The 144,179-nt window shown below is 44.1% G+C and overlaps 4 protein-coding genes across 5 annotated transcripts in view; 2 read left to right on the forward strand and 2 right to left on the reverse strand.

The window, feature by feature from the left end:
- Window positions 1-10,209: 10,209 nt before the first annotated feature.
- On the reverse strand, window positions 10,210-54,954 carry LOC311102392 (protein unc-79 homolog; the record flags this gene model as incomplete). The annotated part of the gene is made up of 51 exons (XM_084143720.1): window positions 10,210-10,428; window positions 10,505-10,546; window positions 10,658-10,735; window positions 11,441-11,644; window positions 11,790-11,973; window positions 12,198-12,373; window positions 12,632-12,721; window positions 12,847-12,924; window positions 13,039-13,143; window positions 16,415-16,525; window positions 17,407-17,475; window positions 17,564-17,737; window positions 18,399-18,484; window positions 18,584-18,696; window positions 18,875-18,913; window positions 19,049-19,189; window positions 19,305-19,407; window positions 19,528-19,644; window positions 21,963-22,064; window positions 22,835-24,250; window positions 24,398-24,547; window positions 27,196-27,358; window positions 27,566-27,748; window positions 28,028-28,317; window positions 30,504-30,572; window positions 31,864-32,043; window positions 32,266-32,467; window positions 32,764-32,945; window positions 33,846-34,003; window positions 34,235-34,383; window positions 34,547-34,626; window positions 34,926-35,076; window positions 35,207-35,434; window positions 35,757-35,972; window positions 37,640-37,783; window positions 38,353-38,476; window positions 38,739-38,929; window positions 39,167-39,397; window positions 39,597-39,768; window positions 39,939-40,168; window positions 41,634-41,662; window positions 42,006-42,046; window positions 42,246-42,334; window positions 43,052-43,116; window positions 43,525-43,654; window positions 44,045-44,100; window positions 44,246-44,341; window positions 44,576-44,746; window positions 45,773-46,086; window positions 50,106-50,226; window positions 54,933-54,954. 51 exons carry the CDS (start codon window positions 54,952-54,954, stop codon window positions 10,210-10,212), a joined length of 8,274 nt encoding a protein of 2,757 aa, XP_083999846.1.
- Window positions 54,955-60,328: 5,374 nt separating this feature from the next.
- LOC311102399 (BTB/POZ domain-containing protein 7-like) lies at window positions 60,329-107,472 on the forward strand. Its single transcript, XM_084143728.1, has 11 exons — window positions 60,329-60,639; window positions 82,104-82,336; window positions 83,987-85,123; window positions 101,085-101,293; window positions 101,838-101,913; window positions 102,236-102,396; window positions 102,545-102,688; window positions 102,833-103,022; window positions 103,126-103,304; window positions 103,465-103,866; window positions 103,993-107,472. The coding sequence occupies exons 2-11, from the start codon at window positions 82,255-82,257 to the stop codon at window positions 104,749-104,751; spliced, it is 3,339 nt and encodes a 1,112-aa protein (XP_083999854.1). The 5' UTR covers window positions 60,329-60,639; window positions 82,104-82,254; the 3' UTR covers window positions 104,752-107,472.
- A 902-nt stretch (window positions 107,473-108,374) lies between these two features.
- LOC311102641 (putative E3 ubiquitin-protein ligase UBR7) lies at window positions 108,375-120,663 on the reverse strand (the record flags this gene model as incomplete). Its single annotated transcript, XM_084144006.1, has 4 exons — window positions 108,375-108,554; window positions 119,605-119,667; window positions 120,040-120,093; window positions 120,586-120,663. Coding segments are annotated over 4 exons (375 nt in total), but the record flags the coding sequence as incomplete, so codon positions are not given.
- Window positions 120,664-126,011: 5,348 nt separating this feature from the next.
- LOC311102413 (inositol-tetrakisphosphate 1-kinase-like) overlaps window positions 126,012-144,179 on the forward strand; it is a 71,060-nt gene continuing 52,892 nt past the window's right edge. The window contains exons 1-3 of one of the 2 annotated variants that reach the window (XM_084143746.1): window positions 126,012-126,390; window positions 126,823-127,006; window positions 135,156-135,180. In XM_084143746.1, coding sequence (XP_083999872.1) covers window positions 126,912-127,006; window positions 135,156-135,180 — 120 coding nt within the window. In that variant the 5' untranslated portion in view covers window positions 126,012-126,390; window positions 126,823-126,911. The remainder of the gene's footprint in view (window positions 126,391-126,822; window positions 127,007-135,155; window positions 135,181-144,179) is intronic. The other variant, XM_084143747.1, reaches the window with a different exon arrangement.

The raw sequence follows: 144,179 nt of genomic DNA on the forward strand, positions 1-144,179 counted from the left end.
ATTTAAAAATATCTGCCTTCTGGACTGTTAATTACATGTACAGTGTAACAGAAAATGTGTTTATACACAGTAGAAATTAAACAATGTGCTACCAATTAGAATTAAATCAATGTTATCATGTTTATGGAGTAAGCCATATATATATATATATATATATATATATATATATATATATATATATATATATATATATATATTGGCAATGAAAGTTATTGCACAATTGATGCATTATATACCAAAAGGATACATACAATTGATAATGTGCATTCTGTTGATTTATTGCTGACTTTTTCAGTTGTAAATAAAAGTGAACAGAATGACAGGCCTTTAGTCTTATCACATAAACATCAAAAGGAGAGACAAAATGAGACCATGTTTTAATTGAATGGTGTACAGTACAACATTGATAAAGCCAGTGTGTGTTAATGATAAAGGGGTTATTTTTAGCCTGTACCCATGGTGCCTCTCCTCTCCGTGTCTCAGAGAGCTCTGTTGCTAGTCTTCTTCTGGGCTCCCCCTGGGCGCAGGACGTGTTCTCAGTCTGTCTCACACTGTTCATTTTTAATGAACAGATATTATCAAACACGGCCATCCCCCTGGGGCTCCGTCATGCAAACGGGACAACTTGTGGGCCACTGGGGTTCTTTTGATGTCAGGGTCTTGGTACACACAGACTACAGTATGTACATAGGACTGGTCAGCCACTTCTGCTCTGCTACCACTCTGGCCATTGTGACCCACATGCGTGACTGAATAGAGCAGCTGACAAACCCAAATCACACAATCTGGGAATATGTACAGCATACTCCTCATAAATGTTGTCAATAGATAATAATATAATTGGGAAAAGCTATGGGCTCTGGTAGGTCATCAAGGAATTAATTAGTCCATATTCTTGAGCATTTTTCTCCTTTAAAAGGGGAGACCATTTGAAACACAACTACTTCAGAGGGGGAGAAATCCATCAGGGTCCAAGCTGAGCCATGTAGAGAGGGAGTGAGGGAGGGAGGGAGGGCACAACAGAGCCAGAGGAATGTGAATGAGAGACCATACAGTAGTCTGCCTTCTCCTGCTTTAGATGTGCCACTTGATGATAATGCCATTGGACACTCTGGGCAATTTAAACATTCATGCATTGTCCAGCCAGGGCACTCTGAGTTGCTCTGTAATAAAGAAGATCTGACAGGCCTGAAGAGGAAGGCCAGGGATCCTCTTTATCTCAACAAGCTCTGTGTGGTTCGCCCAGATAAAAGACTGTATTTCACCAGGGTAAATGGGAAAATAATCACCTCGGTTATTTGTTTAGCAGCAAATTCGATCCATTCTTTACAGTTTAGGCTGCTTATGCGCTATTGATTGATTATGACCAATCAGAGGCCACTTGCACTATTGGTTATATGAGTATATACTTATTAGACATCCAGTGAGTGCTTCTGTGTGTCTCTTGTTTGTGGCTGTTAGCTCAAGGCTGAACTGTTTGCTGTCGAGCAGTAAACAGGCTACCCTTTTAATCAGGGAAAATCCATGCATGTCCATGCTGCTGTGTGTGTGTGTCTCAAAGATGACCTTCACAATCTAGGGCTGCTTGCTCCGAGGACACTCTCTGCCTGAGAGACCTTGGTCAGCATTAATTACCTACTAGATCTCCGGCTGCCTGCTCATCAGGTCAGTGCTCCCATATGGTCCTCCAGGAGGAGGTAGGCAGGCAGGCCGTGGCAGGGAGAGTACTGGGTACCTGTGGGACGTTGATTACATAAGCAGCTGCTAATGAGAGAGGTTCTTTAAAAAAGAGTTGCAAGTTCAAACGATCATGACGGTGGCGACGGCTGGCAGATGCAGCCCCGGTGCAAGGGGACTTCAGTTGATTAAACACACACACACACACACACACACACATAGGAACACTGTTACAGAGTGGCTATTTGATGAGCAAAGCCCAGAGATTGATGGGATGGAGTCACCAGTGTGTGTGTGATATCATCAGACAGCACTCAAAGCTGGTGACTCATTTGACACACGCCTCTCATATTATAGAGGATCCCTTTACAAAGTACAGGCGTAGAGAAGTTATGAAATATTATAAATTCTACAGGACTCATCTAATTCTACCCTGCTTGTTTTCCTTTTGTTTCCGACGACAACTGACTACTTTACATTTGCTAATGTAACCACGGTATCTAATAGCTTTTTAATTAAACTTTAAAATAAAGGCGAACAATGTAGAGAAAAAAAGTGAGTGAGATCAAGCTTGGATTTAAATATACAGTATAGTCCAGCTGTCATGTGACATGGTATTCCCAGACAAGTGCCCTTTCCATAATGTGATTATGGATCATGACAAACTGTCACGGTTCAGACAGACGACCAGAGGACCACAATTGCGTCACACCAGAAAGTTTATTAAACTTAAGGGAAAAGGGAAGTAGGGAGTGAATGAAGGCTCCAGGGGTAACAGGGATCCCGTCCAATGTGCTGGGTCTGTGCCCCCCCCAGTGGCAGCGATGCGTCCTATGAAGCCGGTGGTGGGTGGTCCAGAAGTCCTGGGGGGGGGAGACACAGACACAACAGGGCGGAATGAAACAAGGCAGCAGTACAGTTCAAGGGAAATCCAAAATACGTAGTAGCAAGGCAGAAGGCTGGTCAGAGTTACCGGGATTGAAGAGTAGTCAGGAGTCGTAATGGCAGAAGCAGGTCTGGATCTCCTGAGGCAGAAGAGTATCCAAAAAACAGGCAGGTCCGGGGTCACAAAACCAGGGTGAGCCAGAAGCGCGAGCAAACAGGTTCCGGGTGTGAGCTTTGCAGACGATCTGACACCGGAGAGCTGAAAGACAGGGCCTTAAATACTGGGAGAGGTAGTGGGTAATGCAGCGCAGCTGGCAGAGTAATTAGAGCAGAGCAGAGCAGGGACAGGTGGAGCTAGTTAGGCTGAGTAGAGAGAGTGGTGAGCAGAGTGGAAGAAAATTAAGGTGGTAACCCGGTGGAGTGAGAGGCCCATGACAGAACCCCCCCCCCAAGGGACGGCCCCAGAAGTCCCAAGAGCAACACCACGCCGGGCGGGAAGAGGGGAGCCGGACAGCAGTTGGGCTAATCACTCTTATGATAGGGAATGGGCCAATGAACCGAGGTGCCAGCTTCTGCGACTCCACCCTGAGTGGCAGGTTCTTCGATGACAACCACACCCTTTGACCAACATGGTAGGTGGGAGCAGGAATTCTCCGACGGTTGGCCCCGGTAGTGTAGCTGGCAACGGATCTGAGGAGTGTGGCTCGGGCTTGTGACCAGGTGCGGCGACATCGACGGGCAAAAGCAAGTGCAGATGGGCAAGTAACCTCCTCTTCCTGGCTGGCAAATAGAGGAGGCTGGTATCCATAAACACATTGGAAAGGGGACATACCGATGGCAGAGCAGGTCAGAGAATTGTGTGCGTACTCCACCCATGTCAATTGCTGCGACCAGGAGTGGGGGTTGCGTGAAGTCATGCATCGCAGTGCCTTCTCGAGCTCCTGATTAGCCCGCTCTGACTGCCCATTGGATTGGGGATGGAATCCGGAAGTCAGACTGACTGTGGCTCCCAGCAGGTGACAGAACTCCTTCCAAAAAGCGGAGGAGAATTGTGGACCACGGTCAGAAACTACATCCTTTGGCAGTCCGTGGATCCGGAAGACGTGTTCCAGGACCACCTGGGCGGTCTCCTTGGCGGTTGGGAGCTTGGGGAGGGGAATGAAGTGTGCCATCTTGCTGAAACGGTCAACGATGGTGAGAATGACGGTCATGCCACTTGAAGGGGGCAGCCCCGTGACAAAGTCAAGGGCGATGTGAGACCAGGGACGTCTGGGCACAGGCAGGGGCTGCAGCAATCCGGCTGGGGGCTGGCAGGACGACTTGTGTTGGTTGCAGATGGGGCAGGCTTGGACGAATTCCCGTACATCCTTCCTCAGAGAGGGCCACCAGAACCTCTGGGCGAGCAGGTTGTAAGTGCGGGTGGAGCCAGGGTGACAAGCTAGGCGGGAGTCATGTCCCCACTGAACGACCTGGGACCTCAGGTCTTCGGGGACAAAAAGGCGGTCAGCTGGGCAAGTGCTGGGACCTGGCTGGTTACGGAGAGCCTCCAGCACCTGTTCCTCAACAGCCCAGGTCAGAGCTGCAACGATGCAGGGACTTGGCAGAATCGACACAGGGTCCTTGGAGGGGGTGTCATCCTTCTGGAATTGACGGGAGAGGGCGTCTGGCTTGGTGTTGCGTGATCCAGGCCGGTATGACAGAGTGAAATTAAACCTGGTGAAGAACAGGGCCCAGCGGGACTGCCTGGAGTTCAACCGTTTGGCCGTGCGGATGTACTCCAAGTTCTTATGATCGGTCCAAACGAGAAATGGAATGGTGGACCCCTCCAGCCAGTGACGCCACTCCTCCAAGGCAAGCTTCACAGCCAGCAGCTCACGGTTCCCTATGTCGTAATTGCACTCAGAGGGGGACAACCGACGTGAGAAAAAGGCACAGGGATGGAGCTTCCTATCCTCCGCAGCCCACTGAGAAATCACAGCACCAACTCCCACATCCGAGGCGTCCACCTCCACAATGAATTGCCGGTCCACATCAGGCATCTGGAGGATGGGAGCGGAGGTGAACCTCACCTTGAGGGTACTGAAGGCTTTGTCGGCTGCTGGGGTCCAGGTGAAGGGTTGCTTGGTGCTGGTTAGAGCAGTGAGAGGGGCAGCAACGGTACTGTAGTTCCGGATAAACTTCCTATAGAAGTTAGCAAACCCCAGAAACTGTTGCAGCTTCTTTCTGTTCTCCGGAACTGGCCATGAAGTGACTGCTGATACTTTGGCAGGATCCATTTGGATACTTCCCTCTGCCACTATGTACCCCAGGAAGGCCACTGTCTTGACGTGAAACTCACATTTCTCTGCCTTGGCGTAGAGGGAATTCTCCAGAAGACGATGAAGGACTTGCTGGACATGGCGGGTGTGTTCAGACAGGTTTCTGGAGTAGATTAAGATGTCATCCAGGTAAACGAAGACAAACTTGTTTAACATGTCCCGCAGTACATCATTCACTAGAGCCTGGAACACAGCAGGAGCATTGGTGAGGCCAAAAGGCATAACCAGATACTCGTAGTGGCCTGTTGGTGTATTGAATGCGGTTTTCCATTCATCTCCCTCCCGGATCCGCACTAGGTGGTAAGCGTTTCTGAGATCCAACTTGGTAAAAACAGTGGCTCCCTGGAGCAACTCAAAAGCAGAGGTGAGCAGAGGCAGAGGGTAACGGTTTTTCACTGTGATGTCGTTGAGTCCCCTGTAGTCGATGCAGGGGCGAAGAGATCCGTCCTTCTTCCCCACAAAGAAGAAGCCAGCACCAGCAGGAGATGAAGATGAACGGATTAATCCTGCGGACAGAGAGCCATTGATGTAGTCCTCCATGGACTTTCTTTCAGGAGCAGACAACGAATAAAGACGACCCTTTGGAGGAGCTGTTCCAGGGAGGAGGTCGATGGCACAGTCGTACGGTCGGTGAGGGGGCAGAGATGTGGCTCTTGCTTTGTTAAACACCTCTCTGAGACCATGGTAGCATTCTGGGACATTGGAGAGGTCAGGAGCGGAGTTAGTAGGTACTGGCCGAGGGGGTAGTGCGGCAGCAAGCAGGCAGGTTCGGTGGCAGTCCTCTCCCCACTCCCTGATCACCCCGGTCACCCAGTCGAGCTGAGGGTTGTGCCGGCGGAGCCATGGGTAACCCAGGATGAGGGGTTGGCCTGGAGAGGGGAGCAGGTGAAACTGGATAGTTTCTTGATGGTTTCCGGACAGACCCATCGAGACCGGGGCCGTGACATGAGTGACCGATCCGAGTAAGTGTCCGTCCAGTGCCCGGGCAGGAATAGGAGGTGTCAAACGGAGGTTCTCCAGTCCCAGTTGGCGTGCCAGCTTGATGTCCATTATGTTGGCTTCGGCGCCAGAATCCACCAGAGCAGCCAGGGTGTGAGTTGAGTCAGAAAGGCGGAGGTGAACTTGCAGCAGGGGTTTGCGGTCGGAGGACTGGATGGTCATTGAACTCAACCGGACTCCCCCTATGCCCGGTGAGCTTCGGCCCTTTAAAGGGCAGGTTACCACACGATGTCCATCACCTCCACAATAGAGGCAGAGGTTTGAGGTGAAGCGGCGCTGGCGCTCTGCAGGAGTGAGAGAGGCTCGCCCAATCTCCATAGGCTCAGACTGATCAAGCTGACCTGGGTGAGTGGCAGTAGATGACAGGAGCCCAGTCGGATCTCTCCGAATGCCGGTAGTAGGTGGACCTTGGCGCCCCCTCTCACGACGACGGGTCTGTATCCTTCTGTCGATCCTGACAGTCAGTGCGATGGCTTCATCAAGAGTGGAAGGCAGTTCATGGGAGACCAACTCGTCCTTGATATAGTCAGCCAAACTATGGAAGAACGCGTCCACCAACGATGGTGTGTTCCAAGAACTTCGTCTAGCCAGGGTTCGGAAGTCGATGGAATGGTCTGCGACTGTACGTCTGCCTTGTCGAATACTGAACAGTTCACGAGACGCCTCTGCGGTGGGTGAATCCAGGTCAAACACCTTCAGCATCTCCTCAGCAAACAGGTCGAAGGTTGCACATGCGGGGGTTTGACGTTCGAACTCTGCTGTTCCCCAGAGTCGAGCTCGGCCCGTCAGGTGAGTGATGGCATACCCAACTTTAGCCCCCTCCGTGGCGAAGGTCCTTGGCTGCAAGGAGAACTGAAGTCGGCAGCTAGTCAGGAATGGCCGGACCTGGGTTGAATCGCCGTTGAACCGCTCGGGGTTTCCAATCTTGGGTTCCGGAGCAGCGGCTGCAATGACCGGGGCAGGTAACTCGGGGGCAGGGCTGGTGGGCAGACTGGCTGGGGTAAGGTTGGTGAGGAGTTGAATGATCATGGCGAGTTGTTGTTGCTGCTGCTGGAACTGCTGCTCATGCTCATCGGTTTCCATGTCGGGGAAAGTGTGCGCTGAGTCCATAATGGTCAGATCGTACTGTCACGGTTCAGACAGACGACCAGAGGACCACAATTGCGTCACACCAGAAAGTTTATTAAACTTAAGGGAAAAGGGAAGTAGGGAGTGAATGAAGGCTCCAGGGGTAACAGGGATCCCGTCCAATGTGCTGGGTCTGTGCCCCCCCCAGTGGCAGCGATGCGTCCTATGAAGCCGGTGGTGGGTGGTCCAGAAGTCCTGGGGGGGGGAGACACAGACACAACAGGGCGGAATGAAACAAGGCAGCAGTACAGTTCAAGGGAAATCCAAAATACGTAGTAGCAAGGCAGAAGGCTGGTCAGAGTTACCGGGATTGAAGAGTAGTCAGGAGTCGTAATGGCAGAAGCAGGTCTGGATCTCCTGAGGCAGAAGAGTATCCAAAAAACAGGCAGGTCCGGGGTCACAAAACCAGGGTGAGCCAGAAGCGCGAGCAAACAGGTTCCGGGTGTGAGCTTTGCAGACGATCTGACACCGGAGAGCTGAAAGACAGGGCCTTAAATACTGGGAGAGGTAGTGGGTAATGCAGCGCAGCTGGCAGAGTAATTAGAGCAGAGCAGAGCAGGGACAGGTGGAGCTAGTTAGGCTGAGTAGAGAGAGTGGTGAGCAGAGTGGAAGAAAATTAAGGTGGTAACCCGGTGGAGTGAGAGGCCCATGACACAAACAACATTAGACCAGAGGTAATTGTGTTTAGTCCGTGTCTGTGGCAAATGATGGCTAGGCTCTACAGGGGGCGGTCAACACGGACTACCTTGTCTTGTTTACCTCCGCTGTCTGGTTTCATCCTGATCAAGTTACAACGCTGTTGCTACTGCAACCCACATTGTGTCTGATTGATCTGGGCTCTGATGGCGAGAGGCAACCTGTTTGAACTGAGCAGAGGGAGAGGTGAGACGGGAGCCCTAAAGTCTAATTAGATTTACTGATAAGATATACAGTATGATTGCTATTGGTTTGTTCTGAGCTAGGATATGGGTGGTTCCTATACAGTCTTTGGGTTTAACATATCCTCTTGCAGTCATTTAGTTTTCCCATAAACCTTAGTTAAGATACAGTGGGGAAAAAAAGTATTTAGTCAGCCACCAATTGTGCAAGTTCTCCCACTTAAAAAGATGAGAGAGGCCTGTCATTTTCACCTACGTCAACTATGACAAACAAATTGAGGAAAAAAAATCCAGAAAATCACATTGTAGGATTTTTAATGAATTTATTTGCAAATGATGGTGGAAAATAAGTATTTGGTCACCTACAAACAAGCAAGATTTCTGGCTCTCACAGACCTGTAACTTCTTCTTTAAGAGGCTCCTATGTCCTCCACTCATTACCTGTATTAATGGCACCTGTTTGAACTTGTTATCAGTATAAAAGACACCTGTCCACAACCTCAAACAGTCACACTCCAAACTCCACTATGGCCAAGACCAAAGAGCTGTCAAAGGACACCAGAAACAAAATTGTAGACCTGCACCAGGCTGGGAAGACTGAATCAGCAATAGGTAAGCAGCTTGGTTTGAAGAAATCAACTGTGGGAGCAATTATTAGGAAATGGAAGACATACAAGACCACTGATAATCTCCCTCGATCTGGGGCTCCACGCAAGATCTCACCCCGTGGGATCAAAATGATCACAAGAACGGTGAGCAAAAATCCCAGAACCACACGGGGGGACCTGCAGAGAGCTGGGACCAAAGTAACAAAGCCTACCATCAGTAACACACTACGCCGCCAGGGACTCAAATCCTGCAGTGCCAGACGTGTCCCCCTGCTTAATCCAGTACATGTCCAGGCCCGTCTGAAGTTTGCTAGAGTGCATTTGGATGATCCAGAAGAGGATTGGGAGAATGTCATATGGTCAGATGAAACCAAAATATAACTTTTTGGTAAAAACTAAACTCGTCGTGTTTGGAGGACAAAGAATGCTGAGTTGCATCCAAAGAACACCATACCTACTGTGAAGCATGGGGGTGGAAACATCATGCTTTGGGGCTGTTTTTCTGCAAAGGGACCAGGACGACTGATCCGTGTAAAGGAAAGAATGAATGGGGCCATGTATCGTGAGATTTTGAGTGAAAACCTCCTTCCATCAACAAGGGCATTGAAGATGAAACGTGGCTGGGTCTTTCAGCATGACAATGATCCCGAGCAACGAAGGAGTGGCTTCGTAAGAAGCATTTCAAGGTCCTGGAGTGGCCTAGCCAGTCTCCAGATCTCAACCCCATAGAAAATCTTTGGAGGGAGTTGAAAGTCTGTGTTGCCCAGCGACAGCCCCAAAACATCACTGCTCTAGAGGAGATCTGCATGGAGGAATGGGCCAAAATACCAGCAACAGTGTGTGAAAACCTTGTGAAGACTTACAGAAAACCTTTGACCTGTGTCATTGCCAACAAAGGGTATATAACAAAGTATTGAGAAACCTTAGTTATTGACCAAATACTTATTTCCCACCATAATTAGCAAATAAATTCATAAAAAATCCTACAATGAGATTTTCTGGAAAATTTTTTCTCATATTGTCTGTCATAGTTGACGTGTACCTATGATGAAAATTACAGGCCTCTCTCATCTTTTTAAGTGGGAGAACTTGCACAATTGGTGGCTGACTAAATACTTTTTTCCCCCACTGTATACTGTAGTAGTTACTGTGCAGATGTACAATCATATCACACTTTGTGCACTTTTAACTGCTCTCTGTAGAAATGACAGAGACAACAAGATAGACATATATTTAGAAAATGTGGCTTGATTTTATTATTTTTATCAGGCTTGCATCCAAGCAACTGAACATAACGCTATAGACCATGAGCATCACCAAGTGAACAAGTCTGAGCTTCAGCATTCCTCATCCAGACTCTTCCACTCTATCATCTGCTGATAGATATTCTCTCCATCTGTTCTGACCTCTGATGCGGCACACAGCATGTTGGACACCTATGCTGTTATCTACAGTACTGTGATCCCCCTGCATCTGCACACCTGCCCAACCTGTACTTACCTATCCTTTCATTGCACGAAAGAGTAGTATAGATATACAAAGTTTAGAAGGTGCTGAAGATGATTACGTCAGACGCAGAGTCTTAAGACGGCAAGAGTCAGTTTATGCAGGAGTCAACTTCCTGATGTTTATGGACAGGCAGGCAGCAGACAGATGCATGCTGGTCCTGAGGAGGACTGGGTCTCGGATGATCTCCCATACTGAGAGGTAGGCAGGTCACATGGGGTAGAACTGCGAGGCAGCCTCGGATGATTGGATCTCCACCTGGGCCATCTTGAACTGGGTGCACTGCAGCCACTTCCGCAGGGCGAAGGGCAGGGCCCCGGCCGCCTGGCCCTGCAGACACTGGTGGTTCACTCTGTTCTGGATGGCCTGCAGCCGCAGCTGTAGCCCTGCAGACAGGTGCTGCATGGGACAGGTTGAGAGTTTTTTGTTCTGAAGAAAATCTGAGCATCTATATCCATATATAAACATAATACAAGTCATATTTGAATTGCAATTTAACTCTTACCTTTAGGTTAGATTGAATCATGGGCAACCACATAGGTATTAACTGATGGAGAGAAGAGGGGAATTTTGAGTTGAAATAGAAAGCAACATGAAGAGGCAAAATAAAGTGTAAAATCAAATGTTTGGGGAAAATTTGGGGAAATGCCCCCCTTACCTTCACAAAGATGGTTGAGTTGCATTCTTGTAGAGCCTCCATCAGGCTAATGACATGTAGACACACCATCTCCACCATCTTGGAAAGTTACAAAGAACACATTTGTATTACTGCACATGATTTATGATCACCCTGCTTCCAAATATCAATAAAAATATATCGTAGCAAAGCAGATTCTTAGGCTGGGATTCAATCCGACTGCGTATTTGGACAATGCTTTAAAGGTTATTTCCGATTGGGCCGACATTTACCGTGAATGTGGTCTCCGCGAACGCAGGAACATTGCCTTTAAAACATGCATTGTGGACAAAGCGCGATCGGATTGAATCCCGGCCTTACATAACAGCAATGTCCTGCCAAGCCAAGGCTTCTTGACACACTGCTCGCTTAACCCAGAAGCCAGCTGTACCAATGTGTTGGAGGAAACACCGTACAACTAGCGACCGTGTCAGCGTGCATGCGCCCAGCCCGGGAGCAAAGGAGTCGCTAGAGCACGATGGGACAAGGGCATTCCGGCCGGCCAAACCCTCCCCTAACCCGGACGACACTGGGCCAATTGTGCACCGCCTCATGGGTCTCCCGGTCGCGGCCGGCTGCGACACAGCCCGGGATCGAACCCGGATCTGTAGTGACGCCGCAACACTGCGATGCAGTGCCTTAGACCGCTGCGCCACTCGGTAGGCCCTACGTTTCATATTCAACTGTTGCACATATCTCCAAGCACATCCTCTTTCCAGCACACCCCTCTAGCAGCTGACAGATACGCGTGTGGATCTTCCTCACCACTTTGTTGTGGGCCATGAGCTGCAAGATGCTGGGTGTAACACGGCTCCAGAACTCCAGGCCGGTCAGGATGGCGTTGGAGGAGAACTCTGTCTGATTCTGGTTCTGCAGGGCCGGAGTGGCCGCCGACTGCTCACAGTAAATGGTCCACAGCTGCGCAAACATGAAGGCATGGAACAGGGAGCACATGTGCAGCACTGACGTCTGCAGACAGAGGAGGGAAGGAAGAGACACTTTGGTCTTTATCTCATCCTAGACTTTGGTTGAGGGAGGATAAATAAAATCTTCAGAAGTTTACGTAGCATTTACTTCAACATTTATGCATTTAACATTTAGACATTGTCCAGACCTTGGATTGTTCAGGGAAGCCGATGAGGATGACGATGAGGTGGTCAGCAATGTGTGAGCCAGCGTCCAGGGGGATGGGCATACAGCAGGTGGAGCCCTGGTGCAGGGCATAGTGGGTCAGCGAGCCCAGGAGCAGCCAGGACAGCTGGCGGATGTGGGACACACACTCAATGAACTCCTTAGGACTAGGGAGAGGACAGAGGTTAAACGCTTTTTGAACATACATTACAGTCTTATTAGACTCACAATTTATTCTCATGCCGTATAGAAGCACTTCTAGTGAAAAACTACAGAAATCTAACTGGTCAAGTCTGCTACACCATTTATGACATATAGTTCTATCTTCATGGTTATAAATAGTGAGATCACTGAAAGTGACATCTGTGCTGTAACTGTCGGTGCCTCTCACCCCTGCTGCATGGCAGACGGGGGATGGTAGAGCCAGGGAAGATAACGGATCACTGCCTTGTTGTCACGGTGATTGCCTTTGCTGATCTCCATAGCAGCTATCTGTGCGAGGCCCACTTTCAGGTTCCCTCCGAACGTGTCCTCGTGCAGCGGCTGACAACACGCCTTCATATGGCTCTGGAGAGAGAGAGAGTGTCACATGATCACAGGGTAGGTCACATGACTAGGTCCTGGCAGTGACCCCACTCTCCGAGGGTGTCTCAGGGAGAGTTCGGATATGCAAACATTTTCCCAATTCACACCTGCATATAATACAGACCTGTACATGTGTGAAATAGGACAAATATAAGCACCCACCCACATGACAAGATGGCTAGAGGTGGGACCTATGTAAGATAGGTGAATGAGTTAAGGCAGAGTAAAGAGGAAACTCACTTTTAGTTTGGTCAGTGTGTGCATATCCGCTATGAAGTCTAGAAGTTCACTGATGTATTGCCTCATGCATTCCATTGCTGCTGTCGTGCACTGAAAAAGAGAGAGAATAGTGCAACAATCAAATGGCAAATATCTGTATCTCATTTGGTTTCATTAGGTCATCATAAAGGGACCCAGAGAACCAATGTAATGTATGATGTACTGTACTGTCTTACCCCTGGAAGTGATGAGATCATGTGCTTTGATAGAATAGTAGACTCTGCTAGCCTCGTACCAATATCTGAACAAACAAACTGACAACATACACACATAGGATGTAGTTAACATAAATAAATATGCGAAGTCATCTTGGGTACTTTGGGGTTTAAATCTTTTCCACAAGTAGATTTGATTGTACTACTGTTTACCTGGACCAGCAGTAGCAGGTTAGTATCGGGTAGAGGAGACTTGAACTTCAGAGCCTGCAGAAGCTCCAGCACCACAATACGAGACATATAGAACTTATCTCTCTCCTGGGCAAATAAACACACAAAATAGCTCAGGATAGAGGAAATGAGGACAGTGGAGAGAGAATATAGAAAACAACTGTGTACAAATGTTGTAATACATTTTAGAGGAACCAAGTGAGATAAGCTCTTAGGCATACTGGGGGAAGAATGTTTGCCAAGTGGTTGTCTTATTTAATATTACAGGGCTGTGCACTATATCTCTCTGCCTCTCCAGTGATCATACAGTGTTGCCTGTGTGTACTGGAGTATAAAGGCTGTCTGTGGTCTGAATAAAGACAGAGAAGCTTATTAGCATGGCACCCAGTCCAGATCTCCTCTCTCCCAGAGATCCAGTTCAAATGAGCCTGTCAGCCTGAGAAGCCACAGCTCTCTCTGTTAAATCATCCACTCAATCTCTCTCTCTCTCTCTCTCTCTCTCTCTCTCTCTCTCTCTCTCTCTCTCTCTCTCTCTCTCTCTCTCTCTCTCTCTCTCTCTCTCTCTCTCTCTCTCTCTCTCTCTCTCTCTCTCTCTCTCTCTCTCTCTCTCTCTCTCTCTCTCTCTCTCTCTCTCTCTCTCTCTCTCTCTCTCTCTCTCTCTCTCTCTCTCTCTCTCTCTCTCTCTCACTCTCACTTAGGGCATAGCATACAGCAGTTACCTTATTATACACGTTGGTAGTGGTACATATTGGTTCATACACTACATGACCAAAAGTATGTGGACACCTGCTTGTCGAACATCTCATTCCAAAATCATGGGCATTAATATGGAGTTGGTCGCCCCTTTGCTGCTATAACAGCCTCCACTCTTTTGGGAAGGCTTTCCACTAGATGTTGAAACATTGCTGCAGGGACTTGCTTCCATTCAGCCACAAGAGCATTAGTGAGGTCGGGCACTGATGTTGGGCGATTAGGCCTGGCTCGCAGTCGGCATTCCAATTTATCCCAAAGGTGTTCGACGGGGTTGAGGTCAGGGCTTTCTGCAGGCAAGTTAAGTTCTTCCACACCGATCTCGACAAACCATTTCTGTATGGACCTCGCTTTGTGCACAGGGGCATTATCATGCTGAAACAGGAAAAACCTTTCATGAAGCTCCTGACGAACAGTTGTTTTGTTGACGTTGCTTCCAGAGGCAGTTTGGAACTCTGTAGTGAGTGTTGCAACCGAGGACAGATGATTTTTACATGCTATGCGCTTCAGCACTTGGGGGTCCCGTTCTGTGAGCTTGTGTGGCCTACCATTTTGTGGCTGAGCCGTTGTTGCTCCTAGACGTTTTCACTTCAAAATAACGGCAGAAATTTGATGAACTCACTTGTTGGAAAGGTGGCATCCTATGACGGTGCCACATTGAAAGTCACTGAGCTCTTCAGTAAGGTAATTCTACTGCCAATGTTTGTCTATGGAGATTGCATGGCTGTGTGCTCAATTTTATACAACTGTCAGCAACGGGTGTGGCTGAAATAGCCAAATCCACTAATTTGAAGGGGTGTCCACATACTTTTGTATAGATAGTGTATATTACAAAATAAATAATTGCCTTCTCATCAGCATGAAACTCCAATACATACAGTACAGTTGATTTGGGATCACATTTGTTAAAATGTTCAATGTCTAGTGCATTAGTGATAAACATAATTTCCCAAACATCCATATGTCTACAACAACCCACTGAAGAATCCTCCTTAAACTTGTATTTGAGAAAGCTCACCTCGTAAGACTAAATGCACAGGAAACAGTTAAATAGACATTATCAGTCATGTTGACTCGCATTTTGAGGAACGGATGTTATATAGCAGGGATTAAAAAGGCTAGAGGAAATCAATAGAGCAGGAGACATAAAGCATGGTGCTGTGACAGCAGTAGCGGGGTGAGGATCCATCCGTCCTGCAGCAGGAGACAGCCCAGGCACCAGCTCTAACGAAGGGAGGCTTGCCCTCAGATACACACCATACATCCTCAGCCCAGAGCCTCAATTAATCATGTAAATCAATACTGGCTGATTGCCTACTTATTCATCTGTGACTCACAGCCTCCTTGCTGTCTAGCGGGATAGGCTGGAGATAAGTATTATCACCAAGAACTACTGTATACAAAGGTCTGCAGACATGGTTTTATATTTAACAATGTGGGAAAATTATATTTCTGTATCGCTTTTCTAATTGGGCCTTTCACATGAGATCATTGCTATGCTACAGATGTAGGATTTCAATTTGAACCAGTTTGCTACAGCAGGAAAATAATCCTGCAGCAACAGGAAATGTCAATTATTATGCGGATTATAATGTTTTTTTAAGGGTTTATACATTTTTCATTAGGGCAAATCATTTTACAGTTTCTCGATTGCTAAGACACTTTTATTTAAACTGGGGTCCACTTGCTTTCCATCATAACCTAATGAGCACAACAGTATCATGTTTTTCAAAACTGTAATTTCTCATTGCTTTCACACACAATGCAAATGCTAAGCACATTTTTGCAAAACAGTAAAGCACAATTGTTCAATCAGCAATCAGTCCTTATTCATGCATTAAAGAGGTCACTTCTGAGTTGCTATTTGTAAGAATGGACCAAGTAAGAGGCCGAGGGCAAAGACAAAGGAGATTTAGAGGGGCCCATAGAGGAAGATAGTTCAGCTCTCAGTTAAAATGGAAAAAGGTAAAATAAAGCCTTTTGTTTCTGGATATTCATGCTCTTGAGTGACATTCTTTCTGCATGGGCATCTTTGGTAAAATAATTTTAGGAAAAAAGAATACAGCCATTGGTGTGATATGTTCACTTTCCTTTTATAGTGCATACTATAATTATAGTATCAACAAATGGCCCAGACATAAAGATGGTTAACACCATGGTAGGGTATATTGATAGTTGTAGTTAGTATTTATTGGGCCATTGTGTAACTATTGACTGAAATAAGATTTCATTAGATAACAAGTTATATGTTTTTATGTAGGTAGTTGATTTTGTGTCATGTATTTAATGTTTTGAGTCTTAATACATTTTGCAAATGAAATGTGTCATTGTGGCTAACGTTTCTGTTTGGGGCTGCGTGTTAATTGTTTTGAAAAAGTGAATTCTGTTTGGACAAATGTGCTCAAGCAATTGAGAAACTGAAGTGGAAATTACAAACTTTAGATGCCTTTTTAAACCTTGAATACACTACAAGTTTGAATTTCTCAGCAAAAGAGTGATCAAATAAAATCCTACATCTGTACCAATTATTTTTATAATTTTTTACAACAAACATAATAAACAAATATACTAATATCAAATGTAAGCTAACCTGTACATATCTTCTTACCTTATTGAAGGCTTTGTAGCAGAGGCCACACAGCTCCACCAGGTAAGAGAGGCTGAACACTCCATACTGGATGACAAAGCTCAGCAGTTTGGAGAAGGGCTCCAGTAAGCTCTGAGGAAGAGAGGGAGTTAAGGGTCAATGCCTGGTGGGTGGGTGAGGGGATCGTACCACACCAGTGATTTTGTAATATTTTCTGCTTATTCCAAATGAGTAAGACTTGTGGGTTCAGTCATGCAAATGACAGTCAATGTGAATGAGCTGTTCACTGAACAAGATCTCAAATCAAAATGTTTGTCACAGGCGCCGAATACAACTGGTTTAGACGTAACCGTGAAATTCTTGCTGAAGAGCCCTTCCCAACGATGCGGAGTGAAAAAAAATATTATAAGAAAATAGTAACACGAGGAATAAAATACTCAATGGAGCTATATACAGGCAGTACCAGCACCATATCAATGTGGAGGAATGTGATGTAGATACTGTATGAACATGAATGCAGGGTAAAGTGACTAGGCATTAGAATAGATGATAATAATAAGAATAATAAGAGTGTGTGTTGTGTCGGTATGCGTGTGTGTGTGTAATGTAGTGAATGTGTGTGTGTGTGTGTGTGTATATAGTCTTGTGAGTGTGCATTGAGTCAGTTCAAGATAGTCCGGGTAACCATTAATTAAACTATTTATGGCTATTTAGCACTCTTATGGTTTGGCGGTAGAAGGCGTCTCGGAGCCTGTTTGTCAGAGAGCCAATGCTCCGGTAATGTTTGCCAGACGGTAGCAGAGTGAACAGTCTTTTGGCAATTTTTCTGACCTTCCTCTGATCTGACATACCTGAATGCTATCAGGTCTAAGTCATTTTATTCAAAGAGTCAGAATGTAACCAATCATAACCTGCCCAGGGCCTGGGATAGTGTTATTTATGACACTCAAATGAAGACTAACCTCACCATTTGGTTAGTAATCCTAATGTATATCAAGCACACACAGACTCACCCGGGTTGCACTTGTGGTGGGGATCTTCAACAGGCAAATGATGATCCTCAAACTGGAGTCCAGGGGACACTGAGAGAGACATCATCAAATTCAGCTCTATATGGATCACAGTCAAAAAACTGTCAATGCAGCCTAAATGCAGAGCGAGGTCCAGTACCTTCAGAGGCAGCACTGAGGGTAGTTTAGTGAGGAAGGTCTGGAACTGATTGCAGATGGTGGTCCACAGGTTGCTGGGGGAGTCCATGGGCAGGGCCTCCATGAAGGTGGCGACGTTCTCCAGGCAGTGCAGCATGGTGCCCCCTGCTGGTAGACTCTTCTTGTTGTTCAGACCCTGAGGACAGTGGCATAAATGATAACAGGGTTACAATGTATTGCCATAGAGCCATTACCAACTGTTACATTATCAATTGTTAAAAAATATATTCTAAAAGTGGTTTGGACTAGTGATTGTTATGAGCCAAAGGAGTGAACTGAGACTATCATAAGTGCTATTACTTTAACATTGTAACAGTGTAAGATTGCTAAAGAAAACAAACCAAGGTAATAGTGAACAGTAAATATTGTGAATAACCATGCAGAGGCATGCTCTTTAGCAGTATTCTTAATCTGCTTTGGTACTATCCAAACAGCAGTGTTAGTCTTGTCAACTTTTACAAGAGCTCCTCCTACTGGATACATGATGACAGTGGAGATTCTGCTTGAGATTCAAGACAGAGGGCACGATTCAATTCATAGCACTGAAGATCTGGAAGATCTGCTTTGTAGTGTGGTTTAAATGTAAAGGTAATTTCCGATTGAGCTGACATATGCAGCATTTACTGTGAATGCAGTCTCCGCGAATGTGAAAACATTGCCTTTAATGTCAATCGCTCTATAACGCTCATCTTCTGCGTTACTGATTGAATCAAGCCCATACACAAGCACACACCCGCATAGTTCCTTCAGCCAAGTACTGAGATTTAATCATTACACTAAGCAAGAAAACGTCCCACCTCCAGCAGCTGGTTCAGTGCAGCCACAGAACTCAGTTCATTAAAATCAATCAGGGAAAAAGCCAATGTTCTCAGAAAACCTCCATCTAAAAATGCACAGAAAAGAATGATGGTAAAGATCCAACCATATTCCTCAAAGCTGCTCCTAACAGGAGACATATTGTGTTTTGTGTGTATGAGTAGACCTTTGATGTTGCTCTGGAAGAGTTGGGGCAGGATGCCGTTGGGGGCCAGCTGGTGGATCACACAGCGGAGGAACTGCTTAGCCACACCTGCTGCGTTGCCAGGGATCAGCATACTACACCAACAGAGACATCAACACACGTAGAACGTCTGCACCTCATGTTGGCATATTCTCTCATTTGTGTACAAGAATACAGCCAGTGTGAACAAGTCATCAGCATCCACAGTACACCTGAGTTTAGCACACACAATATAATAATATATTTAGTATATCTGCTTGTGATGTGTCATACCTCTCAGCTTGCCCAGAGAAATTAGCACTAGACGCCAGCCTGAAAGACACAAATCTGAATTTAACATCGGAGACATGACAGAGAGTGTGCTAAAATGTTACTGAACAATCAGGTTTGTGTATGTGGATGTACTGTATAAGGGGGTTGGTGCAGGAGCTGCTGTAGTTGCCAGACCTGCCCACAGACTGCATGATGTCCAGCAGCAGTGGAGCGGCCTGGTCAGGGCTGAGGTGGATGAACATGGAGAGCACCACCACTGCCAGGCCCAGGGTCTCCTCATCATACTCCTCTAGCACCGCACCACAGTCACGACACCTGAGAGACCACACAGTATTATCATTAACAACACTAAATAACCATTCATGCATAGTGTCTGCTATCCTGAATGACACACCAGTCAGTGTTGGTGGTTGGCGGTAGGTTCCCTCACCTGTCAGTCATGGTGGTGGGCTGGTCATCAATGAACTCCTCAGGGGCGGGCACAAACATGCTGACTGTACTGGGGGCAGATAGAAGGCTGGTCTTGGTGGGGCCTGTGTAGAGAGTACAATAAAATCAGCACAGCTAAACCCAATCAAGCACAGTCATTAAAAAGGTGTTTTGATGTTTTTCTCTCTGGAGAGGTGGACCAGAGATAGTTAGCAGTGACTGACCTGTCTCCCAGGTGCTGATGTTGTGAGGGGCACTGGACTGGTGCTCCAGCTGTCTTTTCATCAGTTGGCTCATGGTTAGAGCTCCCAACGAGCCTCGCTTTGCCTGACGGTACTGAGCTGGGGGTGCGACAAACACACACACACAAAGGATTGAGCTGCCTGGTACTTTCCCACTATCTCCACTATTTTAATTTCAATGTCTGGTTTACATAAAGGGCAACTCCACCACTTTTCAACCTCATTTTCATTATCTCAAGGGCAATGCCAGTGCCAACATACAGTGCCTTGCAAAAGTATTCATCCCCATTCGCGTTTTTCCTATTTTGTTGCATTACAACCTGTAATTTAAATGGATTTGTATTTGTATTTCATGTAATGAATGTAATAGTCCAAATTGGTGAAGTGAAATGAAACTAAAACGTGTTTCAAACAATTCTAAAAAATAAATAACGGAAAAGTGGTGCGTGCATATGTATTCACCCCCTTTGCTATGAAGCCCCTAAATAAGATCTGGTGCAACCAATTTACCTTCAGAAGTCACATAATTTGTTAAATAAAGTCCACCTGTGTGCAATCTAAGTGTCACATGATCTCAGTATATATACGCCTGTTCTGAAAGGCCCCAGAGTCTGCAACACCACTAGGCAAGGTGCACAACCAAGCAAGCGGCACCATGAAGACCAAGGAGCTCTCCAAACAGGTCAGGGACAAAGTTGTGGAGAGGTACAGATCAGGGTTGGGTTATAAAAAAATATCAGAAACTTTGAACATCCCACAGAGCACCATTTAATCCTTTATTAAAACATTTTAAGAATATGGCACCACAACAAACCTGCCAAGAGAGGGCCGCCAACCAAAACTCACGGACCAGGCAAGGAGGGCATTAATCAAAGAGGCAACAAAGAGACCAAAGATACCCCTGAAGGAGCTGCAAAGCTCCACAGCGGAGATTGGAGTATCTGTCCATAGGACCACTTTAAGCCATACACTCCACAGAGCTGGGCTTTACGGAAGAGTGGCCAGAAAAAAGCCATTGCTTCAAGAAAAAAATAAGCAAACACGTTTGGTGTTCGCCAAAAGGCATGTGGGAGACTCCCCAAACATATGGAAGAAGGTACTCTGGTCAGATGAGACTAAAATTTAGCTTTTTAGCCATCAAGGAAAACGTCTGGCGCAACCCAACATCTCTCATCACCCCGAGAACACCATCCCCACAGTGAAGCATGGTGGTGGCAGCATCATGCTGTGGGGATGTTTTTCATCAGCAGTGACTGGGAAACTGGTCAGAATTGAAGGAATGATGGATGGCGCTAAATACAGGGAAATTCTTGAGGGAAAGCTGTTTCAGTCTTTGATTTGAGACTGGGACAGAGGTTCACCTTCCAGTAGGACAATGATCCTAAGTATACTGCTAAAGCAACACTCGTGTGGTTTAAGGGGAAACATTTAAATGTCTTGGAATGGCCTAGTCAAAGCCCAGACCTCAATCCAATTGAGAATCTGTGGTATGACTTGTGAGTGCTGTACACCAGCAGAACCCATCCAACTTGAAGGAGCTGGAGTAGTTTTGCCTTGAAGAATGGGCAAAAATCCCAGTGGCTAGATGTGCCAAGAGACTTGCAGCTGTAATTGCTGCAAAAAGTGGCTCTACAAAGTATTGACTTTGGGGTGGTGAATAGTAATGCACGCTCAAGTTTTGTGTTTTTTTGTCTTATTTCTTGTTTGTTTCACAAAAAAAAATATTTGGCATCTTCAAAGTGGTAGGCATCTTGTGTAAATCAAATGATACAAACCCCCAAAAAATCAATTTTAATTCCAGGTTGTAAGGCAACAAAATAGGAAAAATGCCAAGGGGGGTGAATACTTTCGCAAGTCACTGTATGTGAAAACGGTGCATTTCTCCCTTGGGCTAGAAACTGTTTTTTACTTTTAATCCTACCCTGTGATGTCACAGAGAAGCATTTTTTTTGGACCTTTCTTCTTATCTTTTTAACCACAGATCATAGAAATGTGCTGTTTTCACATACAGTATGTAGACACTGATTTGGTGCTGGAGATAATGAATATGAGGTTGAAAAGTGGTGGAATTGCCCTTTAAAGCAACTGTCAGGAAAATGGGGAGTAGAAGACACTCACAGAGGTAAATATACAAATGAAATGATTGAATGGCTTAGTTGCGTATATTCATGAATGTATATATATCGTCGGATAGATAGAATCCTGATCTATTGATAAGAAAAATAAAATAACCATGAAAAAACTGCACTGGTGTCTAAAACAAAACGCTGAGAAAGAACGACTCAAGAAAAAGTATTTTACACCTTGAAAAAACCAAGGCCAAATGTTTGAACAGTGTAATGTTCTTGGTGTAATGACCACACCCGGTTTTATTGGTGATTTAAACACATGACAATGTGGAAGTATTTGGATCCTACTTGATACTGAAGAGCGGTTGCTTGTTTCTGGGATAGCAGCTTCGAGGGTGGGGGCTGAGGCGGATTCCCGTGGCTTTTCCAGGGTAGACAGAACTTTGTGATCTGTAAGGCAATGTGGGTGAGTGATGGGGCGGAATAGTGGCTGCTTCAGCATCTCAGCCACCTTATTACCTCACATGTAGACAACTGTTTAGAGCATGGGATGCTGCAGACACCCAACGCCAATACAAATGTAGTGTAGAGCTACAAGTAGTTAACTGCAAGTATACATTGAGTCCTAGTGCAAGAGCAATCTAAAATGAAAGATGTGTTGAAGAAATTAAAATTGTTTATTGAAGTACTATTTAGTAAAAAACTAATTTGCCTTCTCATTTTATGCTATTACTAGTTCTTATATGGACAGCTATTTATGGAAAGTGTGTTGCAGTAATTTGAAGGCGCTGTACTGATATTAACTTATCGGTTTCTAGGACTTTCTTTTACAGTATGCTTTTCAGTGGTTTACCATTGGTTGGAATGGGGAAAGGGAGAGACATGTACAAAGCCACACCACAGAACAGGAGACAGCAGTGGTGACCAGTTGACTAAAGATTGGAGGTAGCGTGGATATACGACTAGACAATTTATATTTTGTTCATGTGGTTCTGCACTTCTAAGCAGACACTTCAGTTGAAAACTTGTTTTATCAGTCATATCTCCTAAGCCCCCTCAAACCTTAGAGATGTCACCACTGAAACACACATACATCCAAATACATATTGTGCATGAAGTCAGCATACTTATCTCAGGGGCACAGCAGCTGTAGGTCCATACAGAGGGACCCCTCTCTCTGGACTGAGGCTCCTGTCTCCCCTGACCCTGGTCTCTCTTACCTGTATCAGTGGGCTGCTCACCCAGTTTGTCCAGGGTGTTGAAGGAGATGTCCAGGTACTCTCTCTGGATGGCGCTCACAGCTATCTTCCTCTGTTTGCGTTGCCGGGGAACTATCTGGATCTTAAACTCTGCCTCGTCATTCTCATCATCATCATCTTCATCATTATCATCATCATCAGGTTTAAGGTCACTGTCATCAAGGTCATCATCATCTTCTTCATAATATTCCTCTTCATCGTTGTTGTTCCCCTCCAGAGAGGTGAGGGGTTCAACTGTGTCCTCAGGGATGTCCAGGAAGACCGTCCTGCCAGAGGGACTGGTCCCCAGACCCACCGCTGCCTTCAGGTCCTCAGGGTGCACAAAGTCATCCAGGGAGGTGTCAGGGACAGCAGGGGTCTTCCTCAGCAGGTCCCTCTTCTGTTGTAAGCTGAGGGTCATGGGACTCTCCAGGCCAGGGTGCTCCAGCCAGTCAGGCAGCTCCAGGGAGGTGGTGGGGGTCGCATAGCGTGGCCTCCTCTGTAGAGGCTGTTGGGGGCTTTCTTTTGCTTGGGAGTCTGTGGTCCTCTTGTCCTTAGAGCAGTCCTCCACACTCACCTGCACCATAGCGGACAGGTGCAGGGTGCTGCTGCCGGCAGGGGAGGCGGGGGGCCTGGCAGGGGAGGCAGCGGGCTTGGCAGGGGAGACAGCGGGCCTGGCAGGGGAGGCAGCGGGCCTGGCAGGGGAGACAGCGGGCCTGGCAGGGGAGACAGCGGGCCTGGCAGGGGAAGCAGGGGGCCTGGCACTCCCATTCAACCTGGGGCCCATCACCGTATTCAGGTCAAACTCCTCGTCACTCTCCACTATCCTCAGTGGTGGTAGGGGCTCAAACACCAGGGAGTCGCTGTCGGACATGGAGAGGATGGAGTGCTTCTCTGGGATGGAAGTGCAGTCGGAGGAGAGGTCAATGAGGTCCTGGTCCTCCTTCTCTGCAGAAGAGCCGCCTGTAAGAGGGGAGTCCAAGTCGGCCTTGTCCTCAAAAGTCTCCATGCAGCTGAGACGCACCTCTGGGATGACAGGCCTGGAGCAGTCTGAGTGGCCCTTCAGGGAGCCTGAACGTTCCTGGTGGTCACTGCCCTCCGCTCGGCCTGAGGAGCCGTCTGACGAGCCCTTCCCATGGCCCCCTGTCCGCCTGGGGTGGGAGGTGGTGGAGGAGGGGGGTGCGGAGGGACCATGCTGCAGGTCACAGCGGTCTATGCAGGACTTGCGTCGGTGCTCGTCCAGGTTGTAGAGGATGGAGTCAGTGTTGGAAATGTCCAGGGACTTCTGCTTGTGCATGGCCTGCAGACGCTTCTTCCTGGTGCTCTCCTCCTTCACACAGTGCAAGATGCTGTCCTGCAGGGCACTGGCCTCGCGGTACTCAGACAGCTCAATTTCACCTGACACAGACAGAGAGAGGATCAAAAGATAGATCATATCTGATCGGGAAAATCTGTGAAAGCTCAATTCATATCAGCGAAAGCGTTTAAGTTCAATGAATTTCATTGCTGGATAAAATAGGTCATCCTTTGAGACTATTTTCATACTTTTCTGGGCATTCAGCTCCACCGGCTGGTACTTGACAGACTTGCTGCCACCGATCCTTTTCAGACGGGCGAAGAAGGTCTGGGACTCCTTGTTGCCTGCTCCAGTTGGGGTGTCATGGATGTCAGACTCATCAAACACACTGTCCTCCTCTGAAAGAAAAACAACATACACATTACAGATGTAGGATCTTAATTTGATCACTATTGTTGTTGCTAAGCATTGACTTGCACTGCAGGAAATGCGGATGAGCTTCGTGATTTAGATAAATTCACTGAAAACCCATACTAACACACGGTTATATTTACAGTATTGCCCTTTTAATGCAGCCAATTGTTTGGCCAGCTAATAACCTAACCACCAATCAAGCAACATTATGGACTAAACGTTCAAATCCTGTTGCTGAAGGATTATATAGGTCAAATTAAGATCCTACATCTGTATTTTTGGGCTCTGACAGAGACTGGGATCACCCCAGAGAACACTGCTACTCCAGCTGCTCTCTCTTACTCTGACTACGTTTTCTCTCATAGTGCAAGAGCATCTGGTTGTCGTGGTGGTGGCACAGGGCTACTCATTTCTCCAAAGTGGAGATTTTCTCTTTTCCCCCTCTCTCACCTGTCCATCTCCTCATTTGAATTCCATGCTGTCACTTGTCCACTCAAGCTCAACATTGTTGTCATCTACCGCCTACCAGGTGTCCTTAGAGAGTTCCTCAATGAGCTTGAAACCTTGATAAACTCATTTCCTGATGATGACTTGGTGACTTCAACCTCCTGACATCTGCCTTCGATTCATTTCTTTCAAACCCTCTTTCCCCTCCTTGCCTCTTTTGACCTCACCATTTCCCAGTCCCCTCCCACTCACAAGTCAGGAAATATGCTTGACCTGATCTTTACTAGAGGTTGTTTGCCTACTAATCTCACTGCAACTGTCCTCCAGGTCTCTGATTATTACTTTGTTTCCCTTTCTGTCTCCCTTTCCTCCAACCCTAGCCACTCAGCCCCTACCCAGATGGTCATGCGCCATCGCAATCTTCGCTTTCTCTCTCCCACTACTTTCTCCTCTTCTATTCTATCATCTCTCCCTTCTGATAAATTCTTCTCACTCCTGTCTCCTGATTCTGCCTCTTCGACCCTACTCTGCGGGCAGCTGAGCGAAAAGTTAGGAAAAATTAACTTCCGGAGGACCTATCATCCTTTCATTCCCTTTTTCCCTACCTTCTCTTCCCCTGTGTCTGCTGCTAAAGCCACTAAACTATCACTCTAAATTTCAAGCTTAATCCTTCACCCCTCCCCCTCCCTGCCTGCAGACGACTTTGTTAACCACTTTGAAAAGAAGGTTAACAAAATCCGCTCCTCATTCACATCCTGCAACTAGTGAAGTCCGGCCGCCCGACAACCTGCACGCTCGACTGCATCCCCTCCTCCCTTCTTCAGATCATCTTTGGAGACCTTCTCCCATTCCTCACTTCCCTCATCAACTCATCCCTGACCACTGGCTGCATCCCCTCTGACTTCAAAATGGCCCGAGTCGCTCCCCTCCTCAAGAAACCAACACTCGACTCCTCTGAGGTCAAAAACTACAGACCGGTATCCCTTCTTTCTTTTCTTTCCATAACACTTGAGCGTGCTGTCTCTGACCAACTCTTTCGCTATCTCTCTCAGAGCGACCTTCTTGACCCTAACCAGTCAGGCTTCAAGACGGGTCACTCAACTGAGACTGCTCTACTCTGTGTCACGGGGGCTCTCCGCCCTGCCAAAGCTGACTCTTTCTCCTCTGTTCTCATCCTCCTAGATCTATCCTCTGCCTTTGATACCGTGAACCATCAGATCCTCCACTCCACCCTCTCAGGGCTGGGCGTCTCAGGCTCTGCACACTCTTGTATTGCATCCTACCTGGCAGGCTGATCCTACCAGGTGACGTGGAGAGGATCTGTGTCTGCACCACTTAATCTCACTACTGATGTCCCGCAGGGCTCAGTTCTAGGCCATCTCCTCTTCTCTCTGTACACCAAGTCACTTGGCGCCGTCATATTCTCCTTCAAGCTCTACAACATCCGTAGAATATGACCCTACCTCACACAGGAAGCAGCGCAGGTCCTTATCCAGGCACTTGTCATCTCCCATCTGGATTACTGCAAGTCGCTGTTGGCTGGGCTCCCCGCTTGTGCCATCAAACCCCTGCAACTTATCCAGAATGCTGCAGCCCGCCTGGTGTTCAACCTTAACAAGTTCTCCCATGTCACCCCACTCCTCCGCACACTCCACTGGCTTCCAGTCGAAGCTCGCATCCACTACAAGACCATGGTACTTGCCTACGGAGCAGCAAGAGGAACTGCCCCTCCCTACCTTCAGGCTATGCTCAAACCCTACACCCCAATCCAAGCAATCCGTTCTGCTAACTCTGGTTTCTTGGCCCTCCGACCCCTACAGGAGCCCAGTCCAAGCTCTTTGTCCTGGCACCCCAATGGTGGAACCAGCTTCCCCTTGAAGCTAGGGTAGCAGTCCCTGCCCATATTCCAAAAACATCTGAAACCTTACCTCTTCAAAGAGTATTTTAAATAATCCCACAGCACCCCCCCACCCCGTGTATGTACTTACTATGACTGTTATATGTGGTTGTCCCACCTAGCTATCTTAAGATAAATGCACTAACTGTAAGTCGCTCTGGATAAGACCATCTGCTAAATGACTAAAATGTAATGTATGTCCAAAACTCTTAATTCTTATTCCTGATTAATTTCAAGTAAAAGCCTATATTTAGAGTCCAGGCATGTGATGATCTCTGTTGTCCCCACCTTTCTCTTTCTCGTTGTAGCGGCTGATGTTGGAGTTGTCACTGTAGAGGGGTCCGGCGGTGGCATGGGGTCTACAGCTGTGGTACTGGGCATTCAGGGTGTTGATGGTGATGTGGATCAGGTGCAGAACCCCTTTACTCACGTCCATGTCCCTGTAGGGGTACTGGGACCACACACAGGATCGGTAGAAGTGAAGGGTAAGAGAGTACAATGCAACTTAAATATGTATAAATTAGCTGTCCTCAATACTAACATTTTCAGAAGTACAGGTAATCAACTATAGACACACTGTATCTATAAAGCTTACAATGTAAACACATTCAAATAGTGGATAAGATTTCATTATATTCCAACCGTGGGTAGTGTGTACCTTGTAGAGGATGACCAGCAGGGCTTTGAGCCACATCTGTCTGATGTGTGGCTGCAGGGCCCAGAGAGAGCAGCGCGGCGGCTGCTGGAAGTAGTGTCTGAGCTGGGGGCAGGTGCAGTACTTCAACACCTGGACCACCAGGGGGAGCAGCTGCTTCCCCAACCCAATGTTGTAGTCCATCACCTGGAGGAGATATCGCGTCACGCTAGGTTCTTCTTGATGCTTGACAGATTGTCATAATTCACCTCATTCAGCAGCAGCAATATAAGACTTCAACTTTACAGTGGGAAACAAACTGAAAAAACTCCCACCTTTCATTTACTCCCAACTGAAGCAAGTGAGAGTCAGGGATTTTTCTCGGGATTAAACTCTAGATTTATTCAAGGATTGTCATTAAAACTAATGTTAGAATTATTACAGCATTAACGCCGATCATTTATAGGGTTAATGATATCCTCTGACCTGTGCGATGCCAGCGATGAAAGCATTGAAGCAGGTGGAGGTCCTCATCTTTTGCGGTGCGATCATGAAGCAACCCTCCTGCTGGTCATAGCCCAGCAGCACATACAGGTGGCGCTTCACCGAGTTGAAGGCCTTGGCACTGCCGATGTCTGCCTCGGCACTGCTCTTGTCTTTGGCCATGAACTTCATGAGCACCATGATGAGCTGGTGCACCGTCTGGTGGTCTATCCCAGCATCCTCTGGGAGCAGGTCCCTGATGACTGAGTCATCCTCCGGTGAGGGGCTGTGGCCTAGGAAAGGGGCCGAAGCGTCAGGGTTAAAGGGCGGGAGGAAGCGTGCTGCAGGCAGGGGAGCGGATGGAGAGGAGAGGGGCGGTGAAGCAGGGGAACAAAGCGAGGGAGAGGGTACGACAGTCATCTAATTTGGTCTACATTCGGCAAGGTGATTACATATATGGACATCACTTTAACATATTCATGGTATATGTCAAATGCAAACAGAAAATGTGACAAGCTATCAAGATAGCAAGAGTAACAGTTTTCTCCAATTCCAACATTATTTGTTTTTGAGACTAAAAAAGAACGGACTGCCAACTGGGCACAGATGTCAGTTCAACGTCTATTCCACATTGGTTCAACGTAATTTCATTGAAATGACGTGGGAACAACATTGATTCAACCAGTGTGTGCCCAGTGGGTATCTATGAATTTTGGATGAAAAGCAATGAATGTCAGTGAAGAGCAAACATTGCTTTTTCATCAAGTTTCCTGATGCCCATCAACTTTATCAGTAGCCATAAGTTAGTTACAGTGAGAAAAAAAAGTATTTAGTCAGCCACCAATTGTGCAAGTTCTCCCACTTAAAAAGATGAGAGAGGCCTGTAATTTTCATCATAGGTACACGTCAACTATGACAGACAAATTGAGAAGAAAAAATCCAGAAAATCACATTGTAGGATTTGTAATGAATTTATTTGCAAATTATGGTGGAAAATAAGTATTTGGTCACCTACAAACAAGCAAGATTTCTGGCTCTCACAGACCTGTAACTTCTTCTTTAAGAGGCTCCTCTGTCCTCCACTCGTTACCTGTATTAATGGCAGCTGTTTGAACTTGTTATCAGTATAAAAGACACCTGTCCACAACCTCAAACAGTCACACTCCAAACTCCACTATGGCCAAGACCAAAGAGCTGTCAAAGGACACCAGAAACACAACTGTAGACCTGCACCAGGCTGGGAAGACGGAATCTGCAATAGGTAAGCAGCTTGGTTTGAAGAAATCAACTGTGGGAGCAATTATTAGGAAATGGAAGACATACAAGACCACTGATAATCTCAATCGATCTGGGGCTCCACGCAAGATCTCACCCGTGGGGTCAAAATGATCACAAGAACGGTGAGCAAAAATCCCAGAACCACACGGGGGGACCTAGTGAATGACCTGCAGAGAGCTGGGACCAAAGTAACAAAGCCTACCATCAGTAACACACTACACCGCCAGGGACTCAAATCCTGCAGTGCAGACGTGTCCCCCTGCTTAAGCCAGTACATGTCCAGGCCCGTCTGAAGTTTGCTAGAGTGCATTTGGATGATCCAGAAGAGGATTGGGAGAATGTCATATGGTCAGATGAAACCAAAATAGAACTTTTTGGTAAAAACTCAACTCGTCGTGTTTGGAGGACAAAGAATGCTGAGTTGCATCCAAAGAACACCATACCTACTGTGAAGCATGGGGGTGGAAACATCATGCTTTGGGGCTGTTTTTCTGCAAAGGGACCAGGACGACTGATCCGTGTAAAGGAAAGAATGAATGGGGCCATGTATCGTGAGATTTTGAGTGAAAACCTCCTTCCATCAGCAAGGGCATTGAAGATGAAACGTGGCTGGGTCTTTCAGCATGACAATGATCCCAAACACACCGCCCGGGCAACGAAGGAGTGGCTTCGTAAGAAGCATTTCAAGGTCCTGGAGTGGCCTAGCCAGTCTCCAGATCTCAACCCCATAGAAAATCTTTGGAGGGAGTTGAAAGTCTGTGTTGCCCAGCGACAGCCCCAAAACTTCACTGCTCTAGAGGAGATCTGCATGGAGGAATGGGCCAAAATACCAGCAACAGTGTGTGAAAACCTTGTGAAGACTTACAGAAAACGTTTGACCTGTGTCATTGCCAACAAAGGGTTTATAACAAAGTATTGAGAAACTTTTGTTATTGAACAAATACTTATTTTCCACCATAATTTGCAAATAAATTCATAAAAAATCCTACAATGTGATTTTCTGGATTTTTTTCCCTCATTTTGTCTGTCATAGTTGACGTGTACCTATGATGAAAATTACAGGCCTCTCTCATCTTTTTAAGTGGGAGAACTTGCACAATTGGTGGCTGACTAAATACTTTTTTCCCCCACTGTATATGATGTGATTATGCTGAAGGGAATGTTGATCTGTTTCTGTATTTAGATTTGGGTTGTTATTTACCTGGCAGGACTTTCTCTATCATATCTCCCAGAGTCGGGGCAGAGTGCTCTTGCCTCGTAAGCCTTAAAGCTAAAAACCACACATGAAGAACACAATTTAGGAGAATGTTCTGGGGAGATAGCACAGGACACGTCTGAGCTTCCAGACAACCCTATACATCCCAATGTCTCACACCAGACAACCCTATACATCCCAATGTCTCACACCAGACAACCCTATACATCTCAATGTCTCACACCAGACAACCCTATACATCCCAATGTCTCACACCAGGCAACCCTATACATCCCAATGTCTCACACCAGACAACCCTATACATCCCAATGTCTCACACCAGACAACCCTATACATCCCAATGTCTCACACCAGACAACCCTATACATCCCAATGTCTCACACCAGACAACCCTATACATCCCAATGTCTCACACCAGACAACCCTATACATCCCAATGTCTCACACCAGACAACCCTATACATCCCAATGTCTCACACCAGACAACCCTATACATCCCAATGTCTCACACCAGACAACCCTATACATCTCAATGTCTCACACCAGACAACCCTATACATCCCAATGTCTCACACCAGACAACCCTATACATCCCAATGTCTCACACCAGACAACCCTATACATCCCAATGTCTCACACCAGACAACCCTATACATCCCAATGTCTCACACCAGACAACCCTATACATCCCAATTTCTCACACCAGACAACCCTATACATCCCAATGTCTCACACCAGACAACCCTATACATCCCAATGTCTCACACCAGACAACCCTATACATCCCAATGTCTCACACCAGACAACCCTATACATCCCAATGTCTCACACCAGACAACCCTATACATCCCAATGTCTCACACCAGACAACCCTATACATCCCAATGTCTCACACCAGACAACCCTATACATCCCAATGTCTCACACCAGACAACCCTATACATCCCAATGTCTCACACCATTCACATAAAGTGATCCCAAGATGTATGTGGATGCTGAGACTTGTCGAGTTATTCTATTAATAATTTAGCCTCCACTTGCTTACTCAAGCTCAACAACCACACACAGTCTAAAGGCAACAGTAGACCCCCTCTCCCAGAAACTCAGACCGCATCCTGTGCAGGGTCAATGAGGAAATCACAGAGAAGAGAAACCTCTTACCTCCAGCAAGAGAACAAATCACTGAGAAAATATGCAATTGAATGAAACAAACAGGAATACAGATTTTGTAGGTATACTAACAGAAGAGAGAGGTGAATTGATGAAGAGAGAAACAGTAGAAGCATGGGACAGACAAAAGCTGAGACCTACGGACTAGTAGCCTAACCAACCGATGGACACTCACGTAGTCGGTTACACAGAGTCTCTGGGAGGGAGAAGGCTCGCTTGGTCGTGGACGGGCCCTTGACGCTGTCACGGAGGGAACGTACACTCTTCTGGCGGTTCCTGGCAAAGCGCGCACGTCTGATTTTCCACATCGCTGCATCACTAAGGTTGGCCACGTTGGTGCGCACAGCTGTGATGGCTGACAGGGAAAGGCAAGGAAGGAAATATAAATAACACACATCAATGTGCCTGTGTCTCATAACACTTAACACACCTCAACCACACAAACATGAACTGTAATGTTCTTATTTCACAGGTTTATGTTTCCCTACATGGTTGGTTTGTTGTATTGAATATTAGTCATACTGTAAATTATATTCTGCAGACTATGTAACTGAGAGAATCCCCCAGCTGGGCGTACTGGTTGGGAAAGGGAACTCCTTGTTGCAGTCCAGGTGGAGCTGGGCCTCCAGGGAGAGCGTCTCAAAGCGGTTGACAAAGAACTCCCAGCTGAGGGCAGGGACCTCCTGCTTCAAGTGGTGCAGCATCAGCAGCTTGCTGAGGATGATGGGCCGGTCCCTCACCACAGTGTCGAACTGGAAGTCCAGGCACAGACACAAACCCTGCAGACACACAAATACACAGACACAGACATACAAACACACAGACACAGACACACAAACACACAGACACAGACACACAAACACACAGACACACAGACACAGACACACAAATACACAAGTGTTAGCACTGCACTTACATGTTTTTGTGCTATTCATCAATAAAAAATGGTTTGCTGACATGCTGCGAAGCAATTTGTTCTCCAGGACAAGAAAGACTCCATACACGTGATCAATTGTCACATGAAAAGTGGTTGTATGGCAGTTTATCTTAGCCTAGATAGATATCTGTTAGTCACCTGTAGTGCTGGGCTCTTGATGGTGTCCAGCAGAAGCCTGGCGCGTGTGGCCACAGCCGGGTTGACATCCTCTACAGAGGTCAGGAAGCTGCAGAACGCATGGGCCAGGGAGTACTTCAGCAGATGGTTCTTCGTCAAAGAACCAATGTCTAGGAACCGACAGAGCACCGCCACCTTCTCCACTGGGAGTTACCATGACAACACAGACAGGGCACAAGACAACATCTCAACGCCATGTCACATAAAGTTTGATAGGACACTGCAAAGGATCATGTTAAAACAGCATCACTCTAACGCTGATGGTTAATGTACAGTGCCTGTCACTAGATGGCAGTGTGGCAGTAGAGGGAGGGGAGACAGCATTATTGTAGCCAGATTGCCTGTGGGCCATAGTACTGCTTTGGCACCGAACTGGTGTCTTTTTGGGTTGATTTACACAGACAAGTAAATTACCATCTGTTTCAGAACAGCTAATATGATCATCATCCTACGGCTCACGTGTGTACACAACCTGTAGTCATGACATAATTTCCCTTAGCAATTGTTCATGTTAATTAGTAATGTTACTTTGCAAGCAATATGTAATAAACATCTACTTTCTATGCTGTTTATAGTTAGAGTCTGTTAAATTATTGCATTTGAATGTAACAGACTGATATTATATTATAATTAGCGCTCTGTGACAATGTCACAATAAAACTACAAAAATGAAATCAAAATAAATATTTGAATCTAACCTAACCTATATGTAAAGTAACTATCTACCCTCAGTGTCTACAGTATATGAATGCTACCAGACAGAGACCCTGTCCACTGACTCTGTCTCAAGGTCACACATTGCTTCTCTCTGCCAATTACAGGGAGAGAAGGGCCTGATTAATAATCCCACAATTCCTCTGTGCTGCCTGCTGGAGACACATACAGTAGTAACCATGGCAATGCAGGGAGGAGATGTCTGTAGACAACGGTTTGTTGGGGGGGATTATAGGAGAGGGGTGGATGTCCTCCCCTCATGATTCATTCATATCATCACATACAGTACTCACACGCACACGTGAGGTGAAGCCTCATATATAATTCACCTGCTTCGAAGCGTATCTTCCAGTCCTTGCTGTTAAAGTTGCTGTCCACCAGGTTCCAAAAGATGTCTGCTCCGTGGGAGAGGGAGAGGGCATGCAGGAGCTGAGGCACGGCCAGGGAGGCCAGCTGGCAGAACTCGGACTTCAGCATGGTCCACAGGCTGCAACACACAGGTATCACATTAGACACACACACACACATACCTGGCTGCTCTTCACGTGTTTGATGATGAAGTACAAATGACATCAAGATCGTGATCAACGATTTCAGTTGCTACATCTCATGACGCAAGGCATGTTTAAAGAAAGTACTAGCAGAGATTTCTGTAAACAAACAAGCTACGTGTGAAACTGCAGGAGAGGCACCATGTGGTGATGGTGACTGTGCTGACCTGGGAATTAGCATCTTCTCCTGGATGTGGGCCAGAAACTGGGGGTGGTCCTTACAGGCCAGGTACAGACACTCTCCATGGAGACACAGGATCTTCAGACAGTTCAGCATGTTGAACAGGATATCAGGCTCCTCAAACTTAGACATTTCCTACAAAGGGAACAAAAGGTACAGTTCCTTTGCTCACTCAGTCTTTTCTAATGAGGATACAAGATTATTGTCTTTGATTATGCATCTATTATATTCTTTAGACAGTTTATATCTGTACATTACAAGATGCCTTAACACTGGATAAAGGTGGACTGGCAGGTACCTGCAGAATAGTGTATATTAGCTTGAGAGACACAGGGAGCTGCTGGTAGGAAAACTTCTTATCAGCATTATTCTTCATTGCTGTAGGAGAGAAAGCTTTGATGTAAAAGAGAGAATTCCTCAGCAGAGGAGAAACTATGCAGTGTTTCCTTTTCATGTTGCACGCAGCCTCTGAACTGTTACAGATAAATATTTTTTTCTCATTCGTTGGCTTCATGTCATAAAATACATTTGGGATTAGATTTTGGTAAGGTGTTTACACCTACACAACTGAGAATTGTTCTGCTTGTGTTTCATCAGATCTGTATCAGTATACTGAGATATTCTGTACCCTACCAAAACCCTTCCAACCCAAGCCTTAGTTCGCCATGGATACATACGTGGGTTGTCAGGAGAGTAACTTTGAATTGTAGGGTTGTCAGTGTGTGTGCTGGCAGGGTTGTCCGCTTCCTCTGTCCCTTGCTTTGTCCGTTGTTCAGGCCCAAACACTTGAGGCAACAGCAATGTGTCCTCCAAGATGTCTGTTGGCTCCTATAGGGAAGACACAATCATGTCTATTGACAACCAAATACAGTAAGAATTACCAACCACTGAAAAACGATTGGACCAATTCAAAACATCCTTCATGTTGTTTTTACAGGAGTGTGCATGTGTGTCTCACCACCAGCCGTATCTCCTCCCTGGGGGTGAGTCTCTCCAGGAGCTCACAGCCTAGCTGGTAGCACAAAATGCTGGACTGGCACAGGCTGCACTCCAGGGCCTTCTCGTCCTTCTGACAGGTGTGGGAGCCCCCCCATGGGGCCTGGAAGATGTTGTTGATGATGCCCACAATGTCCTTCCCCAGGCTGTTTTCCAGACCGAGCATCACGCCGTCATCCTGGAGCTCCATCTGGACAAGGACATTGTAGCATCAGCTGGGTTTATTGTGTCAGTTGCCCTGTCTAGTTGTGTCAATGTTATTTCTATTTGGTTTAAAAAATATATATTATGCACTTTGAGATTATTCTGTATAATGAAAAGCACTTTACAAATGGATTAAATTATTATTATTATTATTAAGTAACCATCACAACATGTTGAACAGGAGAACCTACAGAAATAGAAAGTGGGACAGAACTCAACTTGGTGGCTCTGACGTATTCAATTAGGTATTGTAAAATGTAACTGTACTGTATAATTGAACCCATGTCTGCAGTGTATGGGCTTGCCACCTGTTTGAGGATGAGGTCGAACATGAGGATGAAGCAGCCCAGGTTCATGTCATCATCGTCACAGTCCAGGTCCAGGGCACAGTGTCCCGTAGCATGGCCCAGGTTCTTAAAGGGGCTGCAGTGCAGGGGGCTCCGGAATGGGCTCCGGAACGGACTGGGGAACGGGCTCAGGGTGTTGTGCGGCCCACGGCGGCCTGGATCTGAAACCACGCTTTCCTAGGGACATGACACACAAGCACGCATGCATGCACACACACACACACAAACACACAAACACGTATCATTGTTCCATAATTGTACTGTCCTGAGATCTACCCTCCAAGTTATCGAGGTGTATTCAGTAATTATACTATCCTGAGATCTACCCTCCAAGTTATCGAGGTGTATTCAGGTGTAGAAATATACTGGGATAGATGAGCTAAAGGCTTTAACTTTCACTGATAAATCTGAATGATGGCAGAGCTCAATTAAGCCCCTTAAATAGGACTATATTTAGACTTCAGCAGTTACCATGGCAACGCACATGCCTGTGGATGGTCTACAATAGAGGGTACCCAGCTAGCACATTTGGTTCCTTGGAAGTTGTGGGAACGTACGTTTTTGGTTTCCCATTGGTTCTGGGAACGAAGGCATACGTTTCCTGACCGGTAAAACTGAATGTTTTTTAACGTTCTGTGAACGGAAGTGAACATTTTGCCTGTTCTGGGAAGTATATTTTTAGGTTGCAGGGAGTTTTTAAGAACGTTTTACAATGGTTCCCTGAAAGTTTTCCTGGGAGGTTTGATAGGTTATTTGAAGGTAATTAAATAACGTTCTGAGAACATGTTTCAATATGACTTTTAATAACACTGCTTGCTTAGGTTAGCTGTAACTCCAAGCACAAATAGGACACATGGACATTGATTTGCTTAGGCATTAATCATGCATACACATTTCTTTTTTATTGTGGCACGGCGTCAGTGACATTTAAACCTATGATCTTCTGTTCTCTATCCATGGAATTAGTCCACTGCGCCACCAGGATGGAGCCATGTTTTTTTTTACTCATACAAAGCTGTTCATTTTAGTCTATTCAAACGGACCCCATTTCATAGGAAACAAGCACTCATTAAGATCAGGTGTGGCCAATTAGTGGGAGTGGCCAACACACCAGAACACACTTAACAAGATAGAGGATAGAGAGAGTTTCGTTGAAGCTGAGAACGGAATGTATGTTTTTAAATAACATTACTAAAATGTTCTTTGAACGTTACTAAGGTTTTCTTGTGGTTTTTAAGGAAAGTTTTCTTAATGTTCTGAGGACATTACTTTAAATAGAACCATGAGGAAACCTGCAGAAAACGTTATGCTGAAGTATTGAAATTCCCACAGTATAATGTTGTTTCTTAACGTTCTCTGAACTATTTGAGAACATTCCCAATGCCAAACCAGTTGGAGAATGTTCCTAGAACATATCCAAAATTGGTTACATTAAATGTAACCATGTTTGTACTTTTAGGAAACGTTCTGTTAAAGTAATGAAATACCCAGAAAATAAAGTATTTTTGTAAAGTTCCTTTAACGTGCTGAGAATGTTCCAAAGCCAAGCAACTATCCTGCACCATTCCCAGAAAGTTGTGGGAAGGTTGTATGCAAAATAACCATAGGACAACCACGCTCTCACCAAGCTCTAAGAAACATATGGGTTCTCAGAACATTATGTGCTAGCTGGGTAGATAGATAACAAGCATTTTCAGATTGTGGATGTAAACTGTAATTTGTAACTGCTCATTTGTTCTGCTCTTACTGTTTATTCAGAGAGAGGAAATGTGAGCGATAATAGCTTATTTCTGTGGCATTGAGGTGGTTTTGCATGGGAGTTGATGACTAGTACGATATCTCACCCTCCGAGCCTCAGTATTTTCGCCAGTTAGATCTGAGACTCGAGTCTTTCTCTGATTGGCCAGTTCCTTCACAGAGTTCACCCCGTCAGAGAACATCCCGATTAACAGCTGCAGAGGCACCACAATGTCCAGCTCTGACAACACCTGTGTCCAACCAGACACACACACACACACACACACACACACACACACACACACACACATACACCAACAGGTACACAAACACACAAGAGAACACACAAAGATGCACACCAAACACAAGACACATTAATGACAAAAACAGGTTTACACACACATATAAAACACACAAACAAACAAACAACAGAGACATTAAGAGAGGTAAAAGAGAAAACATATATAAGCAGATAAAAATGTGAATGTAGTACACTACACAGACTCCTGTATTTCTGCTTTGAGTGTGACCTATATAGTCAGATTGAATTACTTTGGTGTCTGTTATCACAGTCGTGACAGAAAACTTGAAAACCCTTCCACGTATATAGGACAGCAGGCTGTGAGTGCATATGGAATCAAAAGCAAAATCCCTCCTCTCTCACTCTCAGAACTCCGGTCTCATGCTGGCCGTGTGACTCAGTTCCATATTCAGTACAGCCCCTGCCCAGGCACTCACACATCATGACAACCTGTTCATTTCATTTCAACCAGACAATATGAAATGGATCCTCGTAAACAGCAACAGGCCTTATACTTACATGCAGCCAGAGCAGAGCCTGCTCCTGCACAGATGCTGGGTAGCCTGAGAACCTGCAGCTAATGAACCCAAACATCTCCTCCATGGAGAAGGGCAGAGGGCACAGCTCAATGTCAAACATCTTGCTGCAGGGGGAACAGAGGGGAGAGGAGGGAGGTTCCAAGCTTTTAGAGCTGAGCATTTGGTATATCCTCTTTGGTGTATCACTAGCAGGTGAGACAATGGAAACCATTTTCACTGTGTGTTACACATAGTCACATTACATTTCACATAACATTCTATTTTCTCATAAGACAGAAAATTATTTCTGCGTGATCAGTAACCATAGGAACCCATTGAGGTGGTACAGTGAACTAGGTGACTTGGAGGAGGTCCAGTATACAGTACCTGAGCACTTCTCTGAACTCCTTGAGCTGCTGGTCAGGCACCTCAGTGTGGATGGCCTCCAGCCACTCTGGCATGAAGCACTCCCACAGCGGCTGGCTGATCACATTGTAGGGGATCAGGCACAGGATCCGGTTCAGCCCCTCCTTCAGCTGGGTCACCGTGCTGCAAGACTTATCCCAGTAACCCCCCACCTGGGGATATGGATACACAGACACATACACAAGGTCAGGTATAACCATGGGGGATATTCACCAAGAAACACAACCATCACACGTTGTACCTCCAGTGTGCATTGTCCCCAGAGAAACAGTCCTAACCTCATACTACCCTACACCCAACATTACACCCTACAACCCCTCACAAACACTCCCTGAAGCTCAACCGCCTTTACCCTCCAACCCCCCTTCTCCTTCCCCACTCCTCCTCACCCTGGCAAACTCCACCGGTTTGGGCAGCAGGCACATCACCATGACGTCGAAGCGCACGTCACACACGGTCTTCAGCCACTTGGTGACAAACTGGGGCTTGAGCTTCTCCACCAGGGAGCCCACCTCGTCGTCCATCATGTAGGCTGTGGAGTGGAACCACTGGAACACCATGCTCACAAGCCGCGCCAGGCTCTCCGTGGGCGTGTTCTCACTGGGGGTGCACAGGCTCACCTACAGGGGTGGGGGCAAGGATGGGGTGTAACATGGTCAGTCAGGGGCTTCCAAGATTGGAGACAGATACGGTTAAAGCATTATAATGTTGCACTATGAAGAGAGTACAGCATAGGCTGGTAATAAGAGCCCAGACAGGTGTGTCAACATCCTAATCTCACGACTGCGATAGTGAGTGGTAGACCAGCGAGCCACGCACCAGGAACCAGATGCCAAACTGACTGAGGAGCCTCTGGTCGTGCTGGTCGTCCTCCTTGTTGTCAAAGTCGATGTTGTCCAGGGAGTGGTGGGAGGCAGACAGGCCCATCTGACGACGCCTGTTCAGCTCAAACTCACGTAGCTCCGCGTGGATCTCTGCCTCCTTCAGTAGACTGATGTTGATAGATAGATGGAGAGAATGGGAATAAAGAGTGAGACAGACAGAAAGACAGAGGGAGATAGATAGACGGATAGTGATAGAGATATAACTGTGGTTGAATACAGTGCTACTGTGAAGCATGCGGTTGGTTGCCTGTGTTGTCTGTGATGCTGTGGTGTTTACCTGATAACAGCCTCCACAGTGCACACCAACTCCTCTGCCCCACACTCACGGGTGTTGATGGGAGGTGGGGAGGTCTGGTAAAGATGGGTCTCCGCCGCAGCCCCCACCTCGCTGCTGTGGTGGTTGACATGGCAACGCTTGCAGTAGCGGACAGGCCGGTTGCCATGGCGCCCGCAGCAACCAGCTGAGAAGCAGGTAACAACCGCCCTCCTGACATGAGAGCTACAGTTCTACAAGACAGAGGGGGGACAATGAGATACAACAACTCCTCGTATCACTTATAAACTGAGAAAATATTAAAATCCTAATAAACTGTTTTCACCATTTAAGTGAAAAAAGCTATCCTAAAATGGTCCTATGCCTCAATAAATTAATTGATGTTTAAACATCCTAAATTAAAAGAACGAATGGTGTTCTTTCACTTTGTGTAATTTTGGGTGTGCATGCTTTGGAACAGATGTCTAAAATTCTTATCACTTGGAGCTGATTTACTGGTGTTTTTACAGTCTTCTATGTCCAACAAAAACAAATAAAAAACTATTTTGCTCAGAAAACTTGGGGGGCCAAATAAAATCACCTGTGTGCAAAATTCAGCCTGTGTGCCGCCAGTTGGGGAACACTGCACTACAGTATATCTTATACTGTAACTGCAGATCACTGTGAAAGCAATCCCTATTCTAGATGTAACTCTGACAAGCAATCAACTCTCAGATAGAACAGTAATGTGTGTGCTGATAATGAGAGAGCTGGCATGGATCCAGGTAAGAGTTTAAAGGGCTTTCTGCAGTGGGACAAAGCCTATTGAAAAGGCTGTGTGAGGATTAAAACTACTGCTGGATGAACTGGATGTAGGACAGCTGTTTCCCATGACAACCCTGGGTGGCTGCTCAGCTTAGTCTTTTCTTTTTATTATAATTTTTTTATCTCTGCATCGTTGTGAAGGGCAACCACTTCACGGTTAAGTCTACACCCGTTGTATTCGCCGCAAATAACATTTTATTTTATTTTATTTGATACACTACCTGACAGATTTGTGTGTCAGTCTCCGTGGGAACCAAGGGGGAACTTTTATGCCTTTGGGACTGTGTTCCGGAACAAACATCATGCCCTGCCAGTTCCATTAAGACTGGGCCATCCATCAGACAAGTAATGAACGGAGTGTTCCAGTGAATGGACTCTCCAAATGAAAGAGCACAGTCCTTAAACACTTCAGAGATAAATGTAATGATTTGCTATTTGAAATGTCGAAGTGCAAGTTTGTAGCTTCTTTGGGCCCCGTTAGCCTGTAGCAGGCTAGCATAGTGTTTTTTTCTCCACCACTTGAAATGACACAGGTGGTTACCTCTCCTGTCCTCAAATCAATTACACAGCAGTTTTACTGGTCATGGTTAAATTAACACTGGGTGGATGTTTGCATGAAGGCTTGATATTTATACACAACCAGCAATGACATACCAAGGGAGGCACAGGCACAGTCCATGATTATGTAAGCAAAGCCATCCAACAGAGAAGTAACAAATACTAGCAAACAATTATACTCTACCAGTCTACTTCACTTGTTGCTCTAATATGAAGAAAAAAGGGGTACTCTTTTTTAGCCATGAGATATACCACTATGAATACTGCATGAGCTGATGAGAGCACAAACAAATACAAACACAAACACATATCAATGCACCAACGTTCATGTCTTACCTTCTTTTGACAAATAGCAGATATCTCAGCTGTAAAAATGAGGCCACAGAGGTATTCAACATAACATACAGACAGACAATGGGTTCACTCAGCCAAAATAACTTCCACCTCCCTACACAACTCTATTTTGGGGGTATTTCGAGGTACATGTGTGCGTGTGCGTGTGTGTGCTTGTGTATGTGTGTAAGAGAGGGAGAGAGAGAGAGAGAGAGAGAGAGAGAGAGAGAGAGAGAGAGAGAGAGAGAGAGAGAGAGAGAGAGAGAGAGAGAGAGAGAGAGAGAGAGAGAGAGAGAGAGAGAGAGAGAGAGAGAGAGAGAGAGAGAGAGAGAGAGATGGCAACCTGAATGCTAATACTTGTTTGCTAACACTCACCTTGGGGCAAGAGCACATCAACAAGCCATTCTGAATGGTCTCTGTAAAGGTCACACGAATATATAAATCAAATTATAGTTAGCTGAGACTCCCTCAGAGTTGAAAACACACTTCCAGCAATGGAATTACATAACCATGGTGATGCTTCTCCCTTGTGATAAAGACCAGAATAATGAAGCAGACAGCAGGTGATGTTTGGAATGGCATCTTTGTGGAGAGAAAGAGGTTACAATAACATACCCTGCTATCCTTTGGCTGCACTCCTCACAGATGTATAGAGGAGGGGGCTTGTCTCCCAGGGCAACGGAGAGGGTGGGGTCGATGCACATCTATAGTGCGACAACAGACAGTTACAGAATCCAGATGGAATATGCAGTAGTAGCAGTGATATCTAACTGTAGGGGTCATAAGAAGAGTGTACCACACCTCCAACTCAAATAAATGTGTGTGTGTATAATGTCCTCTTTACCTGTCTCTGCTTGCCTTTAGTCTGCGGCTGGCTGCATGCATATGTCTCTGTTCTATCATCTATGATCTGTGCATGGCCTTGTATTAAGCTACAGTGCTTATGGCCTGGATGCTCAGATTGTGTTCTGTTATTTACTGCTCTCGCTTATAGGCGCCCTATCCTCAGGGGCGGCATGGGGTCATCGCTTCCAATTAGCCCCCCCTCATACACCCCCTCTGTGCTCCTGGGTAATTGAAATCCGGCCCCTGTCCCTGCCCATTCCTGTCTCTGCTCTACTTGTCAGTTTTTAGCACAGTTGAGCAGAGACAGGCTGAGCATAGCAAACAGGCCTTGAGTCGCGTGGCCACTGATATCATTACCCCACGGATCTACCACAGTGACTCAAGCAATCCCTGGCTCATTTAATGTTGCACTTACAGCAGCAAACATGAAGACGCTTTAACACTCCATGGCAATCTGGCACATACTTTGTGTATTCACTTTATGTTTGTGTACAGAATGGATGTTCTCACTGAGCATTGAGTATATTGGTCTTGTATGTGTTTTATATTGGCTACAGTAGTTACTCAGACATTACCTTGACAGCAGGTTTATTGATGGCATTGTGACACTCAATGTGTTGGCAATGGATGGGGTTCCAGGCTGTGGCAGGAGAAAATAGAATAGAGGGAAAGGAGGAAAGGGGAAAGTAGTGTGGGAGGAGGTTAGACTGCTGCAACCTGAGATCTACAGATGTAGGATCTTATTTTGAGACAATTTGCTACAGCAGGAAAATAATCCTGCAGCAACAGGAAATGTGAATTATTTTGTGGATTATAATTAATGGACATTTTTGTAGAGGTTGATACATTTTTCGTAAGGGAAAATCAAGTCTGAAATTTCAAAGTGGAAATTACAAACTTCAGAAGCCATTTTAAACCTCAAATACACTACAAGTTTTAAATGTCCTGTATTGCAGGAAAGTTCTCCTGCAACAGGGTGATCAAATAAAAAGAATCCACCTGTATTGCATACAAGCACAGCCTGACAGGCAGACCATAAGCCCCTCACCTGTGTACTGCAGTCCACTGTATTCACTGATGGCTCCTGGGGGCTTTAGGTTTGGCCAATAATGAAAGAGCATCTGCACGGCTGGAGGCTTGACTTGGGATGGTCCATAGGATATGACATACAGCAGGTCCTGCCACAGCACAACACAGGCCATAGTGATGAGCTAACGTTTAAAACCGTCACAAAGCTATTCACTGACACTTTCCATATCTACAGATGTAGGATCTTAATTTGAGCAAGTTTGCTACAGCAGGGAAATAATCCTACAGCAACAGGAAATGTGAATTATTATGTGTAATGGACATTTTTGTAGGGGTTGATACATTTTTCTCAAGCGAAAATCAAGTCTGAAATTCAGTGGAAATTACAAACTTCAGAAGCCTTTTTTAACCTTAAATATAAACCTCAAATACAGGAAAGTTATCCTGCAACAGGGTGAATAAATTAAGATCCTACATCTGTATGAGAGAGTTGTTTGGGCATCTAACCTATCATGACACATTCAATTTGTGACATATACCTTCCACACTTCCTGCTTGTGCTTCATAAGACACTCCAACAACTGACAGTGGTATACTGGAAACAAATCGACAGAGATTCAAGTCACGCAGGTGACAGGTACAACATAGCGCACAGTACATTAATCAAAAAACAGGCTGTGCTATACTGGACAGAAAAACTGTGACGTACTGGTTGGGGATAACCTAATTTAAAGGTTTACCTGGGTTGGAAGTGTACTGCATAGCAATCATTAGCATAGAGGAGGCAGAGAGATTGACATATGCTGGGACGCCCCCTTCTCTTCTAGTGGAACCCACTAAAGAAGGGCAGAAAATAAAAGAACCTAAACCTCATGAGGTAGTGCATACAGTGGGACAGCAACCAAGCAGTTCCTTTGATATGGTGATGCATGCTGACATTTCTGCTAAATAGGTATGACTACTGATATTCTATTATATTTACCCCACTTAATGACTTGTCTTGAATTAAACAAAGTGTTATTTTTCACATGCATGTAGATGGATGTTCGATACAGAGTGGCTGTACTCACATATAGCCATTGGGAGGAAAGAGGTGCTCAGGTACTCAATGATGTCTTTGTGCAGGAATGGGGGGAATGTAGCTAAAGTGGAGATCATAGTGTAGGGTAAAGTGCTGAGAATATCGTCACTGAGAAAGGGCAGGAGGCAAGTTGTTGTGTAAAATATGGACTGTCCCAGATCTGATGGGAGAGCCAAAACGCACAAACACAGAGAGAGACAGTAATTCAATGAAATTTACATATGTTCCAAAGTAAATAAAAAAATATAGCATTAAAACCTAAAGAAAATGCATAAATATAGAATTTGTATAAATCAGACCTGTTCAAATATATGTGTATTTGAGTAAATACTTTCTTTCTGTGTTTTTGAGTATTTTCAAATACACATCCCAAAACAAGTACTTTTATTGGTTTTGAATGGTTATTTGTAAAAATCAAATAGACGACCAACTTGAATTTGAAATTATTTCATAACTTGTTTTTCAATTGGGAGTGTATTTGAGTGTATTTCCAAATACATTCCAATATTCCAATACTTGTTTTTTCAAATAAAGATTTATCTGAATACTTGTTTTGAAATATATTGAAAAGTAATTGAAATACCTGAAATCATATTTGAACCCAGGTTTGGTATAAATACAACAACATCCTGAGAGAGCATTGTGAAACTGATGTTTGCCCTCAGCAAAGGGTAGTGCTTTCTAGTCAAGAAGACAGGCTTTAATGCTTTTACGTTTTTTTTTTACGGATCAATTATTCATGAAACACTGCTGTTGCAAACATTCTATATACTCAGATATATTCACAGACTTGCTATTGACATATTACTATTCCCTGGTGCAGTTAATAGATACACAACATATGCTGGCCATAGCAATTTAACCTTTAAAATTGCTTTTTTTGCAGATACATTTCCATTTTCAATGCATTTTTCCAATTTAACATTCTCATTTAAAAAGAGAAAGCAAACAGTTAATACATGTATACAGTACTACAGTATGTCTGTAAATTCCAGGTTATTCTATGTTATCAACAAAGTGAGCTGTCAGGATCCAGCGTGTTCCCCATCACCCCATGCATCCCTTTAGATCCTCTGTGGGACTCCTCTCTTGGAGGAAATGAGGCCAGAAAAGGCAGTTTCATATCGTCAAGAAAGATGGTCGGGGGGCGATGGACATGTACAGAGAAGACCCTGACTTCACTCACCATGCTGACCGTGCTGCAGCAGGGGCACCAGGTCAAGCAGGGTCACGAGGGTCGCATAGAGCCCCTGATAGTCCAGAGAGGGGTACTCTGAGAGCTGAGCGTCCCGACTCTGCTGCCCCTGCCCCCCGCGGTCTGATGGGGCATCACGCAGAACGCTGTAAAGGAGGGAGCGAGTAACTGTAGGGTTGATGGAACTGACTTGTGGTCTTAGAGATGGGGTGAGTGGGAATGGCACAGGAAAAAGACACATGGTCATGGGCACGGCCAAATTGGAAGCTTCCTGGTTCTCCTTCCTGCCTGTGCGGGACAGAATGCTGCTCCGGGGGTGAGGAGGGAGAGGGGAGGGGGAACAAGGGAAAAAAAGAGACAACAAAGAAACAAAGAAACAGCACATTACATTGAAATGGCACTACAGAGACAGGGTAAATAGAAAACAACAAACCCAGATAGACCCCACATAGGATGCAGTGTCGCTAATATTTCACTGAAGGCATTGGGAATTGTTCCCTGCTTTATCTGTTCAGTGTCATATAGAATTACTTTAATTTTCTATTTCACTTTTTGTACATCTTTGTCTTCTAAAAACAAAAAATATGAACAGAAACGTTTGCAAAAACTGCAATGATCACTGCATCTCATGCGTATCTGGTGACAAGGAGCAAAAATATAAAAAAATTGCATGTTTTCAGTGGCAACCCCATACTTCTCCAAAGGGGAAACTGCTAATGGTTTTCCCTCTATGGCTGCTATATTCCAATCAGATCAATTCAGCAGTAGTCATACAGAGAGGCCAATGGGCCATGATGTATCTCAGGGATATATATCCTGTTTTGTGAGGCTGTGGTGAAGGATGGGAGCTACACCAAATCAGTTAGGGAAAATACAGAGGTGGCACTTTTGAAACATGCTTCAGCTAGTAATAAACATGTGTGTGAGGTTAGATAAGAATTCCTGGGTCACAACACATGTTTATTGCACCAGAGAAATGTCTGTATGCATACATTATGATACTGTATCAGTATCATCAGGAGAAATAATGAGATCCAACAGGCATATGGATTCAAGTCTCTAAAATAATTGTAAGAACTAATCTACGGTAGGGGAGAAACTATAATGACAAAGGAATAGGTTGTTTCAAACAGGATGACCATAGCATTATGTTTGTGAGCTAATGTGGGATGGACGTTTGTGTTTTCTGTCCCCTGGCAAGGTGGATATCTCACCATTTAGAGAGATGGGAGAACTAGTTGGTTGGTTAGTGTGTGTGTGTGAGTGGGGATGGGGGTGGGGGTGGGGGTGGGGTGGGAGGGTGGATTTGCCCTTCTCTTTTACTAAACTTAATTTTTTTAAACGAAGCTGGTCTATCAGTAAAATTATTTGGAGGTACTTAGCATGAGAGCACAGATTACAAATGCTGATGTATTGTTTTTGAAAGGTCATTCATAGAGATAGAGGTATAGCATTTCTAGAGGTGCAGTGAGTAAGGGGATTCTAGCGTAGAAATACAGAATATCCTAATATTATGACATTTTACAATATCAACATAATTTAACACTTTCTTCACTCTGACGATTCCCCTGAAAGTTATACTCCGTAAGAATTCGGCCATGTTGGACAATTTTAAATACCAGTAACCAGAGTACATTGTTTTACAGTTTTTCTCGGGGAGTTGGAATGGATAGTCAGTTTAACAATGGGGGGGGATCAGCTTTATATCTTGTGGAGTATGACTTAATATCACTGCCCTCTTTGCACATATCAAACTGCAGAATTCAATTGAACACACCCACACACACACACAAACACACAGACATGCACACAGACAAACCCCACAGACTCACATTATGCACACACAGTTAGACACTCATCTTAGATCAGATAAAACATCCTACACTTCCAATTAAAGCATCGCTATCTTCCAAATGTTTTCTCTAACTGTGGCAATATGTAGTTGCGCTCAAGCATGAGTGAGCCACGGATGATAAGTTACATGAATGTAACTAAGCATTAGCTAGGGGATATAATGCTGTAATGGCCCCTGTTTTTTGTTTCTCAAATAGCTAGATGTGAGATTTTTGATTTCCTTTGAGTGTGACTTGTTCATGCCAGGCAAGGTTCAAGAGGAACTATGAATGAGTAACATTCCATTATACTATGATACGTTACATTATCTTGATTCAGTGTCAGACTGAATCTTGGTTCCTCACAGTCACTCTAATGAGTGATGGAATTTGGCATGGGGTCAGGGTTACTGTGAATCCATGGCTCATTGATGCAGAGAGCTAGAGAGCTTGGCTGGTATGTGTTACTTTCTAGATGACTGGCTGGGAGGAAAATCTGGCAACTACATCATCCTTGACTAATATAGGACATGTTACATGGCACCCTCTTGGGGTATACCCCCTTAAATTGAGCCCATGGGTAGCCCCATCCCTTTACACCAATACCGTCATTGTCTTACACTGATATCTTTCTATGCTGCAGAATTCATTAAATATTCATTTGGCCACTCCATCCTCTGTCTGTGCGGGATACTTTCTTTTTCAGGAACCTGACATATGCTCGTTCCAGTTTTCAAGCCTCAGTGCACCCCAGGCCAATGAAACACAGGTGTCTGTCTGAATGTCTGAGAGTCTACTGAGCAGTGCAGAGTGGTTTCAATGTGGGAGGCATGGCTTGATGTGTGAGTTGGGAGGGAGGAGATTTGGCTCAAGGAAAACATGAGGCGAATGTTACAGTATCATACCAGCATGATTCCCTTCACACTCCAACGATACTGCGCCTCACAGACACAATTGTCATTCGAGTTAACATGCTGCCACAACACAGGCTCGTACAATCACAGCCCCTGTCACACTCCATCTGTGCCAAGGACAAATAGGATGCCAGGCTTGTAACAACACACTTGCTAGGACTGCTAGCTCTCTCAGCAAAGTCAGAAAGATCCAGGATACTTTACCAATGTTTGACTTGAAAATAATCATAATTTGGCAGCAGTAAAATGTATTTACAGTACACTACTACTGTATGTCCACTGTGTGATGAAATTAAAAGGATCATCATAATCCCATAATTTACATCCCCATCCCTTTAGATAACTGTGCCTAATGATGATGCTTTCTGTAGCCAATTATCAAAGCACAGCTCATTTTCACAGAGAGCTCTGCTCAAACTCAAGACCTAAATGTCACGTACTGCTTATGGCCATAATGGCTGCCGTGGCTTCTTGACCTGTTCTGAAGGGACATGTTGTTCCTTCCTCAGGCCCTCTGTCACAGCACACTGGGGACTTGTCAGACCCAAGGAGCCAGAGGACCAGACCTCTCCTAGCCCCTCTGGGAGTGAGACTACAGGCCATCCAAGGGACATGTACATCTAGAAAGCTACCACTGAACCTACAGAGGGGTTGAAATTGCCTATTTATTTTTGTTAGTTTTTTCTAAAATATAATACAAACCATACCCGGTATAATCAGCAAGATAACATCATTATTAACATTTATAACCTCCTACTTGCAGACAACATCAACACAACTAAAATCTGCCAAAGTTGCCATTATTGGCTTGTCTCAATTTGAGCATACTATTCCAAACAGCCATGGCATGACAAGAGGGGGATCATGTTGTTGACTCTTACTGCACTATCAGTGATGAGATACTGTAGGATCATGTTGTTGACTCTTACTGCACTATCAGTGATGAGATACTGTAGGATCATGTTGTTGACTCTTATTGCACTATCAGTGATGAGATACTGTAGGATCATGTTGTTGGTTCTTACTGCACTATCAGTGATGAGATACTGTAGGATCATGTTGTTGACTCTTACTGCACTATCAGTGATGAGATACTGTAGGATCATGTTGTTGACTCTTACTGCACTATCAGTGATGAGATACTGTAGGATCATGTTGTTGACTCTTACTGCACTATCAGTGATGAGATACTGTAGGATCATGTTGTTGACTCTTACTGCACTATCAGTGATGAGATACTGTAGGATCATGGTCCTCATACAGAAACATGAAGCATATGGTATCACAAAGGCAGAGGATGGAGCAAGACTATTCCCTCTCTGAAAATTACCAGGGGGGTTTTCAACTAGGATCCTTAAATGACAATGCACACTATAAAGTTACATTGTAGAATACCGTTTCCCATTATTCCACTTCTATCTTTTAATTCCAACTGACTTCCTACCAGCAATAATGCTGTCATGATGCTGTGCATGTATTAGAATTAGGCTTAACCCCAGTCACCTCTCCTCTGAAACTAAACATCAAATACTGTTAGACTCTGTTACTTCACCTGTGGTTCCAGCGCAGGGTACTTACCTGAGCAGGGTTTGGGAAAAGTATTTCAGTGTGTTTGCAATGTCTGTTCCGGAGGGCACGGGGTAAATATTGTGTTGCACGCGGTTGTGATACTCTTGCAAGTATCGTATCTTAGAGGCAACTAAACAAGATAAAGAGCAGAGTGATAAACATATGAAATCTGATGAAGCCTTTATCAAATCAGGGGGAGGGGGGTGGCCGATGGGTTATTGTTGGTACAGTATAAGCCTGGTCATTGATATGCTGCCCCATAAGCATGGCAAAGGGTCAGGGTCTCTGTGGCACCTTCATTGTCTCTCTTTAAGTGACCTTTGTGTTTGGCCAGCTAGGTCACAACCAGCCCTGGAGTGGGTCATTTTGGTGCCATTTTGTGACTCAGAGAGGTGGTAGTGTTTAGCTCTCGCTGACCTGCAAATGACAAGTCCCAAAAATAACAATAACACCGACAGGCTTTGTTTTTGTGTGGGGGAGGGTGTGTGTGTGTGTGTGTATGTGTAAGTAAATTAGTGTGTTTAGGTTATATACAGTGCATTCAGAAAGTATTCAGACCCCTTCACGTTTTCCACATTTTGTTACGTAACAGCCTTATTCTAAAATGGATTAAATTAATTGTTTTCCTCATCAATCTACACACAATACCCCATAATGACAAAGCAAAAACAGGTTTTAATTTCTTTGGCTAATTTATTCAAAATAAAAAAGCTTATTTACATAAGTATTCAGACCCTTTGCTATGAGACTCGAAATTGAGCTCAGGTGCAGCCTGTTTCCATTGATCATCCTTGAGATGTTTCTACAACTTGATTGCACATGATTTGGAAAGGCACACACCTGTCTATATAAGGTCACACAGCTGACAGTGCATGTCAGAGCAAAAACCAAGCCATGAGGTCGAAGGAATTGTCCGTAGAGCTCCGAGACAGGATTGTGTCGAGGCACAGATCTAGGGAAGGGTACCAAAACATTCTGCAGCATTGAAGGTCACCAAGAACACAGTGGCCTCCATCATTCTTAAATGGAAGAAGTTTGGAACCACCAAAACTCTTCCTAGAGCTGGCCGCTCGGCCAAACTGAGCAATCGGGGGAGAAGGGCCTCGGTCAGGGAGGTGACCAAGAACCTGATGGTCCCTCTGACAGAGCTCCAGAGTTCCTCTGTGGAGATGAGAGAACCTTCCAGAAGGACAACCATCTCTGCAGCACTCCACCAATTAGGCCTTTATGGTAGAGTGGCCAGACAGAAGCCATTCCTCAATAAAAGGCACATGGCAGCCCACTTGGAGTTTGCTAAAAGGCACCTAAACGACTCACAAACCATGAGAAACAAGATTCTCTGGTCTGATGAAACCAAGACTGAACTCTTTGGCCTGAATGCCAAGCGTCACGTCTGGAGGAAACCTGGCACCATACCTACGGTGAAGCATGGTGGTGGCAGCATCATGTGGGGATGTTTTTCAGCAGCAGGGACTGGGAGACTAGTCAGGATCGAGGGAAAGATGAACAGAGCAAAGTACAGAGAGATCCTTGATGAAAACCTGCTCCAGAGCGCTCAGGACCTCAGACTGGAGCGAAGGTTCACCTTCCAACAGGTCAACGACCCTAAGCACACAGCCAAGACAACGCAGAAGTGGTTTAGGGACAAGTCTCTGAACGTCCTTGAGTGGCCCAGCTAGAGCCCGGACTTGAACCCGATCTAACGTCTCTGGAGAGACCTGAAAATAGCTGTGCAGCGACGCTCCCCATCCAACCTGACAGCGCTTGAGAGGATCTGCAGAGAAGAATGGGAGAAAATCCCCAAATACAGGTGTGCCAAGCTTGTAGCGTCACACCCAAAACGACTTACGGCTGTAATCGCTGCCAAAGGTGCTTCAACAAAGTACTGAGTAAAGGGTCTTAATACACTGCTCAAAAAAATAAAGGGAACACTTAAACAACACAATGTAACTCCAAGTCAATCACACTTCTGTGAAATCAAACTGTCCACTTAGGAAGCAACACTGATTGACAATAAATTGCACATTCTGTTGTGCAAATGGAATAGACAACAGGTGGAAATTATAGGCAATTAGCAAGACACCCCCAATAAAGGACTGGTTTTGCAAGTGGTGACCACAGACCACTTCTCAGTTCCTATGCTTCCTGGCTGATGTTTTGGTCACTTTTGAATGCTGCCGGTGCTTTCACTCTAGTGGTAGCATGAGACGGAGTCTACAACCCACACAAGTGGCTCAGGTAGTGCAGCTCATCCAGGATGGCACATCAATGCGAGCTGTGGCAAGAAGGTTTGCTGTGTCTGTCAGCGTAGTGTCCAGAGCATGGAGGCGCTACCAGGAGACAGGCCAGTACATCAGGAGACGTGGAGGAGGCCGTAGGAGGGCAACAACCCAGCAGCAGGACTGCTACCTCCGCCTTTGTGCAAGGAGGAGCAGGAGGAGCACTGTCAGAGCCCTGCAAAATGACCTCCAGCAGGCCACAAATGTGCATGTGTCTGCTCAAACGGTCAGAAACAGACTCCATGAGGGTGGTATGAGGGCCCGACGTCCACAGGTAGGGGTTGTGCTTAAAGCCCAACACCGTGCAGGACGTTTTGCATTTGCCAGAGAACACCAAGATTGGCAAATTCGCCACTGGCGCCCTGTGCTCTTCACAGATGAAAGCAGGTTCACACTGAGCACATGTGACAGACATGACAGAGTCTGGAGACGCCGTGGAGAACGTTCTGCTGCCTGCAACAGATGAGATGAGATCCTCAGACCCCTTGTGAGACAATATGCTGGTGCGGTTGGCCCTGGGTTCCTCCTAATGCAAGACAATGCTAGACCTCATGTGGCTGGAGTGTGTCAGCAGTTCCTGCAAGAGGAAGGCATTGATGCTATGGACTGGCCCGCCCGTTCCCCAGACCTGAATCCAATTGAGCACATCTGGGACATCATGTCTCGCTCCATCCACCAACGCCACGTTGCACCACAGACTGTCCAGGAGTTGGCGGATGCTTTAGTCCAGGTCTGGGAGGAGATCCCTCAGGAGACCATCCGCCACCTCATCAGGAGCATGCCCAGGCGTTGTAGGGAGGTCATACAGGCATGTGGAGGCCACACACACTACTGAGACTCATTTTGACTTGTTTTAAGGACATTACATCAAAGTTGGATCAGTCTGTAGTGTGGTTTTCCACTTTAATTTTGAGGGTGACTCCAAATCCAGACCTCCATGGGTTGATAAATTTGATTTCCATTGATAATTGTTGTGTGATTTTGTTGTCAGCACATTCAACTATGTAAAGAAAAAAGTATTTAATAAGATTATTTCATTCATTCAGATCTAGGATGTGTTATTTTAGTGTTCCCTTTATTTTTTTTGAGCAGTGTACTTAAGCAAATGGTATATTTACGTTTTTTTATTTTTTATAAATGTGCTAAAATTTCTAAAAACCTATTTTTGCTTTGTCATTATGGGGTATTGTGTGTAGATTGATGAGGGGGGAAAACAATTTTAGTATAAGGCTGTAACATAACAAAATGTGGAAAAAGTCAAGGTGTCTGAATACTTTCCGAATGCACTGTTCGTGGGTGTATGGAGTGTGTTCTTTTTTGCAAATTTCATAGCAATGAATGACTACATAACTAATATGAGTAGGCTACCTTCAGACACATTTGCAAAACCAGAAATGTGAGCAAAGGTGTAACCTCATCCACAGGCTCACTTGCTAGAGCCTGCTGGGTGGATGAGATTAGCAAAGGTGCAAAATCTTGAAGTCTACTGTCTCTTATTTAGTTCAGTTCATTCTGTTTGTGCCTTGTGAGGTATTGTTCGTTTTGACTCTACTAAGCCTTTTCCTAGCTCGTTTGTGAGAACCAGTTATAGCCTTCAGTCCTAGTTTTTGATTTTCCTACCTGTTTGCCTACCTGTTTATGACCATTGCCTGCCTGTGACAACGATTCCTGCCTTCTGCGAAGGCGAAATAAACACCTGCCGCGCTCTACGCGTGAATCTACCTACACCTTTTTCTCCCTGAGTATTCATTACAATAGGCTAGAGTTCAAATGGTGATTATTTCCCTTTCTTGTGATGTTTACAATACATAGCCTACATGGGACCATAGAGTAGCCTATATAACATTCTATTTTTCCCCAAACATGGCCAAGTATATTTCAAGTCGATATTGAGCAGGCTTCATACCAAATAAATGTAGATGGGCCTATATTAACTTGTTTCTTCCATTTATTACTATAGGCCTATTCGAAACCAAGTAACACATGCCTATTTGAGTAATGTTGAGTTCTCCAAGGCGTGTTGATTGACAACAACAACAAACCACCAATTGTTTATTACACTGTGCATTGATTCAGTTGATCAAAAACAGTGTAACCGCAGTATGCTTATCCACCTGTTCAGAGGCAAATGACGAAGAAAAAACTCGTCTCATATTATGTCAAGTAAGTAAAAGAACAAGCAAAGCAAACACATTACTGATCACCAATGCCACCATATTGTTTAGCGGAGCATTTGTCAAATCGACCTTGAAGCCAATAACCTACATCTCGGTCTCCGCACCAACCTTTCTTTCAACGTGTCAATCAAAAATGTATGCTTAATATCTATTATTATGTTTACCCATATCGTTGTGTTGACCACCGCCAGAAAATAGGCATCCCCTACGCTAGCCCCTAGAGCCATCCTCTGCAGAGCGAGGACGTGTTGCAACCTGCCTTAGCAACCGCGGTTTCATCACCAAGGACCGCTTCCCTCCTTCGCTTTCTCACTAGAAAATTACACCATAAAATGGGTGGATAATGATATATTAGGAACATTTTAAATAATGGTACTTACATTGCTCTGCTTTCGTAGACATTGTGGAAACACGTCACGAATCCTAAAACAAACACTGTCAAATGTTTTTTTTGTTCTCCCCTACGGTGTTGTTCCCCCTCAGTCTTCAAAAAGTGAATAATCCCCTCGCACACAAGCTCGCTCTGGTTGAACCACTGCTGCCATAAAAAGCATGTTAGCAGCAATTGCAATCGATTGCGTTGGGCTTGTAAGTAATGTAATTGCATGAGGTGTCTTTCGTGGACATGTTTTATAGTTTGGGAATGTATGTCATTGTGCTGATAGAAGAAGCCAGATCTAAATCGTCACATACTTTTCAAAATGGACTGGTCCGACTCTGACAAATTGTCATTCAAGAAAGTGATTTCTAACACCGCCTCAACACGAGGCTGCTAATGCTCTTTTGCGTCAGCTGAGATTGAAAGAGTGAGGTTCAAAGGTGGTGGTATACTTACTCCTCTTAGGCTATAGGCTATCTATCACTATTTTACATCAATTATAATCCAGCAACAGATGGTTGTCAGAGATTTTGTAACTGTAATTTATAAAGAGCATAATGGGTAGCATTTTTAAACAATGTATTTTGACAGTATGCACAAAGACCATGTTTAGGGAAGGATACTATCAAACTACTGTATTTCTTTGTGGTAAACATAGGCCATTTGAGAACCACAGTAGTTAGTGGTGAGGAGAAATTGGTTCCTATAGTTTCTTGCTTTTCCAACAGTCTTTCCATTGTCACTGGGGAGTTATGGCAACTGACTATTTATATCAGGAACATTTTATTTTCTTTACAGGAATCAATTAGAATTATTCCCAGTACACCCCAGCTAAAAGATAAACAAGAATTTCAGTTTCAACGGATCCCAGTGTTTGCAAAGAACCACAACCATTCCCATCTCCAGCTGATAAAGTAACAACATCCTGTCTCTGGAGCCTGGTCCTGAGTGAACTCACTGGTTCCTGGTTCTCTTTGTCCACTAGAAGACATGTAAAAAAAAATCACTAATTCAACTGAAGACACATGCAGATTGGAATTGTGGAGGTGAAAACTGAGTGGGCTGGGTGCCAGTCTGCTGAAACAATGTTAAATGTCTGCAATAAAGACAAGCAACAATGCAAGACATCAAGACCAAAATACTCAATTTCATGATCCAACCTCTTTAGAAACAAAATAAATTACAAATATTAAACATTATACCATCCACCTGGTAAATTATTGTGGTTTAGTTTATGTGTTTATACATTCATTAATCTTATACATTATTAAGATAAGATACATTTAGGCAGCGTTTTTGTATCTCAGTGATGTTTCAGTGATGTCCTTTTATGCATGGTGGTGGAGCCCAGTCAGGGTCCTGGAGGGGGTCTCTGGCGGTAAACTGGGATACGGTGCATGATCCATCCAGCCGGGCCAGGAGAGCGAACGCAAACACTGACATTGTGAAGAGAGATTGCTGTGAGGGAAACAAGGAGATCACATACATATTTAGCATGTAAAACATTGCTGTGCAAATACTGAATCAAATGGTCAACAGGCAACACCTGAATGTAACGCCTTGGTCTTGTAATAATAATACTACTACTACTACTACTACTAATAATAATATACTGAACAAAAATATAAACATAACATGCAACAATTTCAACGACTTTACTGAATTACAGTTAATATGAGGAAACAAGTCAATTGAAATAAATTAATTAGGCCTTAATCTATGGATTTCACATGACTGGGAATACAGATGTGCATCTGTTGGTTACAGATACCTTTAAAAAATGGGCCTCACAAAGGGCCTCAGTATCTCGTCGCGGTATTTTTGTGCACTCAAATTGGCAATCGATAAAATGCAATTGTGTTCGTTGTCCATAGTTCATGCCTGCCCATACCATAACCACACCGCAACCATGGGGCACTCTGTTCACAATATTGACATCAGAAAACCGCTCGCCCACACGACGACATACACATGGTCTGCGGTTGTGAGGAGGGTTGGACATACTACCAAATTCTCTAAAACGACGTTGGAGGCAGTTTATGGTAGAGAAATTAACAATCAATTCTCTGCCAACAGCTCTGGTGGACATTCCTGCATTCAGCATGCCAATTGCATGCTCCCTCAAAACGTTAGACATCTATGGTATTGTGTTGTGTGACAAAACTGCACATTTTAGAGTGGCCTTTTATTGTCCCCAACAAGGTGCACCTGTGTAATGATCATGCTCTTTAATCAGCTTCTTGATATGCCACACCTGTCAGGTGGATGGATTATCTTGGCAAAGGAGAAATGCTCACTAACACGGATGTAAACAAATGTGTGCACAACATTTGAGAGAAATAAGCTTTTTGTGCATATGGAACATTTCTGGGATATTTTATTTCAGCTCATGAAACATGGGACCAACACTTTATATGTTGCGTTCATATTTTTGTTCAGTGTAATTTGGTGGTGCTTATATTTGTCCTATTTCACACATGTACACGTGTGTTTTAATAATATAATATGTGTGAATTGGAAATGTGTTTTCTGCATATCCCAACTCTCCCTGAGACACCCTTGGCGAGTGGGGTCATGGCCAGGGTCTGCCATTATCATCTGTGACCCTGAAGCAATTAGTGTTAAGTGCCTTGCTCAAGGGCAAATCTACAGATTTTTCACCTTGTCGGCTTGGGGATTCGAACTAGCAAACTTTCGGTTACTGGCCCAACTGTAATTACCTGGTTCAGGTTTTTATGCATTGTGTAAAACCATCTCTCGCTCGCTCTCGCTCGCTCTCTCTCGCTCTCTCTCGCTCTCTCTCTCATAGAAACCAACTTCCCCTCATGCTGTAGGTTTACAGCTGGGCGGACCAATTTACCTTCCCCCCAGAGGCTCATGAACCTTGGCTCTGATGATAATATATTGTGGTTTCCCTAGCACAGTCTCCATCCCCCTGCCTCCATAGCATCCTCCCCTGGCACTGTGGACTTCATAGCTACAACCATAAATTATCAGTTAAAAACCCTGTGGATGTCCCTGAGGAGAGCTGCACCAACATTGGGCTCTGTCTCACATCTCAGTCATCATATCTCTTTTCCGAGGGGAAAGCTTGGCTCTACTAACTTATAAATAACAAATAAATAAAACATCTTACTCTCTCAGCAGGAAAACCCACCTCACTTGAATTCACCACATTAGAGAATGTAAAGTGATGTGTTACAGATATGGCTGCCTGAGACTGAAACTTTGTTGCAGTGTTGTAGTTTCTTGTGTGATGTTTGTGTCATTTTAGGAGTTCAGTGGGCAGCAACTTGTAAAAATGTGCTTTCTTTTAATTAAATTCCTATGAGCTTTGCCTGCCTGACCCTACAATTCTGACATTGGATGGTAATATAGTACACCATGCATATTTACAGGCAACAAAAAAAAGAATGCAAAAGATCTAAATAAATTCGTAACATGGACATAACGAAACAATTGCCAAAAGGGACACTTCCAAAACAAAGTTTTTTTGGTAATAAGATGACCTTTTTTACATATATATAAAATGTTAGACAGAGACATGAGAAGCTTTGGTTCCTACCCCAGGCCCAATATTGTCCTTGGGTGGCTTGCTGTAGATATTTGATCTGTGGTCCAGCAGAACCGCCTTTGTCCAAACAAGGAACCCAGTGAGTCCCCTAAAAATATTTCTCTACTTAGTCCTGTGTGGCTAACGTCAGGTTCTCTCAGCTTCTGGACAGCAGACCCTTTCTTAGTAACACAACAACTTCCCAGCAGCACATCCTGTGAGATAGAATCAGTCAGACACTGGGCCTTTATCAAGCCTTCCCATCATCATCATCCAAAGGGAGGAGTCACTACAACAGGTCCCAGACTCAAAAACACACCATTGTCCAAAAAACATACTATACATGCAATCATATTGAGGACTGGTTTTATATGATTTAGTTTAATAGCAATCAAATGGTATAGAAACAATTAAATGAAATGTTTCACCATAAAATTAAGCCTTCTTGCTTGACACCTTGAGAAATTAAACACATAGACACTGAAAATAAACACTGACTGCAGCCAACTATGGCAATGGTTCACAGTTGATGAATTCTACATGAATATTTAGCTGGTGCAGAAGGACCATATCACATTTGTAATGTATAATCAGACTACATGGGAGGACATAAGGTCAGCAGCAAACACTGCAATAACACAACATAGGTCACTAGGAAGCAGGAGGTTGTGGCTATTGCTGAAACTGATGTTCGTCATTATGAGAATCTTAAAGAGTAAACATACAGCCCGGTTACTGTAAACATACTTATCTAAAGGTCTAGATATGATGCACTCAAGTTAGAGAGCTCTATTCTCAGGGCATATGCTACAATACAGTTTCTGCAGACAAACTCAGACATGTGATATCCATGACAACAAATCTGACCAGATTGGATTGCTCTAAATGCACATTAATATTGTCATTCGCGAAATGTTATAGGATGTCAATGTGAATAGAAGAGTGCAGAAGAGAATAGATGTAGGAACTGTCATATTTTATGACAGTAAATGTTATATTTTAATAATCACCTAGGCTACTATGATAAGAAATGAACTTAAGCAATCGGGAAGAATGCACATTTTCCTTTATAAAAGAAGTATCCTTTTGAAAATAGTTAGAGAATCCGAATGCTCTTTCTCTGGACAAGACAGAATCCATGGTCAGAATGCATTTTATGTAACCTGTCGCCCTCAGTTGGAGGACATTGGTACTTCAGTGATGACTGTAAATCCCACACTGAAGACCATTAAGCGCAAACAACTATCAATTTGGCCTCGCCACCTACTTATTTTGTAAGAATACACATAAGACAAAACACACCAGTAAGTAATGTATTAGGTATATAGCCTATTATTGAATTATTTAGGCTTGTTTGATTGTAGATCAGAACCTTTTAAACAATCTTCACACCGCAACTGCACAGGTGTCGGGCTGTAAAGAATCTGAAAGCCCTAGAGAAGATGCAGGTGTATGTATGCACACTGTGTGGTGTTCATGGTATCTCATTGTTGCTCTCATGGAATGTCATTCCCTGTCTACATATAGGCCTATATCAGAGAAATCCAGTGAAAATGTGCATGTGTAGCTGTCATTGGATGCATTTACTCCATTGTTTACATGTTGTTGACCCACTCTTTGATTGTTTACAATCTTACAGACTGTGGCTGTTAAATACTCATAAACGGCACTTTATGTATTTCATGAATACTGGAGGCCTATTATATGACCTACCTATATTGCTCGCACATACTGCTAGACGGCGCTCGCAAGCTGACAATTCCCGACTCATTCCCAGACTAGAACCAGTCAGCAAACAGCCTCGGGATAGGCCACACCACCCACCCAACCAAGCGCCGCGCAAGGATGTTTTTTTTTAAGGATAACAAATCCAAGCAAAGGAACACGTCTTGAGTTTATTTTATCGCAAAAAAAGACATGCAATTTGTTGAAAAGTCGAGGCAAAGTGGATCTAAAGGCACATGCGGCATTCTCTCGTTGGATATGGCGCCGTTCTATGCGTAATGATCGGTGTTACAAAGGGGAGTTGTGCAGTTGACAATTTTTTTCTAAAAGGAATTATCATAACTTGAGTCGGGAATCAACTTGAAAGGGAGAATAATTTCTGTAAGAAGAGAAGGAAAGGAAGGCTCAAGCATATTGAAGTCTGCTCAAGGTATGACATCTCAAACTATTCAATCAACGATCTATCGCAGGCCTATATTATTAGTAAAAATTAACAAAACTTGTCAAGTCAAAGCGGACGTAGCAACCGACATGTAATCACAGGGTTATGAACGTGGCTAACAGGCTACCGAAATGTTTCTTAGCGTTTTTGCACTGAACTTGTTTGCTTTAATGGACACTTTTACTGTGATTAATTTCCGATTCAGCCGAACCTATTTCACACGAGGAATGGGCATGCGAATGTTTTAGCAGGAATAATCGAACCGCTGTCAGCAAGGCAACAATAGCTCCGTGGTATGGCTAATGGCTTACCATAGCCTACTAACAAAGCCGTTCCACAGCATTCTTATGGCTTGTTATGTAGCCTATTTGTAGGCTACGTTGCAGCTACGATCCAAATGCTATTCCCCTAACTAGAACACTACTTGTTAAATTGTAAAAAATAAAATAATTAAATGCCTCTACTATTATTCAATAAAAAGTTAAACATTGTTATTTATTGCTAGCCTATACATATCCTCTTTACTGTTGAAGTGAAGTGACGGATGCGGCGTTGCAATGAGTGGTGACCCAATTTTGTCAATGTCAAACATTCAAATGTTTTTTTTGGTTACGTTTCAGATCAATGTATTACACTTTCATTTGACTCCAACAGTAACGCTATTTAAATAACCTATTTTCTTCTATGGCTAATTTAGTTTGTTTGGGCTTATCTCAGGTAGCAGACAGTGTTTAGTTGTCTGCATCCTATAGCTTTAGGATGTTTAGTGTATAGGACCCTATGGAGTTTGAAATCCACCAGTATGTCATTGAGTTGCATCAGAATAGCTCACGCAGGCATCTGATTAGAATGTCAGGACTCATTTGCCCTATATCTTCTTATTTTTTAAAACTGTGGACCATATTCAATCAAAACTGTTTTCTGGTTTCTTGAGTAAGGCACTTAACAAACTTCTTGCAATGTGAGGATAAATGTGTAGAGCCTAGTTATCAATTAAAATGTTTACTTGATTACTCTGAGGCCTAAAGCCAATACAAATTATGGCATGGCAAAGCGCATTAGTTATATCCTGCTGCCATGGCGTGGTGTCCTTGATGTGCATACTTTGCTTTCTTCTAGATAGAGAAATGTCTTGTTTTATCTGGGCAACATAGTATCTATGTAGATGGTTACATTCAGAAATGATACAACTATTGAGAAATATCCCACAATCCTCTTCAAATGGTCTGCACATGCTCTGTCTCAAGGAAATTAGCCAATGTATTTTGTGTGCAAAAAATGCAGTAATTGAAGGGTCGTTCCAACTCAGAAAGCACAGAAAATGGGATTTCGACACCCACCATCTCAGATTGTTCTGAAATCGTTTCTGTTGTTAGAAACAGATAAGATTAGCATTCCTGCAACATTATTTTGTTGAAATATAAGTTGGTCTCTGAGAAATGAAGCTACTCGATTGCACCCAAATTGGCCATTTTAATTTATAGGATTTTTATAATATTCAATAAATATAGTACCTAACATCAGATTTTTTAACAAACTTTTTTGTAACAATGACTTAGTGCTGTTAAGAAGGTAGAGCAGCGCTTTATTATGGACAGACTTCTCCCCATCTTAGCAACTGTTGTATCAATATGTTTTGACCATGACAGTTTACAATCCAGGGTTACTCCAAGCAGTTTAGTCTCCTCAACTTGCTCAATTTCCACATTATTTATTACAAGATTTAGTTGAGGTTTAGGGTTTTGTGCTTTTAGTTTTTGAAATATTTAGGACTAACTTATTACTTTTCACCCATTCTGAAACTGTTAAGTGTTGCAGTCATTTCAGTTGCTGTTGTAGCTGACGTGTATAGCGTTGAGTCATCCGCATACATTGATAGGCATGTCGTTAATAAAGATTGAAAAAAGTAAGGGCCTGTCATGCCAAATAATGTCCCCCGGCCAAATAGTGTCCCCCTCTGCGTCACAATGGAATTCGATAAACTATTAGCGTCCGTTGCTATATCAACGTTGTGATGACCTAATTATTCGAATTTTGGAGATCATGACAGCTAAATTATGTTATTTTAATCATTGCTATGCAAACAAGGCTGATTTCGGTGACAATTTCGCTATTTAAACAAGTTTTGTTTAGCTAATAAAATGAAAACATAAATTCGAACTACTTTTGTGTACCTTATTAACATTACAACATGAAATCCATGTCTTAAACGTTGCTACGTTTCGGAAATGGCAACGAAAACATGTAATCTGCTTGACACATTAAAGTTACTTACCTTACAGATCACGAAGTCAGCTAATTTCCACTCAATTCATATGCAAATATGTTTGATTCATACACTGGCTTGTCATGTTTTCATTTTAACCTGCCCTTCCCTTATCTACACTAAAATAATATAATTTCAGTAGTCCTCTATTATGATTGTTTTTCAATCTCACATAGCTCAACCCTTGTGGTTGAATATACAGTGGGGAAAAAAAGTATTTAGTCAGCCACCAATTGTGCAAGTTCTCCCACTTAAAAAGATGAGAGGCCTGTAATTTTCATCATAGGTACACGTCAACTATGACAGACAAAATGAGGGAAAAAAATCCAGAAAATCACATTGTAGGATTTTTAATGAATTTATTTTCAAATTATGGTGGAAAATAAGTATTTGGTCACCTACAAACAAGCAAGATTTCTGGCTCTCACAGACCTGTAACTTCTTCTTTAAGAGGCTCCTCTGTCCTCCACTCGTTACCTGTATTAATGGCACCTGTTTGAACTTGTTATCAGTATAAAAGACACATGTCCACAACCTCAAACAGTCACACTCCAAACTCCACTATGGCCAAGACCAAAGAGCTGTCAAAGACACCAGAAACAAAATTGTAGACCTGCACCAGGCTGGGAAGACTGAATCTGCAATAGGTAAGCAGCTTGGTTTGAAGAAATCAACTGTGGAAGCAATTATTAGGAAATGGAAGACATACGGAAGACCACAGATAATCTCCCTCGATCTGGGGCTCCACGCAAGATCTCACCCCGTGGGGTCAAAATGATCACAAGAACGGTGAGCAAAAATCCCAGAACCACACGGGGGACCTAGTGAATGACCTGCAGAGAGCTGGGACCAAAGTAACAAAGCCTACCATCAGTAACACACTACGCCGCCAGGGACTCAAATCCTGCAGTGCCAGACGTGTCCCCCTGCTTAAGCCAGTACATGTCCAGGCCCGTCTGAAGTTTACTAGAGTGCATTTGGATGATCCAGAAGAGGATTGGGAGAATGTCATATGGTCAGATGAAACCAAAATATAACTTTTTGGTAAACTCAACTCGTCGTGTTTGGAGGACAAAGAATGCTGAGTTGCATCCAAAGAACACCCTACCTACTGTGAAGCATGGGGGTGGAAACATCATGCTTTGGGGGTGTTTTTCTGCAAAGGGACCAGGACGACTGATCCGTGTAAAGGAAAGAATGAATGGGGCCATGTATCGTGAGATTTTGAGTGAAAACCTCCTTCCATCAGCAAGGGCATTGAAGATGAAACGTGACTGGGTCTTTCAGCATGACGATGATCCCAAACACACTGCCCGGGCAACGAAGGAGTGGCTTCGTAAGAAGCATTTCAAGGTCCTGGAGTGGCCTAGCCAGTCTCCAGATCTCAACCCCATAGAAAATCTTTGGAGGGATTGAAAGTCTGTGTTGCCCAGCGACAGCCCCAAAACATCACTGCTCTAGAGGAGATCTGCATGGAGGAATGGGCCAAAATACCAGCAACAGTGTGTGAAAACCTTGTGAAGACTTACAGAAGACGTTTGACCTGTGTCATTGCCAACAAAGGGTATATAACAAAGTATTGAGAAACTTGTTATTGACCAAATACTTATTTTCCACCATAATTTGCAAATAAATTCATTAAAAATCCTACAATGTGATTTTCTGGATTTTTTTCTTCTCATTTTGTCTGTCATAGTTGACACGTACCTATGATGAAAATTACAGGCCTCTCTCATCTTTTTAAGTGGGAGAACTTGCACAATTGGTGGCTGACTAAATACTTTTTTTCCCCCCTGTATATGTATCTATTGTAGGTCCTAGGAAACAACAATGAATAATGTGGAACAAATAAATTCCATCAAAGGATACCTTACAACTTACAATAATGAACACCTTGTGAAACAGCTGTGAAAACCAACCTGTCAATATTTAAGATTTTAATACACTTTGATCGTTTTTGTTACAGTTGTGTCATTAATTTATTTTCACAGATGTTTTGTACTCACATGGCAATCATAGACTAAAATACTGAATTCTGGTGTGTGGAATATAGTGGAGGTGGTTGCTGTGTGGGTGGGAGGTTCTGCCTGTCACTTGTTCTCAGCAGGGCTCCCAAGTGGCAAATAAAATAAAAACAGGCAGCCGGTCTTGGAAGGGGGAGTTTACTTTTATTTTGTTATTTTTTTAAACATTTAACTAGGCAAGTCAGTTAAGAACAAATTCTTATTTACAATGATGGCCTACACCGGCCAAACCCGGACGACGCTGGGCCAATTGTGCGCTGCCCTCCCAATCACGGCCGGTTGTGATACAGCCTGGAATCGAACCAGGGGGTCTGTAGTGACGCCTCAAGCACTGAGATGCAGTGCCTTGGACCACTGCGCCACTCAGGAGCCCAGTCTCACATATGTGCCAAGTATGATAGAGCAAAAACTTTCTTAGCAGATAATGACAACAACAGTAGCTGTAGATTATGTAATGAAAAGTTGCAGGGTGGTTGGTAATGGAGGACATCAGGTGGATCCACGTCTGGGTGTTGGGCAGAACCCCTTGCTCCTGGAGAATAGGAGCAGAGTTAAAGGGAACAGGGTAGGAGGCAGATGTAAGCAAGCACACACACAGGTTACACTTTACTGGGAGAAAATATGATGGATTAGTGCAGTGTTTAAAATGGGAGATATGTACTTTTCAACACTTTTGAAAGGTATGGGCTACCTCAAGCTGGTCCCCCTCCATCTCAGAGCACAGAGAATCAGACTGATCCGAACTCGCTGGTTCTGGTGGATGGGATACCTCCTGGGGGGCTCGGACAGTCGATGGTCCTTAAGTCATTTGGAAAAGTAAATTGAAGAGGTACATTTTTATAAGCTCAACATAACTACCATTTCTTGCTTTCTCAAATGTCAACCAAAGCTTAACATACTTTGTCTATTCGGCTTCATTGAAGTGTAGGGCGTCAATGGTCGACCGTCCAACTGCTCCAACTAGAAGATTGTTGGCTTCCACCAAGGTAACCCTAGGAAGACAAAGATAAAAATATCAGTGTTAGGGAAACTAAAACTAGCTTCAGGTTATTTTGTGTGCAAATGCAAATAGATGTTTTATGTGTACTTTAACAGATGGTGACCCCAGCTAGGAGCGAAAGAGCAGCGAGGTTTCCCAGGTCTCGCCTTCCTTTCGTCCTTCTTCTTTCAAACCAAGTAATTCGCCCGGATGTCGTAGCACTTGGTCCCCTTCTTGATTCTTGTTTCTCCTGCGCCTTGTCCATGTTCAGTCTCACCTTGATTGATAACAGGAATAAATGCAATTATATTTCATATTACAAATACATTTCTTACATATCTCTTGAAGGGCCAGAAAATTAATTAACAGCGGATAATACTTTTTACATGGTCAAAAACCTCTTCATCCTTCTCAGTCCGTCCATGAAGGTGGTCCTCGAAGGCGTTCTGATCTGGTTCGACAACTTCCACCACATCAGGTGGGATTTCAGTGATCTGAAAGTACGTTATACAAAAATAGCAATAGACAAACAACAACACTAAGTCAATCACAAATTTGAAAGACTACAGTATATGCAATAATTGTATATACAATTGCATTGTTTACCTCAGTCAACAGCTGCGGCTCCCGTCCGTACTCGGAGGCCTGGATGCTGCTGTTGTGTGCAAAGAGAATTACCTTCAGGTTGTTCTCCCACCCTTCCTGGTACCAATCAAGGGACTTGCCCATGGCAGTCTTAAGGGTCTGGTTGGTCCATTCACCAACCCTGGAGGAGGGGGTAGGAAAACGATATCTATTGACAATGTAAGATATTGAAATATGTCTAATTATGTACCATTAGAAAAACAAAAACAAATTGTAAAAAATAAATAAAACAAACCATTGGTGACAGAATTTAACCTATAACATCCGTACCTTGTTCCAGCGTTCATGACCTCGGTCACTCAAGATGACCTCAGGAGAACCGTGGGTGTTGAAGATGTCCATCATCGCCTTGGAGGTGGCCTCGCCAGTCTCGTCCTTGATGGGTATCATACAAAACGAAAATCTATTTTTGGTTCAAAGCATCCTTTTTAATGGGTTACAGAAGGGAATTTAGAGTTAAGCACATACTCTTCCTTTACTGACCTTAATGGGTATTACCTCCACCCACTTGGTAAAGTGATCGGTTGCCTTCATACACCAGCTGTTGCCATTCCTGGATTTCGTGAAGGGTCCGATGAGGGCCACCCCTAACATTTAAAGTGTTAGAGAGAAGATTACTTTATTCTTACTCGTATCTGTGTCATACAGTATGCAGATTTTCATATTTGTAAGGAGACTGGCACACACACATTCTATAATATTGAACTCTGCTGTGGTCAAATAAAGCAACCATTACAAAACAACTTATCAGGGCAAAATTTGAATTGGGACACTTACCGATCATGTGCCATGGTGAAACAACTTTGATGGCCTTCAACTCCGGCGCCACAGTCTTCGCCCTCTCAAACTTCTGGCAGGCTAGACAGGGTACTGACCTTTAAGCAAAAAGTGATATGACATTCATTGAAATTATAGTCAGTTAAGAATTGTTATTTACAGTGACTGCCTACCCGGCCAAACCCACCCCTAACCCATACGACGCTGGGCCAATTGTGCGCCGCCCTATGGGACTCTCGATCACGGCCGGTTATGATACAGCCTGGGATCGAACTCGGGTCTGTAGTGACACCTCTAGAATAGAATGTGATTGATAAACAAAAGGTTATTTCACTTGCCCAGCTGTCCACCTCCTTGACAATTCCCCGTCAGAAGAAGAAGCGTAGTTTGATTTTGGCAATCATGCGCTTCACTCCGAAATGTCCAGCATGCATCTCGGTCAGCACGGCCTCCTTCTCCTCCTTAGTAAAAATCACCCTCCTGTGTGGCTGGCCATCCTTCCCCCTTAGGTAGATATGATTGCCTAACAAGTTGGAAGAGAAGAGTTGTTGAAATACTCAAGTCTAAGTACATTTGCATTGCTGTTTTTCTCTCTGTTTCTCTCTCTCTCTCCATCTCTCTGTCTGTCTTCTACTCTTTTCCCACCTCTCTCTCCCTCTCACTTTCTTCCTCTCTTTCTCACTTACCATAATTGCTTACACCTATCCATTTGATTGATCAGGTTTAACTTATAGCTAGACACCTCAATATGACAGACCAAACTATATCAGTGGAGGCTGCTGAGGGGAGGACGGCTCATAATAATGGCTGGAATGGAGTCAATTGAATGGTATCAACCACATGGAAACCATGGTTTGTTACCATTCCATTTACTCCATTCCAGACATTATGAGCCATCCTCCCCTCAGCAGCCTCCACTGAAATATATGTATAGCGAGGATAAATTCAGTCACCCAGATAGCTGATTAAACTGAGGAGTATTTCTGTCTGTAATAAAGCCATTTTGTGGGGGAAAACTAATTCTGATTGGCTGGGCCTTGCTCCCCAGTGGGTGGGCCTATGCCCTCCCAGGCCCACCCATGGCTGCACCCCTGCCCAGTCATGTGAAATCCATAGATTAGGGCCTAATGAATTTATTTCAATTGACTGATTTACTTATATGAACTGTAACTCAGTAAAATCATTCTAATTGTTCCATTTATATTTTTGTTCAGTATAGTTGCTCATTTAGCTTGTAAATGTATACTGTATGTTAATGTCCTCGTGCCCCAGGTCACCGTGTGCCTATCAGAACTGTGAATCACACATGTAATTACTGCAGTTACACACACAGTTTATGCCTGTGTTGGCATGTGTCGGTTGTGATTTGAGTGCCTGTGAGCACTTAGATGAGCAGTTGACTCTGGGACCAGAAAATATAGAGCTCACTAACAATGGACATGTGAGTGCTCACTAAACAATCTGTGAGGCAAAGAAGCCACTGTTTTCATCCAACGGGGGAACATCAATTATTGCTTAAGATGCCTCTTTAGAGGCACACACTGCAGGCCTGTGCTTACATAATCATTAAAAGCATACACTCACTGCTTCTCAATTAAAGTTCCTGTTGAATGCTTGCTGACCCAAATTTTTTTAAAAAAGCTGGTCATTGCCGTTGTTTCCCAAGATGTTGAACGTCACCCTGAGAGACTGGCTGAAGACTCTCAGGCCAGTTTACCACAGACATCCAGTTCCTTCATTGTTTGTAATGCCAAGGCAGACTGTTGAATGATGCACTCATTCATTTGCACACACAGCATAACACAGAGGCTCACTAGCTTCCATGAGTTGTGTTGACATGCAGACCACCTTTTGTGTCCTCAGTTGTTTTGTCAGTGTGCTTTTCTTTTATGGTCTGTTCCAGTTGTTTCTGGTAGCTGTTCTAACAGAGGCTGTAATCAATATAATGAGTGGATTCACTGCCTAACTGATAGGCCTGATGGACCAGAGCACTGCAGAGCTAAGTAGTTTGTTACTCACAGATGACACAACAACACAATGTTTTTTTTCTTCTGTCCTTTAGGGTCAAATGTGTAGAGTGGATCCTGACTGAATGGTGATTGATCCATTATGTCATTTTGGGCAAAGGTGGCTAGGTCAGGTCTGAGCTCAGCAGAAGTGTCATTGGCCTGTCTGCCATCCTGCCAGAGATGATGCTGTGAAGTTAGAGTCTGGCTCATTAGTTAGCACAGTAGTAAAGAAAAGCACTCAATGAGAATGACGCAGGGAGAGCCTACTTGTTATTCCCCCAGCACTCTTCTAGTCAACAGTCAGCTGAGAAGTGTTGGTAGAGGACCAGTACAGAGTTTCTCTTTGGAGGTTTGGTGTCCCAAACCTCCATTTCCAGCTCAGGGAGCCACACATCCTGACTGTTTTTACGGTATCTTGGGACGGCTTTGTTCTAAGATAATGCTAACTGGATGTTCGAGCAATGAACTGGTAGGGCACCTTAAATTATTAGAAAATACCTTAGAAATCAATAGCCTTCTTCTACATCTTCATTGTAAGTAAATGAAGAGAAACTTCCTGTGGGGTATGGAGCGCTAAAGGCTATTTATTGCCTTGTGAATGATTCAACTGGAATAGTATACTATCAATTCAAGGCTTTGGTGTTTTATTGATGATAGGGAAAATAATATAGCCTAGCATCAATTTGATAAGGTGCTGAAAGAGAACCTTGTCTTTGACACTTTTTAATGAGGATAAAATATGCTACTGGGTAACTTACAATGGAGTGTGAATGTGTCTTTTTCTACCGCTGGTGTTTGTCATCCGCTTTCTTTCTTTGTGTCAATGGCAAGTTGATTGATCCTAAAGAGGTTTGAAGCTCTTTCAAAAAAGGACTATATGAAGTGATTTAATCCTCCATTTTATTCAGTGCAAATTCTGTGTGGTCAGGTGAGGTCACCAGCACACACATTTCTGTGACACATCCAAGCGTGTGGTGTGTTTATGCATGTGTGTGTGTGTGTGTGTGAAGAACACTGATTCAATGAGAAAAGTTCAATGCGCAGTGCCTTTTTGGATTGTAGAACTAATTGGCACAGTAACCATAACTAGACCAATCTGCAACTCTGGACTATCTGGGGCATTGCATAAACAGTAGTCAAATTGGCCTTTTGCATCTGCTTTGACTATAGAACACTTAGTAGGTCAAGTTATCCCAATTATTACTGTCGCCCTTATGCAAATTCTTGGCTGTGCGCACGTGTGAGCTTCACTTAGGTGTGAGATGACAGCCACTGTTAATGATCTGATAAAGGTTGAACAGGAGGGTTTTGGGAGAGCTGAAATTTTAGGAGGATATGAATAGGACCCAGAGATCTCCCAGTCTCCTATTTTCTCTTCTTGCGGGCTCAGGAAGAAATCCATATAAATGATTGATAAAGTGACTTCACTGTAATTTGAATAATGCATTGGTCCTATTCCTGCCTGGCGTTTTGTATGGTAATGTGCTGTGGGAGGCTGAGGTACTCGATCTGCTCTGTAAATGACTGATTTAAATACAGCAACCCAACCCACTCTGGTGAGGTGTATGTGTGTGTGTATATGTGCGAGCTACAGAATGAAGAATGGGGGCTGGGGAGTGCGGTGACGTGTAGGCTAGCCTTTCCCCTGTCACCTCTCATTAGTGACACACAGCCCAGCTATCCTTGCCTTTCCTTATCTTGCCACTCCCCTCCCCAAACCCACCACAGGCTCGTCCCAGTCCCAGTCTCAACACCCTGCTCCAGCCCAGCTGTCTCCCTCCACCCACACCCCCAGACATCCTTCCTCTTCTCATTTGACATCAGTGAGAAAGAGAGAGTGTGGGGTTAGACTTGGGAAGCTGAGGAGACACTGAGTGTCCAGGTCTCAAGAAAATAGTTGTTTTACAAACATTAAGATATGCTTCCAGGATCCTAGTTGAATATGTGGTAATTGTGGTTCTTGCAGTTGATTGTGTTTGGGCTCTAGCTGTGTATAGCGGGGGGAGTGTATCGTTTAGCTGGCGTTAAGGGATGTATTGTTTACTCTGCATCTGTCCTGCCCATCAGAGGACCCTTGTCTGCAAACAAGACAGCACATCTCAGGGGTTTTCTCTTTATCCTGGATATTCAAATTCTCTACACAAATCCAGACCTAATTCCCTCTGAAGCCTGGCACAGTTTTATTAGGTTTTAGTGTATTGCAGTGTGAATGTTTGGTTTACCATTGTGTGTATTGATTAAGAGCATGTGGTTTTCCAGGGAGCCCCTGGGAGGCTGGTTAAAGTGCTGCTCTATGGGAGCAGACACAGTGATTTATTAGTGTGCTGGGGGAAAAACTGCCTTCTGAGATAAAGCAGATCTTCCATCACATTGGAATTCCCCGCCAGCCTCCCAGAAGGTCAGGAGCTGCTATACTGTGTGTGTGTTTTTGTTGGTTTTGGGGAGATTGGGTTGTCCTTATAATCTTTAGATTTGTATCAAACATTGTTTTGCTATAGGCAATGTCAATTATGTGACTTATTATGGCAATTCCACGGAAACGGAATTACGCTTTGATTACGTTTTTTTCACTTTAAAATGTATGCCAAACAAAAACCATTTGATTTCAAAGTTTAACAACCATACAACTCTAACAATTTCCACAGAAACTAATTTAGTGGAAGAACTGTGCAGATGCAAACTTTGGTAACGTAATTACAGTAAAATCTCCCTCAGGTTTTTATGCAACCACGTTTTACAAAAACTCTGTTAAATATCTGCTCCGAATTAAGATTCAAATATGTCTGCAATAATAATAGGGTTTCAGCTATGATATGACATCTTGAGTTTGAAAAAAAATCTATTTTGGTTATTGAACGACAGTAAGTGAAGTGGATTTATACCCAGTAACAGAATGATGGTAATAGAATGACATCATGGGTCCCTGATCTGTACTACACAGAAATGCATAATTGTTCTCCTGATGTTTCACGAGTTTGGACATCACAGTACAGTAGACTGTACTCAACTGTGCTCTACTCACTGTACTGTACTGTGCTATCCAAACTTGTGAAACATACGTCTATGATAGGTTCGGATTTGGTCCGGTCCGTTTGTGGACGTTAACATCAAGGCCAGGGTGGACTGACCAAATGTAAACTACTTTTCGACGTCCGGTGTCGGTCGGTGCTCAGTGGGTGAGGATGCTGGTTACAGTAAATGGAAAGAGAGGAGGCTCCTGGGTAGGTGTCAGTAAGAGCTGGGAGAGGGGACATTAACTTAAGAATGAGAGCGAGAGGCAGAGAGAGGGAGGGGAGGGGAGAGAGGGAGGGTTTGACCACCAGACAACAGAAAGACATATAAAACCATTAAATCAAATCAAATCAAATCAAATTTTATTGGTCACATGCGCCGAATACAACAGGTGCAGACATTACAGTGAAATGCTTACTTACAGCCCTTAACCAACAGTGCATTTATTTTAAACAAAAAAAGTAAGAATAAAACAACAACAAAAAAGTGTTGAGAAAAAAAGAGCAGAAGTAAAATAAAGTGACAGTAGGGAGGCTATATATACAGTAAAATAAAGTGACAGTAGGGAGGCTATATATACAGGGGGGTACCGTTGCATAGTCAATGTGCGGGGGCACCGGCTAGTTGAGGTAGTTGTGGTAATATGTACATGTGGGTAGAGTTAAAGTGACTATGCATAAATACTTAACAGAGTAGCAGCAGCGTAAAAAGGATGGGGTGGGGGGGGCAGTGCAAATAGTCCGGGTAGCCATGATTAGCTGTTCAGGAGTCTTATGGCTTGGGGGTAGAAGCTGTTGAGAAGTCTTTTGGACCTAGACTTGGCACTCCGGTACCGCTTGCCGTGCGGTAGCAGAGAGAACAGTCTATGACTAGGGTGGCTGGAGTCTTTGACAATTTTGAGGGCCTTCCTCTGACACCGCCTGGTATAGAGGTCCTGGATGGCAGGGAGCTTTGCCCCAGTGATGTACTGGGCCGTACGCACTACCCTCTGTAGTGCCTTGCGGTCAGAGGCCAAGCAGTTGCCATACCAGGCGGTGATGCAACCAGTCAGGATGCTCTCGATGGTGCAGCTGTAGAATTTTTTGAGGATCTGAGGACCCATGCCAAATCTTTTTATTCTCCTGAGGGGGAATAGGCTTTGTCGTGCCCTCTTCACGACTGTCTTGGTGTGTTTGGACCATGATAGTTTGTTGGTGATGTGGACACCAAGGAACTTGAAGCTCTCAACCTGTTCCACTACAGCCCCGTCGATGAGAATGGGGGCGTGCTCAGTCCTCTTTTTTTTCCTGTAGTCCACAATCATCTCCTTTGTCTTGGTCACGTTGAGGGAGAGGTTGTTGTCCTGGCACCACACGGCCAGATCTCTGACCTCCTCCCTATAGGCTGTCTCATCGTTGTCGGTGATCAGGCCTACCACTGTTGTGTCGTCGGCAAACTTAATGATGGTGTTGGAGTCGTGCCTGGCCATGCAGTCATGGGTGAACAGAGAGTACAGGAGGGGACTGAGCACGCACCCCTGAGGGGCCCCCGTGTTGAGGATCAGTGTGGCAGATGTGTTGTTACCTACCCTTACCACCTGGGGGCGGCCCGTCAGGAAGTCCAGGATCCAGTTGCAGAGGGAGGTGTTTAGTCCCAGGATCCTTAGCTTAGTGATGAGCTTAGAGGGCACTATGGTGTTGAATGCTGAGCTGTAGTCAATGAATAGCATTCTCACGTAGGTGTTCCTCTTGTCCAGGTGGGAAAGGGCAGTGTGGAGTGCGATAGAGATTGCATCATCTGTGGATCTGTTGGGGCGGTATGCAAATTGGAGTGGGTCTAGGGTTTCTGGGATTATGCTGTTGATGTGAGCCATGACCAGTCTTTCAAAGCACTTCATGGCTACAGACGTCAGTGCTACGGGTCGGTAGTCATTTAGGCAGGTTATCTTAGAGTTCTTGGGCACGGGGACTATGGTGGTCTGCTTGAAACATGTTGGTATTACAGACTCAGTCAGGGACATGTTGAAAATGTCAGTGAAGACACTTGCCAGTTGGTCAGCACATGCTCGGAGTACACGTCCTGGTAATCCGTCTGGCCCTGCGGCCTTGTGAATGTTGACCTGCTTAAAAGTCTTACTCACATCGGCTACGGAGAGCGTGATCACATAGTCGTCCGGAACAGCTGGTGCTCTCATGCATGCTTCAGTGTTGCTTGCCTCGAAGCGAGCATAGAAGTGGTTTAGCTCGTCTGGTAGGCTTGTGTCACTGGGCAGCTCGCGGCTGTGCTTCCCTTTGTAGTCTGTAATAGTTTTCAAGCCCTGCCACATCCGACGAGCGTCAGAGCCAGTGTAGTATGATTCAATCTTAGACCTGTATTGACTCTTTGCCTGTTTGATGGTTCGTCGGAGGTCATAGCGGGATTTCTTATAAGCGTCCGGGTTAGAGTCCCGTTCCTTGAAAGCGGCAGCTCTACCCTTTAGCTCAGTGCGGATGTTTCCTGTAATCCATGGCTTCTGGTTGGGGTATGTACGTACGGTCACTGTGGGGACGACATCATCGATGCACTTATTGATGAAGCCAGTGACTGATGTGGTGTACTCCTCAATGCTGTCTGAAGAATCCCGGAACATGTTCCAGTCTGTGCTAGCAAAACAGTCCTGTAGCTTAGCATCTGCGTCATCTGACCACTTTTTTATTAGCCGAATCACTGGTGCTTCCTGCTTCAGTTTTTGCTTATAAGCAGGAATCAGGAGGATAGAGTTATGGTCAGATTTGCCAAATGGAGGGCGAGGGAGAGCTTTGTATGCGTCTCTGTGTGTGGAGTAAAGGTGGTCTAGAGTTTTTTCCCCTCTGGTTGCACATTTAACATGCTGGTAGAAATGAGGTAGAACGGATTTAAGTTTCCCTGCATTAAAAAAAGTCCCCGGCTACTAGGAGCGCTGCATCTGGATGAGCGTTTTCCTGTTGATTAATGGCCTTGTACAACTCATTCAGTGCAATCTTAATGCCAGCATTGGTTTGTGGTGGTAAATAGACAGCTATGAAAAATATAGATGAAAACTCTCTTGGTAAATAGTGTGGTCTACAGCTTATCATAAGATACTCTACCTCAGGCGAGCAAAACCTCGAGACTTCCTTAGTATTTGATTTTGTGCACCAGCTGTTGTTTACAAATATACACAGACCGCCACCCCTTGTCTTACCAGAGTCTGCCGTTCTATCCTGCCGATGTAGCGTATAGCCTGCTAGCTGAATGTTGTCATTGTTGTCGTTCAGCCACGACTCCGTGAAACATAAGATATTACAGTTTTTAATGTCCCGTTGGTAGGATAACCGTAATCTTAAATCGTCAATTTTATTCTCAAAAGATTGAACGTTGGCTAATAGGATTGATGGGAGAGGCAGTTTACTCGTTCGCCGTCGGATCCTTACAAGGCACCCGGATCTGCGTCCACGATATCTCCGTCTCTTCCTCACGCGAATGACGGGGATCTGGGCCTTGTTGGGTGTCTGTAGAATATCCTTCGCGAACGCCTCGTTGAAGAAAAAGTATTCGTCCAATACCAGGTGAGTAATCGCTGTCCTGATATCCAGAAGCTCTCTTTGGTTATAAGAGACGATGGCAGAAACATTATGTACAAAATAAATTACAAATAACGCGGAAAAACACACATAATAGTACAATTGGTTAGAGGGCTGTAAAACGGCAGCCATCTTCTTCCGGCGCTGTCTGCCAGTCTGCCAGCTGCCAGCTGAACAACAGTATGCAAGTGGAAGGGAGGACAGTAGCAGGTGACCCAACTGTGATTTGTCACTTATGATTTCCCATTGTAGCTGTTTCAGTTGCAGTAATTCCGTTACAGATTTTTGGGTTCACGAGTTTTAACCACTTAATAATTAATAAACAATATTCATATCAGGTAAACAACTTCTCCAAAACAAAATATAAGTGTTGATATTAGTTGGCAGGGGGTGTTTAGTCAACATAAATCAAAGCTTTTACTTATGCCAAATTTTTTAGTTGGAAAATGTATCTATGCATTTTCCCCCAAAAAATATAGACTCTTAAAGGCTCTGCGTGGTCAATCCAGCGTCTGCATTGGCTGTACAGCATTTACGGCAATACGATTGACGAGGGCAGCATTTTCTGAGCTAAACTGACCAAGACGCACCTCCTCCAACAACACATAAAACCTCACAATTCTGCCTAAAAACAGCAACAATTTCTCTCAACCATTGGCATATGGGCTTTTTAGGTGAGCGCTGATGCCGCCCTGTGATAAGCAGTGTCCACTTTGTCAAAGGCGCAAAATATTTTGCTTGTCCATTCCCAGCACGCCTCTCCAGGGTGCTGTTGGAGAAATTCATCGCTGCGGCGCTCCCCCAACGTTCCCTCAATTATCTAACAGAAATCATTAGCAGATATAGGATATGGTAGAAAGAGTATGTGGCCTTTTCTGTAGCCTACAAGATGGAGATAAAATGTATGACAATGTAGTGAGACGGACGCTTTTTACATCATGCAGGTTTCTCCGATCAAATAGCCTAACCTAAATGGTGCTCAATCAAATAAAAAATGCGCTGTCGTGTTAACAAACAATATATCCTAAAAACCGGACAGGTAAAATGGACAATCACAACTGTTGTCCAGGAGTTTCACCCCATTGTCATGATCAACTGATCATAGCGAAAAATAAAAAACTTCTGCATTTCCCGCTGTGTAAACACATACAGTTCAAGTCGGAGGTTTACATACACTTAGGTTGGAGTCATTAAAACTCATTTTTCAACCACTCCACACATTTCTTGTTAACAAACTATAGTTTTGGCAAGTCGGTTAGGACATCTACTTTGTGCATGACACAAGTAATTTTTCCAACAATTGTTTACAGACAGATTATTTCACTCACTGTATCACAATTCCAGTGGGTTAGAAGTTTACATACACTAAGTTGACTGTGCCTTTAAACAGCTTGGAAAATTCCAGAAAATGATGTCATGGCTTTAGAAGCTTCTTATAGGCTAATTGACATCATTTGAGTCAATTGGAGTTGTACCTGTGGATGTATTTCAAGGCTTACCTTCAAACTCAGTGCCTCTTTGCTTGACATCATGGGAAAATCAAAACAAATCAGACAAGACCTCAGAAAAAAATATTGTAGACCTCCACAAGTCTGGTTCATCCTTGGGAGCAATTTCCAAATGCCTGAAGGTACCACGTTCATCTGTACAAACAATAGTACGCAAGTATAAACACCATGGGACCACACAGCCATCATACCGCTCAGGAAGGAGACGCGTTCTGTCTCCTAGAGATGAACGTACTTTGGTGCGAAAAGTGCAAATCAATCCCAGAACAACAGCAAAGGACCTTGTGAAGATGCTGGAGGAAACAGGTACAAAAGTATCTATATCCACAGTAAAAACGAGTCCTATATCAACATAACCTGAAAGGCCGCTCAGCAAGGAAGAAGCCACTGCTCCAAAACCGCCGTAAAAAAGCCAGACTACGGTTTGCAACTGCACATGGGGACAAAGATTGTACTTTTTGGAGAAATGTCCTCTGGTCTGATGAAACAAAAATAGAACTGTTTGGCCATAATGACCATCGTTATGTTTGGAGGAAAAAGGGGGTGGCTTGCAAGCCGAAGAACACCATCCCAACCGTGAAGCACGGGGGTGGCAGCATCATGCTGTGGGGGTGCTTTGCTGCAGGAGGGACTGGTGCACTTCACAACAAAATAGATGGCATCATGAGGAAGGAAAATTATGTGGATATATTGAAGCAACATCTCAAGACATCAGTCAGAAAGTTAAAGCTTGGTCGCAAATGGGTCTTCCAAATGGACAATGACCCCAAGCATACTTCCAAAGTTGTGGCAAAATGGCTTAAGGACAACAAAGTCAAGGTATTGGAGTGGCCAATACAAAGCCCTAACCTCAATCCTATAGAACATTTGTGGGCAGAACTGAAAAAGCGTGTGCGAGCAAGGAGGCCAACAAACCTGACTCAGTTACACCAGCTCTGTCAGGAGGAATGGGCCAAAATTCACCCAACTTATTGTGGGAAGCTTGTGGAAGGCTACCCAAAACGTTTGACCCAAGTTAAACAATTTAAAGGCAATGCTACCAAATACTAATTGAGTGTATGTAAACTTCTGACCCATTGGGAATGTGATGAAAGAAATTGTCCGGAAAATATGCCTTTTCAACATCCTGGAAAATATATATTTTAAACATATGGAAAATACCTTTTCACCTTTCATTCAGAACCTACATTTAATCTAACGTCAAAGTCTGAAAAATGTCTTTTTAGATGTGTTTTCAATGTCATTTTGCTTACTGGGACTATTGTAGTTTTGTGGGGGGCTGCATTATTTGGTCTCGCCTTGGGCGGCAGAACGGCAAGGACCGGCCATGCTTCACATGTTGGTGCTAATTGATCTTTTTCGGTGGAAATGCCCATTTATCGTTTGAAAACTGACAGTAGCAGACCACCGTGACTTGTACTTGCCAACAGACATAAAGACTTGCAGACGGTTTACTTCATATTTCAGATCTCAAACTGCTGTCAACCACAGTTAATACTTGGTGGAAGCACCTTTGTCAGCAATTACAGCTGTAAATCATTTTGAATAAGATTCTACCAACTTTGCACAACTTATTGTTGACAAGCATACCCATAACATGATGCTGCCACCACAATACTTGAAAATACAAAGGGTTTACAACATTGTATTCACTCCCCATTACTGGCCTGTATGACAAAGTGAAAATACAAATAAAATACAAATAAATATGAAAGGAGCTTATACTTAAACTGAAAATCAACCAATCCTCCATCATTAACGCAATGGAAAGGTCAAATGCTTTATTGTCTAAAAATTGAAAGTACGTGGGCGATGGAGTGAAACAAAATGGTGCAGTTTGAGGCCATGTGGCCAAAGTGATGCGGGTGCTGGAGATGGGGCTGTGTGCTAGTGGGTCTGGGCAGGTGTGATGTTGTTGTTTGTATGTGTATGTTTTGTATTGTTTATAAAATATAAAATAACATATCTTTAAGAAATATGAAAGGAGCAAAACCCAGGTAAAAAGTTAAAGGAAAACCTGCCTCAGTCTTCTGAATACCTAACCCTGGGATAGAGTTTTTATTTTTCAGTGGGACAATTACAAACATTTTAATGCCAAAGACCAGCATGGCTTTCCAAGAGCTGTTGAGTGTTCCTGAGGGGTCCAGTCTCAGTCATGACTTAAAGCTGCTTAAAAATCAGGGACAAGGTTTGAATATTGCTGTCCTTCAATGATTCCCAACCAAGTGTACTGAGCTTCAGCAATTTTGAGTTGTGCAGAGTTGGTAGACTCTTATTCAAAATGATTTACAGCTGTAATTGCTGACAAATGTGCTTCCACCAAGTATTCATTTTGGGGGTGTGAACATACGCAATCAAGAGATCCTTGTTTTTTAATTTTAAAAAATGTCTATACTTTTTCTTTCACTTTGAAAATGTGGAGCAGATTGTGTAGCTTTGTAGGAAAAAAATCTAATTGAATCCCTTTTTTAGAATTTGTTTTAAGGCAGTTAAATGTGACAACTGTGCATGGGGTGTGTAGACTCACTAGGCACTGTATGTCTAACAGATCAAGTGAGGTTGGTTGCAGGGGCAACCTGGAGCTAGTGCTGAGGCTGGGGCTGCAGAGGGGTTGAGCTGGGGTTTGTATGGGGCTTTTGGTTTAAAAGAGGTAGGCTGGACAGGGCTGGGGTCTGGTTCCCCACAAAGATCGCCATTCATCTGTATTGCGTTTATTGCCTGCGCCAGTCAACATTTTGTGAGAAAGTGCCCGAGATGTAGATATAAAATAATATCAACATTTGTATTCTTCATATTAGCCTTTGCACGTATAGGGAGTGTTATACAAGAGGAAGTTAATGATTTGATTTTCAAAAGGAATTTTCATCCTCTATCTGAAAAATATATAGTACCAGTCCAAAGTGTGGACACATCTACTCATTCAAGTTTTTTTTTTTTTTTTTTTTTTACTATTTTCTACATTACACTATACAAGACATCAAAACTATGAAATAACACACATGGAATCATGTAGTAACCAAAAAGTGTTAAACAAATCAAAATATTTTATATTTGAGATTTTTCAAAGTAGCCACCCTTTGCCTTGATGACAGCTTTGCACACTCTTGGCATTCTCTCAACCAGCTTCATGAGGTAGTCACCTGGAATGCATTTCAATTAACAGGTGTGCCTTGTTAAAAGTTAATTTGTGGAATTTCTTTCCTTAATTGAGCCAATCAGTTGTGTTGTGGCAAGGTAGGGGTGGTATACAGAATATAGCCCTATTTGGTAAAAGACCAAGTCCATATTATGGCAAGAACAGCTCAAATAAGCAAAGGGAAACGACAGTCCATCATTACTTTTAAGACATGAAGGTCAGTCAATCCGGAAAATGTCAAGAACTTTTAAAGTTTCTTCAAGTGCAGTCGCAAAAACCATGAAGCGCTATGATGAAACTGGCTCTCATGAGGACCGCCACAGGAAAGGAAGACCCAGAGTTACCTCTGCTGCTCATTAGAGTTACCAGCCTCAGAAATTGCAGCCCAAATAAATGCTTCACAGAGTTCAAGTAACAGACACATCTCAACATCAACTGTTCAGAGGAGACTGCGTGAATCGGGCCTTCATGGTCGAATTGCTGCAAAGAAACCACTACTAAAGGACACCAATAAGAAGAAGAGACTTGCTTGGGCCAAGAAACACGAGCAATGGACATTAGACCGGTGGAAATCTGTCCTTTGGTCTGATGAGTCCAAATTTTAGATTTTTGGTTCCAACCACTGTGTCTTTGTGAGACACAGAGTAGGTGAACGGATGATCTCCGCATGTGTGGTTCCCACTGTGAAGCAGTGAGGAGGAGGTATAATTATGTGGGGGTGCTTTGCTGGTGATACTGGCAGTGATTTATTTAGAATTCAAGGCACACTTAACCAGCATGGCTACCACAGCATTCTGCAGCGATACGCCATCCCATCTGGTTTGCGCTTATTGGGACTATCATTTGTTTTTCAACAGGACAATGACCCAACACACCTCCAGGCTGTGTAAGGGCTATTTGACCAAGAAGGAGAGTGATGGAGTGCTGCATCAGATGACCTGGCCTCCACAATCACCCGACCTCAACCCAATTGAGATGGTTTGGGATGAGTTGGACTGCAGAGTGAAGGAAATGCAGCCAACAAGTGCCTAGCATATGTGGGAACTCCTTCAAGACTGTTGGAAAAGCATTCCAGGTGAAGCTGGTTGAGAGAATGCCAAGAATGTGCAAAGCTGTCATCAAGGCAAAGGGTGGCTACTTTGAAGAATCTCAAATATAAAATATATTTTGATTTTGTTTAACACAATTCCATATGTGTTATTTCATAGTTTTGAAGTCTTCGCTATTATTCTACAATGTAGAAAATAGTACAAAAATAAAGAAAAACCCTTGAATGAGTAGGTGTGTCCAAACGTTTTACTGGTACTGTATATTTTTTTAATTTTTAACAATGGGGGATTGAGATCAGTCAAAAGTAACAGAGATTCCTTCACCCCTGGCCAGGATGTATGGTTATGCATTGACTAATACAATTCAAACAGACCAATTTCATCAGGCCTTAATCCCCATGGCACGTTACTCAGTAACAGAGTTACTGAAAACAATCCAATCACTCCATGGCTAACCCCCCTGCTCCCTCTCCTCTCCCCCTCTCAGGCATGGCAGGCTGGGCTTGGGTGTCTAAGGAGGCTCCAGAGGACCAGGACCTGAGAGAGGGAGCCGACGGCTGAGGAACTAAGCACTTCTCCTGGGCAGAATGAAGATGCAGGAGGCGAGATCCCTGAACAACAAGTGAAGAAGAGTGACGATGGGTGCCAATGCATCCAGCTATCCGCACTCATGCTCCCCTCGTATAGGGGGAAACACACAGACACAACAGACCTTCATAGGTAAGTTGCAATGTTCTTACTTTACTGTAATACTGTATGCATCTTCAAAGTCCTCAGTGGGACATATCATCAGTGTCCTCAACAGACCTTCATGGCAAGGATATGAACATAGTTAACCGATATATGCTTAAAATCTGATTCATGATACAGCACAGGAGGTTGGTGTCACCTTAATTGGGGAGAACAGGCTCGTGGTAATTACTGGAGCGGAATCAGTGGAATGGTATCAAATAAATCAAACGCATGGTTTCCAGGTGTTTGATGCCATTCCATTTGCGCGGTTCCAGACAGTATTATGAGCCGTTCTCCCCTCAGCAGCAGCCTCTGTGATACAGGAATGTGCAAGTCATTGTGGAGGGTGGTTGGTTGGAGTTTATCTTTTCAGTTCCAGCAACTGATTCAGGCTCTAGTTTTTACAAACCAAGTTCTGTCAGTCAACTTTTTTTTTTCTTGAATTATGAAATTGAAGTCATCTGTGTCTGGTTTGCTGGGCTGGAAGTGTTCAAGCTGCATTCTATTAGTTTTATTTTCTCTGGCGGCTCTCGCAGAAAACTGCTCAATCATCCACCGCTGCCTCTGTTAATTTCCATTTCAGATTCCAAGCATCAATCCCTAATTCATTATCTAGGCCTTATTTATGGCCATTTATTCTTGGCTGCTGATGAATTTACTCAGATTTGATAGGCTTTTTGAGACAGTTTTGGATTCAATCAATGTCTGCTTAAGGAAAACCGCAGGCTTTTACACTCATATTCTTGTTAAGCCTTTCTTGTCCGTAGTTCTAGAGACATACAGTAGGTCCAAACTCAGGGAGATTTGATTGAGTTGAAAGCCCTGTAGATTGCAGAAATAAACTGATGTTCTTTCCAGTTGTAAGGATTGTTGGTTGTAAGCTAAAGTCGTTGCTGTGCAGGCGTAGACGAAGGATGATTCACAGTATTAGAATGACTACTATGTGGGTCACTGTGATTGATGCTCAGGGAAGTAAGGGCAGAGAGAGACTTTTCTATTTGGCAGTGCTGCCTCTGACGCAAGCGTCCCCTCTCTCCAGCCAAACATCACTGCTATTAGGGGTAGTTCATTTGTGTATGGGTGGACTGCATAAGACTACAGAGGAGGGGGGACTTTCCTACCCCCAGACTGACACAATCCAAAACGTTGTAGTCCATGTTCTACTTGCTGTTGTCCTCTAATTCCATCCATCCTTTAATCAAAGTCAGCTTTATTAGCATATAGACCCCTTGATGCTTGTGATGACATCTGATGGGATTTTGGTAATGATGGCCTGTTCCTTAACACAGACAGTTGAATTATCTGTGAAATGAGACTAGGGCATTAGATCAAGGGAGTGCCAAGCATGCTATGGGGGAGTTAGAGGAGAGTGGTGTGTCTAGACTGCCAGGTCAAATGGCCGGCCTAGGAGGAAAGACCGCTTGGGTTTAATATGGTCATGATTTCAGAATAGAATAGGCAAACTGGATGATATCAAGCCCTAGGAATTGACTGCATTTAGAAAACAGCTGTGGAAAAACAAGATACATGTATCATATTAATAAAATCCTTCTTGACTTCTTTCCCGTTTAAAAAAACAAAACAAAAATATTAAAATATTTGAACCAGCAGACCTCTGTGTTATGTTATGTGTTGCAGGGACGTCGTCATACTCCCAGCAGGGCTATGGCTGGGAGTCCAAGCTGTACAGCCTGGAGCAGGGTCACGACAAGCCCCATGACAGGAAGAAGAAGAGCCTGGGTCTGGCCACCCTCAAGAAGAGGTTCATCAAGCGCCGTAAGTCCAGCCGCTCTGCCGACCATGCCCGCTTGATGCGGGAGCTCCTGTCGGGGTGGGATGTGCGTGATGCTAACGCCCTGGTGGAGGAGTACGAGGGCACATCCTCCCTCAAGGAGCTGAGCTTCCATGCCAGCCTGGCGCGGGCCGAGGCACCCAGCCTGCAGCGTGACCTGGCTGCCCTCTACCAGCACAAGTACTGCACCGACTTGGACCTCATCTTCCAGGACACCTGTTTCCCCGCCCACCGCGCTGTGCTGGCTGCCCGCTGTCCCTTCTTCAAGACCCTGCTGTCGTCCTCCCCGGGGTACGGCGCCGAGGTCCTCATGGACATAGAGACGGCAGGCATCGACGTGCCCATGTTCTCTGCACTGCTGCACTACCTGTACACAGGGGAGTTTGGGGTGGGCGGGGCGGAGGACGCCAGGCTGCAGAACGTGGACGTGCTGGTGCAGCTGAGCGAGGAGTTTGGTACGCCCAACTCCCTGGAGGCAGACATGAGAGGGCTGTTTGACTACATGTGTTACTACGACGCCCTGCTCAGCTTCTCCTCTGACGCGGAGCTGGTGGAGGCCTACAGCAGTGGGGGGGCTGGAGGTGGCGTGGCCACAGGGGGAGGCGGGGGGCTGGGCTCCCCAGACGAGGACCTGAGGGCCCACAAGGCCGTGCTCTCGGCCCGCTCACCCTTTTTCAGGAACCTTCTGCAGCGGCGCATCCGCACAGGGGAGGAGATGACTGAGCGCACGCTCCAGACACCCACGCGCATCGTGCTGGACGAGTCCATCATCCCGCGGAAGTACGTGCGGGTCATCCTTCATTGCATGTATACAGACTTGGTGGAGCTGGGGCTGGTGCTGAGGGGGAGCCCCTCGGCCGGGAGCCTGGGGGAGGTGCAGGTCCTGATGGCCGGGGGCAGGGGAGGAGCCAGCACCCGCACTGAGGAGGCCATGGAGCTCTACCACATCGCCCTCTTCCTTGAGTTCAGCATGCTGGCACAAGGTAAGCTACTGTATCAACCATCCCTGTCCTGTCTGTCCTGTCCACAGTCACACTCTGGCTCAGAGTGGATATGAATGAATGGTTCTCAGTAGAGAGCTGGTGTTTACATTCAACCTGGTGGTACATGTCGAGTTCATCCCAGATCCCTTTATAATCTGTCTAGTGTATGAGGATGAATGGTAGTCTGGGAGGCTGCCTGTAGCAGCCAGTGAGAATATGCTTTGATGCTTTAAATCCTTTTAAATCGGGTCTGCTAAGGTGAATAAATGGGCTGCGTTATGAATTTGAAAGTCAATCTGTCATGCTAGGAGTGTTATTTTAATGGCATGGGTTTCCATATGATATTGCTCTTAGCTCTGTGACAGTATGGGTCTGACTGGGAATGGATATTCTTATAGAACTGCATCTCTGCATGCTGAAATCTATCATAGGTTAGCAGGACAGGAGTGTGAGCCAACATCAAGGCTTTTTATGTAGACTGGGCATTGGCACAACTGAAAAAGCTATCTCAATTGATCCATCCATGCCCATCCATCCCTACAATTCAAGGGTGGGCAATAATTTTGGTGGAGGGTCACACAGATTTTCTTTTGGGTACCGATTTGTTTGTCAAAAGCAATTTGCGGGCCATTATAATTTCAACATATTTCTATGTAGTTTTAGATGTTCAATAGTGGCCTAGAGTGTGTTTTAACCCAAAATAGTAATTTACAAAAAGATATACAGTAAAACTTTAATTAATAGCCCGGGCATTTATTTGCTTCAATCACTGAACACAACATTAGAGACAGGCTTCTATTTGAGCCAGGCGCCTATTTTCCTTAATGCACACAGCTTTTGCTCATTTGCATAGTTAATTGTTTAATTCCAGCATTCACTTCCAGCATTTTAATACATTTGTTCATTTCCTGCATGAATTTATCATTTACACACTGTCCTGTTTATGTAGTCTTAGTATGCGTCTGTTTTGAGATTTTCTTATTTTTTCTTGACAGAATTATTATTATTCTCGTCTTTGACTGTGCATTTCTGACAGTTCTTACTTTCGCCACTAGAGGGCGATCAGACAATTTCTGGGGGTCTGTTAGTGGTGCAAGAGACAGCTGTTTGTTCACCCGCACCCGCCCGCAATTGCTAATAACCCATCTGCAACTGCCAGACTATATGTGAAAAAATGAAGATCTGAGGCCCGCAACTGACCTAACCCGCTAATATAGAAAATGAAAGATTTTTTGACGGGGTGCAGGATTTTTATTGCCTGATTTAAGGGCCGTCCACACCAAGGACGATAACTATAATGAATAAGAAAATATAATTAGTTGTAATTCAAGTGAACAGGAGCGTTCACACTACAACAATAACTACAAAGAGTGGAAAACTATAAGGAAAGCTATCGTTTGGATCACTTTCAGAGCGATTTGTATTTTTTCCCTGTCCCTCCGAAGATAAAACATTGACAACCAATCAAAACGCATTCTATTGAAGCTGTCTAGGTGCGTAAGGCTGCTCAGAGAGAAGAGAAGGCAGAGTGCACGGTAAGCTTGCCTGAATAACTGGGCATGTGTGAGCATATTGGTGGCCACATTAATTATAGGACGACTTGGGAGAATGATAATCCCCGACAAACAGCGCACGAGAAGGCAATATTTTCAGATGGTAGGTTTATCTATTAACGCCGATACATCCTGACAAAATGCACACTGACTGGCCTGCTAATGTGCCTTTCTGGACCTAAACTGTCGAGAAAAGATCCATTACTGATCCAAATGGTTGCCTAATCAGGCCTAGGCTAGAGTATTATTATTTCGGAATGAAACATGCATTCAAAACGCAGGTCTTTTTAGCGGTTATTGAAAGGGCATATATTCACTGCAGTTTACAGCCTAGACTAAAATGATTTACTCACTAGAAATAAATCATAAAATGCATTATTGGATTGTGTTGTTATAGCCTAGGTACGTATGGGTGGTCCTCTGTAGCTCAATTGATAGAGCATGGCGCTTGTAACGCCAGGGTAATGGGTTCGATCCCCAGGACCACCCATACGTAAAAATGTATGCGCACATGACTGTAAGTCGCTTTGGATAAAAGCGTCTGCTAAATGGCTTATTATTATTATTATTATTATTATTATTATTATTATTACAGTGAGGGGAAAAAGTATTTGATCCCCTGCTGATTTTGTATGTTTGCCCACTGACAAAGACATGATCAGTCTATAATTTTAATGGTAGGTTTATTTGAACAGTGAGAGACCGAATAACAATAAAAAAATCATGTCATGTCAAAAATGTTATAAATTGATTTGCATTTTAATGAGGGAAATAAGTATTTGACCCCTCTGCAAAACATGACTTAGTACTTGTTGGCAATCACAGAGGTCAGACGTTTCTTGTAGTTGGCCACCAGGTTTGCACACATGTCAGGAGGGATTTTGTTCCACTCCTCTTTGCAGATCTTCCCCAAGTCATTAAGGTTTCGAGGCTGACGTTTGGCAACTCGAACCTTCAGCTCCCTCCACAGATTTTCTATGGGATTAAGGTCTGGAGACTGGCTAGGCCACTCCAGGACCTTAATGTGCTTCTTCTTGAGCCACTCCTTTGTTGCCTTGGCCGTGTGTTTTGGGTCATTGTCATGCTGGAATACCCATCCACGACCCATTTTCAATGCCCTGGCTGAGGGAAGGAGGTTCTCACCCAAGATTTGACGGTACATGGCCCCGTCCATCGTCCCTTTGATGCGGTGAAGTTGTCCTGTCCCCTAAGCAGAAAAACACCCCCAAAGCATAATGTTTCCACCTCCATGTTTGACGGTGGGGATGGTGTTCTTGGGGTCATAGGCAGCATTCCTCCTCCTCCAAACACGGCGAGTTGAGTTGATGCCAAAGAGCTCGATTTTGGTCTCATCTGACCACAACACTTTCACCCAGTTCTCCTCTGAATCATTCAGATGTTCATTGGCAAACTTCAGACGGCCCTGTATATGTGCTTTCTTGAGCAGGGGGACCTTGCGGGCGCTGCAGGATTTCAGTCCTTCACGGCATAGTGTGTTACCAATTGTTTTCTTGGTGACTATGGTCCCAGCTGCCTTGAGATCATTGACAAGATCCTCCCGTAGTTCTGGGCTGATTCCTCACCGTTCTCATGATCATTGCAACTCCACGAGGTGAGATCTTGCATGGAGCCCCAGGCCGAGGGAGATTGACAGTTCTTTTGTGTTTCTTCCATTTGCGAATAATCGCACCAACTGTTGTCACCTTCTCACCAAGCTGCTTGGCGATGGTCTTTTAGCCCATTCCAGCCTTGTGTAGGTCTACAATCTTGTCCCTGACATCCTTGGAGAGCTCTTTGGTCTTGGCCATCGTGGAGAGTTTGGAATCTGATTGATTGTTTCTGTGGACAGGTGTCTTTTATACAGGTAACAAACTGAGATTAGGAACACTCCCTTTAAGAGTGTGCTCCTAATCTCAGCTCGTTACCTGTATAAAAGACACCTGGGAGAAATCCAGAAATCTTTCTGATTGAGAGGGGGTCAAATACTTATTTCCCTCATTAAAATGCAAATCAATTTATAACATTTTTGACATGTGTTTTTCTGTATTTTTTTGTTGTTATTCTGTCTCTCACTGTTCAAATAAACCTACCATTTAAAATTATAGACTGATCATGTCTTTGTCAGTGGGCAAACGTACAAAATCAGCAGGGGATCAAATACTTTTTTCCCTCACTGTATGATCATTTTCTTGTCCCTAAAAAGCTTACTCAGTTGGAGATTTTCGAGCTGCGTGCCTGAGGGGACTTGGAGCGCAGCCTGGGGAGCATACTATCCTAGGCTACCTGTCATTTCATAATCTGATTTTAAAAAAATATGTACTTTGTAAATTCATTGGGTATAGGCTATTCACTGCAGTATTAGGCCTAATATTTAGCTGATGAATGATGGGTTGCATACACTTCTAACTTAGGCTACACATCGCTACCTACATTTCTACGTCATTTCAACCCCAAAAATCTAGGTGATGACATTGAATCAACATGGAAAACTGATTGGATTTGCAAAAATTCATCAACATAAGGGCATTTCGTCATTTTTACATCTAACAGTTGAACTTAAATCCAATCACATGGTGACTTTTTTGGGGGATTTCACTTTGAATTCACATTAGTTGTATTCACGTTAGTTGAATTCACGTTAGTTGAACTGACGTCTGTGCCCAGTGGGTTCTCTATGTGCCATTACGCACCTGGCCTCTCCACTGCACCTCAGCTACAGCCATTCCTCCTAGCTCCTGGAGTCCCAGGAAAAGCTACACTACAATAGCTTGTTGTACATTTAATTCAAGCATTTTATTTACTACTAGCCTATCAAGGAAATATTTCAGCTTGCTCTTGCTTGCTGAATGTAAAATAGGGGAGTTTGAAAGGAGAGGGAGAGCGTGCGATGGTGTGATCAAAATACACCATATGAGTAGCCTGCTAATGTACCTTTCTGGACTTTGTAAACTGTCGAAAACAGACCCAAACTGATCCAAATGGTTGCATAATTAGGCTGTATGCAGTTTTTTCGGCATGAATCATTCAGAACAGGACGTTAGCCTACATCACTGCAGTTTACAACCCTAGACAATAATTATTTACATTTTTACATTTTAGTCATTTAGCAGACGCTCTTATCCAGAGCGACTTACAGTTTGTGAGTGCATACATTTTTATTTATTTTTCATACTGGCCCCCCGTGGGAATCGAACCCACAACCCTGGCGTTGCAAACGCCATGCACTACCAACTGAGCTACATCCCTGCCGGCCATTCCCTCCCCTACCCTGGACGACGCTGGGCCAATTGTGCGCCGCCCCATGGGTCTCCCGGTCTCAGCCGGCTACGACAGAGCCTGGATTCGAACCAGGATCTCTAGTGGCACAGCTAGCACTGCGATGCAGTGCCTTAGACCACTGCGCCACTCCAAATGTAAGCCTAATAAATAGTGGAGCTTTGCGTGCCCGACTGATGCAGAGCGCAGCCTGGAGGAACGCACAGATGTACCATTTTAATAATTCAAGTTTTTTTCTTGCACTTTGACCGGTAAATATTTATAGCCTTACTATTTAGATAATGAGTGGCCTAATATATCTAGCTAATATTTAGCTTCTTACTTCAGCTACACATATAAAGCCACTCTCTTCCAGCTGTTCCTGTGAAACAATAGCCTGTAGGCTACCCAAGACTCTCCACTATTCCTCTTCATGTGAAATCCCAGGAAAAGCTATAGGCTACAAAAGATATATAGGACATTTATTTATACTAGGCCTAATAGCCTTTTTGTGGAGAGAAGCAGGCTTGCTCTTGCTAATTGCTGAATGTAAAATAGGCCTAGGAGAGCGAGTGCATTGGTGTGATCACTTTGGCCAGTGATCATAACATTGTTGCACTGATTCATTGCAAATGGTTGCACAGGACATAAAGAGAGATGAGCACAGTGAAAAAGAAGATCCAAATGAAAAATCGAAATCACTTGAGCAACGAGAGGCAAGCAATGACATGATGTAAAATATGCTCAGACTAAACAGCGTTTGTTGAATTGCTACATTTAAATATGAGTTTCTACATTATGTACATTGAAGTATCATTTGCAGTTGTCACTATGACAATGAACACACCCTGAAGCACTGAATGGTCTGTGTTACCGATGTGCTGGACATTTTTATGTTTGTGCTTTTCTATTTACCAATTTCTATGTTTGTGCTTTTCTATAAACCAATTTCTGTGTTCATGCAAGTGACTGATTGAATGAACCCTCACTATCAGTATCTGCAATTTGGCAGTACGCCCAGACCCTTCTTTTGATATCTGTTTCAAGGTCTCAGCTTAGAGAAGAAGCCTTGTGAGGTATTGGTCTGTCACATGCATGACCCAGTATTGGTCAGTCACATGAATGAAGCTAACGTTAATTATGAATTAATTATGAATAAGCTAAATCATGCAAATATGACTTGTCTGCAGTATAGAAGAGAACTAACGGGACTGCCCCGTTAGAGCTTCTGACAGACGTTCACTATGGTGCATTTAGTTTGTTGGAACCTCTCCAGCGCGCTGACAGTAAACAATGATTCATTTAAGATTGACTTTGAGTGTCCCTGTGTAAGAATTTCCACGACACCACCTTATTAATAGGCCTACAGTGTGCAGTAGGATGCGTTGATCAGTTAATTAACAGGTTTGTATGATAAATGGTCCGCTGGTGTGGATGCTCGCCAATGTTTATAGTTATGTATAATTTATCGCTATAGTTATCGTCCTTGGTGTGGATGGCCCTTCAGATATGTTTCTGCTTATATAATTTCCAACATTTTCGTAGGCTTTGTTAGTCAACATGTCTGTAATTAGATACATGCAGCTTCTCTTCTGTCATTATATGTTGCCCTAGAAGACTAAATAAAGCCTTGCTCACCAGAATAATGTCATAAATGATAGAATGAATGCTTTAATCTAGTTGACATTGGTAAAGTTGTCTCTGTCATCTCTGCTTCTTTCACGGGGCAAAGACGTTTATGGACCGTGGAGAAATGCAATTACAAAAAAAAGACTGGAAAGATTTTCTGTGCAAAATTTCCAAATGACATCAGTTTGACCAGTTGTAAGGAAATGGAAAGCTGTGAAAACGACCCAATGTGTTTCTGATAAGATTTCAGTTTGGCTTGGATGCATATTTTATGTGGTTGAAATACAATCCGCTTTTATGATTCTGATAAAGACAGCACCTCTACAGATGGTATCTAACTGCGCATTCTCTCAAGATGCTGAAAAAAAAGAAATCATATTTCTCCACTCCTGTTCCCAAGTCAAAATGTAGCCTACATTTGGTGTATAATTTTACTGCAAGAAATGCTTAATTCTGCAGGAGTTAATATTAAGGCTATGTGAGAGATTATAGACCTACAGTCAGTGTCCAGATTTCAGTTTCCATTTAACCCGTCTGAACAGTAGGCTACAGTTCCCTTGATGTGCAATAGGCCTATTTGAAGTCCCGTCTTGTGACTGTCGAATTTGTATACCACCTCACAATCAGCACACATAACATAGGCACTACTATCATCCTCTTTTACATCTTTCCAAAACATGACTTTTCTGGCACCTCCCTTCTCTTTATTTTCAACTCTCCATTTCACAGCTTTTCTCTTAATGAATTAAACTCCGACATTGTCGTTTTTGCCTCCGTGGATTGACTTTTTCTGCCCGTTCCCAAAAGCATTTGGCGATTGTCGTGAAGGCTATTTGGCACGCGTAAAGTTAGGCCCTAAAGCTTAAGGCTTACACACAAATGCCAGATAGCCTAAAAAGAATGAATGCAGTCTATAGATATAAATTGCACAATAATTATGCATTTATGGATTTTGTAAGGTATTGTTTTCTCTTTTATTCAACCCACCACCCACCTGCCCTTCATCCACACAATATTTCATGACCCTAAACCCCCCCACACTGCGGATATAACCACGGGGACTGCGGGCTATGAGTCAACCTGCTCATCACTAGGGTCTGTACTCCGAAGTTGTTGACTGACTTTGTGCTTGCCATTTAGCTAGTAGTTGTCAGCTATTTGAAACAGGCGTTTATTTGCGCTGAAATGTGTGCCATTACCCGGCTATTAAAAGGGACAGGTAGCTATTTGAGACTCCAGCGTTTACTTGAAGTTTTATGCTACAGGGCTATATATATATATATATATATATATATATATATATTACATGACCAAAAGTATGTGGACACCTGCTCGTCGAACATCTCATTCCAAAATCATGGGCTAAATATGGAGGAGGTCCCCCCTTTGCTGCTATAACATCCTCCACTCTTCTGGGAAGGCTTTCCACTAGATGTTGGAACATTGCTGCGGGGACTTGCTTCCATTCAGCCACAAAAGCATTAGTGAGGTCAGGCACTGATGTTGGGCAATTAGGCCTGGCTCGCTGTCGGCATTCCAATTCATCCCAAAGGTGTTCGATGGGGTTGAGGTTAGGGCTATGTGCAGGCCAGTCAAGGTCTTCCACACGATCTCGACAAACCATTTCTGTATGGACCTCGCTTTGTCCACGGGGGCATTGTCATGCTGAAACAGGAAAGGGCCTTCCCCAAACTGTTGCCACAAAGTTGGAAGCACAGAATCATTTAGAATATCATTGTATGCTGTAGCGTTAAGATTTCCCTTCACTGGAACTAAGGGGCCTAGCCCAAACCATGAAAAACGGCCCCAGACCATTATTCGTCCTCCACCAAACTTTACAGGTGGCCCTATGCATTCGGGCAGGTAGCGTTCTCCTGGCATCCGCCAAACCTAAATTCGTCCGTTGGCCTGCCAGATGGTGAAGTGTGATTCATCACTCCAGAGAACGCGTTTCCACTGCTCAAGAGTCCAATAGCGGTGAGCTTTACACCACTCCAGCCGACGCTTGGCATTGCGCATGGTAATCTTAGGCTTGTGTGCGGCTGCTCAGCCATGGAAACCCATTTCATGAAGCTCCCGACGAACAGTTCTTGTGCTGACGTTGCTTCCAGAGGCAGTTTGGAACTCGGTAGTGAGTGTTGCAAGCGAGGACAGACGATTTTTACATGGCAGTCCCGTTCTGTGAGCTTGTGTGGCATATCACTTCGCGGCTGAGCCGTTGTTGCTCCTAGACGTTTCCACCTCACAATAACAGCACTTACAGTTGACCGGGGCAGCTCTAGCAGGGCAGAAATTTGACAAACTGACTTGTTGGAAAGTTGGCATCCTATGACATTGCCACGTTGAAAGTCATTGAGCTCTTCAGTAAGGCCATTCTACTGCCAATGTTTGTCTATGGAGATTGGATAGCTGTGTGCTAAATCTTATACACCTGTCGGCAACAGGTGTGGCTGAAATAGCCGAATGGACTAGTTTGAAGGGGTGTCCACATACTTTAGTATATAGTGATTTTTTGTTTGTTTTTTACTCAAACCTCCCGCGGGCCAGATTGAATGGGCTCGCGGCCAGATTCGGAGCCGTATGTTCCCCACCCCTACTATAATTCCTGGGGCTGTATTCTCCATATATCCCCATCTCAAATTCCCTGCTTGTTTTGGTAAAATAGCGTTTTTGTCATTTGCAGACATTAGGCCAGTTTAAATTGAAGAAAACTGGAGTGTTTCTCTGCCCTCCCTCCCAGTAACAGATTGCTACAGGCAGGGGGTTGTAGAGGTCTCCAGTGACAGACCGTCTTATTGATACACAGCTCTGCTGAGCAGAGAGCCAGCCAGCTCTGCTGTCAGGGCTCCATCACTCCTTTATTTATCACAAGACAGCAGCCCTCCATCTCTCCTTCGCTCTCCCTCTCTCTGGCTGCTGTCACTCTCAGCACTCTGAGTTGACCCCCAGAGCTCCCTAGAATGTCAGATGAAGACGAAAGCGGAGCTGTTGTCAGTTTATTACCATCACCTCCCATTCCAATGAGAGATGGTGTTTTAAACCTGAGGGGGGATTGCTCTCTTCATGACTGTGAGGTTCAGTTTAATATAAATGTACTAAGTCACGCATGGGAGGCATGTTGTTTCTCACCTCCGCTAGGCAGTGGTTATGATTATGTGTGGTGTGCTGCTAACAGAGACCCCTCACACCTTTCTCTGACAGCTGAGTGACAGGTTGAGTTATTTGAAAAACTTGCCTCTCCGTCAAAATAAGCCTTGAAATAACGATATAGAGGACTGAGGGTGATGTGGCAAAGAATAGCGTCCGTATGCCCATCTGTCTTCCACAGCTACATTCCATCTCTCCTGGAGATCGGTGTGGTTTTCACTGTATTACAGATTCAATAGTAAAGTCCCTGATTATGGCCATTGCCCACCCACTCCATCCTACAGGCACAGGGATTAGTGTATTGTGAAAGTGGTCTCTGTCACGCTACTGTCACTAGCAGCATCACAGACAGGAAACGATGTACTATTGGGCCGTAGAGAGGATTAAAACCTCAATCTGTCAGACAACAAACACATGTTAATAACAATAAAAATGTTATAAAGCTTTTCATGTAAATCCCAAAGTGACTATTAAAAGAACATAGGACACAAAGTCACTGCACATGATACACAAGACTAACACGTGGAAAACTGAAGAATTGATAAGGGGTTGGGGGAGTGGAGTAGTGCAGTCAGAAGACCCTGTTTGCCTGTTATGCAGGCACAGTGGAAGAGATGGATCACACACACACACAGCTGGCCAGATCCTCCTCCCCCTCCCTACGTTGTGCCTCTCAGGGTCGCCAAAGCAGCTTAGCACCAGGCAAACTGTCATCCCTTCAAACCTCCCCTCCCTCTACTCCAAGCCCCTACTTTAGGGTATTTATATCCCCTCTCTTCTCTCTCTCTCCCACAGAGAAGCAACATCAGTTCTCATGAAACCCCATGTTGTGTGGGATGGTTGTGGTGTATCAAGGCCCTCTATTTACTTCAATACTTTTTCATCTGTCCATATTCATTTTTTTTATTTCCTGTCCAGTGTCAGAGTTATCCTCCTCTGTGACACCCCTTTTAACATGCACCCACACGATTGCACACACACATGTAATAATACACTGCTCAAAAAAATAAAGGGAGCACTTAAACAACACAATGTAACTCCAAGTCAATCACACTTCTGTGAAATCAAACTGTCCACTTAGGAAGCAATACTGATTGACAATAAATGTCACATGCTGTTGTGCAAATGGAATAGACAACAGGTGGAAATTATAGGCAATTAGCAAGACACCCCCAATAAAGAAGTGGTTCTGCAGGTGGTGACCACAGACCACTTCTCAGTTCCTATGCTTCCTGGCTGATTTTTTGGTCACTTTTGAATGCTGGCGGTGCTTTCACTCTAGTGGTAGCATGAGACGGAGTCTACAACCCACACAAGTGGCTCAGGTAGTGCAGCTCATCCAGGATGGCACATCAATGCGAGCTGTGGCAAGAAGGTTTGCTGTGTCTGTCAGCGTAGTGTCCAGAGCATGGAGGCGCTACCAGGAGACAGGCCAGTACATCAGGAGACGTGGAGGAGGCCGTAGGAGGGCAACAACCCAGCAGCAGGACCGCTACCTCCGCCTTTGTGCAAGGAGAAGCAGGAGGAGCACTGCCAGAGCCCTGCAAAATGACCTCCAGCAGGCCACAAATGTGCATGTGTCTGCTCAAACGGTCAGAAACAGACTCCATGAGGGCCCGACGTCCACAGGTGGGGGTTGTGCTTACAGCCCAACACGTGCAGGACGTTTGGCATTTGCCAGAGAACACCAAGATTGGCAAATTCGACACTGGCGCCCTGTGCTCTTCACAGATGAAAGCAGGTTCACACTGAGCACATGTGACAGACGTGACAGAGTCTGGAGACACCGTGGAGAACGTTCTGCTGCCTGCAACATCCTCCAGCATGACCGGTTTGGCGGTGGGTCAGTCGTGGTGTGGGGTGTCATTTCTTTGGGGGGCCGCACAGCCCTCCATGTGCTCGCCAGAGGTAGCCTGACTGCCATTAGGTACCGAGATGAGATCCTCAGACCCCTTGTGAGACCATATGCTGGTGCGGTTGGCCCTGGGTTCCTCCTAATGCAAGACAATGCTAGACCTCATGTGGCTGGAGTGTGTCAGCAGTTCCTGCAAGAGGAAGGCATTGATGCTATGGACTGGCCCGCCCGTTCCCCAGACCTGAATCCAATTGAGCACATCCGGGACATCATGTCTCGCTACCATCCACCAACGCCACGTTGCACCACAGACTGTCCAGGAGTTGGCGGATGCTTTAGTCCAGGTCTGGGAGGAGATCCCTCAGGAGACCATCCGCCACCTCATCAGGAGCATGCCCAGGCGTTGTAGGGAGGTCATACAGGCACGTGGAGGCCACACACACTACTGAGCCTCATTTTGACTTGTTTTAAGGACATTACATCAAAGTTGGATCAGCCTGTAGTGTGGTTTTCCACTTTAATTTTGAGGGTGACTCCAAATCCAGACCTCCATGTGTTGATAAATTTGATTTCCATTGATAATTTTTGTGTGATTTTGTTGTCAGCACATTCAACTATGTAAAGAAAAAAGTATTTAATAAGATTATTTCATTCATTCAGATCTAGGATGTGTTGTTTAAGTGTTCCCTTTATTTTTTTGAGCTGTGTATAATAATATGCCATTTAGCAGACGCTTTTATCCAAAGCGACTTACAGTCATGTGTGCATACATTTTTACGTATGGATGGTCCCGGGGATCGAACCCACTACCCTGGCGTTACAAGCGCCATGCTCTACCACAAGGCATAAAGGCATGCTCACCCAAGTGCCAAATGAGCTGGGAAGACCCATGATTTCATTTCCATGTGACAACCTTAAGTGACCTCAGCTGCCTGTCAGAGACCTGGGTAGCTGCGAGCTATCTCAGGAGACACTTGGCAGGCTGATGTCAGGGGCTGAAGTGGAGCTCTGTCATCTGGCAGTCTCTTCCTTCTCCTCCGCTGTGCCTCCACTGCTTCCCCTCCATCTGGTTGAGCGGAGGCCAGGCCAGGGTACACTTTCACTGGAGGTAGGAGTCAATCTGAGAGCCTCTCTCCCATCAGCAATTATCAACTTTATTAGCCCCCTAGCCAGAGGAGATCACTCACTCTTTTACTCACTCTCACTTAAGTGATATTAAAAGCCTTATACATTTTTGAAGCACAGTGAGCGTGATGATAATGAGTGGCTCAGCACACAATGCAGATTTTCTCTCTACTTCTTCTCTCTTTACACACACACACACACACACACACACACACACACACACACACAGAGTAATGACTAATCTGTGGAGACCTACGGCCCATTACAATCATAAAAAATAAAATAATTGGTCATTTAGCAGACGCTCTTATCCAGAGCGACTTACAGGAGCAATTAGGGTTAAGTGCCTTGCTCAAGGGCACATCGACAGATTTTTCACCTAGTCGGCTCGGGGATTAGAACCAGCGACCTTTCGGTTACTGGCACAACGCTCTTAACCACTAAGCTACCTGCCGCCCTTCATAATTCATGAGCCGGTTAGTTTTAGTCATTGATTAATACGATGAATGACCACACCTCCGCACCCCTTGAGGGGAAGTAAATAGTGTTAGTCAGTCAGTCTTCAGAGCTGATGTGAAAGTGTTAAGAGTGGTAGTGAATGGGATCTGAATTTAAATCTAAACTTGCCATTGTATCTACGAGGCTGTGGCTAGGCGCTGTGTGTGACTAACTGCCTTCCATTAGGAGAATCAGTCAGCTGTTATGTTATGATTTAAGGATAAGTCTTGGTCTGTGATATTGCTGTCTGATCAAGTAATTTCTCTGGTTACAGGCAGAGCTTGACCTATGACGTGAGTGAACCCTAATGCAATTGGACCAAGAGAGACTGAATCTCCACAGAAATCAGTCCAGTAGTGTTTTTGTTAGCCTTGGGCCTACTTGTGTTCTACGCAGAGAGGGATTTCCAGTTGCTCCTGGGAAGAACTTCAGCTTATCGGTTTACTTAGAAGTTGGACTTAAACCTCAGGTGGTCGGAGCAGAGCCCATCATTCTGTTTTAGTCTCTCCTACTTCCGTTTTGTTTGAGACAGCGAAAAATTAAGCGCTAGGTCCTTGAGTAATCAGACATTATTCAAGTCCACCACAGTGTTTACAGGTCCTGAGTGCGGCTGATGTTTTAAGTGTGTCTGGAAATGTTGTGTTCCATAAACACAGAGCTCCAAATAAAAACAGCAAGACAAAATGCCTCAGTTATTGCAGTGTCAAAGATGTGGTTGCCATAACACTCATGTTGATATTCTTGTCAGTCTACTAGGCTTCAGTGAATGCATAGTGCCACCCGCGGAGGGGGAGGGGAAGGAGGAAGGGGGAAGGGGGAAATGGCTTTAGTATTACATATAATGCTGATTCTAATCTCCGGCTCATAATAAAAGTGCAGAGCTTTCTTTATAAGGCTGAATGGTGCTGTGAATTCTAATGGGCTAATAGAGAACAGAGCCGTCTGCTTTCATGTGCTGCTTGTCGCCAATTGGGAATCTTTACCTTTCAAAGGAACGTGTGTGTGTCTGTCTTTGTCTACCCCTGCTCAGAGTGCGAGCAGAGAAATGCAGAGATATGGATAGAATGAGAGGGATACGGTCGTCACTAGTTACCACAGCCATAAAGTCATAATTCTGTCTAAACCCCGCCTATTTCTACGATTTATATTCTTAAAATCAGATTTTAAACCTAACCTTAACCACACTGCTAACCATATGCCTAACTCTAATCTTAAAAGGTTATTTTTATTTTCATAAATGTTTTATGATATAGCCAATTTAGACTTTTGGCTATGGTAACTTGTGACAACTGAGGGATACAGAGAGTGGGAGGGAGGGAGGGAGGCAGGGAGGGAGAAGTGTGGAATCCCTCTTCTAGGCTGTTTATGGGAGATAAAAAGGCTAAATGCCTGTGTCCACGTTTTAACTTTATCTGTCCACTTAACGACACAGGATTTCCATCCTGCATTTAAAACACTGTGGGGTCTGCTTTGCATCTCTCTGCCTAGCTAATAAAAGTAAAGGAAGGGACCAAACATGTAGGAAAATGTAGCTTTAAGTGTGTGTGTGTGTGTGTGTGTGTGTGTGACAGTTGAAGGGAAATAAACCTTTTAACGGCCAAAGCAAGAGGGCAGGAGTCAATTTCCCAGAGTGCATTTTCAAGCAGTTTCAAAGGCGAAAGGCAGTGCAGCAGATCTCCCACAGCCCACAGATAAGAGTCACATAGAAGCGCTGGTACTAGAGCTCATACCCCAGCTAGGGCAGGGCAGGGCAGGCTGCTCTGCTCCACAAGCCCCATACAGAGCCAGCAGCAGCAGGGCCAGGGCTGACCAGTATCTCTGTCTGTCTCAGAGGCACACTGTGTGGCTCTATCACTGGCATCACACTGCCTCATTTCCACTGAGTTGACTGTCAAAAAGAAAAGCCAAATTATTGATGTACCCTTGTGGACATGTACTAGTTTCCTATCTATGTTAATAGAATTTGAATGTTTGATGTTTATTCTGCTTCTATCTCGATTGCAAACAGCTTCTATCTCAAGGCCATCAGACTGTTAAATAGCCATCACTAGCACATTAGAGGCTGCTGCTGCCACTAGTCACTTTAATAATGTTTACATATCTTGCTCTACTCATCTCATATGTATATACTGTATTCTATAATATTCTACTGTATCTTAGTCCATGCCGCTCTGTCATTGCTTGTCCATATATGTGTATATATTCTTAAATTCTATTCCTTACTAGATTTGTGTGTATTGGGTATATGTTGTGAAATTGTTAGATATTGCTTGTTAGATATTACTGCACTGTCGGAGCTAGAAGCACAAGCATTTCGCTACACCCGCAATAACATCTGCTAAACACGTGTATGTGACAAATAAAATGTGATTAGATTTACTATGACTGCCACTATAGCCGTTTCTGAAATTCCATTTCACCCCAGATTTGTTCCAAAAAAGCTCCAGTATATCAGGTACCTAATTCATAAACCTTCTGTGACTTTGAATGAGTTTTTGATGAACGTGTTTGTGCATGTTTCCTGTGTGGATGTGAACACATGCATGTGTGCTTATATGATGTGTGTGTCTGTGCAGCATGCTTCCATCTGGCCGCTGTGTTTACTCAGTGTGGTGAATGGGAGGTAGAGCGACTGGAACACATGAAGGTATCAAAGGCATTTCTCTGGGGTTGTGTCTAACAGAGTTAAACCACTGCCTGCTGTTCTGGTATGTGCTCTTATTTAGGAAACGCAGGGAGGGGGGTTGTGGTGCAGGGGGCCAAGGGGAAGGGGGAGAGCTCCCCATGGTGGTGAATAGGAGGGAAACTACTGCAGCCATCTGAATGGCTCCAGAAGTGACCGCTGTGTGACTGTATTGCGGGATATTTATGGTTCAATTAAATATCTTACTATTCCCAGGCTGTGAGGACATCGTGGTGGAGAGCCTGTCCCTGGACTCCCTGGTCCCCATCCTGAAGTGGAGCTGTCAGCCTTACGGCTCCAAGTGGGTCTATCGCCAGGCCCTGCACTTCCTGTGTGAGGAGTTCAGCCAGGTCATGACCTCTGACGTACTCTACGAGCTTAGCAAGGAGCACCTGCTCACCGCCATCCAGTCAGACTACCTGCAGGTGACCACTGCTGTCTGTGTGATTGGACTGAATGCATTTACCAATGATGTTATCCTGTCTAAATTACTCCATTTGTTGTCAGTGCTTTGATTATAATGGCTGACAAAATAAATATGTAACTGCATCTTTTTATGTATTTTCACCCCTCCAGTTCTCACGCAAATCTGCGAGACAGCTAGGGCATGATTGGTTTGATAACATTATTTAGTGAAGTGGCTTCACGCACACAGATGCATAAACCCAAACACACATAGTCTGGAGCACAGACAGTGAGAACATTCCCTGGAGGCATTGCCTTCAAGCACGGCCTCTAATTGAAGCTGAGCTCTGGTCTGCTCTGCTGTGCCAAGCTCCCTGGGTGTCACACAGGATGGCTGAGGTGAAACGCTGTACTCCAACCAGACAAATACAACACTCGGCCACAACTACACCGTGTCACACCATCAACCACAAATGCAAGCATCCTCACTGCAATGTTTAACCTTGTCATTACTCGTTTCCTTCCCTATCACCATCCCCCAATCTTCCTCTCTCTCTTTCACAGGCGAGTGAGCAGGACATTCTCAAGTACGTTGTGAAATGGGGCGAGCAGCAGCTTATTAAGAGGATGACAGACAGGGGTAAGATAATACACCTCATAATTACCCTCAGAGCAGGCCCCCTAATGGCTCTGGGAAAATACACTCCAAAGGGCTATAAAAGAAGCCACGTTTTATCCTTAAAATGGGAGACTGAAGCACCTCAATCGTAGATTGCAGTATTTTGTTTTTGTGTGACTCTGAACCCGACTGAAAATACTGTATCATAAAACAATAATGAGTCTAGTGTGTGTGTGTGTGTGTGTGTGTGTGTGTGTGTGTGTGTGTTGGCCGTACTAACCATAGAATTACAAAAATAATCACTACTAACTGTGTGTTTTTTGCGGCTGGTTTCTTTTCCCAGAGCCCAACGTGCTGAGCGGGACGGCCCACAGTGTGAACAAGCGGGGGGTGAAGAGGAGGGACCTGGATTTGGAAGAACTGAAGGAGATCCTGTCCCCGCTGCTGCCCTTCATCCGCACCGAGCACATTCTCCCTGCCAACAGCGACGTCCTCTCTGACGCGGTCAGTAGCCATGGATGATGCGTCATATGTTGGCTTCAATACAGCTTCTGCTGCCAATACATAAAGTGCAACCTATCTATCATGTTGACTGACCTGTCCCTCTAGGTGTGTTCTCTTTAAATCATCCCCCTCCTCTTCCCGTCCACAGACGAAGAGGGGTCTGATCAGCACACCTCCCTCGGACATGCTGCCCATGACAGAGGGGGGCAAGGCCAATTCTTGGTTGCGACAGAAGAACGCTGGCATCTACGTGCGGCCCCGCCTCTTCTCTCCCTATGTAGAGGAAGCCAAGGTAGGACACTCAGCATTGAGGGGTTAATGACGATCAGCACGGTTAACAGAGTGCAGGTTATCTCTGTTCGATCTCGTCTCTCTAAGAGGGTTTGGGTCAGGCCGAGGTCGGACAGACTCCTAACCCGTCTCCTTCTCCCATCAGTCTGTGCTGGATGAGATGATGGTGGAGCAGACAGATCTGGTGCGTCTGCGTTTGGTGCGCATGTCCAACGTGCCTGACACCCTCTACATGGTCAACAACACCGTGCCACAGTGCTGTCACATGATCAACCATCAGCAGATGGCCAGCAACCAGACCACCGTCCCGTCCGTGGTGGCCAATGAGATCCCAGGTTAAAGGAGAAGACTGGTGCCAATAAGGAAGCCATTTTGTATAACATATTAGTAACATTTACATGGTCCACTAATCCTCTGTGTGTCTGTGTGTCCTGTCAGTACCCAGACTGGCGGTGGTGAAGGACATGATCCGGAGACTGCAGGAGCTGAGGCACACAGACCAGGTCCAGAGGTCCTACGCCCTAAACTGTGGCGAGGGGGCCACCGTCAGCTATGAGCTGCAGTTGCGTGTGCTGAGGGAGTTTGGCCTGGCGGACGGAGCCACTGAGCTACTGCAGGTGAGAGGAAACACCCTTGGGTACAGGGAGGACCAGGTCTGAGAATGTAACCAGGCTGCAGACTGATAGAGACTTCGTGTACTATGCTGATGACTTGTATGTGTTGTAGTTGAAGACCATTTAGATGCTAATGCTAAATCTTTTGTTTGTTTATTCTCAGAACCCTTACAAGTTCTTCCCTGAGGAGCGTTTTGGAGACGAGAGTCCGGTTCTGGCCCTGCGCCAGGCAGGACGTTGTCGGGTCAACAGCAGCCCAGCGATGGACAGCATGTTCTCAGACCTGGAGGGCATGGCTGGGTTTCACCCCCCGCTGCCTCCCCCTCCACCCCCGTACCACCCCCCTGCCACCCCCAGCCATGCCCAGCTGAAGGGGGCCTGGAGGCCCCATGTACCCATCCCACCCCCCACCCGCTCCTTCTCCTACCCCTGTAACCGCACCCAGCTCCAGCTCCACGCCTCAGCCAAGCATGGCAGCCCTGACTACCCCTCCGCCCCCAGGCCTCCACCTCCAGACTGTACCAACCCCCAGGCCATTGGCCGAGCCCTGCTTGCAGAACCACAGGTGAAGATCCACATGTCATGCTGTGTGTGTATTGCTTTTGGTCATTGTAGCTGTAGAAGTGTATTTTGCTGTGTTCATGTATAGCTCTAACTAGCTGTGTTTGTGTGCTTCTGTTTGTCTCTCCAGCTGAGCATGGAGCCTGTGATGAGGGAGTTCATGCCTGACATCGCTCTGGGCGTCTCTGTCATGACCCTGAGGGAGCACCATATGGGGGACGGTCACAACCCTCACCCTCATGGCCCCATGGCCCCCCCGACTCCACACCTCCCCCCCGGACCCTGTCCCTCAACTCGCCTCAGCCTCAGCCATGGCCACGCTCATTCCTGTAAGAGGCACGCTCCAGAGCCCAAGCTGGAGGCCCAGGCAGAGTTCCCTGACCTCTACGACTTCTCCTGCCGACCAGCCACCCCGACCTCCAGCCACCCCCTGGGCCCCTTCGCAGGGCCAGACCTCTACAGCCACAGCTCCTCCAGCAGCTTCCCTCCCTCCTACATGTCTGACACCCAGGGACGAACAGCCGAGGCACGCTCTGACCCCCTGCGCCTGGACGTGCTGGGCCTGCCCCCCCAGCGGCTAGATGGAGCTCTGGCTAATCCCTCTAGTTCCCAGGCCAAGGCAGGACATGTCCCTAGAGGACGATCAAACAATGAGACTGACCTCACTCACGGCCTTGGCCACTTGTGGGGCTCCGCTAGTGGAAACCTAGACGGGTATGAGGAGCGGCCATCGGCCCACAGTGAACCCCAGGAGGAGATGGGGGTTACTGGCGAGTCCACAGGGTCAGGGGCCCAGCAGCCTCATAGAAATAGTGTTAGCGAGGAGGCTAACAGAGACCGCAGGTCGCCTAACAAGCCTGACTACCCTTACAAGAAGTCAGCACTTTAACCCCTGGGGAGGAGTGGGGGTTGAGTCGTCAAAAGGGAAAGGTGGGGGAAATGACCCTCCTCTGTCATGGACTGCAGAACACTAATGAGTGTGTGAAGGGGTGGCTAATGATTTCTATTTATAGATTGTGTGTGTAAGTATCCCACCTCCTCCAGCCCTCCCTTTATGACATAGTGCTGTCTTCACCTCACGTCTCCTCTGATTGCTACAGACAAGCAGCATCAGGTCTGTAGGTTAGAGAAACAGCAGTGACTGTAGTGTTGCTGTCAGACTGTTGAATTGAAGCTTGCTGAAGCCAACCTCAGTGCTGCAGTTTTACAATATCATTCCAGCAGTACTGTTTAGGAGGGGTTTTGCCTATTTTCCTTGAGCCTTGTTACACACACAGGTTTGTTGTAACCTCTTAGTTGTGGGAGTCAGGAATTAAGATCATACCATGACGATAATAACAACGATGTGTTATGATCGTAACAATTGTGTAATATAGATCAAATATGTGCTGAGGACGTGTGATATACATAAGGACTGTAGTCATCACCATATACTTTACCTGGGAGATATATACATAGGATCTCAGTATAAACTAGTGAACACCAGCACATAGCTTCAATCAGCATTATCTTCATGATAAAATCATGGGAAAACGTCTATTTTCTTGCTCCTCTCATTTGTATTTCCTCTCTCTTCCTGTAGCATTCCTCCAGTACGTACCTCACCTGATTGGTAACATTTGATTTCCCCTTCCTGGTGATGAGCACTAGGCTCAGGCTGGTTTGGATCAGGCAGGAAGGGGATCAGACAGGAAGTAGGTCTGTGGAGGCTGTCATTGTTCTCTCTGGATACCGCTGTTGTCTTCTGGTTCATTGTTTGTGTCCAGAACTTACCAGTGCTGCTTCTGCACAGTCTCTGGCTTTTATATTCTCACAAAAGCATGAGCCTAGGCTTTTCAGAACGAGACAGGAGAGTGAGGGCATAGGTTCATGACTGAGGTACACTGGGAAAGATAAGGGTGCCATGGCAAATGTTGTACAGTGGTGTGTGATTGAACGAGCTAGTCAGGAGGTGTTTGTATTCAGCTGAACGTGTGTGTGGTTGTATGTGTGTGTAGTTTCGTACTCCCAGGCAACTGTTTAAACAATATCAGTACTGTAGACTCAGTATCCATCTTTAATCAGGTCTGTATTTACATATCAACACAAGGCTCTGAGATGATTAACCAGAGACCGACCATAGAATGGTATGGTCAATATGCTTGAAACCACCTTGCTCTTTCAATGGAATTAACAATTAGAAGCCTTAATCCATTTTTTGAAATGACCATACGGGATCCATCACAAGCGTGATGCCACCACTGGCTTTCCTAGTTGTTAGTGTCACTCTTCTGTTCACACTCTAAACACACACTCCATTCCAATGTCCTCAGTCTAATGTTCATTTCGGTTGTTGCCATGTACTACGTGACCACCATCACGCCACCTTTTGGCCAATCCTGGACCTGCAAAGACCTGCTTTTTCTCTCTCTCTACTATCAGAGGTTATGGCATACTGTATGAGAGCTACTGGGCCTGTTGCTACAGAAACCAAAGTGCACACATCAGAGCCTGTAAGATCAGCCACACCGGTCTCTCCTATGACAAACTGAAAAACCCATGATACGTACATAGGCAACATTGCACTGTAGGAACAATCCATTTCACATGGGAGCAGGGGGGAATATGAACAAATTAATTTAGAACAAAAGGGATCCAGAACACCTAAATCATTCTTAAGTAAATAAAATTGTATGGCTTCCATCACCTGCATTCTACCATTCAGAAATCCTGAGCATTGCCTGTAAATAATAATTTGATATACTGTAGAACAGAAAGCCTTGTCATCATTACATCTTAGTGGCTTTAGATTAATTATTCAGCTGTTTTGTAGCTGTGGAGGACTAGTGTGAAGTTGTTTAGCACCACATTTCACCTAGAAAGGATAGTCTGAAAGATGGTCAGACTTTTTGTATTTTAGTTCTTAAATGTTTTGTTTTAGGAAAATTGTTTAAAATTGTTATTGGTGTGGAATACCATGATTGTGTAGATTTTATACATTTTATCTCTAAATCTAGCACAGGATTTTTAAATTAGCACAGGAACATGTAGATGATCTGTAGATATTCGCTCTGCCATGTAGTAATGGAGTTGCCGGGCAGAATTTTTTAAAAAATATATCCAGTTTGCTTCTTAGGGAAAAAATGCAAAACTTCAGATTCCTCATGTTCATGTTGGTTAGTTGCTTTATTTTCCAGGACAGTGTTCCCATTGAATAAAAAGCCTCCACATTCTATTTTTGCTCTTTGCTGTAGAAGTCAGTGCCTTCCCCTGCCAGAGACTGGGCTTTTGTTGGAGAAGTGACTTTGATATCCTATGCAAGCCTTTTCTACAAGCTTACCAACCTGCATCAAATAGTCCTTTGTAAAACTCATGTAGCTAATTCTTTGTTTACATCGTGTTTATTTTTATTTTTTAGGTACCTTTGAAATTGAACCCTCTGGAACTGTGATTGGTTATTTGTTGAGAACTTTATAATCTAACAGGTTCTTTGTACTCGTTTGATCTATATAAACACTTCTGTAGATTCCTGTACTAAGTTGCATTTAGTTTCACTGGTTCTATTTTTCTACTGTTACCTCAAAAGGCGCATAACAGTGATGAACTTGGGCATCTTTGAAATAAACTGCTTCAATATAATTCTGGGCTGTGTTAAGTAATTGAGTTCAACCTAGAGTAACAGTGAGTCAGGCATCTAAGAAGTACCTTCTGGTATTTGGATGACAAGTAGCCACAGAATCACGTCACAGTATGCTGGATGAACTATTCAAATGTTTAATTATCAGGAATGCCAGTGACAACAAATGGTCACATACTGGATCTGTTTCAATATGAATGGCAGTGCATCCTCATCAGCTGTCACAGTATTATGAAAGTCTTAACAGTAAGTCCATGACTAGATTCCATCAGCATCTCTCCAAGCCTGCTAACAGTATGCTACTTGCATGGTCCTTCAGCTTCTCATAAGACATGGAACGCCATTTGAAATCCATGGAGAACCATTAGAGAACACCCTTTTTGAGCAAAACTTCATAAACCTCAGTAACAGCATCTTTTATAGCAGCACTGTTATTTAAAATAGAAGGCGTTTGGTGGACAGAACTGTTTGCTATGAACCCAAAGTAACATTACAAAATTGCACAAGTAGACAACAGAACACTGTGGGGCAGAATGACATCAGCTGTTCATCTGCCGCCTCTTCATCAGCTCCCCAAAGAACTGATGGATGGCTTCTGCTGTGATGACCTGAGAGGGGAGGAGTGGTTCAATGGGGGTTAGAGGTGAATGACCAAAGTAGTAGGTCTGCAGTGCTTGTTTTGCTTTTCAGCTACTGCTTGGGCCCAAGCAGATCAATTATATACATTCAATCATTCAAGTGCTGACATGTGAAGTAACCTATGGACTGCTGCTCAAAGATTTTGGTTTCTTGTGCTGTGTTCATGTGCTCTCAGAACAACAGTGGCTGCACTGTGCTTTGAATCAGTCATGGCAAAACACACAATCTCAAGAGAGAAGCATCTTTAGTGACCCACCTTACAGCTTGGCTCTCCAGTGGTTAGGCCAGAACACAGCCCCTTCCCTAGCTCTCTCCAGGCCCTGGGTCTTCAGCTCCCTCAGCCTGCAGTACACAGTCTTGACCTGGCTCTTCACAGGAAGACCTGTCATCTCCTGGTGAGTCCGTTTACAGGCAGCCCTCCCATTCATAGCCTGCTTCTGGAAGATCGCAAGGGAGATAACATTTTTGTCTTTTTAGGATTGTGTTACTGGAGAACGAGGAGGAAGAGAGGGACCGACCCATATTGTTTTAAAAAAGATCAATACATAACATCCCGCGAAGGCGACACTGGTGACATACATAAGTGCTCTAAAAGGAGTTGACACGATGAGAGGGTGGGCTGATGAAATCAGTCCCGTTTACAGTAAGCGGAGCTGAGAAGCCTGGCCAAGCTAGTCCCCCAGAGCAGGGGAATCTGTGCACCATGGATAATTTCTCCCCTAATTACCCAGAAGAGAGGGCAGGCAGCACTGTCTGCATCCGCCCAATACATTACCCTCCAGCGCCATCTGCTTGGAGTCAGGTGACCTGCACTGCAAATCACTTACCAAATAGTTGAGTGGATGACTCTTGAATAATCCATGATTTGTTTTAGCAGCCAGTGTTAACCAAATGTCTGCTTAACTATAGATGTGTTTATGTCTGCCTTCAATGGAAGAATTGAAGAATTCCTCTCCTCACTGCCCTAAAAAATGTATAATATGGTCCCCATCCTTACGGTAAACAATCTCCAGCTGCTGCACGCTGTCCACAGTACTCAGGCCTGACATGAGCAGACTGTTGAGACTAGCAGTTCCTTGCTAATTGGGTGGTGCGGACGGCCCAGCGCATCACTGGGGGTGAGCTCCCAGCCATCCAGGACGTACATGCCAGGCGGTGTCTAAAGCACAAAAAATTGCCAAAGATTTCAGCCACCCGGGACGTGGATTGTTCTCCATTCTCCCGTCGGACAGACGGTACAAGTGCATCAAGGCTCAGACCAACAGACTCCTAAACAGCTTCTATCCCCTGACCAGAAGACTGTTAAATGGCAAAAAAATATACTGCTCCCCCTCACACCTACAGTGAGGGAAGAAAGTATTTGATCCCCTGCTGATTTTGTAAGTTTGCCCACTGACAAAGAAATGATCAGTCTATAATTTTAATGGTAGGTTTATTTCAACAGTGAGAGACAGAAAAACGCATGTCAAAAATGTTTAATTGATTTTCATTTTAATGAGGGAAATACGTATTTGACCCCCTCTCAATCAGAAAGATTTCTGGCTTCCAGGTTTCTTTTATACAGGTAACGAGCTGAGATTAGGAGCACACTCTTAAAGGGAGTGCTCCTAATCTCAGTTTGTTACCTGTATAAAAGACACCTGTCCACAGAAGCAATCAATCAATCAGATTCCAAACTCTCCACCATGGCCAAGACCAAAGAGCTCTCCAAGGATGTCAGGGACAAGATTGTAGACCTACACAAGGCTGGAATGGGCTACAAGACCATCGCCAAGCAGCTTGGTGAGAAGGTGACGACAGTTGGTGCGATTATTCGCAAATGGAAGAAACACAAAAGAACAGTCAATCTCCCTCGGCCTGGGGCTCCATGCAAGATCTCACCTCGTGGAGTTGCAATGATCATGAGAACGGTGAGGAATCAGCCCAGAACTACATGGGAGGATCTTGTCAATGATCTCAAGGCAGCTGGGACCATAGTCACCAAGAAAACAATTGGTAACACACTACGCCGTGAAGGACTGAAATCCTGCAGCGCCCGCAAGGTCCCCCTGCTCAAGAAAGCACATATACATGCCCGTCTGAAGTTTGCCAATGAACATCTGAATGATTCAGAGGAGAACTGGGTGAAAGTGTTGTGGTCAGATGAGACCAAAATGGAGCTCTTTGGCATCAACTCAACTTGCCGTGTTTGGAGGAGGAGGAATGCTGCCTATGACCCCAAGAACACCACCCCCACCGTCAAACATGGAGGTGGAAACATTATGCTTTGGGGGTGTTTTTCTGCTAAGGGGACAGGACAACTTCACCGCATCAAAAGGGACGATGGACGGGGCCATGTACCGTCAAATCTTGGGTGAGAACCTCCTTCCCTCAGCCAGGGCATTGAAAATGGGTCGTGGATGGGTATTCCAGCATGACAATGACCCAAAACACACGGCCAAGGCAACAAAGGAGTGGCTCAAGAAGAAGCACATTAAGGTCCTGGAGTGGCCTAGCCAGTCTCCAGACCTTAATCCCATAGAAAATCTGTGGAGGGAGCTGAAGGTTCGAGTTGCCAAACGTCAGGCTCAAAACCTTAATGACTTGGAGAAGATCTGCAAAGAGGAGTGAGACAAAATCCCTCCTGAGATGTGTGCAACTACAAGAAACGTCTGACATCTGTGATTGCCAACAAGGGTTTTGCCACCAAGTACTAAATCATGTTTTGCAGAGGGGTCAAATACCTATTTCCCTCATTAAAATGCAAATCAATTTATAACATTTTTGACATGTGTTTTTCTGGATTTTTTTTTTGTTATTCTGTCTCTCACTGTTCAAATAAACCTACCTTTAAAATTATAGACTGATCATGTCTTTGTCAGTGGGCAAACGTACAAAATCAGCAGGGGATCAAATACTTTTTTCCCTCACTGTATGCTGCTGCTAAAATTATTATTGATTTGATGTATTACTAACATTAAGCTGCTGTTGATTGATTGCCATGACCATTAGTACCTACAGTATCTATTTTATCCTGCTACTGGTCACTACTACTCCTGTTCACATGTATATTTTAACAACTAGTATATTACCATAAGTACAGTGGGGGGAAAAAAGTATTTAGTCAGCCACCAATTGTGCAAGTTCTCCCACTTAAAAAGATGAGAGAGGCCTGTAATTTTCATCATAGGTACACATCAACTATGACAGACAAATTGAGAAAAGAAAATCCAGAAAATCACATTTGTAGGATTTTTAATGAATTTATTTGCAAATTATGGTGGAAAATAAGTATTTGGTCACCTACAAACAAGCAAGATTTCTGGCTCTCACAGACCTGTAACTTCTTCTTTAAGAGGCTCCTCTGTCCTCCACTCGTTACCTGTATTAATGGCACCTGTTTGAATTTGTTATCAGTATAAAAGACCTGTCCACAACCTCAAAACAGTCACACTCCAAACTCCACTATGGCCAAGACCAAAGGGCTGTCAAAGGACACCAGAAACAAAATTGTAGACCTGCACCAGGCTGGGAAGACTGAATCTGCAATAGGTAAGCAGCTTGGTTTGAAGAAATCAACTGTGGGAGCAATTATTAGGAAATGGAAGATATACAAGACCACTGATAATCTCCCTCGATCTGGGGCTCCACGCAAGATCTCACCCCGTGGGGTCAAAATGATCACAAGAATGGTGAGCAAAAATCCCAGAACCACGGGGGGACCTAGTGAATTACCTGCAGAGAGCTGGGACCAAAGTAACAAAGCCTACCATCAGTAACACACTACGCCGCCAGGGACTCAAATCCTGCAGTGCCAGACGTGTCCCCCTGCTTAAGCCAGTACATGTCCAGGCCCGTCTGAAGTTTGCTAGAGTGCATTTGGATGATCCAGAAGAGGATTGGGAGAATGTCATATGGTCAGATGAAACCAAAATAGAACTTTTTGCTAAAAGCTCAACTCGTCGTGTTTGGAGGACAAAGAATGCTGAGTTGCATCCAAAGAACACCATACCTACTGTGAAGCATGGGGGTGGAAACATCATGCTTTGGGGCTGTTTTTCTGCAAAGGGACCAGGACGACTGATCCATGACTGATCCATGTAAAGGAAAGAATGAATGGGGCCATGTATCGTGAGATTTTGAGTGAAAACCTCAGCAAGGGCATTGAAGATGAAACGTGGCTGGGTCTTTCAGCATGACAATGATCCCAAACACACCGCCCGGGCAACGAAGGAGTGGCTTCGTAAGAAGCATTTCAAGGTCCTGGAGTGGCCTAGCCAGTCTCTAGATCTCAACCCCATAGAAAATCTTTGGAGGGAGTTGAAAGTCTGTGTTGCCCAGCGACAGCCCCAAAACATCACTACTCTAGAGGAGATCTGCATGGAGGAATGGGCCAAAATACCAGCAACAGTGTGTGAAAACCTTGTGAAGACTTACAGAAAACGTTTGACCTGTGTCATTGCCAACAAAGGGTATATAACAAAGTATTGAGAAACGTTTGTTATTGACCAAATACTTATTTTCCACCATAATTTGCAAATAAATTCATTAAAAATCCTACAATGTGATTTTCTGGATAATTTTCTCATTTTGTCTGTCATAGTTGACGTGTACCTATGATGAAAATTACAGGCCTCTCTCATCTTTTTAAGTGGGAGAACTTGCACAATTGGTGGCTGACTAAATACTTTTTTCCCCCCACTGTATGTCATGCAATAAAATGCAAATTAATTACTTTAAAATCATACAATGTGATTTTCTGGATTTTTAGATTCCGTCTCTCACAGTTGAAGTGTACCTATGATAAAAATGACAGACCTCTACATGCTTTGTAAGTAGGAAAACCTGCAAAATCGGCAGTGTATCAAATACTTGTTCTCCCCATTGTATATATACACACACACACAGCTCTGGAAAAAATTAAGAGACCACTGCAAAAATATACGTTTCTCTGGTTTTACTATTTATAGGTATGTGTTTGGGTGAAATTAAAAAAATTGTTTTATTCTATAAACTACTGACAACATTTCTCCCAAATTCCAAATAAAAATATTGTCATTTCAAACATTTATTTGCAGAAAATGACAACTGGTCAAAATAACAAAAAATATGCAGTGTTGTCAGACCTCGAATAATGCAAAGAAAATAAGTTCATGTTTATTTTTAAACAACACAATACTAATGTTTTAACTTAGGAAGAGTTCAGAAATCAATATTTTGGTGGAATAACCCTGATTTTCAGTCACAGCTTTCATGCGTCTTGGCATGCTCTCCACCAGTCTTTCACATTGTTGGGTGACTTTATGCCACTCCTGGCGCAAAAATTCAAGCAGCTCGGCTTTGTTTGATGGCTTGTGACCATCCATCTTCCTCTTGATCACATTCCAGAAGTTTTCAATGGGGTTCAGGTCTGGAGATTGGGCTGGCCATGACAGGGTCTTGATCTGGTTGTACTCCATCCACACCTTGATTGACCTGGCTGTGTGGCATGGCGCATTGTCCTGCTGGAAAAACCAATCCTCAGAGCTGGGGAACAATGTCAGAGCAAAAGGAAGCAAGTTTTCTTCCAGGACAACCTTGTACGTGGCTTGATTCATGCGTCCTTCACAAAGACAAATCTGCCCGATTCCAGCCTTGCTGAAGCACCCCCAGATCATCACCGATCCTCCACCAAATTTCACAGTGGGTGCGAGACACTGTGGCTTGTAGGCCTCTCCAGGTCTCCGTCTAACCATTAGACAACCAGGTGTTGGGCAAAGCTGAAAATTGGACTCATCAGAAAAGATGACCTTACTCCAGTCCTCTACGGTCCAACCCTTATGGTCTTTTGCAAACCTCCGCCTGGCTCTTCTCATTGATGAAGGGCTTTTTTATAGCTTTGCACGACTTAAGCCCTGCCCTTAGGAGCCTGTTTCGAACCGTCCTCGCCGTGCACTTCACCCCAGCTGCCGTTTGCCATTCTTTTTGTAGGTCACTTGATGTCATCCTACGGTTGTTGAGTGACATTCGAATTAGTTGGCGGTCATCCCGGTCAGTAGAGTGTCGTTTTCGCCCTCTGGAACCGCCGTCTTTGAAATTTTAAGGATGGAAGCAACCTGACGCTCACTGTATCCCTCTGCCAGTAAAGCCAGAATTGAACCCTTCTTTTCCTCACTCAAAACTTTCCTTTTCAACTCTTTTGGCATGGTCAATAGTTATTTTTTGATTAATATTACTTTTGAGGTACTATTAGCACTGTTTTTGCCATCCAGCTGGTCCTATTGCAAGAGGATAGTGATGACCACAGCAGTGGTTTTTATACTTTTCCTCATTAAATAACATTTGGTTCAGGTGATCACCTAATCAGTACCTAATTCAGTAGAATGAGGTGTGCCTGTGTTGGAATTTAACAGACACTGGAATGGAATGGCTATCATACATGTAGAGATGCTGATTTAAGACAAATTTGCAGTGGTCTCTTAATTTTTTCCAGAGCTGTATATACAGTCGTATGAAAAGGTTTGGGCACCACTCTGAGGCTGCATAATAATTTACTCTGTCGTCACAGAAAATGATCACAGTGGCATGCCATTCATTTTCTAATAAAAGCTGAGTAATGGGGTATTGTCCAGACAAAGATTTTTAGTGTAGCAATATTAAGTTGTATGAAATTAAATCAGATGTGAAAAATAGGCTATGCAAAAATTTGGGCACCCTTGTCATTCTGTTGATTTGAATACCTGTAACTACTTAGCACTGATTAATTGGAATACACAATTGGTTTGGTGAGCTCATTAAGCCTTGAACTTCATAGACAAGTGCATCCAATCATGAGAAAGGGTATTTAAGGTGGCCAATTGCAAGTTGTTGTTCTCTTTCACTCTCCTCTGAAGAGTGACAACAAAGGGGCCTCAAAACAACTCTCAAATGACCTGAAAACAAAGATTGTTCAACATTATGGTTTAGGGGAAGGCTACAAAAAGCTATCGCAGAGATGTAAGCTGCCAGTGTCCACTGTGAGGAACATAGTGAGGAAATGGAAGACCACAGGCACAGTTCTTGTTAAGGTCAGAAGTGGCAGGTCAAGTAAAATATCGGAGAGGCAAAGGCGAAGGATGGTGAGAACGGTCAAAAACAGCCCACACACCACCTCCAAAGACCTACAACATCATCTTGCTGCAGATGGTGTCACTGTGCATCATTCAACAATTCAGCGCACTTTGCACAAGGAGAAGCTATACGGGAGAGTGATGCGGAAGAAGCCTTTTCTGCACACACGCCATAAACAGAGTCGCTTGAGGTATGCAAACGCACATTTGGACAAGCCAGCTTCATTTTGGAATAAGGTGCTGTGGACTGATGAAACAAGGATTGAGTTATTTGGTCATAACAAGGGGCGTTATGCATGGCGGCAAAATAACACAGCGTTCCAAGAAAAACACTTGCTACCCACAGTAAAATTTGGTGGGGGTTCCATCATGCTGTGGGGCTGTGTGGCCAGTGCCGGTACAGGGAATCTTGTTAAAGTTGAGGGTCGCATTCTGATTCCACTCAATATCAGCAGATTCTTGGGAATAATGTTGAAGAATCAGTCACAAAGTTGAAGTTACGCCGGGGCTGGATATTTCAACAAGACAACGACCCAAAACACTGCTCAAAATCTACCCAGGCATTTATGCAGAGGAACAAGTATAATGTTCTGGAATGGCCATCCCAGTCCCCAGACCTGAATATCATTGAGAATCTGTGGGATGATTTGAAGCGGGCTGTCCATGCTCGGCAACCATCAAACCTAACTGAACTGGAGATGTTTTGTAAGGAGGAATGGTCCAAAATACCTTCATCCAGAATCCAGACACTCAGAGGCTATAGGAAGCGTCTATAGGCTGTTATTTTAGCAAAAGGAGGCTCTACTAAATATTGATGTGATTTTTCTGTTGGGGTGCCCAAATTTATGCACCTGTCTAATCTGTTAATCCAATAAACCTCATTTCACTACTGAAATATTACTGTGTCCATCAGTTATTTGATAGATCAAAATGAAATTGATGATCCAAACACCCAATTATTTATAAATGGAAATCATGGAAATTGTCAGGCGTGCCCAAACTTTTTCATACGACTGTGTATATATATATATAAGCATAAGCCCAAACCAGATGGGATGGCGTATCGCTGCAGAATGCTGTGGTAGCCATGCTGGTTAAGTGTGCCTTGAATTCTAAATAAATCACAGACAGTGTCACCAGCAAAGCACCCCCACACCATAACACCACCTCCTCCATGCTTTACGATGGGAAATACACATGCAGAGATCATCCGTTCACCCACACCGCGTCTCACAAAGACACGGCGGTTGGAACCAAAAATATCAAATTTGGACTCCAGACCAAAGGACACATTTCCACCGGTATAATGTCCATTGCTCATGTTTCTTGGCCCAAGCAAGTCTCTTCTTCTTATTGGTGTCCTTTAGTAGTTGTTTCTTTGCAGCAATTCGACCATGAAGGCCTGATCCACAGTCTCCTCTGAACAGTTGATGTTGAGATGTGTCTGTTACTTGAACTCTGTGAAGCATTTATTTGGGCTGCAATTTCTGAGGCTGGTAACTAATGAACTTATCCTCTGCAGCAGAGGTAACTCTGGGTCTTCCATTCCTGTGGCAGTCCTCATGAGAGCCAGTTTCATCATAGCACTTGGTTTTTGCGACTGCACTTGAAGAAACTTTCAAAGTTCTTGACATTTTCCGTATTGACTGACCTTCAAGTCTTAAAGTAATGATGGACTGTCGTTTCTCTTTGCTTATTTGAGCTGTTCTTGCCATACTATGGACTTGGTCTTTTACCAAATACGGCTATCTTCTGTATACCTTGTCACAACACAACTGATTGGCTCAAACGCATTAAGAAGGAAAGAAATTCCACAACTTAACTTTTAAGAAGGCACCCCTGTTCATTGAAATGCATTCCAGGTGACTACCTCATGAAGCTGGTTGAGAGAATGCCAAGCGTGTGCAAAGCTGTCATCATGGAAAAGGTTGGCTATTTGAAGAATCTCAAATATATTTTGATTTAACACTTTTTTGGTTACTACATGATTTCATGTGTTATTTCATAGTTTGTCTTCACTATTATTCTACAATGTAAAAAATAGTAATAAATAAAGAAAAACCCTTTAATGAGTAGGTGTGTCCAAACTTTTGACTGGTACTAATATATATATATATATATATATATATATATATATATATATATATATATATATATATATATATATATATATATATATATATATATATATATATATATATATATATATATGTCTTTAGACTATCATCTACACATAATTGTTATAGGAGGAACGCTTCTCTCTATCTATAGTCTGCCTTGGTTAACAGAAAGACAAGGTGCCCCAGACAAAGAAGCTTTCTCTGAGGTAGGACAATACGAAGTCCTCCCAGGTCCCCGTCTCTACTCCCAACCCCCCTCCAGCTCCTCTCCTGGCACACCTATATAGAGGAAGACACCAAGCAATTAGTGGGCCCAGCTGTGTGCTAATTGGCTCTACACTGAGTACCTATCCCCTGAGGAGGGTGCTGTCTTCCTCCGTCTGGTCACTGAACTCTCACATTATACTATTTTGATACTGATTACTGCACTGGTGGGTAGAGCTTGCAAGTTAAGCATTTCACTGTACTTGTGCATGTGACAATAAAACTGGAACTTGATGTCATTCCCATTTGCTCTGTGCAAGTGATGAGCAATGCACTCAGGAGCAAGGGTGTAGTGCTGCCGGAGCGTCGCTCCTCCACTTCTCACAATAGTGCTTGTTTAGTTAAGTTAGATCAAAGCTGAATCGATGTCTCACAAGACCACATAATGATTCAAAATTCATGCACAGCGGCCAAAACTCAACCGCACGCCACTAGGCAGAATGTGCTTTGATTGAAACCGAATAGAGGAAGGCTATAGTTTGTTAACACCAACACCATCTCCTCTAATTCGCTCACAAAACAGTAGCCTAATTCAAGAAGATCTAAATGCATATTCCCATGAAACTGATTGAGATCAAATGCAGTTTGGACGTTTCACCGGTAAAACGTGAAGAATTATCATTCACGATTGACAGTGATGATGGCCTATTTTGAAATGAGTTATGCCTAACTTGGTGTTTGAGGATATTAAAAAATCAAACATTTTCTTGAGACAATATGTGTTGGCATAGGCAGACATTGCAATTGGAGAATGCATTTCTGCATTCTATAGGTCTAATGATATTCAATAGGCTACATCTGTCGGTACAACATTTTTGGGGCGTTCCAGCGCCTAAGAAAATAGCACTACACCACCGCTCAGGAGTCTGGGTTTCAAATTAAATGATAGAAGTCCAAGCTAGGCTCTCCTTACCTTCTCCTGCTTCTGACAGCTAGGGTGGTGGAGGACCCCTCGCCCCCGTTCTTACAGGGCTCACCCCTCCTCCTCTGGCTCCTTCTCATCTTCCTCCAAGTTCACCTCAACTTCATCTTTACAGGGGCTCACTTTCATCACAGGAGGTTCTTGGGGGAAAATACATACATAACAATTGTTTTAACTGCAGGGAGTGCATAAAGGGTATGATATTTTATAGTGATCATGTCGAATTCATTGCCACTGTCTAAACTAAAACTGAGCCCAAATTACCCCTAGAAGAAGAAAGGAGAAAGAAAAAGGAAAGGGGATACCTAGTCAGTTGCACAACTGAATACGTTCAACTGAAATGTGTCTTCAGCATTTAACCCAACCCCTCTGAATCAGAGAGGTGCGGAGGGCTGCCTTAATCGACATCCACATCTTCGGCGCCCGAGTAACAGTGGGTTAACTTCAGGAAGACAGATTTCAAAGAACAATACTGTTACCTCCCATCTTTAGTTCGCTAGGGGCAAGATACTTATTTGCATATTTTCAAAAGCAGTACTCATTTATGGTTGGTGTTTTTTGTAACCCAAGCCCAGAGCTCTAGATCCCTAGCAGTCTCTGTCAGTGGGAGGAATAATAACACACCTGTTAAGTGGGCGGCGTAGGTCCAAAGGAAGGGGGCTTTGTTCATACAGGTCTCACACACCATATCCTCAGTCTTTTCCACCATACAACCCAGGTGCTATCACAGAGAGGCCCACATGGTCAAGGAGGAGTAATCATTCCTGTCTTTGTACCAAAACCATTATCCCGGCTAACATAGTTTAGATCTCGAAAGAGAACTGACAACAATCATGATGTTGGCCCCTGATACATACACTGGGATGATACCAGTCCTCACAGATGATACACTGAATAATTTCCTCATTAACCTTAAGGGAAATATAAAGAGCATGACAGGGTGTTTTGTGATGAGGAATGACATAGCTATCATTCAACAACACACTAACTGAATCCTAGAGATCTAGCATACAAAGCCTATGATTCAGACAGAAATAAAACATTTATTTATCAATAGTGAAAATGTGCAGTGATGGAGAAAGTGAATGGTGCGTAACTGGAATGAAACCCATACATGATCATCAGTGTCTGGGTAAGGTCTGTCACAGGTACAGTAACCGCCATGGAAGTTGTGATTGTATAGTTTTTTAGTGTTTTGTCAGTCTATTCCCTGCAATGAGAAAAGGACAGAGGAAATCAGTCATCAATGTTTTCAGCTGTCAGGAAGACATGACTGAGGTAGATGGGACATTTGGAGACTCACAGGTGTCAGCTGGCACTTAAACTCACCAAACTTGCTGTTTCCACAGTCACAGTAGAAATTCTTTGTCCTACAATGAGTATGGAAATGTAAATAACAGCTAGCTACCAGACCGCTATTATTGTTTGTATTCCTGGCATTTGTGAATAATGTCTCTTTGCATCAGGTTCATACCGTTTTGTGTAGAGCTCAAAGATGCCCATCATGGCAATGCTTGGTGCAGGCAAGGCAGAGCCCAGCAGGTTCTACCCCTCTGGGTGTACGAGTGTTGGAGGCAAAAACAGCCTGTCTCTTCACATATCCCTGTAACACAATATGACATGTTAGGAGACACAAAAGGCCACACTGTATCTGGAGTCAGCGGCAGGTAGTTCTCTGGATGTGGATTACTCTTTGTAAGAACTATTGGTCGCTAAATCCAGAGAAATGACGGACCATATAAAAAAACTGTTGGTCACTAAATCCGGCTAGAAGGACCACGTAAAAACGGTTGGCTGTGAATGCCCTCACCCGCTATATACTTACAACTGATTGGTTTGGTTCTGTCCTCTATAGTGCTGTCCGGTAAGAAACACTGCTCTCAGGGCAGGTCTGCCGGTTTTGACTAGCGGAAGTGACTTTTCATAACAGGGAGAATTTACACAGCAGGTTAGGTTAAGGTTACGTTTAGGTTTAGCTAAAATAGTCCCCGACGCGACTCAAAAATATCTAGCTACAACCAGGCCTGCCCTGAGAACAGTCTTGGTTTCTACTAATGCGACTTTGCGTGGAATACACTACAGGCAGCATCTTTACCTGGGGATAGGAACAATTATCTGGATCACTTCCGGCCAACACTGCATACGCCTCTTGAAGCTCCTTGTCTTCCAGAAATAATGTATTTTATGGTAACAGTGTGCTCCTTTTACACCGACATGCTTGTAACAAAATAAAAATCCCCTCAAATATCTAATACACAAATATTTAAATTATTCTGGCAGGGACCATGTGGTGGAAGTAAGGATATCAACACTAGAAGAGTGACGAGTAGCTTCACGAGCCACAGTCACAATCAATGCAGTGTAAGTAAATTTGAACCAGAGATCCTATTAAATTACTAGAGAGGCTATGTCATAAACCCTAAAAGTTCCATAATGGGGTGAAAATGGCAGCCATCTTGGTCAGTATAATAAACCAGTATAATTGGAATGAATGGCAGTAGAGGCATATGTGATGCATTTCCTGCTTTTACTTATGCAGTAAAATAAAAGTAAGGCATGTGATATCAGAACAAATGGAATTATAGTTAACCTAAAATAATGTCATATTTATAAATACAGTTTATACGGGTTCTGTATAAATAGCCTCTAAAATAAATGTCCAATATTTTGTTTCCTTGGAAAGCTGTGAGTGCTATTATATGATACAATATCAGTACTTGTTGAATTTACAACTTGTCTAAGTCCTATCATCAACTGATTTGAGCCCCTGTACAGCTGGGCTGTGGATTGACTGCATTGTTTGATGGAATGTATGGAATCATTCCTCTAAAACTGTCTGGCTAGCTAGCTAAGATATAAATTATTCACATTCATTGTTTTACACAATATCTTATCAAAGCACTGGCAAACCAACATGGCTGACCTTTGGCCCATCATAAGAAGGTTCATGACCTTTCTAGTATTCTAATTATATGATTTGAACTGCCACACTTGTAGCAGATTTGCCCAATAGTGTGTGATTGCGGCACGCAATTCGGGGCGTTCCTGTATGTGGGTCTACATAAAGCTGTCCCAACAGCAGAGTCCCAACAACAGTCCCAACACCTTACCAGTGTTACACCTGGCTATCAACGGAGCCTTATCTGGCAGCAAAACAGTTCATACAGCCTCATTTATTGCCTTAAAAAAAACATAGCTGATATGGCTGACTTGTTTAAACAAATGTGGTTTCTACTGACAATTGAGATGTACAAACTATGGCATAAGGGGACGACGAGCGGTTAAGAGGCAATCCGTAATTTCGATTAAGACATTAATGACATAGACGGACATAGTCAATATAACTATTTGTTCATCACTTTTGAAATGTACAGCGACATAATTCAGAACATGGGCCATTCTTAAAGTATTCTCCCTGTACACCAAGTCAGAACTGTAGGATAAATAAAGGGGGCATATAAGCAGACAATGAAAGCTCTTACAATATTTCTCTAAAACAGGCTATTGGCTACATGTGCACCACCAAGTCAGAACAGTAGGCAAAATTATGAGGGGAAAAGGGACCAAATTATTAGGGTGAGGCACATGGGCTACTAACAGCTTACTACACAACATACACTTAGTATTACTTTCTTAGCAACAGTATACATATCTCCCTGGCATATTACATCAATTATGCAGCAGCATACAATACATTTTTGGACTCACCTTGTTGTGCTATGCGACACTCCTTCGTGGGCAAATTTTGTCATCAAACTTTGTCATCAAAGTGTGGCATTCTCTGGATTTATGGTGCTTACAAGACAACTAGGAACTCTAAAAAAAACAAGGTCGGATCATGATGACGTCAGTGATCTTCAGGTCGGAACTCTAGAAAGAGGCCAGAGTTCCCGACTTGCAATTCCGAGTTGGATGACCGGATTGTCTTGAACTTCCCAGTTGTTTTGAACTCACTGAAGTCAGATTTCCCAGTTCTGAGTTTCCAGTTGTTTTGAGCGCGGCAGAAGTCATGCTGGATTGGCAGCATGGCCAATGTTGAATGTTGATCCTTTTAAGCTAGGAAAAGAGACCCTTAAACCCAGACTTGGGACCACACACACCCTCCACTGAATAGCAGGCTAGTAATTGCTTTGCAATGCTTGAAGTTAGCCACTGATTCCTTCCAAACCATTCATTGTTGAATTTGCAATTTCCAACTTGTTGTGTAATGTTTATGTCCAATGGCCAATGAGCACCGATACGTTTTACCTATAATTTCTCTTCATTATTTGTATTCATATGACAAGGATTGAAAAGGATTTGCCAGTAGGGGTCAGAAAACTAGTCAGTATCTGGTATGGCCACCATTTGCCTCATGCAGCGCGACATCTCCTTCACATAGTTGATCAGGCTGTTGATTGTGGCCTGTGGAATGTTGTCCCACTCCTCTTCAATGGCTGTGCGAAGTGGATGGATATTGGTGGGAACTGGAACATGCTGTCGTACACGTCGATGCAGAGCATCCCAAACATGCTCAATGGGGGACATGTCTGGTGAGTATGCAGGCCATGGAAGAACTGGGATATTTTCTGCTTCCAGGAATTGTGTACAGATACTTGCGACATGGGGCTGTGCATTACCATGCTGAAACATGAGGTGATGGTGGCGGATGAATGGCACGACAATTAACCTCAGGATCTCATCACGGTATCTCTGTGCATTCAAATTTCCATCGATAAAATGCAATTGTGTTCATTGTCCGTAGCTTATGCCTGCCCATACCATAACCCCACTGCCACCATGGAGCACTCTTTTCACAACATTGACATCAGCAAACCGCTCGCCCACACGACGGCATACACGTGGTCTGCGGTGCTCAGGCCGGTTGGACCTACTGCCAAATTCTCTAAAACGAGGTTGGAGGTGGCTTATGGTAGAGAAATTAACATTCAATTATCTGGCAACAGCTCCGGTGGACATTCCTGCAGTCAGCATGACAATTGCACGCTCCCTCAAAACTTGAGACATCTGTGGCATTTTGTTGTGTGACAAAACTGCACATTTTAGAGTGGCATTTTATATTCCCAAGCACAAGGTACACTGGTGTAATGATCATGCTGTTTAATCAGCTTCTTGATATGCCACACCTGTCAGGTGGCTGGATTATCTTGGCAAAGGAGAAATGCTCACTAATAGGGATGTAAACAAATTTGTGCACAAAACTTGAGAGAAATATGCTTTTTGTGCATATGGAAATGTTCTGGGATTTTTTATTTCAGCTCATGAAACATGGGACCAACACTTTACATGTTGTGTTTATATTTTTGTTCCGTGTATTTTCGGCTGATGGGGTACGACAGTTGAACTAAGCTTATGAGGCATTTAAAAGTTATATTCTTCAGAATCAACAATGGTTATATACAGGTAACTGCCAAAATAATGGAAAGACTTGAGTAAATGAGGGATAAAACGTGTATTTAAAGCAGGTGCTTCCACACAGGTGTGGTTCCTGAATTAATTAAGCAATTAACATCCCATCATGCTTAGGGTCATGAATAAAAATGCTGGGCAGGCCATTATTTTAGCTACCATGGCTATGCCCCCATAGGATGACAATGCTCCCATCTACAGGGCACGAGTGGTTACTGAATGGTTTGATGAGCATGGAAACGATGGAAACCATATGTCATGGCCGTCTCAGTCACCAGACCCATTTGAACACTTATGGGAGATTCTGGAGCAGCGCCTAAGACAGCGTTTTCCACAACCATCAACAACACTCTATGATGATGGAATTTCTAGTGGCAGAATGATGTTGCATCTCTCCAATAGAATTCCAGACACTTGTAGAATCTATGCCAAGGTGTATTGAAGCTGTTCTGGCTCGTGATAGCCCAATATCCTAAGACACTTTATGTTGGTGTTTCCTGTATTTTGGCAGATACCTGTATATCATTATTATACAAGTCAAAAAATTGATGTAGCAACTAAGGATTCTAGCTTTAAGGGCAGGTGTTAGGGGGATTTGAGACATGCAGTCCAAATAGAATGGGCTTCATTACAAAAGTGTACTTGTTTTTCAGTGGTATTAAGAATTCCCATATCTTACCCAAAAAAATAAGACCACTTTCACTTTAAGGGTCAAGTATTTCTTGCTGCCACCTAGGGGAGCTGTTGTTGAAGCTGACGTGCTCTTTTTTTTTCAACGAGGGTAGAAAAAAACTCCGTTTGACAGCAAGCTGGAAAAGGTTAGAGTTATGGCAGCAACATTGATACTTCCGGTTTTCCGATTTTGCCTTGAAAATAAAGGTCTGCGGTGAAACGCTATGTGTATGAAACGAAATCAATCATTTTTGCAGCTTTGCATAGTGCATAATGTTAAAATGTTTTAAAAAATCTAAACTAAAGAGAATGACTACTTTATATAAGATAAGGTGGCGCACATTGATAAATGTTTGGAGCTTAAGTAAATTAATGTAAAAAACATAATATTCTACAGACCCTATTGATGTAGCACTAGAGTCTATATATGGTGTTATTGCTTGGATGACTGTGGTGTAAATACCCAGCAGCCCTTTCTATTCCACCCATTCCATTGGTCTCGATGCAATGCACTGTATGGCTATAAATTACATATTGGCTTATAGAGAAAAAACTATTCTGTGTGCCAATGTAAAAGTGGGGTTGAGAATACTCAGTAGGGTCTGTAGAATCTATATATGGTGTTATTTCATGTGGCTCTGAATAATACTTAGTGTTGCTGGCCTTTTACTGTGTTCAAATAGCTTAAAATGGGGTACCTGGACACTCTACTGTACAAATATATCACTGTACAGGAAAAACTATTATTTGCGCCGATGTAAAAGTGGGGTGGGGAGTACTCTGTAGGGTCTGTAGAATGTATATAAGGTGTCATTTCATGGGGCTTTGAATAATATGGAGTGTTGCTGGCCTTTTACTCCACCCATTCCATTGGCCACAATGCGAATCACTGTATATGGAATACATATTGGCTTATAGAGCAAAAACTGTTCTGGGTGCCGCAGTAAAAGTATTGCAGGGAATACTCACTAGGGTCTGTAGAATGTATATATGGTGTCATTTCATGGGTCTCTCAATAATACGGATCTGGCCTTTTACTCCACCCATTCCGTTGGCAAGATTCTTACTACCACTGAAAAACAAGTACACTTTTGTAATGAAGCCCATTCTATTTGGACTGCATGTCTCAAATCCCCCTAACACCTGCCCTTAAAGCTAGAATCTTTGTATATTAATGATATACAGGTATCTGCCAAAATAAAATCAACATCAACATAAAGTGTCTTAGGATATTGGGCCACCACGAGCCAGAACAGCTTCAATGCACCTTGGCATAGATTATACAAGTGTCTGGAACTCTATTGGAGAGATGCAACGGCATTCTTCCACTAGAAATTCCATCATCATTGTGTGTTGTTGATAGTGGTGGAAAACGCTGTCCCAGGCGCCGCTCCAGAATCTCCCATAAGTGTTGAAATGGGTAGTGACTGAGACGGCCGTGACATATGGTTTACTTCGTTTTCATGCTTATCAAGGGTATAAGGACCCGCTTGACAACCGATATTTCATTTAAGAATTTATTGAAATTAGGGTACGGTTAAGGTAAGGGTCAGTTTTTGGCTGTCGGTTTAAGCGTCAACTGTGTCCTCCCCAGCAAGCTAGTTAACGGTATGCGTGGTTGTTTAGCGTGCATGCGCTAGGGCTACATAAAGGAGCTCTACTCGAGGGTGTGTGCACGCAGTCAGGTAAGATCGGAGAAAAGACATCCGTGCAGTGCTTGGTCACAACTTCAGCTTGAACAACCAGCCGAACGGAGAATGGAAAGCTAGCTATCAGGCTAGCTAGCTAGGTGAAATTCAAGGAGGACATGTGCTAGCTGGTAGCTATACATTTTATTGAACTTCTTCTTATGGATTTATTCCGAAAATTAGCTGTGGATTTGCATCTCCTCGAGCTTTGTCATCAAGCTAGCGAATGTATTTAGGAACCACATTGTAGCTAGCTAGCTAGCTAGCTAGCTAATGCCTTGCTTTATTTGGAGCATCTCTAGAAATTAACGTTAGTCTCTTCGGAAATACAACTAGCATATGGCCAGTCATTTGAAATTCAGTAAAGTTTAGCTAGCTAGCACTGGCATAACTGGACATTATTGTTATGCCTATAACTAATAGCTTGCTACTGCTAGCGACGTTGTTGAAGCTTTGCGAGTCAATTTATTGGTTATGGCTAACTATAGGTAAGTTAGTACGTCCTGTTTCCTCACATGGCCAGGCTAATACAAAATACAAAGTCATTTCTCCCTCCCCTCTAGGTTCGTGTGGAACGACAGTTTCCTGTTTTCGCAAGTGTCCAGGTTGAGTCGACCGTAACATCTGGATTGAGAACATACGCGAGGTGGAGATGCAGACTTTTTTGAAAGGCAGAAGAGTGGGTTACTGGCTCAGCGAGAAGAAGATGAAGAAGCTGAATTTTCAGGCCTTTGCTGATTTGTGCAGGTAGGCTATGTGCTGACAACAATGTAGCTATTGGTGGTTACATTTCAGTCTACTGTACAGTAGTTACAGTCCTGGAGGGATACAGCCAGCAATCTGGAACGAGATGCATTGTAGCGGCTAGTACTATTAACTTAGTGGTGTAGCTACAGGTGTAGCTATTTATTACAAATATCCAGTCTTAAAAATATAGGTCATCACTTCTTTAAATGTGCCCAATTGCCCACTCCGTTTTATTATGACCTCAAGAACCAAGTATTGCATCCATGTTTTCTTGTTTTAACTGATATATTTTGGAGGAGTACACATTTGGAACTGTAATTGAAGAGGATATTACATCAATTCAGTGTGAGCTCGAGCTCAATTTGCATCTATCATGTAACTGTCTGCTGACTGTTTTGGAGCACAGTTGGGGACAAGTAATAAGCCAAGTGCATTTCTCAGTGTCTCTGAAGAGACTGCCTTTTATGTAGGAAACAGAATTACAGGGATTGTAGTGACCTGAGCAGTTGCACAAGTTGAGCAACTTGAGCCTGCTCTGAGGTTGCCCCATTGGGAAGGTTATAAACAATAAGTACATAAAAACAACATTTGCTAATCATTCCATTAGTCAGTTTTTTTCGGATTCTGCGAAAATAGCTACTTAAAAGGTTAGGACAAGTGATCATAATCTTCGGGCAACCAAAAAATACTCCTGACTTGCCTGATGGGCGAGTTTCTTTCAATCCCTGATTACTTCTCTTGATCGCTGGTTGTTCATTCTGGCCTACTGTGTGTGTGTGGCAAAGCCCCAACCTTTTAAAAGGAGTAAACGGAGGTTTTCAGATTTAGTGATTGATTGGCAGAGTAAATAAGTGACTGTCGGATATGTTTTTGATATGATGGTTTTGACTGTCATCTCATTAATCCCATGCTCTCTGTGACCTGTATTCTTTTAAGAGGCATATTTAAATTGGTCCTTTTCATGGTTGGTTCAGTCTCATGTTAGAGATGTGGTCTCCATCCGCCTGCCTTTTACTCTCCTGTGATTAGTGTTGCACGCTATACTGAAACTTCAGTACTTTTTTTGATACTAGAAAATGTAAAACGTTTCGGTTCTAGAATTTGTTACTTTTGTTAGTTCTGTCAAATGTGTCTCAAGGATCAAGTCAGTCTATCAGTGCAGCCGACTTCTTGTTATAGTGCGCACCGTGCCTTCTCCACTTACTCATTGGTAGCCTGCACTGGGAGTCTGGGCTGCATCATGTTAACTCCCCACTCATGCTGCACAGAAGTTAACACATTTGAACATTTCTACATGCCATGTCACATTATTCAAACTGTTAATTACTGTTCGCAAAACAATGTCCATACAAGCTAGAACCTTTACAATGGAAGAAGATCACTTCCAGCTTTGTAAGCTAAAGGTAACTTTCCTTTCTAGCTGACAGCTAACACAAACATCAATTCACTACCCTAGTACTTTGTGGTAATATGCTAACCACAACTAAAAATATGTTGATTTCAAAGCTGATTGCCAACAACTTTATTCATTCACTTATTTGGTCTCTCACCTCTCTCCCAAAGTTATCTATTGCCTCAGCCTGCCTTGTGAATGACGTCCTCACTGGTTAGAGACAGCGCACATTTTTATAAAAGAAGCTACTTCTATGCAAATGTTGATCCGTACAATAAAATAAGTCACAAATGGGAGGGAAACAGATTTGTCATCTGTAGCCCTGTGAAATCAGCCAAAACAAGCTCAACTCAATGCATGCACTCCTATTGAATATGCATTCACCTGTATTGTGGGTAGGCCTAGGCTACATCTTGATTTGCCCAGTTTATCAATAGATTTACCATTCAAATAAATGATTGGTAAAATTGATTCATTTAATGCATACATGGCAACTTTATTTTTTTATTTTTTATAAATATAAATATGTTGAACTCAAGATGCCCAACGATTGAACAGAGCAGTAACTTACTGTTTGTCTGGATCTAGTGCCATTCTGTGACTGGCTAATATGTCTCTTTTTTTTGCCTTTATCATTTTTGTATGGAGTATCTTGATGGTATCAAGTATTGTGATACTAAACCTGGTATTGTGACAACACTACGGCTGTGTCTCTGTTTGGCATTTGAGTCTCCCTTGAAGCACAGTTAATTAGGCCTCTGATGTGAGAATTACGCTGTCTCTGCGTGATGCTGCGTTCTGTCTGTTTGGGCATGGAAGAGTTTTGTGGCACAGTAGCGTGGAGGAGGATCTCACCATTTGTACTTTGAGTCCTCCGTGAAAGAGAGATGGCTGAATTTGCCTAGCTGTGTCTATGCCTTAATGAAACCATTAGACCACCAGAGTGGTTGTGGTAAATCTAGGCCTTGGTGTTACACCAGCAGATGGGGGAGGAGCGACTTTGTATGTGGGTGCAGTTTGTGGCTCCAGGTTTCTCTCTAAGGAGGGTTAGGTTTGTGAAACCTGAGCAACTGGAATTCGTCAGTTAGAAAAGTAGGCTTTACTAAAGCACCTAGTGTGTGTGTGTGTGTGTGTGTGCATATGTGCACACACACCTGTGCAGGTAGCTGCCGATCTGGGGGTAGACGCTATTTGCATGTCTGTCAGCCATGATGCTCCTATACTGCCCGTGTCTGAGTGATGGAAGCGGGGAGAACAGGTTGTGGCTGAGGTCCTTGATGATGTTCTTGGCTTTCCTGCAGTACCTGGCGTGGTAGATGTCCTGGAGGGCAAGCAGTGTGCACCAAATGGTGCGTTGGAGTGTACCATCCTCTGTAGAGCCTTACGGTCAGCGGAGGTGGAGTTGCCTTACTGTTAGGCTTCATCACAGCCTGGTAAGTATGCTGTCGCTGGAGCTCCTGTAGAACACTGAGGGCCCTCGGGGACAGGCCACATTTTATGTAAGGCATCGTAAAGTGGGGCAGGGATTGCATTAGATTTCCTCAGCAGACTGACTGTGTGAACCCTGCCTGCTGATGGACAAAGAGTGCTGTATTTGGTATCAACAAGCAGGGATGGGACCCACAACATGCCGGCCAACTAGCTTAACCAATCCGTTCTCGATCTGTTGCCTGTGTTTTAGGAGTGTCACACTCAAAGCCCATGTGAAAGGACCTAAAGGGCAGATGATGTGAAATGACAGAACCATTTTAGAGCTCTAGGTGATTCAACAAGGTTAGGGCTCGCTCTCTATGTGGGTTATGTAGAATATTTTTGCACTGTGGATTCGCTCTGCTGATAGGAGTGGTGATGACACTCTGAAATTCAAGTATTGGAATACCTTGAAAATCTGATATTTTCTGAAGTTGGTACTTGAAAAGTACATGAATTAAAATTAGAATAGAACAGAAAATGATCAAATATGTTAATACAAAATATATTAGAAATGTATTGGTTTTGTGAATTAATTTCCAGGCATAGTTTCTTTTTTATTTCCTCAAGTGTTTCACGTTCTGGTTGCTAGGCGAGCTCGCTCATTCCACCCACACTGCCACTCAGCCAGGCAGGTACAGAACTGACTGATTAGGCACTGCCAAACGTCACATCGATAGCTAAAATGCCGGGCAAATGTAGTTTCAATCCTGCCTGGCAGGATATTGATGTTTATGAATGGGTTTTGCCAGACCCAACCAGGGATGTAGTGGAGGGTAAACGCCGTTTACGTACCTTTTTTATTTGTGAAGTAGCATTTACTCACCGTCTTATTTAGTTAATCATCGTTTACCCAATTATAGCATTCCCAGCATTGATCAACGCTCAGAAGGCTTCTTGATCTGAGCTCGAATCGCGCCCGCCTACCTCTGCGATCGAATGCAATTATGAATGATTCATGTATGCTCATTGTTTTTTCTGCTCCCCCGGATTTGGCTTGTTAGCAACGCATTCATCCCCCCCCCCCAACTGGTAAATAGTCGCTGAAATGTCTAGGTAGCTCAGAGTATTAGCCAGGTAGCTAGCTATAACTAGCTGGTTAGAAGCTAACATTGAACGGAGCCTGACCTCTGCAGGAGCAGTCAACTGAAATGTAAGATTGGCTACTAAAAGTTCTCATAACAAAATACCTTTACTTTTATAGAGAGTAGTGAGACAGACAGTGGTGAGTCAGGCTGCAATGAAGGAGGAAAATGAGATCCACAGAGAGAGGAAGCATTGAAGCAAGCAGGGAGAGATTAGTAGTACAGTGGTCCCCAAAGTTGGGGTAAACCTTGGGGTAAATAAGTAGTGAAACACGTATTTATTGAGTAGAACTTGCAAGGTAGTGATGAATAGTACGTTTTCTTTTTTTTATGAGGTTGTGGCGATATACTGCTACCTGTTGACAACTAGAAACAATTGTGTAATATGAACTATTACAAATTGATGGTCCTTGAAAATAAATATTAATGCTTGAAAAAGTACTGAGGTCCTTGAATTTGACTTGCCCCTGACTGGATTTTCACCTTGCAAGGGGGCTGATAAAACAGGCTGATTGAGCCAGCACAGATTATGACTATGTTATCCACCAAACATGTTTAATCTCTTCATAACGCTCCAACCAAATTACTCCCTCTGGAGAATGGCTCGGGTGTAATATGTAGGCTATAGGGTGGGGTGGGGAGGGGATGTGCTGTTATGGATGGTGTGTAGGCCAGGGATGGGTTTGGATTAGTTGTAGGAACAATAAAATGTTCTGGGTCTTGCCTACACTCTTGGAAAATATAGTTCAGAAGAGTTGCGGTCAATGGCCTGGAGTATAATTTCAGTTTGACAAAGAGAAAATGTCTCCATAGTAGGAATTCCTGTCTGGTTTCATTATCCGGTTACACAATCACTTTCACCTCGTATCTGATTACCGGTGAGCTGTTCTGCTCCGTCTCTCCTAGTTCTTCTTTTGTAGTGAGTTTTCCCTAAAATGTGCTTCTTGGAAAATACAAAAGGTCTTATTTGAAGATGTGAAACATCCTTGTTATCTACTTCTGTTCCTGTATTTGGTCTAGATCTGCTTTTGCTGTAAAAAGCAATGTGTTGTCATTTGCGCGCACACACAGTGCAGGACACTATGCAACTGTATCGAGCCTAGGTATCTCTGCAGTATTTCTGTTGTGACATTGGAATTATAAACTTGGCTCTCCAGTGTTGGTGTTACCATTGGGTGTTACACATTAAGTGTAAGCTTCATGCTCACCCACATGAGGGGAAAAAAAGTTGTGGTAGTTTAGACATGAACAAGATTTGCTCAATCTCCTAGTCACTAATTGCTGTATTTAATTGAAGTTTTATATATATATATACAAATATTGTTAACCACATTTATTTTCATATGCACCTAAAAGGTTTATGACACAGTAATTAGTGTTAGATCAACGTCTGTTTAGCCAGTAGAGTACGTCTGTCCCCAACAGCTGTCCCCAACTCTATTCAGCCCTCCCCGCAAGAGTGCATCTGGGACACTGAGTGTTCCAAAATGGAGGTGGTCCTGGTGAGCTGTCTGGGCCAGCTGGTTGTGGAGAGATCCCCCGCTGGTCAGAGACGAGGTGTGGTGACGCTGTTGACGTAAGGGACTCCTGCTTTAATGCCCATTCATAAGCTGCCAGAACAGTTTACCTTTATTAGGGAAAATAAATGACCGTCTGGACCCCCTGCCTCTGGACATAAGGGAAGCGCTGTCACTTCCTCTTGTCAGGACAGGGTTAGGGTGATCTCTCACTCTGGATGCACACACGGGAACGGAATAAAGAAAGCAGCTTTTACATCTGCTTTGGGACTAGTGTTCCCCTGACCTCTCACCTTCCTGCCATCCTATTGGCTTGATGGAGAATTTGTTGTTGTGAACATGAACTAGTGTGTGTGCATTTGTATGACTTTGTCTAAATGTATGATTTGTAGGAGCGGGTGTTAAAAGCCGACATCACCCTGCCCTATCAACTACTTTCTCGTGTGTCAAGTCCAAGCAAAAAGCTTGGCAACTCTGCTTGTCTTTTTAGTCTTCCCTCCTTTCCTTTCATCGCATGGACCAGGCAACAATATGAGAGGGCCGCCAATCTCCAAATCTCTGCGCTAGGCTGAAACCAATGAACCCATTCACACCCCATGAAACAGGCCTGCTGCAGTATTAAATATCCACATTGTTGTAAATCAGTGAATGGCTGCTCCACTGTTAGCATGGGGCTGTGACCTCGGCGCAAGTGTGTGGGGTGTGTTTTTGTTCTTGTAAAGATTTGGCAAGTCATTGGTGTAGTAGGGTTTGTGGTTTTATCCCCATGCTATGTTTTCAAATACTGTTTGAGTGTATTTCTGTTGGCCATTTTTTTTAGCTACTATTGAGTGACATGAAACTCCGATGCTTTTAGTGGTCTCATTAAATGCTCCATAATTTCAACTTCATAGAGAGTGGACCCCACACTCGGAGAACCCAGTCTCACTGAATCCTGTCAGCACTATAATATCACCAGCTCTGTGGAAGATGCCATGTCTCTTCCTGTTTGCGTTTGGACAGGCCCTCGTGCGTTCATAATGGAGAAATATTTAATCTAGACAACAGCGCCCATCGAACCAGTGTGTTTCTACATGTCCCATCACCCTCTCTGCCTTGACAGATTTCTAGGGAAGCTGAACCGCTTTTATTGAAACAATAGAAGCGTGCCTAAGAACAGCCCTTAGCCGTGGTATATTGGCCATATACCACACCCCCTGTACCTTATTGCTTAAATATGGACCATGCATAGGCTATATCAGGGTAAGGCAACCCTGTTGTTCCTGGAGTACCAGAAGTATTGCAGGATTTTGTTCGAACTAGGTACCACACTTGGCCAACTGAGCTAATTGATCAGTTCACTGATTGCCTAAATTCAACACACCTGGTCTTCCAGGTCGGTTAAATCAAAAACATGATGTGCCTGCGGCACTCCAGGACCACGGTTGCCTACCGCTGGGCTATATGCATGGTCCAATATGTTAAAATAATGTTAACAAATAATTTTACCAATATGTTAGTGGGCTCATTTCTGGAGGTGGAAATTTATATTTTAGACGGTGTCAGTATAATGTTTCATTCATTTGGGAGCAGAATGTCCTTTTTTAAAAAGTCACCAGAACTGGGCTTCTCAGTCCTTCTACATAAAAATTCTGTGGGGGGCACCACGGACACCCAAAACAAGGGAGGAGGGACTTATTTATTTTATTTTATAGGAAACCCTGCACATAGCCTAGCCGAGTGTTCATGCCCTTACCCATGCTTATTTGTTTGTATGTTCAGATTAGTAGGACTTGCATGTTCTCACTACTTGACGACCCCTAAGATTTTTGAAGTACGGAAAACGTCCACTTTTATACTATTTCTGCTTGTTTGGGCAGACTGAGGTGGATTTGAAAGACTGTCAAGTCCTTCAGAGGAACATTGTGGTTTATTACATTAGAAGAGCTGGAAGTCTTTTGCACAAACGCAACTGAGGACTTCTCTCTTGTAGGTGTCTGCACCAAGCAACCCCGTTAAAAAAAAATATCTAGATTGAGCTTTGGGTAGAAAAATGTATTTCAAAAGTAAAGACATTCCCTGGCCCTGGACTCCCAGACTAACGCAGTCCGAGCTTATTTAGCCTTAACAGCGATATATTTATGAATTCCTAGAACAAATTCCTATTCTATTCTTGAATGTTATGCCACTTTGGTTTACATTCCCAGAATTTCTTAATTTACAGTGTGTGTGCTTAATTGGAACAATGATGCCAAAGTCTGTTTAGATTTAATTTGATCCACTACATGCATAAGTGGAACAGTTGAGTAGCCTATGCCACTGTCAATATGTTTTATGTGAGACAGACTCAGGACTCTTAAAGCGGTGGAGTGCGTGCACTTTCTATCTTGGTTTCCTTTGCCCGACCGTCTCTGCCCTTCAAAATGCCCATAACCTTTTGATTGTGTGAGATTCCCCATGCTATTGGGAGCCACTACTGAGTGCTAGAACACCATTGTGTCACCACACGCCAATGTATATCTTTTTATTCTGTTGTGATCTGGAACACTGCAGGAGAAAGTGAATTTGTTTTAATGTCTGCAGATGTCCGGTTAATCTGTTGGAGTTGCGGCAGTGCTCTCTCTTTCCCACCTCCACATTTGATGTTTAAATAATGAATGAATGTATTTTGAATGTTTTCTTTTTTCTTCTCATCTGTCTTTCAGGAAAAGAGGAATAGAAGTGGTCCAGGTAAGTTCAATAAGACTTAAAAACCCAATTATTGGGTATACTTTTATTCCACATTTGTGCCTTTTTCTAAATTGAGATTAAAAGCTTCTAGAACATGTGGTTTCAACATACTTGGAAAGTTTAGGGTTTATCCATAAAAGAATGCTGATGAATAGCCTATCCCTAGATCAGAGTTCCTAGAAATTGGAAGCTTTGTTTATTTATTTTTTGAACACTCCATATCATTTGTTCCTGTTGCCTGACAGAGATCTGGTGTTTGTGTGCCCAGAGTATTTGATGTTATGCTGGTTTGTACAGTATGAGACAGAGGGCATGGTTCATATTGCAGGGGTGGGAGGGGACAGGGGACAGGGGTCGCATTAATGCAGAATTCTGCGTATTTCACGCAGGAAAAAAATATCGCAAATGTTTTGCTGCGTTTTAGTTTTCTGCTCTGCATCAGACTCATTTTGTGCTTCAGTTGCATCTCCACTCGGATGAGAATTCAGACAACGCTCTACCTTTCCCGGTGTAACTGACTTTTCTCTGATAAAATCTACGATTAACTTAAAGCAAAACATTTAGGAAATGTAGCTGGCTACGTTCTTTCTATGATAAACATTAGAAATGTAATGGTCATGCATCGTTTTTGCAAAAAATAACTTGCTTTTTCATTGTAGGCTAAGCTCATTTACTTGTGGCTGCTAGGCAAATAGCGTTGCACTTCTCTTGTCGTCTGATGAAAATGAAGCTGTTTTCTGCCGAATGTGTTGCACTCATGTATTTTCTGTGAAAGAAAACTATAGTTGCACGAGCCTGATCACTATTGAACCCCAAAAACAAATACTTTTTTTTAATGGTCTGCAATGTTCAAAATGCAGATTTCTGAACTCCCAACGCAACTCCTGGGGAGAAAGGAAGCACTGGGAGAAGAACAAGATTGATGAGCACAGTAAGCCCTCCTCCACTCATCCGTCCAGTAGCCTGGCCTATCAGACAGTGCAAGTATAGGTAGCTGCAGCCCAATATGGCAAGGTGTATGGAAAGCGAATCCGCTAATTGGGCAGATTTGTTGCCACTCAACACCGTTTTGCATGGCTACTGGGTATCACGGTAGCGTCGTTGGCGGTAGCTAACGTGGCAAAAACAAACAAATATCACGATTTTATTTAAAGTAGGATAGCAGCCTATACAATAAATAACTAATATTGATAACCATCTAGATGTCACTTTGATACATACAGTGGGGGGAAAAAAGTATTTAGTCAGCCACCAATTGTGCAAGTTCTCCCACTTAAAAAGATGAGAGAGGCCTGTAATTTTCATCATAGGTACACGTCAACTATGACAGACAAAATGAGGAAAAAAAATCCAGAATATCACATTGTAGGATTTTTAATGAATTTAGTTGCAAATTATGGTGGAAAATAAGTATTTGGTCAATAACAAAAGTTTCTCAATACTTTGTTATATAACCTTTGTTGGCAATGACACAGGTCAAACGTTTTCTGTAAGTCTTCACAAGGTTTTCACACACTGTTGCTGGTATTTTGGCCCATTCCTCCATGCAGATCTCCTCTAGAGCAGTGATGTTTTGGGGCTGTCGCTGGGCAACACAGACTTTCAACTCCCTCCAAAGATTTTCTATGGGGTTGAGATCTGGAGACTGGCTAGGCCACTCCAGGACCTTGAAATGCTTCTTACGAAGCCACTCCTTCGTTGCCCGGGCGGTGTGTTTGGGATCATTGTCATGCTGAAAGACCCAGCCACGTTTCATCTTCAATGCCCTTGCTGATGGAAGGAGGTTTTCACTCAAAATCTCATGATACATGGCCCCATTCATTCTTTCCTTTACACGGATCAGTTGTCCTGGTCCCTGTGCAGAAAAACTGCCCCAAAGCATGATGTTTCCACCCCCATGCTTCACAGTAGGTATGGTGTTCTTTGGATGCAACTCAGCATTCTTTGTCCTCCAAACACGACGAGTTGAGTTTACCAAAAAGTTCTATTTTGGTTTCATCTGACCATATGACATTCTCCCAATCCTCTTCTGGATCATCCAAATGCACTCTAGCAAACTTCAGACGGGCCTGGACATGTACTGCCTTAAGCAGGGGGACACGTCTGGCACTGCAGGATTTGAGTCCCTGGCGGCGTAGTGTGTTACTGATGGTAGGCTTTGTTATTTTGGTCCCAGCTCTCTGCAGGTCATTCACTAGGTCCCCCCGTGTGGTTCTGGGATTTTTGCTCACTGTTCTTGTGATCATTTTGACCCCACGGGGTGAGATCTTGCGTGGAGCCCCAGATCGAGGGAGATTATCTGTGGTCTTGTATGTCTTCCATTTCCTAATAATTGCTCCCACAGTTGATTTCTTCAAACCAAGCTGCTTACCTATTGCAGATTCAGTCTTCCCAGCCTGGTGCAGGTCTACAATTTTGTTTCTGGTGTCCTTTGACAGCTCTTTGGTCTTGGCCATAGTGGAGTTTGGAGTGTGACTGTTTGAGGTTGTGGACAGGTGTCTTTTATACTGATAACAAGTTCAAACAGGTGCCATTAATACAGGTAATGAGTGGAGGACAGAGGAGCCTCTTAAAGAAGAAGTTACAGGTCTGTGAGAGCCAGAAATCTTGCTTGTTTGTAGTTGACCAAATACTTATTTTCCACCATAATTTGCAAATAAATTCATTAAAAATCCTACAATGTGATTTTCTGGATTTTCTTCAATTTCTCTTTCATAGTTGACGTGTACCTATGATGAAAATTACAGGCCTCTCTCATCTTTTTAAGTGGGAGAACTTGCACAATTGGTGGCTGACTAAATACTTTTTTCCCCCACTGTACAGTACCAGTCCAAAGTTTGGACACACCTACTCATTCCAGGGTTTTTCTTTATTTTTATTATTTTCTACATTGTAGAATAATAGTGAAGACATCAAAACTATGAAATAACACATATGGAATCATGTAGTAACCAACATTTTTTAAACAAATCAATATTTTATATTTGAGATCCTTCAAAATAGCCACCCTTTGCCTTGACAGCTTTGCACACTTGGCATTCTCTCAACCAGCTTCATGAGGTAGTCACCTGGAATGCTTTTCAATTAACAGGTGTGCCTTGTTAATTTGTGGAATTTATTTCCTCCTTAATGCATTTGAGCCAATCAGTTGTGTTGTGACAAGGTAGGGTTGGTATACAGAAGATAGCCCTATTTGGTGAAATACCAAGTCCATATTATTGGCAAGAACAGCTCAAATAAGCAAAGAGAAATGACAGTCAATCATTATTTTAAGACATGAAGGTCAGTCAATCCGGAACATTTCAAGAACTTTGACAGTTTCTTCAAGTGCAGTCGCAAAAACCATAAAGCGCTATGATGAAGCTGGCTCTCATGAGGACCGCGACAGGAATAAAATACCCAGAGTTACCTCTGCTGCAGAGGATTAGTTCATTAGTTACCAGCCTCAGAAATTGCAGCCCAAATAAATGCTTCACGGAGTTCAAGTAACAGACACATCTCAACATCAACTGTTCAGAGGAGACTGTGTGAATCAGGCCTTCATGGTCAAATTGCTGCAAAGAAACCACTACTAAAGGACACCAATAAGAAGAAGAGACTTGCTTGGGCCAAGAAACATGAGAAATTGACATTTAGATAGGTGGAAATGTGTCCTTTGGTCTGGAGTCCAAATTTGAGATTTTTGCTTCCAACCGCCGTGTCTTTGTGAGATGCAGAGTAGGTTAATGGATGATCTCTGCATGTGTTGTACCCACCGTGAAGCATGGAGGAGGTGGTGTGGGGGTGCTTTGCTGGTGACACTGTCTGTGATTTTATTTAGAATTCAAGGCACACTTAACCAGCATGGCTTTTGGTTTGCGCTTAGTGGGACTATAATTTGTTTTTCAACAGGACAATGACCCAAAACACACCTCCAGGCTGTGTAAGGGCTATTTGACCAAGAAGGAGAGTGATGGAGTGCTGCATCAGATGACCTGGCCTCCACAATCACCTGACCTCAACCCAATTGAGATGGTTTGGGATGAGTTGGACTGCAGAGTGAAGGAAAAGCAGCCAACAAGTGCTAAGCATATGTGGGAATTCCTTCAAGACTGTTGGAAAAGCATTCCTCATGAAGATGGTTGAGAGAATGCCAAGAGTGTGCAAAGCTGTCATCAAGGCGAAGGGTGGCTACTTTGAAGAATCTAAAATAATAAATATATTTTGATTTGTTCAACAGTTTTTTGGGGTTACTACATGATTCCATATGTGTTATTTAATAGTTTTGAGGTCTTCACTATTCTACAATGTAGAAAATAGTAAAAAATAAAGAAAAACCTTTGAATGAGTAGCTGTGTCGAAACCTTTGACTGGTACTGTACATGCAGTCTACTACTCAATGGGGAGGGCATGAACAGCAACAACACTGGGACACCGTGCCCTTCGCTCCCACTAGACAAGCACTCTTGTCTGGCGAAGGCGTGGGAAGTAGCTACCTAGTAGCCAATATCAGGTAAGCACACGCATACAACAACAGTACACCCACAGTAAATCAAATCAAATCAAATTTTATTGGCCACATGCGCCGAATACAACAGGTGCAGACATTACAGTGAAATGCTTACTTACAGCCCTTAACCAACAGTGCATTTATTTTAAATAAAAAAGTAAAATAAAACAACAACAAAAAAGTGTAGAGAAAAAAAAAAAGAGCAGAAGTAAAATAAAATAACAGTAGGGAGGCTATATATACAGGGGGGTACCGGTGCAGAGTCAATGTGCGGGGGCACCGGCTAGTTGAGGTAGTTGAAGTAATATGTACATGTGGGTAGAGTTAATGTGACTATGCATAAATAATTAACAGAGTAGCAGCAGCGTACAAAGATTGGGTGGGGGGGCAGTGCAAATAGTCCGGGTAGCCATGATTAGCTGTTCAGGAGTCTTATGGCTTGTGGGTAGAAGCTGTTGAGAAGTCTTTTGGACCTAGACTTGGCACTCCGGTACCGCTTGCCATGCGGTAGCAGAGAGAACAGTCTATGACTAGGGTGGCTGGAGTCTTTGACAATTTTGAGGGCCTTCCTCTGACACCGCCTGGTATAGAGGTCCTGGATGGCAGGAAGCTTGGCCCCAGTGATGTACTGGGCCGTACGCACTACCCTCTGTAGTGGCTTGCGGTCGGAGGCCAAGCAGTTGCCATACCAGGCGGTGATGCAACCAGTCAGGATGCTCTCGATGGTGCAGCTGTATAATTTTTTGAGGATCTGAGGACCCATGCCAAATCTTTTCAGTCTCCTGAGGGGGACTAGGCTTTGTCGTGCCCTCTTCACGACTGTCTTGGTGTGTTTGGACCATGATAGTTCGTTGGTGATGTGGACACCAAGGAACTTGAAGCTCTCAACCTGTTTCACTACAGCCCCGTCGATGAGAATGAGGGCGTGCTCAGTCCTCTTAATTTTTTCCTGTAGTCCACAATCATCTCCTTTGTCTTGGTCACGTTGAGGGAGAGGTTGTTATCCTGGCACCACACGGCCAGGTCTCTGACCTCCTCCCTATAGGCTGTCTCATCGTTGTCGGTGATCAGGCCTACCACTGTTGTGTCGTCTGCAAACTTAATGATGGTGTTGGAGTCGTGCCTGGCCATGCAGTCACGGGTGAACAGGGAGTACAGGAGGGGACTGAGCACGCACCCCTGAGGGGCCCCCGTGTTGAGGATCAGTGTGGCAGATGTGTTGTTACCTACCCTTACCACCTGGGGGCGGCCCGTCAGGAAGTCCAGGATCCAGTTGCAGAGGGAGGTGTTTAGTCCCAGGATCCTTAGCTTAGTGATGAGCTTTGAGGGCACTATGGTTTTGAATGCTGAGCTGTAGTCAATGAATAGCATTCTCACGTAGGTGTTCCTCTTGTCCAGGTGGGAAAGGGCAGTGTGGAGTGCAATAGAGATTGCATCATCTGTGGATCTGTTGGGGCGGTATGCAAATTGGAATGGATCTAGGGTTTCTGGGATAATGGTGTCGATGTGAGCCATGACCAGCCTTTCAAAGCACTTCATGGCTACAGATGTCAGTGCTACGGGTCGGTAGTCATTAACCTGCCTTATCTTAGTGTCCTTGGGCACGGGGACTATGGTGGTCTGCTTGAAACATGTTGGTATGACAGACTCAGTTAGGGACATGTTGAAAATGTCAGTGAAGACACTTGCCAGTTGGTCAGCACATGCTCGGAGTACACGTCCTGGTAATCCGTCTGGCCCTGCGGCCTTGTGAATGTTGACCTGCTTAAAAGTCTTACTCACATCGGCTACGGAGAGCGTGATCACATAGTCATCCGGAACAGCTGGTGCTCTCATGCATGCTTCAGTGTTGCTTGCCTCGACGCGAGCATAGAAGTGGTTTAGCTCGTCTGGTAGGCTTGTGTCACTGGGAAGCTCGCGGCTGTGCTTCCCTTTGTAGTCAGTAATAGTTTTCAAGCCCTGCCACATCCGACGAGCGTCGGAGCCGGTGTAGTATGATTCAATCTTAGTCCTGTATTGACGCTTTGCCTGTTTGATGGTTCGTCGGAGGGCATATCGGGATTTCTTTTAAGCGTCCGGGTTAGAGTCCCGCTCCTTGAAAGCGGCAGCTCTACCCTTTAGCTCAGTGCGGATGTTTCCTGTAATCCATGGCTTCTGGTTGGGGTATGTACGTATGGTCACTGTGGGGACGACATCATCGATGCACTTATTGATGAAGCCAGTGACTGATGTGGTGTACTCCTCAATGCTATCTGAAGAATCCCGGAACATGTTCCAGTCTGTGCTAGCAAAACAGTCCTGTAACTTAGCATCTGCGTCATCGGACCACTTTTTTATTAACCGAGTCACTGGTGCTTCCTGCTTTAGTTTTTGCTTATAAGCAGGAATCAGGAGGATAGAGTTATGGTCAGATTTGCCAAATGGAGGGCGAGGGAGAGCTTTGTATGCGTATCTGTGTGTGGAGTAAAGGTGGTCTAGAGTTTTTTTTTTTTTTGTTTGTTTTTTTTTTTTTTTTCTCTGGTTGCACATTTAACATGCTGGTAGAAATGAGGTAGAACGGATTTAAGTTTCCCTGCATTAAAGTCCCCGGCCACTAGGAGCGCTGCCTCTGGATGAGCATTTTCCTGTTGACTTATGGCCTTATACAGCTCATTCAGTGCAATCTTAATGCCAGCATTGGTTTGTGGTGGTAAATAGACGGCTATGAAAAATATAGATGAAAACTCTCTTGGTAAATAGTGTGGTCTACAGCTTATCATAAGATACTCTACCTCAGGCGAGCAAAACCTCGAGACTTCCTTAGTATTTGATTTTGTGCACCAGCTGTTGTTTACAAATATACACAGACCGCCACCCCTTGTCTTACCGGAGTCAGCCGTTCTATCCTGCCGATGTAGCGTATAGCCCGCTAGCTGTATGTTATCCATGTCGTCGTTCAGCCATGACTCGGTGAAACATAAGATATTACAGTTTTAATGTCCCGTTGGTAGGATAACCGTAATCTTAGGTCATCCAATTTATTTTCCAATGATTGAAGATTGGCTAATAGGATTGATGGGAGCGGCAGTTTACTCGCTCGCCGTCGGATCCTTACAAGGCACCCCGACCTACGTCCACGATATCTCCGTCTCTTCCTCATGCGAATGACGGGGATTTGGGCCTTGTCGGGTGTCTGTAGGATATCCTTCGCGGCCGCCTCGTTGAAGAAAAATTATTCGTCCAATACGAGGTGAGTAATCGCTGTCCTGATATCCAGAAGCTCTTTTTGGTTATAAGAGACGATGGCAGAAACATTATGTACAAAATGAATTACAAATAACGCAGAAAAACACACACAATAGTACAATTGGTTAGAGGGCTGTAAAACGGCAGCCATCTTCTCCGGCGCCATTCTAGATTCATTCTAGAAGCACACGCATACAACAACAGTACACCCATCATCAATACTTTGAATAAAAATAAACAATCGTCAGTTTTATAACTGAAAATGTACAATTTATTTCTGTAAAACTAACAGTGAAATATGACTCCGGCTTAACAGAAGTGCAAACTCTCGCTGTAAGGTAGCTCAATGTACGGTAGTTGCGTGTTGAGAAACAGAAGGGGGAAAAAAACACAGCTCAATCAAAACAGTCTAACCTATTACAGAGCGCTTTCGACACACCCACTACTTTCCTTTCGAAAACACCCACTCACCCATACTCCGGTCGCCATATTGGGATGCAGCTACCCCCTTCTCAGACAGTGTGGACGTTTCCACTTCTTTATGATATGACACAGCCGTTCATGTCCAACCTCCCCCATTCTCCCTCAATCAATTATATTCAGCACCAGGAGAGGACCTATCTAGAGAGGGGGTTCAGGGGGGGGTCAGTTTACACACCCTACTCCCAGATATTTCACAGATATTCTACTGTAAACGGCCAGTGGTGGAAACGGTGCATATTTTCTCCGTCCCCTTATGGATGCCTCCCCTCCTCCTCTCTATGCTCCCCAGGCCCCTGTTCTGTATGCCTGTGAGGCTGCAGGCGCAACATGGGCTTCCTGCCTGGGGACTCGGTGTTCAGTGCGACTCGTCACATCTCAGGACATTTCAACAACCAAACTTCTGTATTCGCATTCGGGAGGACATTTACCTTTTTGTCTTTCATTGAGAGAAACATGTAAAATGTAAATGTAGAAACACTAGTGACAGTTAACCAACCTTTTGTAATGTGCACGCACATGTGCAGTGAGGAAGGAAGGTTGTGTTGTGTAGTGAGTGTGTGTATGTCTCCGTCCCAGGGCTCTTAATAGCTCTCTGCAATCTGTTCGTCAACCCAAAAAGCTTGATACGGAAGCCCTAAAGCCCAAGGCAAAAAAACTAGCTCAGACTCTTGGAATTATCTTGTTTGAATGACTTAGTATCTCGTTCAAACAAGAATTGTTCTTTTGTCTAATTAGGCCTAATTTGTTATGTAGCTTTTCAGACCATGTAATGGTTGCTGCAACCATTAATTTGTTTTTTCTG

This window comes from Coregonus lavaretus, assembly GCF_964263955.1.
Source record: "Coregonus lavaretus genome assembly, chromosome: 27".
In the NCBI taxonomy this organism is placed as follows: domain Eukaryota; kingdom Metazoa; phylum Chordata; class Actinopteri; order Salmoniformes; family Salmonidae; genus Coregonus; species Coregonus lavaretus.

Excerpts from the sequence above, each read along its gene's own strand:
- LOC311102399 (XM_084143728.1), top strand. The coding sequence starts at position 82,255 with ATGGGTGCCAATGCATCCAGCTATCCGCACTCATGCTCCCCTCGTATA. Across the intron at positions 85,124-101,084 it reads GTTCAGCATGCTGGCACAAG|GCTGTGAGGACATCGTGGTG; the intron begins GTAAGCTACTGT and ends TACTATTCCCAG. Across the intron at positions 103,867-103,992 it reads CCCTGCTTGCAGAACCACAG|CTGAGCATGGAGCCTGTGAT; the intron begins GTGAAGATCCAC and ends TTGTCTCTCCAG.